We start from the raw sequence: 129,317 nt of genomic DNA, 5'->3' as shown, positions 1-129,317 counted from the left end.
ACGTGATGGAATACGTGGGCGTAAAATACGCGGCGTAGAAAGCGGTGGAATACGCAATGGAACAGGCGGTGCAAAACGTGGTGAAGCATCTGGTGGAACACGTGGTGAAATATCCGGTGGAACACGCGGCGGATGACGCGGTGGAACACGCGGCGGATGACGCGGTGGAACAGGCGGTGAGACAGGCGGTGCAACATGTGGTGAAGCATCTGGAGGAACACGTGGTGAAATATCCGGTGGAACACGCGGTGAAACACGTGGTGATACATCCGGTGGAACACGCGGTGAAACACGGGGTAAAACATGCGGTGGAGCACGCGGTGAAACACGCGGCAGATCACGCGGTGGAACAGGCGGTGAGACAGGCGGTGCAACACGTGGTGAAGCATCTGGAGGAACACGTGGTAAAATATCCGATGAAACACGCGGTGAAATATGCGGTATTTGTCGTTTTCCTTTCGTTGATAATTGTTTCTGTTCTATGCCTTTAATAACACATGATGGAATACGTGAGACTATATGCTTGAATCGTCTTTTCTCGAGCCTTTTTTTTCTTTTATTGCATGGAATATGAACTTTTATCTTTGATTGTTTTTTCATATCGTTTACTTGTTTAATATTATTGCCAGTGAAATGTACACTATATATCGGACTTTGTTTTTTGTTCTCATTTGTAATGTGATTACTTTTAGAAGAATCAGCACAAAATGTCATGTTTGTTATTTGTGATTTATTTAAATATATATCAAGTCTCCAAGGCTTTGAACAACGCATGGTGGACACGTAATCCAATTTGAGTCGATTATTAATTCATCACTTCTTTCTGTTAGATTTTGAAATAAAATATATTATAATATATATATATATATTTTAATATTTAATTTTAAGTTATCTTGATTATTAAATATACATAAGTAAGTTATAAATCTATAGCATTTACCCTTTTTTGGCATCTATGCAATTTAGATAAATGCGACTGATTTTGATCGTCGGAAAGCGTTTTGTCCTTCAATAAATTAAAAAGCCAGTTTACATTTTTTTCTATTGATAAGGCATTAGTCCATATATGTTGTCTTCAATTATATATCTCTTTTTTGGCATCTATGGAATTTAGATAAATGCAACTGCATTTGATCGTCGGAAAGCGTTTTGTCCTTCAATAAATTAAAAAACAAGTTTACATTTTTTTCAATTGAAAAGGCATTAGTCGCAATATATGTTGTTTTCAATTATATGTCTCAAATCTCAAAAGGTGTAAGAGATTTTATTAACATACACACTACAATAAAATCTTCCTTAAAAAATATGAAACCTTCAATATTTGTAAAACATATGTAGAAAACTTTTACAACATACAAAACTTTCATAAAATCTTGCTCCTAGAAAGTCATATATAAAGGTTATTCAGAGCTGTTGTTATATGATTGTCAATTTGTTGATTAACAAATTGATAATCGTATAAGCCGTGTTCCAAAAACTACTGCCCATCTTATTAGGAAATTTATGTCATTTTAGCACACCGAGCCGGGCACGCCAAGTTTTTGTTCGTCAAGACATTTTTTATAAAACAAATTTTTATTTATTTGGCGCAATTTTTTTTTGGCGTTATATATTAGTTTATAATTATTTAAAAAAACACTGTTTTTTGTGTACACACTTCTTCACATGGCATGTAGATTTGGCGTCTTTTTTTACCTTTTGCAATAAGATAAGTTTTTTTAATAATTAAAATATACTATATATAAATATTTATACAAATATATAATAAATAAAAAAATATTGATAGATATTTTTATAAGCTATTGCTGAGATCCAATTTGACCAAAAATGGTAGAATTGAAACATTCTAAGCCTATCTTAAATTTTAACTTCAATAATGCACTGTTTTTTTAATTAAAATTTTTTAATTTTTTTTTATTTGTATTAATTTTAATAATTTTCTAATTTTTATACTATTCTACATGGGTTTGCAACTTAAATTTTTCAATGGTTCATTATACGACTCTATAGGTTTGCAATTTAAATTTTCCACTGGTACAAAAGTTTCTACTTTCACTTGGCGCGCAATTTTTTTTATATCATTACTTTTGTAATACGATCTACATGGGTTTGCAATGGATAATTTTTCATACGATTCTACACATGGGTTTGCAATGGGTAATTTTTCACTACTGGCGTGCCCATACTAGGCGCCTTTTTTTACCTTTTTTTTAAATGTTAATTTTTATAGGTATGTGTATTACTATAATATGAACGTTGTTATTAACAATTATTAAAATATTTAGTCATGTGAAATATCGATGACAGCTTTACGCGAAAATTGTAATAAAATAAGGAGGAAAAAAGAAAAAGAAAGAAAATACTGCATTTTAAAAGAAAATTGATATAATAAAAGAAGAAATAAAATACTCAAAGTGTTATCAATTATTATTATAATATTATATTGCGAGAAAATGGCGATTTATCAGGATGCAAAAGTAATTATATCTTATTCATTAAAAATATATATATACTTACAGGGAGATAAATATTAGTAAATTTTTCGATATGTTTCATATATTGTTTTATATTTGTTTATTCTCAAATATACATAATAATAAATGTTTTTTTTCAGCAAATCCAAGCACAAACATTGTTATTCATTCTGGTTCTATGTATCTTCATTACATGCAGTGGCAAGGAGATATTTGCAAAGTATAAAATACAAATGTTTTCTGCTATTAGTCGTAATATTAATAAATATAAACAAGTGTGATATGGGGACAGGATTTTGTTATCAACATTGTTTTTTTTATAAACGAAGGAATTGATGCAAGCAATGGAAGAGTCTCTGCTGCAGGTATCACAAGCACTTTACAATTCTGTTAATCAACTGTTATATTTTAACAAAAAATTAAAATATAATTTCTATTATTTTTATATTATTGATAAGATCATGTGGATGCACTGTTTGATTGCATGTTTGGATTTATGATAGGTGTTGAAACGCAGAAGATATCATATATGGAAGACGCAATTTCTCCCAAGGATACACAAGTACATATGAATTATGGCAGTGCAGATGTTATGCAGACATTTTTTTGGCTTTTACAAAAATCTGTTTCCATACTAATTGTGCAAATCCCATTAACAAATTGGAAGATGAGTTGCTTTTGGATCTCTCAAATAAAGATATATTTCTGTCATGTGGATTTAAATGTGTGTAGGAGAAAACATTTATTGTTAAAAAGCCAAAACAACAAACAGAAAAGAATACAGGTATCTTTCTGTTCACTTTTCTTATAAAAAGAGTTATATTTTTTCCTCCCTTATATACAAATTTATATATAAAACTGTACCGAAACTTAGCTTTGTATGATAGATATGCGTATGGGTGTGTATGGATGCACGTGTGTGTATGCATGGGTGGGTGCGTGGGTGAGGACGTAAAATTAAAAAAAAACCTCACAGCAGCCAGCCCCGAAAAATTTGGAACATTTTGGTACTAATTTCGAGAAAATCGGTCCACAAATGTGGAAGGAGTTCGCGGTCAGACAGACAGACGGACGGAACTTATATATATAGATATATAGATTTGTATAAATATTTATATATAGTATATTTTAATCTCATTTTATATGCATGGTAATTATATATGCGTATATAATATATATATGCATATATACAACATGTATTTATACATAGAAAAATAATGTTAGAATATTTTATTGGTACAGAAACATCTATTTTTTTTAGAAATTTATATTAAAATACTACAAATATAAATTAATATATATTAAAACATATTTATTTATAAAATTCGTGCCTCGTGCACATGAATTAAAAATTCCAAAAAATTAATTTCATTGGAAGCATACGTACTGACATCCACGTTTGGCTCGCATAGCCAATGTTATTTTCAACATTTATATATATATATTTATTTATATATTATATGTATATTTATATAGACATATGTTTTACAATCATATAATTTATTGTATTTATTTATTTGCATTTATTGACACACACATACACACACACACACACACACATATATATATATATATGTCATCATGTGTAAATTATATATGTATATGTATATGTATAATATAAATTATTGAAGTTAAAATTTAAGATAGGCTTAAAATATTTCAATTCCACCATTTTTGGTCAACTTGGATCTCAGCCAATCGGCAATAGCTTACACGCCTTACACGACCAATATTTACGCACATATACATATCCAAATACACATGTATTATATGTATATAGTTATGAAAATGGCTGCCGTGGCGCTGTACTGGGTACTGGGTGCTGCTTCAATTTCACAATCGTGGAGAGTGGAAGGTGGAAGTAACGAATTGATGGCGGGAATATCAGCTCCTGCGATCGTGAAAGAGGAGCCGAGCGGAGCTGCTCCAAGCAGGACTCGCAACTCGCACCAGTTCTCCCAGGACAGGACTACAGGACGCGAACTGCGTCGAGGAGGAATACGGCGAGCAGCACATCGAGTGCACCACCGAGGGCCAGGAGAGCGAGATTCGCGCGTTCCTGTCAAGGTCCGCGTTTTACAAAGAGATCAGTGGAACTTTATAGTAATGCAAAATTTTATGTGATAAATTCGTAAATTAAAAATAGAATGTGCATATTTATATTTATCAGTATATAATTTTACTTTTATGCATTGACAAAAACATTTCTTTCTTCTAAGTTTGGGATTTTTAATTGCAATTTATTTAAATAATACCATAAAGAAACAAATGTAACGCGTGCTTTGTAATATTCTAGTAATATTCTAATAATAATAGTGCGAGATAATAAATGTAATAAAACCTATATATTTTCTTTCATAGAATAAAATTTATATATTTTTATACATTTTATTTATAGTTGGATTTGAGTTTTGGAAGAGATTATGCACAGAGCATGGAATCAGCCCAGAAGGAATCTTGGAAGATTATGCAATAGAGGGAACGGATAGAAAGGATGCCTTTTTTTATCAAGCAGATGATGAGCATTACGTACCACGAGCTGTGTTATTAGATTTAGAGCCCAGGGTTATTCATACCATTATGAATTTTCCATATTCAAAGGTAGTAGGCATCTGGAATATGTATGTACATTTATAATTATGCATATATATGAATATGTATGTATATTTATGTTTATGCATATATATGAATATGTATGTACATTTATGTTTATGCATATATATGAATATGTATGTACATTTATGTTTATGCATATATATGAATATGTATGTACATTTATGTTTATGCATATATATGAATATGTATGTACATTTATGTTTATGCATATATATGAATATGTATGTACATTTATGTTTATGCATATATATGAATATGTATGTACATTTATGTTTATGCATATATATGAATATGTATGTACATTTATGTTTATGTTCTGTTTTATGTATTTGAGTTAGAAGAATATGTTTTACAAAGAGATCAGTGGAACCTTATAGTAATGCAAAATTTTATGTGATAAATTCGTAAATTAAAAATAGAATGTGCATATTTATCAGTATATAATTTTACTTTTATGCATTGACAAAAACATTTCTTTCTTCTAAGTTTGGGATTTTTAATTGCAATTTATTTAAATAATACCATAAAGAAACAAATGTAACGCGTGCTTTGTAATATTCTAGTAATATTCTAATAATAATAGTGCGAGATAATAAATGTAATAAAACCTATATATTTTCTTTCATAGAATAAAATTTATATATTTTTATACATTTTATTTATAGTTGGATTTGAGTTTTGGAAGAGATTATGCACAGAGCATGGAATCAGCCCAGAAGGAATCTTGGAAGATTATGCAATAGAGGGAACGGATAGAAAGGATGCCTTTTTTTATCAAGCAGATGATGAGCATTACGTACCACGAGCTGTGTTATTAGATTTAGAGCCCAGGGTTATTCATACCATTATGAATTTTCCATATTCAAAGGTAGTACGCATCTGGAATATGTATGTACATTTATAATTATGCATATATATGAATATGTATGTATATTTATGTTTATGCATATATATGAATATGTATGTACATTTATGTTTATGCATATATAGGAATATGTATGTACATTTATGTTTATGCATATATATGAATATGTATGTACATTTATGTTTATGCATATATATGAATATGTATGTACATTTATGTTTATGCATATATATGAATATGTATGTACATTTATGTTTATGCATATATATGAATATGTATGTACATTTATGTTTATGCATATATATGAATATGTATGTACATTTATGTTTATGTTCTGTTTTATGTATTTGAGTTAGAAGAATATGTTTTACAAAGAGATCAGTGGAACCTTATAGTAATGCAAAATTTTATGTGATAAATTCGTAAATTAAAAATAGAATGTGCATATTTATCAGTATATAATTTTACTTTTATGCATTGACAAAAACATTTCTTTCTTCTAAGTTTGGGATTTTTAATTGCAATTTATTTAAATAATACCATAAAGAAACAAATGTAACGCGTGCTTTGTAATATTCTAATAATATTCTAATAATAATAGTGCGAGATAATAAATGTAATAAAACCTATATATTTTCTTTCATAGAATAAAATTTATATATTTTTATACATTTTATTTATAGTTGGATTTGAGTTTTGGAAGAGATTATGCACAGAGCATGGAATCAGCCCAGAAGGAATCTTGGAAGATTATGCAATAGAGGGAACGGATAGAAAGGATGCCTTTATTTATCAAGCAGATGATGAGCATTACGTACCACGAGCTGTGTTATTAGATTTAGAGCCCAGGGTTATTCATACTATTATGAATTTTCCATATTCAAAGGTAGTACGCATCTGGAATATGTATGTACATTTATAATTATGCATATATATGAATATGTATGTACATTTATGTTTATGCATATATATGAATATGTATGTACCTTTATGTTTATGCATATATATGAATATGTATGTACATTTATGTTTATGCATATATATGAATATGTATGTACATTTATGTTTATGCATATATATGAATATGTATGTACATTTATGTTTATGTTCTGTTTTATGTATTTGAGTTAGAAGAATATGTTTTACAAAGAGATCAGTGGAACCTTATAGTAATGCAAAATTTTATGTGATAAATTCGTAAATTAAAAATAGAATGTGCATATTTATATTTATCAGTATATAATTTTACTTTTATGCATTGACAAAAACATTTCTTTTTTCTAAGTTTGGGATTTTTAATTGCAATTTATTTAAATAATACCATAAAGAAACAAATGTAACGCGTGCTTTGTAATATTCTAGTAATATTCTAATAATAATAGTGCGAGATAATAAATGTAATAAAACCTATATATTTTCTTTCATAGAATAAAATTTATATATTTTTATACATTTTATTTATAGTTGGATTTGAGTTTTGGAAGAGATTATGCACAGAGCATGGAATCAGCCCAGAAGGAATCTTGGAAGATTATACAATAGAGGGAACGGATAGAAAGGATGCCTTTTTTTATCAAGCAGATGATGAGCACTACGTACCACGAGCTGTGTTATTAGATTTAGAGCCCAGGGTTATTCATACTATTATGAATTTTCCATATTCAAAGGTAGTACGCATCTGGAATATGTATGTACATTTATAATTATGCATATATATGAATATGTATGTACATTAATGTTTATGCATATATATGAATATGTATGTACATTTATGTTTATGCATATATATGAATATGTATGTACCTTTATGTTTATGCATATATATGAATATGTATGTACATTTATGATTATGCATATATATGAATGTGTATGTACATTTATGTTTATGCATATATATGAATATGTATGTACATTTATGTTTATGCATATATATGAATATGTATGTACATTTATGTTTATGCATATATATGAATATGTATGTACATTTATGTTTATGCATATATATGAATATGTATGTACATTTATGTTTATGCATATATATGAATATGTATGTACATTTATGTTTATGCATATATATGAATATGTATGTACATTTATGTTTATGCATATATATGAATATGTATGTACATTTATGTTTATGCATATATATGAATATGTATGTACATTTATGTTTATGCATATATATGAATATGTATGTACATTTATGTTTATGCATATATATGAATATGTATGTACATTTATGTTTATGCATATATATGAATATGTATGTACATTTATGTTTATGCATATATATGAATATGTATGTACATTTATGTTTATGCATATATATGAATATGTATGTACATTTATGTTTATGTTCTGTTTTATGTATTTGAGTTAGAAGAATATGTTTTACAAAGAGATCAGTGGAACCTTATAGTAATGCAAAATTTTATGTGATAAATTCGTAAATTAAAAATAGAATGTGCATATTTATCAGTATATAATTTTACCTTTATGCATTGACAAAAACATTTCTTTCTTCTAAGTTTGGGATTTTTAATTGCAATTTATTTAAATAATACCATAAAGAAACAAATGTAACGCGTGCTTTGTAATATTCTAGTAATATTCTAATAATAATAGTGCGAGATAATAAATGTAATAAAACCTATATATTTTCTTTCATAGAATAAAATTTATATATTTTTATACATTTTATTTGTAGTTGGATTTGAGTTTTGGAAGAGATTATGCACAGAGCATGGAATCAGCCCAGAAGGAATCTTGGAAGATTATGCAATAGAGGGAACGGATAGAAAGGATGCCTTTTTTTATCAAGCAGATGATGAGCATTACGTACCACGAGCTGTGTTATTAGATTTAGAGCCCAGGGTTATTCATACTATTATGAATTTTCCATATTCAAAGGTAGTACGCATCTGGAATATGTATGTACATTTATAATTATGCATATATATGAATATGTATGTACATTAATGTTTATGCATATATATGAATATGTATGTACATTTATGTTTATGCATATATATGAATGTGTATGTACATTTATGTTTATGCATATATATGAATATGTATGTACATTTATGTTTATGCATATATGTGAATATGTATGTACATTTATAATTATGCATATATATGAATATGTATGTACATTTATGATTATGCATATATGAATATGTATGTACATTTATGTTTATGCATATTATATATATGAATATGTATGTACATTTATATGTTTATGCATATATATGAATATGTATATGTACATTTATATGTTTATGCATATATATGAATATGTATGTACATTTATGATTATGCATATACATTATATGAATATGATCATTATTGTTCAAATATGGTATAATAAATTTACAAGAAGCTATCACTGAAGCAATCATACCTATAATACAAAAATGCAGTCAATGTGGTAATGAAAATATATGTACAACTTTTAGAACAGGCGCGCATCTTTTTATAGATATTGAATTGTTACAATGGTCTAGCTACGCATATATGAATAATTATTCTGTTCGGCCTAAAACAATCATTCTTTCCGAAATTCCATTAAACATCACTTTTTTGAATTCCAATTATAAATTAATTTCAGCCATTGAATATGTCGATAAGCTTAATAATAATGACATCGATGCGTTTAGCAGTAATGAAACAGGACATTACGTTGCTTATTGCCATCGAAAAACAGGAAATTGGGAAATGTATGATGACTTAAAAAAATGTATAAATAATTGCACAACTATATCTGGTAAAGTGTTTGTGCGACAAAGAAAAATATCATTATTGGTTTTTATTAAGCAAGAGTAATATTTGGCTAATTCTTATAAATCAGTCATATTATGACTATAATCAAGATTGGACTATTTATAAGAATTTATACGTAGATTATACACCACATGTTCGATTTTAGATTTTATAAAATTGTTGGGTACATATCGAATGGTACATCACAAAAACTTTATAAGAGCGAGCATTAATATATGTATATTGTATATTTGAATCAATAAAGGGAATAATTGACTGTTCATGTAATATCAGTAAATTGATACTTATTCGCGACTACAGCCGTACATGGGAGACGCATCTTAGTTAGGTAGGATATTTACTAGGAAGAATAAGAACCTAAAATTTAACGACGATCATCGTATCTATCGTACATACGTACGTATTACGTATCTATCGCATGTGCCAAATGTGTGATCGGTAAATTTACTTTTAGTAAAAATTTACTACATACACAAAATCAGCGATGAGCTCGAAAAAGATATCGTCAAATAGAAATAATCATTTTTGACAAAAGAAAGATACATATGATTCAATGTTTTCTATGAGCTGCAAACTAAATGGTTGAGCAGAGGAAGAACTGAGACAGAGATTGTTGCTGATGCTACTTCCGGTGGTTGCAGAGTCTGGAATCCTCTGATGGAGAGCTGCAAGTTTGCATGAGCCACTGGAGGGTATCGTGCTGCCTTCAACATCCTACATAATAAATTAATATCTACAGCTTTTCAACAAATCAGATTTAATTTCATACATTGCAATGTAGCACAGCTAACGCAAAAGGTACGTATAAATCCGCTAAAATCGGTGATAACGGAGAGCCCATCGGACTGCCGAATATTTGTTCATAAAACTGTCCATCAAAGCTAAAGCTAGTTGAATCCAAAATCAATTCAATAGCATGTAAAAACTGAGCTAAATTAAATTTAGTGTTTTTTTCTATCTCATTCCATCGTTTTTTGATGGCATCGAGGACCAATTCTTTCGGGATGTTTGTAAATAATGAACTCACATCTAATGATATCATTATTAATCGGAAAGTCTCTAATGTTTTTGACAAAGGTCTAACCGTCATTAACATGTGAGTTTGGTTTTTTAATCGAATTGTATAATATGTTGTGAATGAAACTGGAAACATTGTATACCGGACTACTAATCGATGATACTATAACTCTTAATGGAAAGCCAGTTTTATGAATCGTCGGCAGACCGTAACATCGTGGCAGATTTCCGTTAGTACAATTTAGATGTTTGTAAGTAGCTTCATCAATCAAATCGTTATTACGCCAAGACTTGACTAATGTGTTTATCTTGTTTGTTAGTTTTTAACGGATCTTTCTTTAACAATTTATAAGTGGATTGGTCATTTAATAATAATTTCATCTTTTCATAATAATCTTTCTTATCCATGATGACAGTAGTCTGACCCTTGTCGGCTCTAGTAACCAATATATCCTTATTTTCATGTAAATATTTTTTAGAAAGTGTAAAAGACTTAATTAGCATATTCGTGACCAACAAACGATTCCGCATCGATTCAGCCTCTGCAAAACTGAAATAGGATCAAAATAAAAAACCGGGGGCTAACTTTACGGTCAATTTTATTTTTTATTTTGCAGCGCGAGGCTAATCTAACAAACGTTTTAATTAATCTAACAATCACCTACAAACGACTTACAAACGATAAAAAAAAAAAAAAACTCAAAAAGTCAAAATTGGGGGGCCAAGTTCACGGAGCTTGTATATTAATTGTTTAGCGATCGTTTGTCATGGCACATCGAGCCCGAATTTCGCAAATAATTGGGTGCTCGTGGTTGTTGTCGTTCCAAAAGGTTCTTCGGCCCTGATCGAGCTTCTCGCGATCTTCTGTCATTCGGGCAATAATGTCCGCTAGGGGCAGCTCCTCGCGCAAGGTCTGCTGTTTTTGCAACCTGACGGAGGACAACGAGCTGGCGTATGGGAAAATCCATGAATATAATGGAATTGTCACGCATTATTATTGCCTGGTAGGTTTTCTGCTTCGAAATAACCTTAAATGTGTTGAGATTTGAATTTGTCTTGTTTTTCTCTAACATTGTTAAATATAGAATTTAAAAGATATATCTAAAATGTGTCTGGATACAAAAAGATTATAGTATATCTACCAGAATTATATTATTAATATTCACACGCATTATGTGCATTCTTTTTAGCTCCTTTCTTCAAACATGGAACAGAGAGGAAACGACGATGAGGGTATTCTTAGATTTTTGACAGAAGACATACAAAAGGAGCTTCGCAGAGGAAAGAGATTGGTATATAATTTAAAAAAGATATTCTCCGTTAATTGTTCTTTAGTATTTTATAAATATTTTAATATCATATGTAACAAATAATTCTTAATGTTCTTAGGTATGTTCATATTGTAAAAAGGTTGGTGCTACTTTAGGTTGTTGTAATCTAAGGTGTAAGAGGATATTTCATTTTCCTTGTGGCTTGAAAGCAGGTTCATTACATCAATATTTTGGTGAATTTAGGTAAGGAAAAAATACCGTATCGCTATCTTTTACAGGATGTTATAATTGTAAAAATTATGGATAACCAAGCAATTTATTGTAATTGGAATGTTTCAGATCATATTGTATAAATCATAGACCAAAGCAAAAAATCGATGAACATATTTTAAAGCAGACTGGCCCATTAGATAATATATTATGTTATATCTGTTATGAGGCGGTAAATTCTAGTGACTTTGTGGAAACCTTATGGGCTCTCTGTTGTAAAAAGAATGCATTCTTTCATCGTAAATGTGTTCAGGTTATAATAGTATCTCGTGCATGAAAAGCTTGTGCTGATTAATTAATTTTAAATCACAATGACATTCCAATTTCTTAAATACAATATTACTATACTTATAAATATAACTATATATCCAAAACAATTTTTCGTTTCAGCAACTTGCTACAAGTGCAGGATATTTTTTCAAGTGTCCTCTTTGTAACAATAAGAAAGATTTTCGAAATGCTATGTTACAATATGGCATTTTCATCCCGAGTCAGTAAGTATAGAAATTTGACGATCTTTTTTAATTCTTCAGAATTCTTGTGTGAACATTAGTTGACTGTATAGAATTAAAAGTTACTTCTAGAATAAAATATTACGAATGCTATTAACATTGATAAGTCAAAGGTATACATACATAACAGAATAGAAACACATATTTTTCATGTAATTAGGGATGCATCATGGGAATTGGTACCAAATGCATTTGAAGAGCTTTTGTATAGATATGATCAGTGTGATGCAGTGAAATGTCTCTGTCCAAAGGGAAGGAAGCACGTAAGCAGTAACGCGTAAGTAATAGTAAAATATGTAAATAAAATAATAGTTGATTGTAGTAGTATTAAAATTTGATAAGCTGTTTATATGTAATATATCATTATGAAATCATTGTGAAATATTACAGTAAATGGGAATTGATATTATGTCAGACTTGTGGATCGCAAGGTATTCATATGGCATGTGGACATTTAAAATGGGCTAATCCTGTATGGGAATGCGCTGAATGTACTTCCATATTAAGTAAGCATTTTCTCAATTTGTAAAAAGAAATATTGTATGCTATAAATGCTATAAATGGTACTTATATAATTGTGTTCTTTTCCTTACAGATAACTCTAAAAATAATGAAGATAAATCAGACAATAGTTCTGATCAGTACGTAATATAAATTTACTTTTTAATTTTATAGATTATAAAAAATTCTTAAAAGATTTATCTTGAATTACTATAATTAAATAATTTACATTTTCATATAACAGTAATGTTTAATCCATACAATTTTTACTTTTCCATTTCTAGTCCAAGTAGAGATTCTGATTCTGATTCAGACTCGGACACTGATACAGATATATCTGTGGGAGGTGACTTTCCTGTGCCCTTTCCTGTGTATTCATCGCCCAGCGTTAGTTCTAGTTCATCTATGATATCCTTGGATTCTATCTCGGATATTAAATTACGTTCTGGACCACGATCTTTTAAATTGCAACAGCAGCTTTGAGCAGAAAATGACTAAATGGTCAGATCATAATTATAATAATAATCATAGTGACAATATTTTTTCAAATTTTATGGGCTATATATCGATATTGTAGTCAAATATTTATTGGAATACTAAATTAACGATGAAAGATTGAAGTCTATAAAAGCATGTAAGCCAGGATTCAAAAAATTCAAGGAAAAGCACATGTTTTTTCTCTTCTAGAAAATATTTCTTCTTTGATTGTTATTACAATTAAAATTTTTTTGTAATGCAACAATTTTTCTAGATTTTTGAAAAAGCTATATAAATAATGGAAAAATCCTATTATCAAACGCGACACTTTTCTCTAAACTTTTTAATTTCACAAGATGATAGATGGCTCGAAACAATTTAGAATAACAATGACAATTTCATCGCATTTCCACGAAAAAGAGAGATAGGAGTAACGCCACATTTACACACATATTCCACATATATCATGTTAATATACAATATACATAAATATATTATTCGAAACATTACTTCCAAGTGTGATGTGACGCAGGCCAAATCGTTAATTATTATGTCATAAGTAGTAGGATATCATAATGAAATGCATCACGCTTTGCGGATCTTTGTTACGTTTTTTCCAATAGCTTCTTTGTATAAATTTATGAATGCGCGGATGCGCATATAATTATTATTAAAAAAATGGAATGTGTAAATAATAAAGATACGTACTTACAATGGGCTTTTCATCTTTTGATTCAGTTCACAGCTTGCGCATGCCTGTCAATTAATTGATCATTATCAACGCTTTGCAAACGTCTGGAGCACAAATTTCTTAGAATTAACGATAAAAAAAAGTTACGTGTTTAATTTTTTAACATATAAGTAGGTATACTATGCCGATTCTAACCCAGGTCCTCCGAGGGGAGTGCGGGGCGCGGGGGGTTCTCCGGGACGAGGGGTATGACGTCACGCGGTGGAGGGGATGTTTCGACAAAGGAGGGGGAGTTTTATTATATGAGTGTAATATTTGTAGATGGATATCTTTACGACTTTTTTTTTTATGAGGGATCCTAGACATTTTCCCAAAAAGGTATAGAACAAGCGCCGATGATCGACAATTTTGTACCCTCATTAGTATAATTTTATTACGGAAGCGCCGATGTCCGGCTGCTCGAACTTGTCAACGGAGCGTTCTAGAATCCATAAAACTATGTTTTTTCATTTTATGGACATTTTATCATTAGGAAAGAAATGAAGATTTTAGGGCCGACGCTGCGACGAACATGTTGAAACGTGATTAGGTGCAAAAGCGTTGACGTTCGGCAGCTTTGTACCCTCGCGGAAAATCTCCCATAAAAACGAGAGCGAAACATTTTTTCTTAATATTTTTTAAGGAAGAATTGCGATAATTTTGAAAGGGATGGGGGTTGAAACTTATGGCAGCTTTGTACCCTCGCGGAAAATCTCCCATAAAAACGAGAGCAAAACATTTTTTCTTAATTTTAATAATATATAAGATAAAAAAATAAATTGGAAACATCTATACAACTCCAATGTAATAATCTATAAATCTTCCAATTATCTAATATATTATTTAAACTGTGAAAAATCTTTTATAATAGAGAGCAGAGCAAAGCCGCACACAATTTTCTTGTTTACTTAAGATTTATATAAATAGAAATCTAGTCGAATTAAAGATTATTGTGATAAATAGAAATATTAAAAATTTCGTTGGAATCGACGCATCGACATCCGCGTACGGCTCGAATAGCCTATCTATTACCGATTTATATAAAAAATTTCTTTTTTTAATTCTTTTTATTAATTTTACATTTTAGGTTTGTGATTATAATGGGATAATATTAGCAGTGATAGCAAATCATGGAGGTCGGACACATGATGCCAGAGTTTGGAATTCATGTCGGTTATCAAGACCTTTATAAATTTGCGAAAATAGTTCGTTAAACCCAAAAATCGCTGTACCTCTACCAATTTTTTAGGTTTAGGAAAACTATTAATCGCATCAGTATGTCGTTTACTAAGAGTTATCCCTGAAGGGGACAAAATATACCCTAAGTATTCTAACTCTTTTTTTAAGAAAAGACAATTATTATAGTTTATTTCGAAATTAAATTATTTGAGTAACAAGAGCACTTCTTTAATAACAGACAAATTATCCTCAATAGTAACTGATGGAATTAGAATATCATCTATATACACTAACACCCTATCCTCTCTAATTAGGGGCTGCAAAATTTGAATTAAACGCTTTTGGAATTCTGCGGGAGCCTCGCAAAACCCAAAAGGCAGACGGTTATATTCAAAATGACCATCAGGAGTAGCAAAAGCAAAAAATTTCGTAAAATCAGGGTGAAGCTTTATCTGATGGAATCCATCTTTCAAATCTAGTAAAGTAAAAATGCTCTTATTACTCAACCGAGCCAAACAATCCTCAATGAGAGGAAAGGGATATTTTTGTTTAATCACTTTGGAATTAAGTGGACGCATATCCACACATAAACGGAGCAAACCGTTTTTCTTCCTAACAGGTACTACTCGCGCACTATATGGTGAGGAACTTTCTTTAATGATACCTCTTTTAAGTAAATCGTCCGTAATTTCTCTCATTTGCAACCGTTCCGATCATGCAAAACGACGAGGAGCATAAGCAAAAACCGACTCGTCCTTTAAAGATACTTTAACTAAATACTCATCTTTAATTGAAGGTACTTCAGTATTCTCAACCTCTAAAATAGTTGAAATTAATTGATTCTTAACATGCAAATCAAAATCTGTATCAATATTAGACAAAATTGACCTCAGGTTATTTGCCTGTTCTTTAATAACATCTATAGAAGCTATTTCTTGAAAAAGTAAAACTCTACTCTCAAGATTCTCACCAGAAGGATTATATAAAACTGAAATTGAATTGTTTTTAATAAAATCACGTCCAATAATCAAATCCAAAGAACACGAGTCATTTTTTAAAACATGCAAATCAATATTAGCAGTAAAGTTAGGCAAATCCTGAAGGACAATCGTAGTTGATAACAAACCAGAAATCTTAATTGGAACATTATTAATTGTTTTGAAACGAAATTTAGAAATAGAATCATTAGAAACACAAAAATTGAAACAATCAGAAGAACCATTTGAAAAAGAAAGTTAGAATTAAAAAAATTTTTAAACACAGACGGACGAATGAGAGAAATCGGCGAACCTGTATCCAGGAGTGCCCACATACAACAATCATTATCATTAATTGATACAACCTTTAATCTGGAGCCATTGATTTCAATTTTACGCTCATGAGACTCCGAAAGCAATAATCGGTGATGAGGTTAAAGATGTGACATCCTCTTGCTGCTCCACAACAGCCACAGGTGATGAAACCTTGGTAGAGGATTGACTGGAGAAGGACTTTTCCTTCTTTTTCAGCTTGTAACACTCATCCCGAGTGTGTTCTTTAGAGCGACAATAAACACAGTAAACGTCCTTTAGTTGATTCGCCTCCTTAGAAGATGACGTAGCAACCGCCTTAGCCGCCTGATTCTTCGGAATAAAAGTCGGAGACTTCCTTTGAATATCACCAGAAGTCATAGTGATACGATGCATCTCTTCAAGAAATTCATCTATTGAAGACACCCGAAGAGCAACAGCTAACTCTCTCAAGGATCTGCTTCCAATTCCGTTGATCAGTAAATGAATGGAATCCCGGTCTGGTAGTCCCAAATTCTTCATAAGAACTAATTTGTCCATGGCATAATCATGAAAAGACTCCTTCATAAAAATCCATTTACGAGCCTCTACCTTCTGCATAGCCACATGGAACATAATATTCCGAACTCAGACTTAGAAATCGATGAGTCGGATGTGAGGGACGAAGATTGAGAGTGTGTTGTAAGTATTTCTTTTTAATTTAAAAATTGTTAAAATAATTAATAAAAATTTTTTTTTCTGTCACAGAAGGGACCCCTCGCAGTAGTCCCACGGCCGTCGTCTTGCCACCCCCACCATCGTCGGCACAGCCGCCCGACCGCCTCACCACCGTTGCCGCCACCACTGCCCAGCCGCTGCTCCTCCGCTTGCCGCCGACGCATTAAAAATTTTTATATATTATAATATTTATATTCTTATCTTTATATTCTTAGTGTTTATATTCTTATCTTTATATTCTTATATTTATATTCTTATCTTTATATTCTTAGTGTTTATATTCTTATCTTTATATTCTTAGTGTTTATATTCTTATCTTTATATTCATATTATATTATTATATTCTTATATTTTAAATTTTAAATTCACATTTATACGCACGCACACACACACACACACACACACACACACACACACACACACACACACACACACACACACACACACACACACACACACACACACACACACACACACACACACACACACACACACACACACACACACACACAAAATTATAAATATTACGCATACTCATTTTAAGAATAAAAATTATTTTAAATATTAAAAAATATATAGTTTATTTTAGAATAATTCCTCTTTCCATCTATATTAAGAATATTATTATAAAAGAATTATTATATTAATATTATTATAAAATAATTATATATTAAAATATTATTAAAAATTCTCTCTCGCGTGCGCCTCACGCTATCTCTCTCCTCGCTGCGTCTCACGCTATCTCTCTCTCTTTCCTCGCTGCGCCTCGCGTCATCTCTCTCTCCTCGCTGCGCCTCACGTCATCTCTCTCTCCTCGCTACGCATTGCGTCATCTCTCTCATGGTCCCTAGCCTCTCGGTCCTTAGCCTCGCGATCCCTAACCTCTCGGTCCCTAGCCTCTCAGTCCCTAGCCTCTCGGTCTCTAGCCTGGCGTTCCCCCTTCCCCGCATGACGTCATCCCCCGCAAGGACCATGCAACGAGCTACGTATGAGAGCTGGGACTGCTTACGGGTGGGAGAAAGATGGAGAATGGAAATGCATGCAAAGAAATTACATCATAATTTAGACTTAAAAACTCTTTATTCTTCTTTTAAATATTTTTTTTTTTTTCTTACATATTATGGACTAAAAACTAAAGCTGTCAGCTCGCAATCGATGAGCTGATGCTTGTTGAAGGCGTCGCTAGCGCGTATTACATTTGATACTTCTTTAGGATTCGTTACATTGGACGCGATATTTGAAAATTGCGTAAACTTGATATCGACTGTATTGGTAATTTTAACCAATCGGTCAAAAGTTACATCAATGCATGGATCGAGATCGAACATACGGTGTAACGTCGATTCGATCATCATCATGCATACATTTGAAGATTCAAGACTTATTAACTTGGCGTCGTTAATCGTACGAACTCGCACTGTTAACGGTCCAACGCTTATAAAACTGTAGGCATCTTTAAAATCGTTTCGAAGCAGATTCTGAATATTGTGACGTTGCTCGTAGAGTCCTTTCCACGCTTCGAGAGATAGTATCAGTTCCTTTCCTCGATGATCTCCTATGGCGATTTCCACGTAACTCGGTGGATCCACTTTGATACCAATTTCGAGGAATTTAAATTCCGTAGCCGTCAATGCGTATCGTCTGCCTAGTATACGAACCGCACGACGCTCCAACGAAATGCTGTAAAAATGAAATTAGTTTGAAAAATAATACAATTTGTAAAAATATAAATTTTTAATGATACTATCTACCAACAAACCTTTGGAACACCTATGGGATCACCGCTCTCACCCATAATTGCAGACATTGTTCTACAGGATTTGGAAGGGATAGCTTTAACTTATTTAAATTTTACACCGTCTTTTTATGTTAGATATGTGGATGATATAGCGTTAACTGCACCTTCATCAGCTTTAAAACATGTTTTGAATATTTTTAATTCTTTCCATCCGCGTCTGCAATTTACAATGGAAATTGGTGAAGATGATAAACTGAATTTCTTAGATGTTACTTTAATACGAATGAATAATAGATTGATTTTTGACTGGTATCACAAGTCTACGTTTTCAGGTAGATACCTTAATTTCTTATCTCAACATCCGCTATCACAAAAGAAAGGTACTATTATGGGTCTAACTGATAGAGCCATTTTACTTTCTCACCCGACTTTTCAACAAAAAAACTTGAGTCTAATTATTGACATCTTATTGAATAATAATTATCCGTTAGATTTAATTTTTGTAACCATCTATAACCGACTTAAATATTTATTTAACAATCGCATTAACAATACACATAATACTCAGAAGGATAATGAGACTAGTAATGACCGGGGAAAAAAGTTTTTCACAATCCCATACGTTCCTTCTATTTCAGAAAGCTTTAATAGGATAATTGATAATCTGGATGTCAAACTTTCTTATTGTAGTCTGAATAAATTGCATCGTTATATAAAAGTTGGTAAAGATTCAATAACCATGTCATCACATAATAATATTGTTTATAAGATTGAGTGTAATAATTGCGATGCATCGTATATTGGCCAGACTGGTAGACAATTACAAACTAGAATGAAGGAACATCGGAATCACATTAAACGCAATACGTCTACGCATTCAGTGATTACGGATCATAGATTAGAATTTAATCATGAATTTAATTGGAATGATATAAAAATATTAGATAGTGAGCCGAATTATAACAAACGATTAATTTCTGAAATGCTTTTTATAAAAAGACAAAACAATGGATTGAATTTACAAACAGATACAGATGGCTTACATGAAGCATATGTAAATACAATAGATAGGTTGTCTAAGATTTAAAATAGATACTAGTCATGTTTATTTACATTTAAATAAATTCACCTCTATTATTATTTGCGGTTAAGTAGAAGAAATAACTGTCCGATATATCGATCTCATTTGGAACGAATCATTGTATAGTTAAACATGTACTGTGTCATACGATTTAATTTATTGAGTCCGTGAGATTGCACATCATAATTACCATGTGAGTTTTTACCTTGTAATTCTTAATTAATTTTTTAATTTTATGTTTATGTATCAGACGTATGATATATATTATTTATAGAGGTATGCTCTTAACCACGACATACATAATGGTAATATATAAAAGATGGTTGACAGCTTAGCAACAAAAAAACTCGATGGATTGATGACTTTGACATTACTTTGCAGAACATCGTTTTTAACTAATTGACTAATGTTTTAATTTCTATGTAATTAAATATTATTGATGATAGTTACGCGCTGAAGAGAGTCCTAATAAGGACAGAAACGTTCGCGATGTTATTAATGTAATTGAGATTTAATAAACTTATTTTTTGCGCTTTACTAACGGCGTTGGTTCCTTTGCTCATTTATACTGTTAATTATTAAAAATATAAAGACATAAAAATAGAAAAATAGAAAAAGTTAAACTTACTCGTCACATTTATTCTCAAACGATGGAGTGTCATCACGACTCGGGACGTAATTATTCACACGTCTGCCGGAGCCACTGCTTCTTTTAGCGTAGTACATATTTCCAGATTTTAAAAGTGAACCACCAGTATGAACGGTTAACGCTACACTGATCGTATAAAATTAAGAATATACGTGACGCTTATTTTAAAAAGTAGTGGGGTAAATATGGTGGGAGATTCTAGAATACTATTGGCGCTATGAAATTTAGGAGAAGGGGAAACGGCGCTCGGATAAAAAGAATTCTTAGAAACGATTCGTGAGGAAAGGATTGGGGAAGGGGAATAAGAGATAAAACACATTAATGTTTAAATATTTTATTTTTCCAAATCTTGCAATTCTTTCTGGCGTTGCGACCACCAGTTAAATATTTTGAATACATTTTGTAATGCGCAATTCTTAACATGTTTTCCACATCGCATAGTGTTTTTAACATCTAGATTATTTAGAGACTCGATATCATCGTAATCAGCATCCAAGGTCTCAATAATGAAACCGTTTCCCGCATCATCCAATATATCGGCTAATCATTCTCGCTTCTCAAATCCTTTTACATATACGAGAATGGATTCTTCTTCTTCTTCATGTGGTCCACCAACGATAGCTGTTGTAATCAAACGCTGAGCCATGCTGTATGGAACGTTTCCATCTTCCCATTGCAATCCATGATGATTTCGAGTCAACCATGAGGCTTGGTGTCTCTCCGATTTTATGAGTACACTCCATGGTACAGGACGAAAAAATAATGTGACAAAATAAATCCTCTTCTCAGGATTGCCGCTTCCTTTACAATGAATTGTTTATTGAGGATAAACCCCTGTAGATCCATAAACGTTGGTACGGACATGACGAGATCTCTCTCTCTCTCTCTCTTCGATGTATCAGTTAAAAAAAGAAGAATGACAACCATCTCATAACACTTTGATTTATATTCTGCTATGCTTCCCCCTCTCTCTAAATTGTTGATGCGTTTAAGTGATTTTGCGCACAACATTGGTCAACGGGTTGTACTGGATCACGCGATCGTGTATGATGAGACAATACGCAGTGGTATTCATCGGCACATTCTCCTTACACTCGAATTCCAATCTCACATCCACGGTTGCGCTCTTGACCGATTCGTTTTGTCGAGAACAATCGATGATCACGAACGGACCGTTACGTAGAAACATTGAGACGATGAGACTCGGCTCGAGATACTCGTATCCATAATAGTTCTTGCAGAAACGCGCATACGTATCGTACAGAATCGACCATCTGTTTTTATCGAAATCCAGATTCATATCGTCGTACGGATAACATTCCGAGTTCAGATAGAGTTTCACATTGGTCATCTTGCAATCGTCGAATCGACTCATATCTTCAGACATGATATTTTTCCGACCTGTCTGCAGAGCGAAGATAACATATCGTGGCTTCTCCAGCTGAGTCGCTGTCTTAATGGCCCATGAATGCTTGGTTGTACGCTGCAATAGCGGATACTCATACAGATCCCACGAGCGAAAGCCCATGCTGAGGTAATGTCCGCTTTCCAGAGCGCGCAACATCGACAGCTTCTTAATCTCGCTCAATAACACATGTGGCATTCGCCATTGTATCTTGAATATGTTGATCACAGGCTCCAGCGTCGAATCTCCAACCAGACAATTGTTGTCGTTGCGCGATCGTATTAAGATTAACTCATGACGAGCATTAATCACCACTCGTCTGTAATCCTCGCAAAATCCCAATAACATGTAGAGCGGTACGCAAAAATTGAAGTTTCCATTTGCAGTAGTCGGATCAGTCCAGCCGGCGTTTCTCATAATCACGCTTCTATCGGATGATATCGTTACATAGTTTTTGAGCAAACTTGTTATTCCCACGTTTCTGTTGCGATCAATCTCCACGCCATCGAGTTCGTATCGAATCTCATCGAACATGAATGCGACACAATTATTTCCCAGTATCACAGCAGATCCTTCGGCTGGTTTATTTATCTTTAGTTCTCCCTCGATGTATAGGAAGCTTTCATACGGCAACGTATACAGATCCTGTTGTTGTATGGGTATTCTTATCTCATCACTGTGTCCGAATGTTGTGTTAGCGAACGGGTTGTACGTGTGAGTCTCGATCTTGACGATGCGATCGTCGAAGATTGGCTCGTCTCCAATGTTGAGGATGTCGGTCATTGTTCAGATGTTTCGCACCGCGAATCCCAAAGATTGTAAAAACGCAACGTTTGATGCGTTCAGTTTCTTTTTCTTAGTGCAACCGGATGATTGGATATTAGTGAATGTCGACGTTGTTGTTCTTGTCGCTGGCTCCGTAAAGATTGTGTTATCTCTCGTGTCTTTCGATCCGTTCAACACGAGCATCTCATACACCACACACGTACGTTATCGCTGTCGTCGTCGTACGTGCAATCTAATGGTGATCTCTTCTCCTCGAAAATCGAGCAATCGTCTGTCCTGGTCGACAACGCGTAACGTTAAATCCGTAATGCTCCGCATGATGATCGGCAGGTAAATGATGTGAGCCGGTGTTTCCGATATCTTATATCCTGGTGGTACCCTCGGTGAAAATTCATGTATCGTATGAACGAGTTTGCCGTTGCTGTACGCGCCCGCGGTCACATTACATTCTATGCGGATAATGTTCACGTTGATAATATTAATCGGCATGTCCGACTTGTACCATTTTCGCGGCTGCAGTATACGGTTCGAGAATCCTAGCAGCGATCCAATGTTGTTAGGCTTGCTAAAATTCATTCTGTAGGCGCATTTGATCTCGCTCCTCATCGTATTATAATTAGCGCGGAGCACTATCGGATATTCTCCATCTTCAAAGTCACCGTCCTCATTCGTCCGAATATGCATGGTGTCAGCGTGTTTTTTATCATCGTCACGAACAGCGTGTCGCGGACGTTTTCGTGAAATTGCATGTTTCAAAAACTCATGTATCGCTTGCAGCTCGTACGATCCCTCGGGAATCGTAATTTCCGCGTCATCTTTGCCAAAGTAAAATTTATTATTCGAGGAATTCACGTTCGATATCGTAAGATAAGTCTCAAAATCCGCTAGATCTAGCTCGTATTCATCGTCGCTCAAATCTACGGCGGGAAAGTAGTTTACCGCGAGAACACTACTCTTCCCAGTCAGTGTGAATGTCATAGACATGTTGACAAAACTGTTAAACGAATACTGAGTTAAATAGCGTAATGTCAGTCTTTAAATTCACGTGCATCGACCGCTCGGAGAAACTGTAAACACAATTGTCCACAGATGCTTTGATTGTAAGTTTGAACAGGTGTGTAATTGTATTGTATCTTTGTCACATTTAAATATCGCACCAATTCATTCGGCGGTCGAAGATTGCCGAAACTGTCAAAATATATAGCGCGATCCCCCCTCTTTGTATACGCTACCCAATGAGTATCCGATCCTTTAGCGTTATCCAAATTTACGATGCCGCTCTCGTTTCGATATATACCACCGATTGGTAATGAATCACGCATGAAAACACCTCTAAAATACGGAATGTGCATACGTTTTGCCAGTTGTAGCAATTGTATGTTGGTAGTTACGCCCTGAGGCATTTTTAGCGTCTCTTTGACGTTTTTTTTTTTCCCCTTTTTTCTCGTTGAAACTCCTCGTCCGTGTTTGTATGGAGCGAGATACAATCCGTGACCTTCCATGGCGCGATTGTGACGTAGCATCTCTTGCAACTGACGTTGTGCAGCTTTTCCGTCGTTCACCATCTTCGCTACACCAGCCGCTCCACCGACCAGAGATCCGAGCGCACCCAACATTGATAGAATCGGTAATACACCCCCACGTTTCGCTACCGGAAGTATTCGTTTCTTCGCCATCTTTTTCTTCGTCTTCGTCTTTGTCGTCTTCAGGCCCATACCGAACTTCGTCTTGGCTTTCATAGCTGCCCAGACAGCTGTGGCGACGGCTCTCTCACCGAGAGTCGAATCTCTCGCAACGATGCGAGTTTGCGCTTCTTTGGCGAGTATCCTACCTGCCGCGTGTCTCTCGATGAGATCGTTGCTTCGAGAGTACGCTATATCGTGTTCACGGCACGCCGCGTCCAATGGGTTGATACCTCGATCGCCTCTGGCTAATCGCTTTTGTAGTCGCGTGCCCGGACCGCAAAACTAGCCGGGGATATGGAATTCGATCGGAAGTGCGTTTATCGCCTGATTTAATAGGCCTCTACCTATTTTCGTTGACATTCGCTGCAATCTTTTATCATCGGTGCTGGACCGTCAATGTGCGTTCGCTGCCACGGTCGATTGTAATGTTCGAAACAGTGGCGATAAGTTTGAACCTCCAAATCCGCCTTTATATGTTCCGGAAGCTTGTCCCACACGCAGTGAACGTAATTGCCGCACATTCGCAATAAAACTGTTTTCGACACAAATTGTAGCTGTTCGGCGCTCAAATTACAAATATCGTAAGGACTTGATAGCAAGACAAACATTTTTTCGTTACTGAGCAATTCGCAGTTCCGCGCAGCTATAAATAGGCAGACGTTCGATCCAGTCAGGAGTGTGAACATGAATTTCGTGCGACAACCTTTCGCGATACGCGTGACGAATTACGACGCCAGATTACGATCGATGGGGGACAACGCGGAGATGCGTAGACACGGTACGATACTGCCGACTACTTCGCGCGATCGTTTGCGGCCCCTCGAATTGCGGTAAAACTAACGTGTTGATTAGTTTGATAGAAAGCCCGCACGGCGTCCGCTTTGAAAACGTGTACGTGTACTCAAAGTCGCAACAGCTAAAATATCGGTATCTGGAGAATTTGTTGACGTCGATCGATGAAATCGGCTATTTTACATTCTCCAATAACAGTGACGTCATTCCACCGAGCGAAGCATGTCCAAACTCGATTTTCGTTTTCGATGACGTGGCGTGTGACAAACAAAATACGATAAGAGAGTACTTTTCAATGAAACGCCACTCGAACGTCGACTGCTTCTATCTCTGTCAGACATACGCAAGAATACCGAAACATCTTATACGCAACGACAACGCAAACCTGCTAATCCTGTTTAAACAGGACGGTACCAACTTGAAACATGTGTACAACGATCACGTGAATACCGACATGTCATATGAGGATTTCAGTGAATTATGTCGTACTTGTTGGCAGCAAAAGTATGGATTTCTAATGATAGATAAGGATAGCTCGCTTACGAACGGCCGATACAGAAACGGATTTAACGTGTTCGCGATACCGCAAAACAATTAGTCGTTGCCGATGTTCTGTCGAGAGAGGTGAAACACGAGCGTTCGACATTCTACCGACATGGCTGAGAACGATAATATTCGCTAACGTGAAAAGATAGCGAAGGAGATTGCGAAAACGAGTGAAGCAATCCGCAAGAAACATCGCGCTTTGAAGACCGGTAAGATCGATGATGATATCGCGGTCAAGACCCATTTTAGACCTATTATTGAGCCGCTACAAAAGATTGTCGACAACTCGATCGCGGTGAAAAACGAGCCGCAAAGATTAAAATCTTACTCATCAAACGGTACAAGGAGGAGGAGGAGGAGGAGGAGGAAGAGGAGAAGGATGATGCGAAAAAGAGGAAACGGTCAAACCCGAATCGCTCATCGACACCGCGTACATCGAATGCTTTATTGGATGAACTGATGATAAGCTCTACACCGTTCGCGACAACGAGAATCGTACAACCTATGATACCCGAAACACTAGTAAACGAAAATGTTTTCGAAACCTCGGGCAGCACGCTCGAAACATCGTTTGTTCGAAACACATTACAAACGCTGGAAGGTCAAGAAATGTTGCGACAGCACTTGGGACCACTGGGACAAGAGTACATGAGCACTCTCCTCGGTGGCGACAAAGAAAGGAAAATCGATCACGTGTACGGTGTCTATTTCGACAAGGATGAAATGCGTCTCGGTAACAAACGATTCGACATTGACAAACATGACTCTATAATTATAGACGAAGTGAAGTACATTGGTACACCAGGATTATACGAATTGATCTTCAAGAGAATTCCCGATGATGGCATTTACACGGAGGATGATATGTATAAGTACAAGAGCATATTATTGGCGACGAACGCACATAAACGCAATTATGACACACAAGGCCAATTACGAAGCAACAGGGGATACAAGTACAAACATATAATCGCACCATTGATATCGATTAAAAAGAAAAAATCTGGAAAGGGAGTATTCATGCCTCACGCGATGGCACTAACCGACAATAAAATCGATTACATACACTGGGATGACCCCAACGAGCTAGTGGATCGGGTACGATTGCTGGACGCTTCGCGCCGAGCTGGCCACAACGCTCACGTCAATGAGATCCTGTCGACCATCGAGGAACTTCGCGAAGCAGGCATTATTATAAATTGAATGGTGTCTCGACAAATCTAATCAGTCGATCAGCGTCATTCGTATCGGGGAAAAAGAAAAAAAAAAAAATGCCTATCAACAAATTTGGATTATTCGAACCAAGAAATGATGCAATCGGCACAAGCGATCATTGGGATAGATTGATGAAAAGTTACGTGCGCGGAAACGCTCTGTGTCGTGTCGCTACAGACTATGATGCAAGATCGCGCAAGATTCGTCGTGTAGCGCAACCTGAAGCTGACACTGATGCCGTCAACAAACTGTATGTGGAATCCTGCGTTAAAAGATTGATGAATCAACAGAAAGAATCAGATGAGAAGCTGACTTCGTTCGAGAAGGATGTGCGGGCAATACAGATTGTGATAAACGAACTTCAACGCGCGGCTAACGCTAACTCAGAAATGGCTATCAACTTGAATGAGCAGCAGTGAACGGGTTAGGAGCGGCTATCGAACGGTTATCGAACGGCTACGAACAATTATCGAAAGGCTACGAACAATTATCGAACGGCTACGAAGGATTATCGAACTGCTATCTAACTACAATGAGTGGTAGTGGTAGTGAACGGCCTAGCAACAGCTGCGAACGAGGGTACGAACAACTCAAGCAGGGTTGCGAACGAGGCTACGAACAAGTCATTAAAGACTACATACAAGGCTACAAACAACTCAAGCAGGGCTGCGAACGGGTCAGTAACGGCTGCGAACGGGTCAGGAGAGGCTACGAACGGGTTAGAAACGACTGTGAACAAGGCTGCGAACGAATCAAGAACGATTTTCGAATGGGTCAAGAACGGAAGTAAACAACGCAAGAACGGCTCAAGAACGGCTCAAGAACGGGTCAAGAACGGCTACGAACGGGTCAGAAACGGCTACGAACGGCTTAAGAACGAGTCAAGAACGGAAATGAGCGTTAAAACAAGCAGTGACAAACGGCGATCGAGAAAAACCGACGAAGCGATGAAACAACATAGTTTGGAGAGACGGCAGTTGGTGAACGAACTGCACGCGCCGGCGAGAAAAAATTTTCCCCGAAGACACGTCATAGTGCGGGGATACGATGATCTGTGGCAAGCCGACATCGTCGAGATGCGTCCGTATTCTCGTTTCAACAAAGGTTATCACTATATACTCACCATCATCGATGTGTTGAGCAAGTACGCGTGGGCCATACCACTCAAGAGTAAAGGTGGAAGCGAGACGGCTGACGCTATCGCCGAGATAATTCGAGATAGCAAGAGATCCCCGAGAAACATGCAAACCGATATGGGGAAAGAATTTTATAACGCCGACGTGCAACGGCTTATACGGAAACATAACATCAATCACTATTCTACATATTCGGTATTGAAAGCATCGGTCGTCGAGCGATTCAATCGCACGCTGAAGAACGACATGTGGAAGATGTTTACGCTGAATGGAACTTACAAGTGGATCGACGCGTTGCCGCGGCTCGTATCGGATTATAACGCGCGCAAGCACCGAACAATCAGCATGCGACCCGCCGACGTCACCCCCGCGATCGTTGATAAACTTTTAAAAACAGTATATAATAACATAAAGATTGCCGCTCCGGCGAAATTCAAAGTAGGTGACCCGGTTAGCAAGTACAAGAAACTTTTCGAGAAGGGTTACATGCCAAATTGGACGACGGAGGTTTTTAAGATTGTTAAAGTGCAGCGTACTAATCCCGTAACCTATCTACTCGAGGACTATCGCAAAACATCTGTCGCTGGAGCGTTTTACGAGCACGAGTTGCATAGCGCGAATTATCCGGACGTATATCTCGTGGAGAAAGTACTGCGCAGGAGGGGTGACGAGGTTTACGTGAAATGGCTGGGATTTGACAATTCGCACAACTCTTGGATACATAAGGATAATACAATTTAATTCATACAAACTGTATTTATTAATTACTCAAAAATTAAAAAATATATAATATGCACAACATATAAAAATATATAAGATCTTTATTAATACACCCTTTCCGTTACTATATGAAATACATACACATATGTTACATAACATTATATCACACATACATTATATTACATTATATTTTATAAGGGTATCTGGTAATGGCCCCATGGTAATGTGTCGGTCGAATCAGGTATGATATACCGCTTATCGTCGTACGGACTTAGAGCAATTTTCGTCTCGCGAATGGTGTATACTTCATGCAATTTCGATCTAATACATGACTGACTACGTGTCATTTCAATCTCTTCATTCAGGCACCGCGTATAATCGTCGAATGTTATCGTTCTCGCGACAACGTTACTTTTGACACCTTTAACCTTTTTTGTATCTTTCTTACCATCTACTCGCAAAGCATACATTTTTGCTCTAAGTCCTACAAATTCAGTCATTATCGTACCGTTATTTTCATCTTTCATTAGACCTGGCACCTTTTTATTCACAAGCGGTATACCGTACGCGTTGTCAATTGGATAATCGCTCGTATCGAATCTAGCGATATCGCGTTTCATATTTTCATACACGTCTTCGCATTTAATATGATATATTAAACTATCTGTATCTGTGTACATTACCCGACATCTGTCACGATAGAGCGGTGACATGTACTCGTAGTGAAATTCATACAGACACACTTTCGATATATCGAGTATACACAACATAGATTGGTTTGTTAAATTTTACTTCTAGTTTACGTAATTCTACAGCAATTAAATTTTCCGAAAAGACGCTCCTGCTATGGAAATTTGGTTTAGCAATCATCGCCTCTGCTCCGTATCGTCCGTCCCACTTTGTCAATAATTTTACATCGACACGATTACGCACATTTTCCATCGTTTTGCCAAATACCGCATTATTCATCAATTTGTATAAATTTTTTTCGAAATCATTTTTTGCTTGCGTTCTAAATTGCGTATTAAGTTCAATGTAACCGCGAAGCCATGTGGATTGAGTGAATTGTAATATGCGATGTATTTTTGTAACTTGAAGGCCGTGATGCGTACATTGCTGCAGGTTACGGTAGTGTATCACGTAACGCTTTTTATCGTATAATGTCGCGAGTAGCTTATCTTCCCGCTTACCGGGTGGTTTATCGCGTGTCGGGCAAAACGGTAGGTCAGTGTGCGCGTCGTGAAGACATTGTGGATATTCTAAATCTACTTCGAGTATATAGCCTATAGGCGAATCGAGCGTGATAGATGATATATCAAAATTGGATATGTCATCGACCCATCGAAAATCGGCGTAAGGCAACGGTTGGCACATTGCCCATCCATACAAATTATTTACATCTAAATACATTAAATATGATGATGGTTTCGACGGATCATACGGATCATACGATTGCATGTACATACTTGTTATTAGCATGGGTGTATCTATTAGAACATTGACTTGTAAACCACCGCGTATTCCCCGTTCGATAAACATAACCATATCGATATCGGTAAGCAATTCGAATGTTATATTTGTGTGTTTTAACATGGCATCCCATGTATACCCGGGAAGAGTATAATAATATGCAGGGTCGAGTCCATAACTCGCGATGCAAGTGTCGCGAAAGTTTTCAAAAATATCTGCTAATAACATGACATCAATTTTTAAATATAGATCACTATATTCGCCTAGCGTTCTAAGGGAGAATCGGTTCCAGACGTTCTCGGCGTGCGCGTAATCGCTCTCGGATATTGTGCTACCGGTCAAAGAACTGTAAAATGATTCGCGCGGCGGTAAACATGTATCTTGCAATTTGTCGATACAATCTATATATTCGTATGGAAAGACACCCTTCCGTGTTAATAGATTGAAATTTTCTGTCGGTAAATTTTGAAATTCCGATTGTAAAATTTTTAGTTTCTCTTTATTCAAAAAAGATGCTAATTTATCAAGACTTGCAGCGAGAAATTTATATGAATCGATAAAACGTAATTTTATATGATTTTTCGAATTGTCTTGTGTCAATTTAACAGTCTTTGTAAATGAAATATATTTTTCCTTCGTTATCGGAAGTAATTCGATTTCCCCTTCGAACGCTGTAGCTATATCCTCGATAATGAAATGCGCGTCGTAACCGGATAGATTATGGAAAACTATTGGAATACAAAAAGTTTCTTTATAATTCAGATTGCAATTTGAGTGCGCGGGACCTCTGTATCGTCCAGTCAGATGGCAATGATCGCGTACGCGTGTATCGTCTTGTACGAATGGTTTTTCGCATATATGACAATGCGTTGCGCTGTGAAATTTTTTCCACTCGTCTAATGTTAAATTTACCATGGGAACATTTGTCGTTAAAACAGTCTTTATACGTAACGCTAAATTTTTAAGTTCTTCAGCGAACCATGAAACGCAATCAACGCTACGGCGAGAATTATACGCGGATAACGAGTTGTCGTACGAACAATGCATATAATAAGCGATGCTGAATACCTTGTGATGTTGATGTTGATAATTTGTCGCTTCTTCGGTCTTTGCCAAAACGCATTCCAAGTCGGCGTACACTACAAACGGAAGTCGCTCCTTTCTGTTGTAGTTGTCAAACGATAACCACTTGTCTTTATCGCTTGGTAACCGGATAGCGCAGTCGTTTATCTTTCCGCAGTCTACTGTATGTGACTGCAACTTGTTCTCCGATCCGAAATAGTGCAAGCATCTATGAATGAAAAAAAAAAATTACAATTTTATTTACAATTATATTTTAATATATAATTTGCAATAAATATACACACCGATCGCAGATATATTTCTTGTGACCATTTTTGCTCAATTGTGTATTCACAAGGCGGGATAGATTCTTGATCCACGCGAAATGTCCAACGCTGTTACTGTCTTGCACATACAGCAAGTTGACATGCTTGTCTTTCTTTTGCTCCGAAAGACATATCGGGACGATGTTATTATTCTCAATACTATATACATTGATGGAGATATTATTTGCTAGTTCAAACTTTTTAATTTGATTTATGGTCACTGGAAATTCAATGTCTTGGAGATTCAGCACTGTCGTGTAATGAGGATATGACGATGTTCTCTCATTATATTTTGCAACTGGATGCAGAGCGGCCACCACTGACCACGCGAAACATGCATTGTCCGTTGATCGCACGTTCACCACCGCTCTCTTTGTCACAATTTGTCGCGGCAAGTTTAGATAACACCCTGCGCGCATTGAATTATACTTGTTTATATTTATAGTCAAGTTAATTATTTGTGACAACGCCCAACCACTATCGCGTTCTTGAAACTCTTCTAGCGATGCTAGCGTGGGCTCGATAATGCGGCGCTTGTACCACTCGTGTAAATCGGACGTGCGAAAGAGTTCATAGTTTTTTGTATTGACACTTTTGTTGGCGCGTTTATCACCGGACACAAACTCGCCATTAAACACGGTGTTCACTTTTACATTAATGTGTTTTTGCATCACTTTCTGCACGTGTTCGATCACAATGTCTTTGGCATCTTCGAGAAATTGACGAGGTTCGATGTAATTATTGTTTATTACCGCACCGGTTAAGATGCGGCTCTCGAACGCCGCATCAATCTCTCGCCAAACTAGTCTTTTCGCGTTATTGTCGCCACTGTATTCACCACCACTGGATATAAATTGTTTCTGCAATCGAATTTTTGCACCCTCGAGTCGCGCGATTCTAGCCACCAAAGATTGTCTATATCCAATGGAGAGTCGCGGACGCTTGTTACGGCTGTTTTCTTCGAGCAGTTTGATAAAGTCCTCGCAGCGCAGCGCCCATGCAAAATATTCACCCAAGGTGGTGACTTGGCGGGACCGCTCCAACAGATCGCGTTCGTTCTGCTCGATGTTTTCCATTATTTCTTTTATTCACTATTATACCACTAACACTTCTAATACAAGAAAGTAGCCACTAAACTTTTTTCACCGCTGCATCTATGCGCTTTCAAATCGTACTATGATTTGACGCGCTCTCATCCTCCTTATATATTTCACCTAATTCTATCTTCTTTTCTAACATTTGGCGTATCTCAAAAGATAGTTTCCCGAGATATTGGTTTTATGGATAGAGGAGTAAGGACACAAGCAGCCGAACGTTTGCGCCGATACATTGCATTCTTCCTTAAAAAATATTAAGAAAAAATGTTTCGCTATCTGTTTACGACCGATTTTCTGCGAGGATACAAAGCAGCCGAACGTTGGCGCCGATACGTTGCATTCTTCCTTAAAAATATTAAGAAAAAATGTTTCGCTCTCGTTTATGGAGGATTTTCCGCGAGGGTACAAAGCTGCCGAACGTCAACGCTTTTGCACCTAATCACGTTTCAACATGTTCGTCGCAGCGTTGGCCCTAAAATCTTCATTTCTTTCCTAATGATAAAATGTCCATAAAATGAAAAACATAGTTTTATGGATTCTAGAACGCTCCGTTGACAAGTTCGAGCAGCCGGACATCGGCGCTTCCGTAATAAAATTATTCTAATGAGGATACAAAATTGTCGATCGTCGGCGCTTGTTCTATACCTTTTTGGGAAAATGTCTAGGATCCCTCATAAAAAAAAAAAAAAATCGTAAAGATATCCATCTACAAATATTGCACTCAGAAAACTCTCCTCCCTCCTTTGTCGAAACATCCCCTCCACCCGCGTGACGTCAGCCCCCGCGCCTACGAGTTCCCCCGCCCCGCGTGACGTCATACCCCGTGCCGAGAGATACCCCCACGCCCCGCACTCCCCTCGGAGCCCCATGGGTTAGAATTGGCATAGTATACCTACTCCCCTTCCCCGCGTGACGTCAGACCCCGCAAGGACCTCGCAACAAGCTTCGTATGAGAGCTGGGGAACTGTTTATGGATGGGAGAGAGTGCGGATGGGAAATGCATGCAAAAATTACATCATAATTTAGATTTAAAAAACTCTGTATTTATATATTTTTTCTTACATATTATGAACTAAAAACTAAAGCTGCCAGCTCGCAATCGATGAGTTGATGCTTGTTGAAGGCGTCGCTAGCGCGTATTACATTTGATACTTCTTTAGGATTCGTTACATTGGACGCGATATTTGAAAATTGTGTAAACTTGATATCGACTGTATCGGTAATTTTAACCAATCGGTCAAAAGTTACATCAATGCATGGATCGAGATCGAACATACGGTGTAACGTCGATTCGATCATCATCATGCATACATTTGAAGATTCGAGACTTATGAGTTTGGCGTTGTTAATCATATGTACTCGCATTGTTAGCGGTCCAATGCTTATAAAGTGGACATCATTAGAGTCGTTCGAAAGAAAATTTTAAAGTATCATCGAATATGAAATTTTTATGCTTTTATTCCATATATTCCTACAATTTTTTGAAGATCTTACATTGAAAATTATTGTACGGAATTCAAAAATTTGGACGTCATGGGGTTACACGTGTCACTGTTACCACCACTGGCACCGGTACCCCCCGTGTTAAAGGCGATTGAGTTCGATGACGTGGCGATGTGGGACACCGCCATACCACGAGCACTGATACTACTCACTTGACCGTTCAGATGCGAGGGCATCAACGGACCACCCACGTTATTGTTATTATTACCGTTATTATTATTACTATTATTCGCACAACGGTTACTAGGGTGTCCTGAACACATCTTGTTGTTGGAAAGCTGACCACTCTCGATAGGTATCAACTCATTGTCCCTATTGTGAACAAGAATAAAACATAATAAAAAAACAACATAAAACGGCACATTTTTGTCAGTTAGCTGCACATTTTCACTTTACTCTAATTGTAAGACTAATTTATATAAATCATAATTGAGATGTTTTGCAACAGCTTAATTATCTCTTTTGGTTCTTGGAAGTTCAAAGCAGAGTATAAAAAGTAATATTTAATCATAAATGTGGTTTAAATTATTAAAATATATTTAAGACATATACATATAATTAGCTTATTATACAAAAACAGTGTCTTATAAATTCTTTATGTCCAAGAAAAGGAATAATTAAGCTGCTGCCTTCTTTAAGATATCAAGATATTATTTTCATATAATATAATATAATCAAATGACATTCAACAATGTATTTTTCAATGAACAATCATCTATCGAGTAATTAGAGAATAAAATATGAGTGTGATATCATGTTTATAATATTGCGTACTCATAAATATCGAAGGTAATGTGCAAACTTACGTGATGATGGAATTAATAGCCATCATGAAATCGCTATCGTTATTCATCGCATTTGCTTTGAAAAATTTTGACTTTGTTTGAATCTTGAGGTACTTATCAGGACTAAGGACGCACAATCGGTACACATCGCTCGTATTTTCTCCGAATAGAAGGGTATCGTTCAAATGCTTCGTGAACATACTGAGATCATGAGAGTGACACAAATCTTTGATCGATTTGCCTATCAGGTTGTCCTGCAACAGAAAATGTCTGTAAATATCTCTCGAGTAATCATGTGCGATGCATAACAGGAAAGAGAAAGAGAGGGAGAGAAAAAAATAATCTTCGAAAGAATAGTAATTATATAAGTATTATTCTTGTTAAAATATAACTTTAAGGTGTCTGTGAAGATGGCACATTTTACGAATTAAAAAAAAATAGTAAGAGTTCTTATAGCATTTTTCATAGTTCTACAGTTCCTGATAAAAATTAAAAAAAGTTTCGCATTTTTTATATTAAAAAATCAAAATTGAAAAAATGTCGTGCTAATTTCGCGAATCTAGCACGACACCTCCCCTCTAAAGTACTATACATATATAAAACGCGTTGAATAATATTATTTTTGAAAAGAATTCCCGATAGTTCTACTCAAGTTCAGCATATATATGCAATTTCAGATCGATATTCATCAATTAATAATTTTTAATCGATTTTTAATATCTACGTCCAGCACGACATTTAGTGAACATGTGACGATTTTCTGCAGTTTTCTACAGTTCTATAAGAGTTCTATACTTTAGAAACATTTTTTCAAAGAGTTCCGACTGTTTACTATTTTTTAAACAATTTTTGACAATTACGTTCAGCACGATACTTACAAGTAACACTATTCAAGTGCCATTCGCCGATATTCTTGAAACTTTGCACACACGTAGTACATCGAAAAACATTAAACACGTGTTTTTTTATTTTGGCTAACAAGGCGTATTAACGTCGGGTATAGTACCACTATCTGCCTTCACTGATCGGGTATAGTATCACTATCTTGCCTTCACTGGCTGGGTAGACCTTCCCATTGCCTTCAGTTTCAGTTTTATATATACGTATATATATATATATATATATATATATATATGTATATATATATATATATATATGTATATATATATATATACATATATATACAAGGTGTAACTAAACAAACGTATACGAAGCACACCATCAGGTGCAGGACAACAAACTAAATCGAAAAGTCCTGAGCCATTTTTTTATCTGAGCTTTATTTTTTACGCTATAAATTGTTAAAGTTTGCCAATCAGCGCGTGGCTACAACGGAAGGTAGCGTAGGCGCCGCCTACTGGATGGGGAGCGCGGGATCGGAGAGTAGCGAGACAAAGTGGGGCGAAGCGAATGTAGCATGTTTCTGCTCTTTTTTGTATGTTTGCGTAGCTCTTAAAATTTGATTATTCTCGATACTCTCAGCAGTGTGGAATATTTAATTTTTCCATCTCGTTAGCTGTCTCCATATTTGTGTTTAGAAATACTTTTTCTTTGAAGAGAAAGGTCACATGAGTTGTAGTCCGGAGATCGAGCAGGTCACGGACTAGTACTGAATCCTTCCCATCCTTGAGGAAAATTTTTATCGAAGTAATGGCAGATGATATTTTTGAATAAGGTTCATTAAAATTAATATTAAAAGTGGTCCCGATAATTGGACTCAAATATTAAATTTATTTTAAGCGCAAAGTATGTTTTTATTTTTAACATATTTAACAAAAAAAAAACTTTCTTGATGTATGAAAACATTATAATACATATGTATGTAGTAATGACTACTTTTATTAAGATTTTTAGTCTTGATGTGTGAACATGATATAAAAATTAAGCCCTGAGAGTAGAATACAGTATTGAAATTGAGATAGCGAGCTTCACAATTTCGATAGATTCTATTAAACTATGCAATAAAATAATAATTATAAACATTTGTATAATAATAAAATAAAAATAAATAATAATATAAATATAATAATAATAAAATAAGAGTAAAGATATGAATAAAAATAAGAGTAAAGATATATTATACATTGCGACGTCTTTTTCTCCCGACTCGATTAAAAGCCGGAAGAACGGAGCTTGGCCGTCGTCAAAACACAGGGGTTTTAATGTTTCACGCGGCGGAACTAAGCTCGGGGTCGTCCCGCGCGTGCCGCAGCAGAACGCCAGCCGTGCTATTCGCGAGAGACTAGTTTTGGGCGCCAGACGCGGTCTTTCACGCGTCAAACCACAAATCGCGAACCCAACACAAAGTTTTGGCCGGGAATCCCGCTACGGGCTAACTAGCTCGCCTAACGGCAGAGGGGCAGGGTGGGGTTACCGAAATGGCTCTAACGGAAGGAAATTACACTCTTTTCGCGATGTGATGAACACAGAAATGACGACACAGACATTTAAGTTGACAGTACTAAAGAAAAGCAGTACGCGATTTAGTTAAGCAAAGCAAAATAATGAAGTTTATTATAAACCAATGTAATAGAAATAAATATAAAAGAAAAACATAATAGCGGATGATAATCAGAGAATAAATTTAATATAACAAAAGATAATAAATAAAAGTTGAAGATAACAAAATATAATTGGAACCGATATTAATAATGAAGTATAATGGAACACTATGAAAGTAATAAAGAAATGACTATAAAGACGGAAGATAATATACAAGACACAGTGTTACGTCCAGACTCAAGGAAGGAAGAGTCGAAAGGAAGGACGTAACTAAATTTATCTTTTCGAACGACGGCAGACTATCCGTCTGTTCGACCCGAACGAACGTCTGGGCCCAAATAGGTCAACGATCGCAAGGCTCTTACTCTATTTAAAGGGCCGTTCGCTCGGTGGTCCCTTTTTGGCAAGAGAATTTAATCTCTTTTACGCAGGATGGGACCTTGTGCGATCCTGGTTTACGGGAATGAGTGGGAACGGGTTATTAATAAATGAAAATCATTTATTTTGAAATTTATAAATTTATTCCTAATATAAAGACGAAAGAATTTATATACATAATAATATAATTGACGGACTTAGTTGCTAATGAAGAGTGAATGTATGTGTATGTGTCGCGGGTGATACATTAGTACGGAGGTCTTCAATCGGGGCAGAAAGGGGTAAGAGTTATTGTTTAAATTTTAGGGTCCCGATTGGTGGTTACAATAATCTAAATGATAATAGGTATATAAAAATAGTGTCCATGTAGTGTGCGTGTAAGAGAGAATTCTAGGTTAAGAAAGTTCGGTAATTTCGACAGTGGAAGGGAAAAGGAAAGCGCGGAGGATATCGACGGGGAATCCGATGGAGTTGGGATGGATAGGGGTAAACATAGGGATGAGGGCGCCGGGGAGACTTCCCGCTACAATTCTCATGAACTGCTCTTCATCGGGAACGTCTGGCCCGCAGGTGTAAACACCTTCTGGGAGTGGGAGCTCTAGTATAGGGAAATTAGAAAGGAGCCATCTATTCGTCTTCGCGTTGGAATGGAATTTGCCCGATGTGTCTCCTTAAAAAGGAGTAGGCCTCGTTATAAAGGAAGGGGATTTCTGCTGCCTCTTGGCAAGTGCAACCTTCGTCACACTCTATATTAAGTGGTGAGGGGGAGGGAGAATGATTGAGACGAGGAGAGGGAGGGTGGTTCTGAGGTGCAGAAGATGGAATGTGCGATGGCTCTGGAGAGGAAATCAGAGGGTCAAGGGGAGTGTCAGGGGTCCTATTTCCGCGGTGTTTATTTATTATATTAATGTGTTCTATAATTAGGCGCTCTAATAATTCTTGAGTTGGACTATCGTCCGGGAATGAATAGGCCGTAGCCCGAGCCACTTCTTGTCTCAGGCGTCGATTCCGACGATTTCGCGCATGCTTTGCCCCAGCTCTCGAAGTCCGCTTTCTTAAGTCGTCCACTAAGAATGACGAACGATAAGAAAAATAGATCGAGGCGATCGAGTGCAATTTCGAAATAATTCTTGGAATACTATTCTCGTTTCATTCTGTCGTTATTAATTTTATTTCTTATTCCTTGCGCTTGTAGTATTCTAGAGAGAGAGGAAGGGTGAGAGAGAGAGAGAGAGAGAGAGAGAGAGAGAGAGAGAGAGAGAGAGAGAGAGAGAGAGAGAGAGAGAGAGAGACTGGATAATGTTGGATAGGGGAAAGATATGGTAAACGGTATCACGAATCTCGCCGTTATCACGGGAAATCCTGAGTGATTTTCGGGGTGAAGGAAATCACGGATCTCGCCGTTATCACGGGAAATCCTGAGTGATTTTTCGGGATGAAAGAGAGAGGGAGAAGAAGGTTTAGAGTTGGATTGATAGCACTTGCGCAAAAGGAGATAAAGAAGATGGCTTTATCTTAAATCCAAGAATTATTTTGATACGGGGTGAAAATTGTACTTTATCTTTTTCCTTTGTTATATACATATATGTGTGTCTTGACTTACTGTTAGTAGAGTGCGTTGTTAATTGCTGCAGGGTTCTAGTCTGGTGTGGTCTTCCGGACTTCCACTATGTTTTTTCTTCACTTGCACTCTAACGAACGTCGAAATTCGAATTGAAAGCGGATTTCGAAATTGAAAGTATAAAGGTCCGAAGAGTCTAGATACGATCTCGGATAGCTTATACACGGCAAACTGCGCTCGAAAGTTCGGACTAAAAATCTAAATCTCTCGAGGGATATCGCGGGTATATAAACCTTCTTGCTCCTCCTTCCCGTTAGTTTGTTAATATTTCCTGACGAATAGGAAATTTTTCAATGACGCCCTTTCAGTCCCGGAGGCGTCTCTTGACTTTAAAAGTTTATCGGAATTGGTCAGGGCTTTTGTTTAGGGCCCTAGGTTTTGACCAATGGAGAATTTGTTGAGGTTTATATTTTTATTATCCTCTCGAGATTATCTCGGTGATCTGTCAGGCGGCATTTGTTTGGATTCGGTTATCGTTGTTAGTCTGATAAAATTTTATTCGTTTTCAAGTGGAAGTTTTCTTCTAAATTTTTATTGATTTTCAAGTGGAGATTTCCTTCTAAAAAGTTTTTATTGCTTTTTAAGTAAAATTTTCCTTTAAAAGAAAGATTTTTATTGCTTTTCAAGCGCGAGTTGTCAACTAGTCAAAGCGAGAATTTCAGACACCGCGAGTTACATCTGGTATGTATCTCTCCTTTTTTTATTTTTATTTTTACGATTAACCGTCTCCGGTCAGCTGCTTCGCCTGCCAGATCATAGTCTTATTCCCACGCCTGTGATTTTTCAATCATCGCCTTGCATTCTTTGAAAGAAAAGAATCGTGGAGTCCACAGGACGTAACATCCCCCGCCTTAGACAAATGTTGGGGTGTAAAACACGACATTTGCAAAGAGAATTATATGGAATAATCCGATTCTTTTCTTTCGGAGGAATCACGACTTGTTGATTGGAAGGGCTCACATTTAATTTTTATTTTATTAAATGTGTTACCTTGAATTGGTCAACTTTATGTGGCATTTTCTAGAGCAACCAAAAGGGAAAGTGTAAAAATTAAGATTGATGAATTTAGCAATCAAGGACATCTAATTGAAGGAAGTGAAAAATGTTTTACAAAAAATGTAATATACAGAGAAATTTTGTAAATTGAAGAATTATGAAATTGTATGGGAGCTAATAATAGCGGGTTAGCGGTGGGTACATTAGACGTAATCAAAAAATATTTGAGTAAGGAAAAAAAATGGGTATAATAATTAAATAATAAAAAAAATTAAAATTTGTATGTATATATATTTACTAAACTAATGTTTCAGATTTAAAACATATTAAATTGTGTGGAAATTAAAATAACAAAAAAAATTAATATAAGCAAATAAAATTTTAATTATAAATATTTAAGTTTATGCAAAACAAGACGCAAAATACAATATCAGGGAGTGAAAAAAAATAATAGTAGTCATCTTCGAAAAATTTGCAACATTTGATATAAATTTCGTGAAAATCGGTCCAAAAATATGGAAGTAGTTCGCGGTAATACAGACAGAACAATTAATCTTTTGTGTTAAATCAGGTTTTATAAAGGCTTTATGAGAACCGCGCGAAGCGCGGTCCGAATTATAAAAGCTTTGAGGACCGCGCGAAGCGCGGTCCGAAACGCTAGTATGTAAATAAAAACATACTTTGCGCTTAAAATAAATTTAATATTTAAGTCCAATTATCGGAACCACTTTTAATATTAATTTTAATGAACCTTATTCAAAAGTATCATCTGCCATTATTTCGATAAAAATTTTCCTCAAGGATGGGAAGGATTCAGTACTAGTCCGTGACCTGCTCGATCTCCGGACTACAACTCATGTGACCTTTCTCTTCAAAGAAAAAGTATTTCTAAACACAAATATGGAGACAGCTAACGAGATGGAAAAATTAAATATTCCACACTGCCGAGAGTATCGAGAATAATCAAATTTTAAGAGCTACGCAAAACGTACAAAAAAGAGCAGAAACATGCTATATTCGCTTCGCCCCACTTTGTCTCGCTACTCTCCGATCCCGCGCTCCCCACCCAGTAGGCGGCGCCTACGCTACCTTACGTTGTAGCCACGCGCTGATTGGCAAACTTTAACAATTTATAGCGTAAAAAATAAAGCTCAGATAAAAAATGACTCAGGACTTTTCGATTTAGTTTGTTGTCCTGCACCTGATGGTGTGCTTCGTATACGTTTGTTTAGTTACACTCTGATATATATGTATATAAGTATATATATATATATATATATATATATATATATATATATATACAGAGTGTCCGGTAATAGTCGCATCAACCGTCGTGTACAGGTAGAACTAGTTAAACCGAATAGAAAAGTCCTCTACCATTTTGCGATATTCTCAATAATAAGAGAGAAATAAATTAAAGAAAATCAGCCAATTCGCGCGATGGTAAGCGTGCGGCGAGAAGAGACAGCCCACTCGGGGGTCCAGAGTTAACGCTACTCGTATGGAGTTACTGTCTTTTGTAAAGCGCTCCTCCCCACTTCATCGCGCGCTTAGCAACCGTGTAACATTATACTGTTTCTTCTCGCCGCATGCTTAGTAACGACATAAAATTGGGCTGTCTCTTCTCGCCGTCGTCACGCGAATTGGCCGATCCTTATTAATTAATATCTCTCTTATTATTGAGAATATCGCAAAATGGTAGAGGACTTTTCTACTCGGTTTAACTAGCTCTACCTGCACACGACGGTTGATGCGACTATTACCGGACACCCTGTATATATATATACGTATATATAAAACTGAAACTGAAGGCAATGGGAAGGTCTACCCAGCCAGTGAAGGCAAGATAGTGATACTATACCCGACCTTAAAACGTCTTGTTAGCCAAAATAAAAAAACACGTGTTTAATGTTTTTCGATGTACTACGTGTGTGCAAAGTTTCAAGAATATCGGCGAATGGCACTTGAGTAGTGTTACTTGTAAGTATCGTGCTGAACGTAATTGTCAAAAATTGTTTAAAAAATAGTAAACAGTCGGAACTCTTTGAAAAAATGTTTCTAAAGTATAGAACTCTTATAGAACTGTAGAAAACTGCAGAAAATCGACACATGTTCATTAAATGTCGTGCTGGACGTAGATATTAAAAATCGATTAAATTATTAATTGATGAATATTGATCTGAAATTGCATATATATGCTGAACTTGAGTAGAACTATCGGGAATTCTTTTCAAAAATAATATTATTCAACGCTTTTTATATATGTATAGTACTTTAGAGGGGAGGTGTCGTGCTAGATTCGCGAAATTAGCACGACATTTTTTCAATTTTGATTTTTTAATATAAAAGTGCGGAATTCTTTTTAATTTTTATCAGGAACTGTACACTCAAAAAAATGGTTTTGCAATTGTAGCAAAAATTTTTTAGGTGCAAAAAATTAACTGAGCTAGACAAATGATTAGCACATATTGCAATATCGTATATATTTTGCACGTAATCAATCTGAATGACAGAGACAGAACTAAAAAATTCTATGTGTGACAAACGATAATTCTATCTGTGACAAACGATATTCTGTCAGATACAAAAAATAGCGATAATTTTTGTTGCGACATCTAGAAATTTTTTTGCGTGTAGAACTATGAAAAGCGCTATAAGAACTCTTACTATTTTTTTTTATGTTTTTTATTTTTTATATATCGCTAGTAAATTAATCAACAGGGTAGTTAAATTAATCGACCACACTAGCCAATGAATTTGTCTAAGTTATAACTTTATCGACCATATGGTTGTGGTCTTTATAAAGTACAACTTGAAATTATTAATTACAAATTTTTCTTAAGTGAGAAAAATATTGGTCCGAAAGTCGCCGAATCGGGAATCGAACCCGGCAAACGAAAGACTCGGGTTCGATTCCCGATTCGGCGACTTTCGGATCAATATTTTTCTCACTTAAGAAAAATTTGTAATTAATAATTTCAAGTTGTACTTTATAAAGACCACAACCATATGGTCGATAAAGTTATAACTTAGACAAATTTATTGGCTAGTGTGGTCGATTAATTTAACTACCCTATTTTTTTTTAATTCGTAAAATGTCGTGCCAGCTTCACAGATACAACTTTAAGTATATCTTATTTCAATTTTAAATACATTTTGCTTGGACACTCTACACGAAATGAGGCAGCTCTAAAGCGGAGAACATTGTGAAACCCTAAAACTCTCCCCCCCCTTCCCCGGATTCGACTCTCTCCATTATAAGCAGAAAAATGCAACGCCTTCAAATAATACAAAGAAACTCAGATCGTCGTCGGACCCAGCAATAATGAGGCTTAAGGGTAAAATACATTTAAAAAATTTCAAAGCAAACTCTTATATGTTTTTCTAAAAGCGCAATTTGTATTACAGATTAAAGTAAGAAAATTATCATCTCATTCTCGGAGTACAATTCTCGTAAAAAAAACTCTTTATTAATTTTATATAATAACGTCCAATTATTACTGAATTTTTTGATATTGGAATGGACGTTACAGATAATCAAGATATACGACATAGTTGTACGAACCCTTACCTTGGTTAGGTTCTTGTAATTACGAGATAACCAACTGAGATCAACCCCGATAATTTTCCAAGCGGTGTCCAATCTGACGGTGAATTGCTCGACGTTGGTATTAATGGGTTTCTCGTTTGATGGTATTCTACGCCCTATGCACAACAGGCAAGGAGTGTCTGACTCGGAGGACACATCACCGCTCTCCAGACGATCGGTATTAGTGGGCAGAATAACAGAATTGATTTGCATAGACTCGTACTTCGATACTCGCTGTTGCTTCTCTTCCATAGTCTCGTCCTTATCATCGGGAGGCTTCACTAAGAAGCGGCAATTGAAGATGCGGCTCCTGGTCTGAGGTTGCGGCTCGGTCCAGCCTGTAATGTAGGAACTCGAGTGTGTCGTGTGTCGTCTCTTTTTTTTTTTTTTTTTTTAAACACAAAAACTACTCCGCGTCACATATATTAAAAAATTTAATATGGAAATACTCTTTAAGCTTTAAGTGATACTAGGAGAGTTCTAACCCATGGGGCTCCAGTAGGAATACTATGAGAGTTCTAACCCAGGTCCTCTGAGGGGGGTGTGGGGCGCGGGGGGTTCTCCATGGCGAGGGGTATAACGTCACGCGGGGCGGGGGTATCTCGTTGGCGCGGGGGTTGACGTCATGCGGGTGGAGGGGGATGTTTCGACAAAAGAGGGGGAGTTTTCTGAGTGCAATATTTGTAGATGGTATCTTTACGACTTTTTTATGAGGGTTCTTAGACATTTTCCCCAAAAAGGTATAGAACAAGCGCCGATGATTAACAATTTTGTACCCTCGTTAATATAATTTTATTACAGAAGCGCCGATGTCCGGCTGCTCGTCAACGGAGCGTTCTAGAATCCATTAAAACTATGTTTTTCATTTTATAGACATTTTATCATTAGGAAAGGAATGAAGATTTTAAGCCGACGCTGCGACGAACATGTCAAACTTGATTTAATAGGCCTCTACCTATTTGCGTTCGGCAGCTTGTACCCTCGCGGAAAATCTCCCATAAAAACGAGAGCGAAACATTTTTCTTAATATTTTTTAAGGAAGAATGCAACGTATCGGTGCCAACGTTCGGCTGCTTTGTACCCTCGCAGAAAATCGGTCGTAAACGAGAGCGAAACATCTTCCTAAATATCTTTTTAAGGAAGAATTGCGATAATTTTGAGAGGGATGGGGGTTGAAACTTATGGAGAGAGTCTGTCTCCGCGTCAAAAAGTCTTTAGCATTCGACGAGTTAAAGTGTCCTATGCGAAGTGTCAGTGGCACAGTGTAGTGAGTTAAAAAGAAATGGAAAATGATAATAATTTCGAAGCGATATTAGACGAGTCGTCTGACAGTAGGAATACTATGCCGGTTCTAACTCAGGTCCTCTGAGGGGGGTGAGGGGCGCGGGGGGTTCTCCGTGGCGAGGGGTATGACGTCACGCGGGGCGGGTGTATCTCGGGGGCGCGGGGGCTGACGTCACGCGGGTGGAGGGGGATGTTTCGACAAAGGAGAGGGAGTTTTCTGAGTGCAATATTTGTAGATGGTATCTTTACGACTTTTTTTTATGAGGGGTCTTAGACATTTTCCCCAAAAAGGTATAGAACAAGCGCCGATGATTGACAATTTTGTACCCTCGTTAATATAATTTTATTATGGAAGCGCCGATGTCCGGCTGCTCGTCAACGGAGCGTTCTAGAATCCATTAAAACTATGTTTTTTTTCATTTTATGGACATTTTATCATTACGAAAGGAATGAAGATTTTAGGGCCGACGCTGCGACGAACATGTCTAAACGTGATTTAATAGGCCTCTACCTATTTGCGTTGACGTTCGGCAGCTTTGTATCCTCGCGGAAAATCTCCCATAAAACGAGAGCGAAACATTTTTCTTAATATTTTTTAAGGAAGAATGCAACGTATCGGCGCCAACGTTCGGCAGCTTGTGTCCTTACTCCTCTATCCATAAAACCGATATCTCGGGAAACTATCTTTTGAGATACGCCAAATGTTAGAAAAGAAGATAGAATTAGGTGAAATATATATAAGGAGGATGAGAGCGCGTCAAACCATAGTACGATTTGAAAGCGCATAGATGCAGCGGTGAAAAAAGTTTAGTGGTTACTTTCTTGTATTAGAAGTGTTAGTGGTATAATAGTGAATAAAAGAAATAATGGAAAACATCGAGCAGAACGAACGCGACCTGTTGGAGCGGTCCCGCCAAGTCAACACCTTGGGTGAATATTTTGAATGGGCGCTGCGCTGCGAGGACTTTATCAAACTGCTCGAAGAACGCAGTCGTGTCAAGCGTCCGCGACTCTCCATTGGATATAGACAATCTTTGGTTGCTAGAATCGCGCGACTCGAGGGTGCAAAGACTCGATTGCAGAGACAGTTTATACCCAGTGGTGGTAATTACAGTGGCGGTAATTACAGTGGCGATAATAACACGGGAAGACTCGTTTGGCGAGAGATCGATACCGCGTTCGAAAATCGGATACTGACAGGTGCGATGATTAACGCAGACTATATCGAACCGCGACAATTTTTGGAAGACGCTAGTAGTGTAGTTCTCGAGCAAGTGCAAGATGTTATAAAAATACACAACTGTGCAAAAGTAAATACCGTGTTCAACGGTGAGTTTGTGACAGGTGATATGCGCTCCAACAAATGCATTAACACGCGAAATTATGAACTCTTTCGCACGTCCGATTTACACGAGTGGTATGAGCGGCATGTCATCGAATCCACATTGGCGTCTCTCGAAGAGTTTCAGGAACGTGATAGCGGATGGGCATTGTCACGAATCCTTGATCTTACGGTCAACGTCAACAAGTGCAATCCTATGCGCGCGGGGTGTTATCTAAACTTACCGCGAGAAATTATGACGAAGAGAGCAGTGGTGAACGTGCAGTCTAAAGACAATGCATGTTTCGCGTGGTCAGTGGTGGCCGCTCTGTACCCCGCCGAAAGAAATGTGACACGGGAATTTTCATATCCTCATTACACGACAGTGTTAAATCTACAAAACATTGAGTTTCCGATGACGTTAAACCAAATTAAAAAGTTTGAACTGGCAAATAACATCTCAATCAACGTCTACGGCATCGAGAGGAAGAAGGAATTATCTATTCTTCCGATACAGCTCACCGATCGGACGAGAGAAAAACATGTAAATATGCTGTATGTGGAGGAGGACGACAGCGTTGGGCATTTCGCGTATATAAAAAATCTATCCCGGCTTGTCAGCACGCAACTGAGCAAACATGACCACAAGAAATATATCTGCGATCGGTATGTATATTTATTGCAAATTATATAATAATTGTAAATAAAATTGTAAATAAAATTATAATTTTTTTTTTCTTTCACAGATGCTTGCACTTCTTTAATTTGAGCGAAAAATTGGAGGCTCACATTGCGGACTGTCGAAAAATGAACGACTGCGCTATCCGATTACCAAGCGATAAAGACAAGTGGCTCGACTTCGACAACTACAACAGAAAGGACCGATTTCCCTTCGTGGTGTACGCCGACTTGGAGTGTGTGCTGAAGAAGACGCCGGAACATGCGTCATACTCCCAACATCACGAGGTATTTAGCGTTGGGTATTACGTGCAATGTTCGTACGACAACTCGTTATCCGCGTATAATTCTCGCCGTAGTATCGATTGCGTTTCATGGTTCGCCGAAGAACTTAAAAATTTAGCGCATCGCGTAAAGGGTATTTTGTCTGATAATGTCCACATGACAAAATTAACGCAAGATGAATGGGAAAAATTTCATAGCGTCACGCAATGTCACATTTGCGAAAAACCGTTTGCGCCGGATGATACACGCGTACGCGATCATTGTCATCTGACCGGGCGATACAGGGGTCCCGCGCACTCAAACTGTAATCTAAACTACAAAGACTCTTATGTCATTCCTGTAGTTTTCCATAATCTATCCGGCTATGACGCACATTTTATCATAAAAGAAATAGCTACCGCGTATGAAGGACGCGTAGATGTGCTTCCAATAACAAAAGAAAAATACATTTCATTTACGAAGACTGTCAATAGTACCGACGACGATAAAGATCGGAAAGCTTGCATGAAATTACGATTCATCGATTCATACAAATTTCTCAATGCTAGTCTTGACAAATTGGCATCTTTTTTGAATAAGGATAAGTTAAAAATTTTGCGTTCCAATTTTTCCGCATTATCCGCTAACAATTTTGAATTATTAACGCGAAAAGGTGTCTTTCCGTACGAGTACATTGACTGCGTGGACAGGCTGCAGGACACGCGTTTACCACCACGCGAATCGTTTTACAGTTCTTTAACCAGTGACACTGTATCCGAGAGCGACTACGCACACGCCGTCAACGTGTGGCAGCAGTTCTCCATTCAAACCTTGGGTGAATACAGCGATCTGTACTTAAAAACTGATGTCTTGTTGTTGGCAGATATATTTGAAAACTTTCGCGACACTTGCATCGCGAGTTACGGACTCGACCCTACGTATTATTATACTCTTCCTGGGTATACATGGGACGCCATGTTAAAACATACACGCGTAAATTTCGAACTGCTTACCGATATCGATATGGTTATGTTTATTGAACGGGGTATACGCGGCGGTCTAAGTCAATGTTCAGGAAGATACGCGCATGCTAATAACAAGTACATGCAGTCGTATGATCCATCGAAACCATCATCATATTTAATGTATTTAGATGTAAATAATTTGTATGGATGGGCAATGTGTCAACCACTGCCTTATGCCGATTTTCGATGGGTCGACGATGTATCTAACTTTGACATCTCGTCAATAGCGCTCGATTCACCTACAGGCTATATCCTCGAAGTAGATTTAGAGTATCCACAACATCTTCACGACACGCACACTGACCTACCGTTTTGCCCGACACGTGACAAACCGCCCGGCAAGCGGGAAGATAAGCTTCTCGCAACGCTATATGATAAGAAGCGTTACGTCATACACTACCGCAACCTGCAGCAGTGCACACGTCACGGCCTTCGCGTTACAAAAATACATCGCGTATTACAATTCGCTCAATCCGCATGGCTCCGCGATTACATTGAACTAAATACAAAATTTAGAACACAAGCGAAAAATGATTTTGAGAAAAATTTGTACAAATTGATGAACAACGCGGTATTTGGCAAAACGATGGAAAATGTGCATAATCATGTAGATGTAAAATTATTGACAAAGTGGGACGGACGATACGGAGCAGAGGCGATGATAGCGAAACCAAATTTCCATAGCAGGAGCGTCTTTTCAGAAAATTTAATTGCCGTAGAATTACGTAAACTAGAAGTAAAATTTAACAAACCAATCTATGTTGGTATGTGTATACTCGACATATCGAAAGTGTGTCTGTACGAATTTCATCACGAGTACATGTCACCGCTCTATCGTGACAGATGTCGGGTAATGTACACCGATACAGATAGTTTAATATATCATATTAAATGCGAAGACGTGTATGAAAATATGAAACGCGATATCGCTAGATTCGATACGAGCGATTATCCAATTGACAACGCGTACAGTATACCGCTTGTGAATAAAAAGGTGCCAGGTCTAATGAAGGATGAAAATAATGGCGCGATAATGACTGAATTTGTAGGACTTAGAGCAAAAATGTACGCTTTGCGAGTAGATGGTAAGAAAGATACAAAAAAGGTTAAAGGTGTCAAAAGTAACGTTGTCGCGAGAACGATAACATTCGACGATTATACGCGGTGCCTGAACGACGAGATTGAAATGACACGTAGTCAGTCATGTATTAGGTCGAAATTGCATGAAGTATACACCATCTGCGAGACAAAAATTGCTCTAAGTCCGTACGACGATAAGCGGTATATCATACCTGATTCGACCGACACATTACCATGGGGACATTATCAGATACCCTTATAAAATATAATGTAATATAATGTATGTGCGATATGTTATGTAACATATGTGTATGTATTTCATATATTGGAACGGGAAGGATGTATTAATAAAGATTTTGTATTTCACATATTTCATGTATATTGTAATATTTCAAATACTTTTATTTGTTGTACACATTATATATTTTTTAATTTTTGAGTAATTAATAAATACAATTTGTATGAATTAAATTGCATTGTCCTTATGTATCCAAGAGTTGTGCGAATTGTCAAATCCCAGCCATTTTACGTAAACCTCGTCACCCCTCCTGCGCAGTACTTTCTCTACGAGATATACGTCCGGATAATTCGCGCTATGCAACTCGTGCTCGTAAAACGCTCCAGCGACAGATGTTTTGCGATAGTCCTCGAGTAGATAGGTTACGGGATTAGTACGCTGCACTTTAACAATTTTAAACACTTCGGTTGTCCAATTTGGTGTGTAACCCTTCTCAAAAAGTTTCTTGTACTTGCTAACGCGTACCGGGTCACCTACTTTGAACTTTGCCGGAGCGGCAATCTTTATGTTACTATATACCGTTTTTAAAAGTTTATCAGCGATCGCGGGGGTGACGTCGACGGGTCGCATGCCGATCGTTCGATGCTTGCGCGCGTTGTAATCCGATACGAGTTCCGCCAACGCGTCGATCCACTTGTAAGTTCCGTTCAGCGTAAACATCTTCCACATGTCGTTCTTCAGCGTGCGATTGAATCGCTCCACAACCGATGCCTTCAATACCGAATATGTAGAATAGTGATTGATGTTATGTTTCCGTATAAGCCGTTGCACGTCGGCGTTATAAAATTCTTTCCCCATGTCGGTTTGCATGTTTCTCGGGCATCTCTTGCTATCTCGAATTATCTCGGCGATAGCGTCAGCCGTCTCGCTTCCAGCTTTACTCTTGAGTGGTATGGCCCACGCGTACTTGCTCAACACATCGATGACGGTGAGTATGTAGTGGTAACCTCTGTTGAAACGAGAGTACGGACGCATCTCGACGATGTCAGACGATTGCCACAGGTCATCGTATCCCCGCACTATGACGTGTCTTCGGGGAAAATTTTTCCTTGCCGGCGCGTGCAGTTCGTTCACCAACTGCCGTTTCTCCAAACTATGTTGTTTCATCGCTTCGTCGGTTTTTCTCGATCGCCGTTTGTCGCTCGTTTTATGATTCATTTTCGTTTGTCGTTCTTCAATAGCCGTTCCTGACCCGTTCTTGAGCCGTTCGTAGCCGTTCCTGACCCGTTCGTAGCCGTTCCTGACCCGTTCGTAGCCGTTCCTGACCCGTTCTTGAGCCGTTCCTGACCCGTTCTTGAGCCGTTCTTGTGTTGTTTACTTCCGTTCTTGACCCATTCGAAAATCGTTCTTGATTCGTTCGCTGCCTTGTTCACAGTCGTTTCTAACCCGTTCGTAGCCTTTCCTGACCCGTTCGCAGCCGTTACTGACCCGTTCGCAGCCCTGCTTGAGTTGTTTGTAGCCTTGCATGTAGCCTTTAAAGACTTGTTCGTAGCCTCGTTCGCAGCCCTGCTTGAGTTGTTGGTAGCCTCGTTCGCTGTTGCTAGGCCGTTCATAGCCTCGTTCGCAGCTGTTGCTAGGCCGTTCACTACCACTCATTGTAGTTAGATAGTAGTTCGATAATCCTTCGTAGCTGTTCGATAATTGTTCGTAGCCGTTCGATAACCCTTCGTAGATGTTCGATAACCGTTCGATAGCCGCTCCTAACCCGTTCACTGCTGCTCATTCAGGTTGATAGCCGTTTCTGAGTTAGCGTTAGCCGCGCGTTGAAGTTCGTTTATCACAATCTGTATTGCCCGCACATCCTTCTCGAACGAAGTCAGCTTCTCATCTGATTCTTTCTGTTGATTCATCAATCTTTTAACGCAGGATTCCACATACAGTTTGTTGACGGCATCGGTGTCAGCCTCAGGTTGCGCTACACGACGAATCTTCCTCGACCTTGCGTCATAGTCCGTAACGACGCGACACAGAGCGTTTTCATGCACATAACTTTTCACCAATCTATCCCAAGAACCGCTTGTGCCGGTTGCATCATTTCTTGGTTCGAATAATCCAAATTTGTTGATAGGCATTTTTTTTCCACCGATGAGTGACGCTGATCGACTGATTAGATTTGTCGAGACACCATTCAATTTATAATAATGCCTGCTTCGCGAAGTTCCTCGATGATCAACAGGATCTCATTGTCGTGAGCGTTGTGGCCAGCTCGGCGCGAAGCGTCCAGCAATCGTACCCGATCCACTAGCTCGTTGGGGTCATCCCAGTGTATGTAATCGATCTTATTGTCGGTTAGCGCCATCGCGTGAGGCATGAATACTCCCTTTCCAGATTTTTTCTTTTCAATCGATATCAATGGTGCGATTATATGTTTGTACTTGTATCCCCTGTTGCTTCGTAATTGGCCTTGTGTGTCATAATTGCGTTTATGCGCGTTCGTCGCCAATAATATACTCTTGTATTTACGCATATCATCCTCCGTGTAAATGTCATCATCGGGAATTCTCTTGAAGATCAATTCGTATAATCCTGGTGTACCAATGTACCTCACTTCATCTATAATTATAGAGTCATATTTGTCAATGTCGAATCGTTTGTTACCGAGACGCATTTCATCCTTGTCGAAATAGACACCGTACACGTGATTGATTTTCCTTTCTTTGTCGCCACCGAGGAGAGTGCTCATGTACTCTTGTCCCAGTGGTCCCAAGTGCTTTCGCAACATTTCTTGACCTTCCAGCGTTTGTAATGTGTTTCGAACAAACGATGTTTCGAGCGTGCTGCCCGAGGTTTCGAAAACATTTTCGTTTGCGAGTGTTTCGGGTATCATAGGTTGTACGATTCTCGTTGTCGCGAACGGTGTAGAGCTTATCATCGGTTCATCCAATAAAGCATTCGATGTACGCGGTGTCGATGAGCGATTCGGGTTTGACCGTTTCCTCTTTTTCGGTGTCGCATCATCCTTCTCCTCTTCCTTCTCTTCCTCCTCCTCCTCCTTGTACCGCTTGATGGGTAAGATTTTAATCTTTGCGGTACTTTCCGGCTCGTTTTTCACCGCGATCGAGTTGTCGACAATCTTTTGTAGCGGCTCAATAATAGGTCTAAAATGGGTCTTGACCGCGATATCGTCATCGATCTTACCGGTCTTCAAAGCGCGATGTTTCTTGCGGATTGCTTCACTCGTTTTCGCAATCTCCTTCGCTATCTTTTCACGTTCGCGAATATTATCGTTCTCAGCCATGTCGGTAGAGTGTCGAACGCTCGTGTTTCACCTCTCTCGACAGAACATCGGCAACGACTAATTGTTTTGCGGTATCGCGAACACGTTAAATCCGTTTCTGTATCGGCCGTTCGTAAGCGAGCTATCCTTATCTATCACTAGAAATCCATACTTTTGCTGCCAACAAGTACGACATAATTCACTGAAATCCTCGTATGACATGTCAGTATTCACGTGATCATTGTACACATGTTTCAAGTTGGTACCGTCCTGTTTAAACAAGATTAGCAGGTTTGCGTTGTCGCGTATAAGATGTTTCGGTATTCTTGCGTATGTCTGACAGAGATAGAAGCAGTCGACGTTCGAGTGGCGTCCCATTGAAAAGTATTCTCTTATCGTATTTTGTTTGTCACACGCCACGTCATCGAAAACGAAAATCGAGTTTGGACATGCTTCGCTCGGTGGAATGACGTCACTGTTATTGGAGAATGTAAAATAGCCGATTTCATCGATCGACGTCAACAAATTCTCCAGATACTGATATTTTGGCTGTTGCAGTGACTTTGAGTACACGTACACGTTTTCAAAGCGGACGCCGTGCGGGCTTTCTATCAAACTAATCAACACGTTAGTTTTACCGTGATTCGAGGGGCCGCAAACGATCGCGCGTATAGTAGTCGGCAGTATCGTACCGTGCCTACGCATCTCCGCGTTGTCCCCCATCGATCGTAATCTGGCGTCGTAATTCGTCACGCGTATCGCGAAAGGTTGTCGCACGAATCTCATTTTCCCACTCCCCGATTGAATCGAACGCTTGCCTATTTATAGCTGCGCGGAACCACGAATCGCTCAGTAACGAAAAAATGTTTGTCTTGCTATCAAGTCCTTACGATATTTGTAATTTGAGCGCCGAACAGCTACAATTTGTGTCGAAAACAGTTTTATTGCGAATGTGTGGCAATTACGTCCACTGCGTGTGGGACAAGCTTCCGGAACATATAAAGGCGGATTTGGAGGTTCAAACTTATCGCCGCTGTTTCGAACATTACAATCGACCGTGGCAGCAGACGCACATCGACGGTCCAGTGCCGATGATAAAGGATTGCAGCGAATGTCAACGAAAATAGGTAGAGGCCTATTAAATCTCGCGATAAACGCACTTCCGATCGAATTCCATATCCCCGGCTATCAGTTTTGCGGTCCGGGCACGCGACTACAAAAGCGATTAGCCAGAGGCGATCGAGGTATCAACCCATTGGACGCAGCGTGCCGTGAACACGATATAGCGTACTCTCGAAGCAACGATCTCATCGAGAGACACGCGGCAGATAGGATACTCGCCAAGGAAGCGCAAACTCGCATCATTGCGAGAGATTCGACTCTCGGTGAGAGAGCCGCCGCCACAGCTGTCTGGGCAGCGATGAAAGCCAAGACGAAGTTCGGTATGGGCCTGAAGACGACAAAGACGAAGACGAAGAAAAAGATGGCGAAGAAGCGAATACTTCCGGTAGCGAAACGTGGGGGTGTATTGCCGATTCTACCAATGTTGGGCGCGCTCGGATCTCTGGTCGGTGGAGCGGCTGGTGTAGCAAAGATGGTGAACGACAGAAAAGCCGCACAACGTCAGTTGCAAGAGATGCTACGTCACAATCGCGCCATGGAAGGTCACGGATTGTATCTCGCTCCATACAAACGCGGACGAGGAGTTTCAACGAGAAAAAAGGGGAAAAAAAAACGTCAAAGAGACGCTAAAAATGCCACAGGGCGTAACTACCAACATACAATTGCTACAACTGGCAAAACGTATGCACATTCCGTATTTTAGAGGTGTTTTCATGCGTGATTCATTACCGATCGGTGGTATATATCGAAACGAGAGCGGCATCGTAAATTTGGATAACGCTAAAGGATCAGGTACTCATTGGGTAGCGTATGCAAAGAGGGGGGATCGCGCTATATATTTTGACAGTTTCGGCAATCTTCGACCGCCGAATGAATTGGTGCGATATTTAAATGTGACAAAGATACAATACAATTACACACCTGTTCAAACTTACAATCAAAGCATCTGTGGACAATTGTGCTTACAGTTTCTCCGAGCGGTCGATGCATGTGAATTTAAAGACTGACATTGCGCTATTTAACTCAGTATTCGTTAAACAGTTTTGCCGATATGTCTATGACATTCACACTGACCGGGAAGAGTAGTGTTCTCGCGGCAAACTACTTTCCCGCCGTAGATTTGAGCGACGATGAATACGAGCTAGGTCTAGCGGATTTTGAGACTTATCACACGATATCGAACGTGAATTCCTCGAATAATAAATTTTACTTTGGCAAAGATGACGCGGAAATTACAATTCCCGAGGGATCGTACGAGCTGCAAGCGATACATGAGTTTTTGAAACATGCAATTTTACGAAAACGTCCGCGACACGCTGTTCATGACGATGATAAAAAACACGCTGACACCACGCATATTCGGACGAATGACGACGGTGACTTTGAAGATGGAGAATATCCGATAGTGCTCCGCGCTAATTATAATACGATGAGGAGCGAGATCAAATGCGCCTACAGAATGAATTTTAGCAAGCCTAACAACATTGGATCGCTGCTGGGATTCTCGAACCGTATACTGCAGCCGCGAAAATGGTATAAGTCGGACATGCCGATTAATATTATCAACGTGAACATTATCCGCGTAGAATGTAATGTGACCGCGGGCGCGTACAGCAACGGCAAACTCGTTCATACGATACATGAATTTTCACCGAGGGTACCACCAGGATATAAGATATCGGAAACACCGGCGCACATCATTTACTTGCCGATCATCGTGCGGAGCATTACGGATTTAACGTTACGCGTTGTCGACCAGGACAGACGATTGCTCGATTTTCGAGGAGAAGAGATCACCATTAGATTGCACGTACGACGACGACAGCGATAACGTACGTGTGTGGCGTATGAGATGCTCGTGTTGAACGGATCGAAAGATACGAGAGATAACACAATTTACGGAGCCAGCGACAACAACAACAACGTCGACATTCACTAATATCCAATCATCCGGTTGCAGTAAGAAAAAGAAACTGAACGCATCAAACGTTGCGTTTTTACAATCTTTGGGATTCGCGGTGCGAAACATCTGAACAATGACCGACATCCTCAACATTGGAGACGAGCCAATCTTCGACGATCGCATCGTCAAGATCGAGACTCACACGTACAACCCGTTCGCTAACACAACATTCGGACACAGTGATGAGATAAGAATACCCATACAACAACAGGATCTGTATACGTTGCCGTATGAAAGTTTCCTATACATCGAGGGAGAACTAAAGATAAATAAACCAGCCGAAGGATCTGCTGTGATACTGGGAAATAATTGTGTCGCATTCATGTTCGATGAGATTCGATACGAACTCGATGGCGTGGAGATTGATCGCAATAGAAACGTGGAAATAACAAGTTTGCTCAAAAACTATGTAACGATATCATCCGATAGAAGCGTGATTATGAGAAACGCCGGCTGGACTGATCCGACTACTGCGAATGGAAACTTCAATTTTTGCGTACCGCTCTACATGTTATTGGGATTTTGCGAGGATTACAGACGAGTGGTGATGAACGCTCGTCATGAGTTAATCTTAATACGATCGCGCAACGACAACAATTGTCTGATTGGAGATTCGACGCTGGAGCCTGTGATCAACATATTCAAGATACAATGGCGAATGCCGCATGTGTTGTTGAGCGAGATTAAGAAGCTGTCGATGCTGCGCGCTCTGGAAAGCGGACATTACCTCAGCATGGGTTTTCGCTCGTGGGATCTGTATGAGTATCCGCTATTGCAGCGTACAACCAAGCATTCATGGGCCATTAAGACAGCGACTCAGCTGGAGAAGCCACGATATGTTATCTTCGCTCTGCAGACAGGTCGGAAAAACATCATATCTGAGGATATGAGTCGATTCGACGATTGCAAGATGACCAATGTGAAACTCTATCTGAACTCGGAATGTTATCCGTACGACGATATGAATCTGGATTTCGATAAAAACAGATGGTCGATTCTGTACGATACGTATGCGCGTTTCTGCAAGAACTATTATGGATACGAGTATCTCGAGCCGAGTCTCACCGTCTCAATGTTTCTACGTAACGGTCCGTTCGTGATCATCGATTGTTCTCGACAAAACGAATCGGTCAAGAGCGCAACCGTGGATGTGAGATTGGAATTCGAGTGTAAGGAGAATGTGCCGATGAATACCACTGCGTACTGTCTCATCATACATGATCGCGTGATCCAGTACAACCCGTTGACCAACGTTGTGCGCAAAATCACCTAAACACACCAACAATTTAGAGAGAGAGGGGGAAGCATAGCAAAATATAAATCAAAGTGTTATGAGATAGTTGCCATTCTTCTTTTTAACTGATACATCGAAGAGAGAGATCTCGTCATGTCCGTACCAACGTTTGTGGATCTACAGGGGTTTATCCTCAATAAACAATTCATTGTAAAGGAAGCGGCAATCCTGAGAAGAGGATTTATTTTGTCACATTATTTTTTCGCATGTCCTGTACCATGGAGTGTACTCATAAAATCGGAGAGACACCAAGCCTCATGGTTGACTCGAAATCATCATGGATTGCAATGGGAAGATGGAAACGTTCCATACAGCATGGCTCAGCGTTTGATTACAACAGCTATCATTGGTGGACCACATGAAGAAGAAGAAGAATCCATTCTCGTATATGTAAAAGGACTTGAGAAGCGAGAATGGTTAGCCGATATATTGGATGATGCGGGAAACGGTTTCATTATTGAGACCTTGGATGCTGATTACGACGATATCGAGTCTCTAAATAATCTAGATGTTAAAAACACTATGCGATGTGGAAAACATGTTAAGAATTGCGCATTACAAAATGTATTCAAAATATTTAACTGGTGGTCGCAACGCCAGAAAGAATTGCAAGATTTGGAAAAATAAAATATTTAAACATTAATGTGTTTTATCTCTTATTCCCCTTCCCCAATCCTTTCCTCACAAATCGTTTCTAAGAATTCTTTTTATCCGAGTGCCGTTTCCCCTTCTCCTAAATTTCCAAATCACTTGTAATTAAATCTATCCTTGGAATGATGACAATCTGTCCTCGAGCAAGACCAGTTAGAACCTCCGCATAAATTAGATTATTTTTCAAATTAGTTACTATAAATCTTGTTCCATTACAAAGTCCTTTCTTAGTATTTAAATTTCTTAATAGGATTATTATAGCACTGACTTTTATTTTAAGTCGATGAACTGGCATTCCAGAAGGTGTCAGAGAGTTCAAAAACTCAGTTGGAAAATTTAATTGCTCCTGTGGATCATCACTTACAATAAAGTCAATTGAGAGATATTCCTTTTCCTCTCCTTCCATTTTACAAAGGATTGTGTCATTAATTTTAAAAGTATCCTCATTTTTAGGACAAAGTATCGCTCTATCTGGATTTTCTCTAATCCGTTCCATGGTGATTCTATCACCAAAAATTTCATTAATAAGAGATTCTTTTGTTATAAAATCTTTGGGGATTTCAATTATATCGAGATGTAGTCCATCTGTATTTGATAATTTACCATCTCCGAGTTGCATTAGCCAATTTGAAAATTCTTTTTCTTCCGCAGTTCTCATATTTTGTTTTAATTTAACTTGAGTTACGTTCCTCCATATAGGATTGTATTTTACAATCGATTCAATTATAGCTGCTTTTTGTGCATGAGGCACTACTGGGAGATTTTGTCTGAAATCTCCTGCAAATAAAATTACTTTTCCTCCAAATGGTCGAGGATTCTTCATCAAATCCTTTAAAAGTTTATCAACTGCTGTTAAAGCATGTCCAACAGTCATGCTCACTTCATCCCATATGATTAATTTGGCATTAATCATTTCTCGTGCACCTTGAGAATTTCCTCTAATATTTGATTTAGCTCCATCATCAATTGGGATTGAAAGCTTAAACAGAGAGTGATAAGTTCTTCCTCCTTTCAGAAGTGTGGCTGCAATTCCAGTTGAAGCACATGGAAGAATTATTTCGTTTCTTCCTCGAGTAACACTTAAAAATGTGTTAAATAGGTATGTTTTACCACTTCCTGCAAACCCGTCAATAAAAAATAACCTCTGAGGTTCATTTTCATTTTCAATTGCTCGCATGACTATATCGTACACGTGCTTTTGCTCAGCACTCAGTGTCGATAATAAATAATCACCACGTATTCTTTCTTCATCCACATTATACTCTATTACGTAAATATTTACTGGAGTTGGATTTGGCAATTGGAAGTTCTCACAGCTACTTCCATTATTTATCAGAATTCCTTGTATATGGTTTAAAGCCATATTTTCAGGATTTACAACATTGTTATGTACAAAGTCCTCAATCATGAAATCTTTATATTTATTCCAAATAGTTGGTACATCTGTTGGAGTTCCAAAGATGCAAATGTAAGCAAATAATTCTCGAATTTGTGCAGGCATATTCGATTCTGTTGCTTCTTCCAGCGTTTTTCCCCAAAGATTATCAGTTTCTACCAAGTTTTTTGCAATTGCTGCATCTTTAAATGTATTATAAAGAACTCCATTTACAGTTCTCAAATCTTCAAAACATTTAACTCCAGTCACATGTAGTAGAAGAAGACGGAGATAAAATCTCTCAATATCTTTTATGCTTACTGTATAGAGTCTTGAAATTATTTTTTCACCACCTTTTTTGCGTGGCTTCCACTTAGTTTCTTTTTTATCATATACATAATGATAAGGAATATCTGTGTAAATAAAATTCACTGCATTTTCATCAGATTGATTTAATTTGAACCATGCAGTCAGCGTAGTTTCTCGAGTGAGCTCTCTCTGAGCAGCTTGCTCTTCATTTCCTTCTCGAAAATAAACCATTTGACGATTAGGCAAATGAACTGCCAATCTGATTACTGTATGAGACCTCATAAACAGATCGTATCCGTTCAGTCTCCACATTGCTTCTGGAGCACTAATATATCTTGCATCAAGGAATGATTTAATTTCATCTATTTTAATTAGCCTTGTGCCATCTCGTGCTTGCACTTCAATCGCAGCACAGTCAAATCCTTTGTGAATATATTTATATAAGTATTTTACGCTTTTCACCGATGAACATATTTCCAAATTGATATGTCGATCATATTTCATGATTAAATATGGTGAATATGGCACTACCCATCGATTATCAACTTCTTTGCCTCTAACGATGTATTTTTTACCAAAATTCCTTCGTTGATACATAAGATATCCATTCACATTAGCATTAGTTTCTTCACGAAACTCTTTTGGAAAACCTTTTGAACATTTTCCATCGTCTCCAGTGCAAGGATATCTGTGGGAGGAATCTCCACAAGGACCATGAATCATGTGCTTCAAAATTTTTACATTAAGTTCTGAATATCTTTCTTCATCAGGGATTTCAGCCCATACCATCATGTCAATAACTTCTTGAAGTCTAGGCTTATCTTCATCACTCAACATTGCAAGTAAATGCAAATGTGGAAGTCCTCTTTTTTGAAATTCAATCACACCTGCATAAGCAATTATATTTCCAAAAATTTTATTATGAATTAGATCATTTAAAATCTCTTTGACATCCAAGTTGAATGTTTTAGCGACCAAATCTGGTCGAAATTCTATTAAACATCCATCAAGATTATCCTTAATTTCTGGACATTGAGGATTGCAAGTCATTGTAAGAAAAATATCTGGTTTACCAAACTTTCTTACCAAAGACATAGCATCTTGGTACCTTTCTTGCATGTTTCTTGGACTGCCCATAAATGAAGATGGCAATATCACAGGTATACCAGCTGTAATTCCTTCATTTTGTGCTCGATTATCTAGGTAATCCATTAATCCCGAATAAAGTTCTGCTCTTAATTGAGGTTGATTTAATTTAATATAATTAAGCTTCTTATTTTTAATATTTGCTTCAGTTTTCATATAGGCATCAAGTATAAATTGACATCTCAATTTGCCTGCCTTTTTAAATTGACTAAATTCTAATCTTGATGCTAACAGGTGAGCATAATAATCCATTTGAGTTACTTTGAATCCTGGATATTTTGGATTATATGATTTAAGTTCTGAATGCCATCCATTGTTACCATATGGATATAACAAAGGATAACACATTGGGTCACACCTTTTGTCTAGAATTGATATTTGTTGAACATCGTTCGAATTTTTATTATAAATCCGAACGTCTCTTTCAAATGGAGGCTCACCATCTACATTCTTAAAGACCACAGCTATTTCATTTGCTTGTGGAGCATTGTATCTTCTTTGATCTTGTTTAGGATTTTTTCTAAAGGACAACATTAAATTTATGGTTTTATTTCCTATCGGATTAAGATCTTTTTCAACTTGACGCATCATCTTGAATGTTTTTGCAAATTCATTGCATTGAACCATAAAACTTGACAACTCTTTCATTATTTCTGAATCACACTCCTTATTAGCTTTGTTATTCATTCTATGATTTACAGCTTCTTCTGTATCTAAAAAGTAAAGCTGTGCAAATCGCGGAGCTTGCCCATCCGCTGGGCGCATTGCTGTTGAAGTTAAATGATGATATTGCCCATGAATCTTTAAGCAATAAGGAGCATTGTTCACAACATCTAATGGATTTCTATTTCCCGGCGCACCCATTGAAGCCATAGCTAAAGCTGTTATATGAACGAATATTATTCATAAAATTTTTTGATTTATAATCATTTCCATTATATAATTTTTTAAGAAAATCAGGACAATTTATTGGCTTTAATTGAAGCTTGCCTTTTTGACAACAATATGTAAATTTTCCATCTTTAGATTTTTCACATGCAAAGTTTAACGATTTGCAAAATTGGCATTCTACATTCATTTGGCCAAGTGTATAAACTGGCACATTTATTTCATGGTCCTTGGCAATTAGCGCAATGTAATGATTTAATTGTTTAGCTTTTTGTCTTCCTTGAGCATGTCTCTGGGCATCAGCTTCAAGTCGTTGTGACCTTACATCATCATTTTCGTCGGCCCTCTGCTGAGCATGTCTCTGGGCATCAGCTTCGAGTCGTTGAGACTTTGCGTCATCATTTTCGTGGGTCCTTTGCTGAGCATGTCTCTGAGCATCAGCTTCGAGTCGTTTAGACCTTGCGTTATCATTTTCATTGATCCTCTCCTGAGAATTTCTTTGAACATTAGCTTCAAGTCTTTGAGACCTTTCCTCAAAACTCTCAATTATTCGTATTTTTCGTAAGCGCTTACTTTCGCGACTCACTTTATACAAATTTCCGCCTTTTCTCTTTTGAGGCATACTTCCGATTTTCAATAAATTCGTAAAAAAATTCAGCAAATTTTTCGGTGATGGCTACTATATGTGATTTTTTTAACCCACCCTCGCAACCACCCACGCACCCACCTACGCACTCATACATTTGTTTACCGATTTTCAATAAATTGGTTCCAAAATTTCGCTAATTATTCGGGGATGGCTACTATATGTGATTTTTTTTGTTTTACACCTTCACCCACGCACCCACCCAAGCAATCACATATTTGTTAACCGATATTTTCGAAATTGGTAATAAAATTTTCGATATTTTTAAGGGATGACCATTATGGTTATTTTAAAGTTTTGCCCACCCACGCAACCACCCACATACAATGTTTTGGAGCACTCTAAACACATTGGCGTAAATGGCGTAAAAATCTGTGAAAAAATTATTTTCAGGAAAACATATCCTCCTCTATGAGAAAAAAAAAATTTTTTTTAAAAATTAAAATAAACCCCACAGCAGCCACCCCCGAAAAATTTGCAACATTTTGGTACCTGTTTCACAAAAATCGGTCCACAAATGTGGAAGGAGTTCGCGTACATACAGACAGACAGACAGACGGACGGCACTTATATATATAGATTTATAAAGCTAAAAAATTTATTCTTAATTTATAAAGCTAAAATATTTATTCTTAATTTATAAAGCTAAAAAATTTATTTAAAAAAATTTTTTAAAATTAAATCCATTTTTTAAGAAGACATATATTAAAATTAATTTATAATATAATTATAATATAAAATATATAATTAACTCTAATTTATATATATATACATATATATATAAACAATTTAATTCTTTATTTAAATTACAATCCTGAAAATTGAGAATTAATAAAAAATCTGTTAAGGTTCCTGATCTTCAATTATAATAATAAATTATATAATATCAAAAACGAGTTACTATATACATTTAAATTTATATATATATGTGTGTGTGTGTGTATGTGCATGCATGCGTACATCTGTATATATTAATACTGATTTCTGGTTATTCTATAATAATCAATTATTAATATCTTATTATATTATTTTATTATTATAGTAAAAGTAACAATTATATTTAATGTATAAAGTACTTATTACTTTTTCAAAATGTTCATGTGTAAACTTTTATAAATAAATTTTATATTTTAAATATTAGAAAACGTTTATTTACATATAAAATTTTATTTAATTATATAATTTATATAATTATATTATATATAAAATACATTATTATATTATTTTATTATTACATTTTTTCATATAAAATGAGCAATGGCGCGCGCGAAGCGCGCGCTTGTGTGTTCTAGTAATTAAAAAAAGAGAAATTGAAATTTCAGAAATGAGAAATTAATTGACTGTGATTGCACTATTATATTTGTACGTCATGCAGAGATAACGAAAACCACGATGAAAAGGAGAATTTCAATTCGTGAGAAATATATGTGTCACTCGATGTTATGAAAACCATCTTTAAATCCACAAATAATGAAATAAAAAAAAATGAGAAAATAAAACGTGAAAAAATCCTGAGGAACAGGATCTCCGCATTGAATTATTCAATTATTGATCTGCTAATTGTGCCTATCTACAATCTACCCCATTCGAATATTTACTACCCCTAAAAAATAAAAATGGTACCACCGTCCGTACGATACGGTTAAAAGAACGTACCTAACGAAGACATAGGTAGCAAATTAGACATAAAGGTGTTGTGATCCCCATGATGAATAATATTGTAAATATCCTTTTTGAGTACATCGTCCTTCATGTAATTTATGTACTGCGTTATGTTCGCCGAAACGTACTCTACGCGGCCCTCTGTATTTACAACAAGTATAAAGCCATCTAGCGCCTGTATGAAGAAGAAAATATGATTGGATTTAGTGACAATAATTTTTACAAATAAAAAAAATACAGAGTAACACCGTTAAAAATCTCTCGTTTTTTAACTCTTCACTAACGACTTTCTAACAATATTTAACGATAAAAGATGACTTATAGCTTGAATTATTTAATTTTATTTGTTGATTCAAACCGAAAATACAAACCTCAAGTAAGAAAGGGCCAAGTTGATCGTTGGACAGTATGCTAGGATTCGACGAGGACACTTCCCCCTGTTGTATAGCATGACTATTTGAGCTCTCTTGGTTCCTAAAGTGCCGAATCTGCAAAAAATAAATAAATAAATAAATAAAACACGAATGATTTAACGCTTTTTGTAATTCGTCACATTATTATATTATTATACTATACTAGAACACAAGCGCGCGCAATTCCTCGGTTTTATATGAAAAAGAATTATATTTTTATATAAAGGTTGTTTAAACTTGATTAATATTTTTTAGCAAAAATCAGCTGATTAAAGCGTTAATTTCCTAATTAAATTTTAAAATAAAAATGTTATAAAAATTAAAATAATAATGTTATAAATAACATGTTATAATATTTTAAACTCGAATAATATTTTGACAGATATCAGCTGATTAAAGCGTTAATTTGCTAATTAAATTTTAAAATATTAATATGTTATAAAAATTAAAATAATAATATATGTTTTAAATAATGTTATATTTCTTTAAAGTCGATTAAAATTTTTGACAATTATCAGCTGATTTCTGTCAAAAAATATTAATCGCGGACAAAGTATATATATTATAAGTATATATTATAACATATTATATTGTACATACATATATTACTGTAAACTGTAAATATACGGGCTATCGAGCATGTTTTTTTCGTACGAGTTCCTTGAAAACTCAAAGTCAATTTGCAATTTATTTCGCTTTTGAAATGTTTTACATATAAATATAAATTGTGCAATACAATAAATATGTTATCAATTAATAATAACATTATTCGGGAAAATGTGTAATTACGAGATAATATCTGTATTAAATTTGGATTCTATGAATTTTGCAAATATTGTAAAAATTCTAATGATTAATATAAATATATGGCATTGATATCAGTAGGAATACTATGCCGGTTCTAACCCAGGTCCTCTGAGGGGGGTGCGGGGCGCGGGGGGTTCTCCGTGGCGAGGGGTATGACGTCACGCGGGGCGGGGGTATCTCGGCGGCGCGGGGGCTGACGTCACGCGGGTGGAGGGGGATGTTTCGACAAAGGAGGGGGAGTTTTCTGAGTGCAATATTTATAGATGGTATCTTTACGACTTTTTTATGAGGGTTCTTAGACATTTTCCAAAATGGTATAGACCAAAAAGGTATAGAACAAGCCGATGATTAACAATTTTGTACCCTCGTTAATATAATTTTATTATGGAAGCGCCGATGTCCGGCTGCTCGTCAACGGAGCGTTCTAGAGTTCATTAAAACTATGTTTTTCATTTTATGGACATTTTATCATTACGAAAGGAATGAAGATTTTAGGGCTGACGCTGCGGCGAACATGTCTAAACGTGATTTAATAGGCCTCTACCTATTTGCGTTGACGTTCGGCAGCTTTGTATCCTCGCGGAAAATCTCCCATAAAAACGAGAGCGAAACATTTTTCTTAATATTTTTTAAGGAAGAATGCAACGTATCGGCGCCAACGTTCGGCAGTTTTGTACCCTAGCAGAAAATCGGTCGTAAACGAGAGCGAAACATTTTCCTAAATATCTTTTAAGGAAGAATTGCGATAATTTTGAGAGGGATGGGGGTTGAAGCTTATGGAGAGAGAGTCTGTCTCCACATCAAAAAGTCTCGAACAGTCGCCGAGCGAAGTGAGTGTAAAAAAATAGTGAAAAAATGACTGGAGGTTTTCTGCGCCGTACGCTCCCCGAAATAGTAAGTTGTACAATTTATTTAAAACTATTGTACAGAATATTGCAATATGTTTAGATATATATTAAATATTCATATTTTTCAGATGATCTATAACATTGTGCAAAATTTACGGCCGCAACACGTGGTGGAGCAAGGTTTAACTGAACGAGAGTGGGTGAGAATGCTGAGGTGGGAACATCGACAAATGTTTGCAGAAATGTGGTGCGAAACTGCAGAGGCGCGGGAAATGGATGCCAATAACAGTTGGCTATGGGAGAACATGTATGCTCTTCGGGAACTGTTTGGTCTAGAGCCATATCCACCAGAACCTGTGGTGGAAAATTGGAACTAGTAAGTATTTCTTTTAATTATAAATTATTAAAATAATTAATAAAAATTTTCTGTTATGCAGGAGTCCCCGCCCAGCCGTCGCCTCCGCTTCTCACAGCACCTAGCATTCGGCTGCCTCACCGCCTCGCATCCACAATCTTCAGCTTTACCATAGCCACCTCCATCACCGACAATTTTTATATATTATGATATTCATTTATATTTTCATCTTTATATTTTCATCTTTATATTCTTATCTTTATATTCATTTATATATATTTTTTAAAATTTTATATCCATTTTATATTCACATTTATATATTCACATTTATATATTCACATTTATATACATTTATATCCATTTATATTCTTTTAAACACACACACACACACACACACACACACACACACACACACACACACACACACACACACACACACACACACACACACACACACACACACACACACACACACACACACACACACACACACACACACACACACACACACACACACACACACACACACACACACACACACGCACACGCACGCACGCACACACACACACACAAATGTATAATACACATTTATTCATAATTAAAAATAATTAATATTAAATTAATATATTCATTTTAAAAATTCCTCTTCTTTTCCTTCACTGCGTCATCTCTCGCATGCGCCTCTCGCTATCTCTGTCTCTCGCGTTCACCTCGCGCTCTCTCTTTCTCTCCTAAGCGCTATCTCTAGCAGTCCCTAACCTCGCGTCATCTCTCTCTCTCTCTCTCTCCTCGCCGCAACATCTCTCTCCTTCACGTTCGCCTCACACCCTCTCTTTCTCTCGCGCTCTCTCTTTCTCTCCTAAGCGCTACCTCTCTCGCAGTCCCTAGCCTCTCAGTCCCTAGCCTCGCGATCCCTAGCCTCTCAGTCCCTAGTCTCGCGATTCCTAGCCTCTCAGTCTCTAGCGTCACGTTCCCCCTTCCCCGCATGACGTCATCCTCCACAAGGACCGTGCAACGAGCTACGTATGAGTGCAATATTTGTAGATGGTATCTTTACGACTTTTTTATGAGGGTTCTTAGACATTTTCCCCAAAAAGGTATAGAACAAGCGCCGATGATTAACAATTTTGTACCCTCGTTAATATAATTTTATTACGGAAGCGCCGATGTCCGGCTGCTCGTCAACGGAGCGTTCTAGAGTTCATTAAAACTATGTTTTTCATTTTATGGACATTTTATCATTAGGAAAGTAATGAAGATTTTAAGCCGACGCTGCGACGAACATGTCAAACATTATTTATAGGGGGTGCAAATGTAAAAGCGTTGACGTTTCGGCAGCTTTGTACCCTCGCGGAAAATCTCCCATAAAAACGAGAGCGAAACATTTTTCTTAATATTTTTTAAGGAAGAATGCAACGTATCGGCGCCAACGTTCGGCAGCTTGTGTCCTTACTCCTCTATCCATAAAACCGATATCTCGGGAAACTATCTTTTGAGATACGCCAAATGTTAGAAAAGAAGATAGAATTAGGTGAAATATATATATAAGGAGGATGAGAGCGCGTCAAACCATAGTACGATTTGAAAGCGCATAGATGCAGCGGTGAAAAAAGTTTAGTGGTTACTTTCTTGTATTAGAAGTGTTAGTGGTATAATAGTGAATAAAAGAAATAATGGAAAACATCGAGCAGAACGAACGCGACCTGTTGGAGCTGTTCCATCAAATCACCACCTTGGGCGAATATTTTGAATGGGCGCTGCGCTGCGAGGACTTTATCAAACTGCTCGAAGAACGCAGTCGTGTCAAGCGTCCGCGACTCTCCATTGGATATAGACAACTAGCGTTTCGGACCGCGCTTCGCGCGGTCCTCAAAGCTTTTATAATTCGGACCGCGCTTCGCATAAAGCCTTTATAAAACCTGATTTAACACAAAAGATTAATTGTTCTGTCTGTATTACCGCGAACTACTTCCATATTTTTGGACCGATTTTCACGAAATTTATATCAAATGTTGCAAATTTTTCGAAGATGACTACTTTTTTTTTCACTCCCTGATATTGTATTTTGCGTCTTGTTTTGCATAAACTTAAATATTTATAATTAAAATTTTGTTTGCTTATATTAATTTTTTTTGTTATTTTAATTTCCACAAAATTTAATATGTTTTAAATCTGAAACATTAGTTTAGTAAATATATATACATACAAATTTTTTTTTTATTATTTAATTATTATACCAATTTTTTTCCTTACTCAAATATTTTTTGATTACGTCTAATGTACCCACCGCTAACCCGCTATTATTAGCTCTCATACAATTTCATAATTCTTCAATTTACAAAATTTCTCTGTATATTACATTTTTTGTAAAACATTTTTCACTTCCTTCAATTAGATGTCCTTGATTGCTAAATTCATCTATCTTAATTTTTACACTTTCCCTTTTGGTTGCTCTAGAAAATGCCACATAAAGTTGACCATGAGCAAATACAGGATGTGGCAAATAAATCCCAATTTTTTCTAAACTCTGTCCTTGTGATTTATTTATTGTCATAGCAAATGATACTCGAATAGGAAACTGTCTTCGTTTAAATTTAAATGGCAATTCCAAATCACTTGTAATTAAATCTATCCTTGGAATGATGACAATCTGTCCTCGAGCAAGACCAGTTAGAACCTCCGCATAAATTAGATTATTTTTCAAATTAGTTACTATAAATCTTGTTCCATTACAAAGTCCTTTCTTAGTATTTAAATTTCTTAATAGGATTATTATAGCACTGACTTTTATTTTAAGTCGATGAACTGGCATTCCAGAAGGTGTCAGAGAGTTCAAAAACTCAGTTGGAAAATTTAATTGCTCCTGTGGATCATCACTTACAATAAAGTCAATTGAGAGATATTCCTTTTCCTCTCCTTCCATTTTACAAAGGATTGTGTCATTAATTTTAAAAGTATCCTCATTTTTAGGACAAAGTATCGCTCTATCTGGATTTTCTCTAATCCGTTCCATGGTGATTCTATCACCAAAAATTTCATTAATAAAAGATTCTTTTGTTATAAAATCTTTGGGGATTTCAATTATATCGAGATGTAGTCCATCTGTATTTGATAATTTACCATCTCCGAGTTGCATTAGCCAATTTGAAAATTCTTTTTCTTCCGCAGTTCTCATATTTTGTTTTAATTTAACTTGAGTTACGTTCCTCCATATAGGATTGTATTTTACAATCGATTCAATTATAGCTGCTTTTTGTGCATGAGGCACTACTAGGAGATTTTGTCTGAAATCTCCTGCAAATAAAATTACTTTTCCTCCAAATGGTCGAGGATTCTTCATCAAATCCTTTAAAAGTTTATCAACTGCTGTTAAAGCATGTCCAACAGTCATGCTCACTTCATCCCATATGATTAATTTGGCATTAATCATTTCTCGTGCACCTTGAGAATTTCCTCTAATATTTGATTTAGCTCCATCATCAATTGGGATTGAAAGCTTAAACAGAGAGTGATAAGTTCTTCCTCCTTTCAGAAGTGTGGCTGCAATTCCAGTTGAAGCACATGGAAGAATTATTTCGTTTCTTCCTCGAATAACACTTAAAAATGTGTTAAATAGGTATGTTTTACCACTTCCTGCAAACCCGTCAATAAAAAATAACCTCTGAGGTTCATTTTCATTTTCAATTGTTCGCATGACTATATCGTACACGTGCTTTTGCTCAGCACTCAGTGTCGATAATAAATAATCACCACGTATTCTTTCTTCATCCACATTATACTCTATTACGTAAATATTTACTGGAGTTGGATTTGGCAATTGGAAGTTCTCACAGCTACTTCCATTATTTATCAGAATTCCTTGTATATGGTTTAAAGCCATATTTTCAGGATTTACAACATTGTTATGTACAAAGTCCTCAATCATGAAATCTTTATATTTATTCCAAATAGTTGGTACATCTGTTGGAGTTCCAAAGATGCAAATGTAAGCAAATAATTCTCGAATTTGTGCAGGCATATTCGATTCTGTTGCTTCTTCCAGCGTTTTTCCCCAAAGATTATCAGTTTCTACCAAGTTTTTTGCAATTGCTGCATCTTTAAATGTATTATAAAGAACTCCATTTACAGTTCTCAAATCTTCAAAACATTTAACTCCAGTCACATGTAGTAGAAGAAGACGGAGATAAAATCTCTCAATATCTTTTATGCTTACTGTATAGAGTCTTGAAATTATTTTTTCACCACCTTTTTTGCGTGGCTTCCACTTAGTTTCTTTTTTATCATATACATAATGATAAGGAATATCTGTGTAAATAAAATTCACTGCATTTTCATCAGATTGATTTAATTTGAACCATGCAGTCAGCGTAGTTTCTCGAGTGAGCTCTCTCTGAGCAGCTTGCTCTTCATTTCCTTCTCGAAAATAAACCATTTGACGATTAGGCAAATGAACTGCCAATCTGATTACTGTATGAGACCTCATAAACAGATCGTATCCGTTCAGTCTCCACATTGCTTCTGGAGCACTAATATATCTTGCATCAAGGAATGATTTAATTTCATCTATTTTAATTAGCTTTGTGCCATCTCGTGCTTGCACTTCAATCGCAGCACAGTCAAATCCTTTGTGAATATATTTATATAAGTATTTTACGCTTTTCACCGATGAACATATTTCCAAATTGATATGTCGATCATATTTCATGATTAAATATGGTGAATATGGCACTACCCATCGATTATCAACTTCTTTGCCTCTAACGATGTATTTTTTACCAAAATTCCTTCGTTGATACATAAGATATCCATTCACATTAGCATTAGTTTCTTCACGAAACTCTTTTGGAAAACCTTTTGAACATTTTCCATCGTCTCCAGTGCAAGGATATCTGTGGGAGGAATCTCCACAAGGACCATGAATCATGTGCTTCAAAATTTTTACATTAAGTTCTGAATATCTTTCTTCATCAGGGATTTCAGCCCATACCATCATGTCAATAACTTCTTGAAGTCTAGGCTTATCTTCATCACTCAACATTGCAAGTAAATGCAAATGTGGAAGTCCTCTTTTTTGAAATTCAATCACACCTGCATAAGCAATTATATTTCCAAAAATTTTATTATGAATTAGATCATTTAAAATCTCTTTGACATCCAAGTTGAATGTTTTAGCGACCAAATCTGGTCGAAATTCTATTAAACATCCATCAAGATTATCCTTAATTTCTGGACATTGAGGATTGCAAGTCATTGTAAGAAAAATATCTGGTTTACCAAACTTTCTTACCAAAGACATAGCATCTTGGTACCTTTCTTGCATGTTTCTTGGACTGCCCATAAATGAAGATGGTAATATCACAGATATACCAGCTGTAATTCCTTCATTTTGTGCTCGATTATCTAGGTAATCCATTAATCCCGAATAAAGTTCTGCTCTTAATTGAGGTTGATTTAATTTAATATAATTAAGCTTCTTATTTTTAATATTTGCTTCAGTTTTCATATAGGCATCAAGTATAAATTGACATCTCAATTTGCCTGCCTTTTTAAATTGCTATCTCGAATACTCTTGCTATCTCGATCTTGACGATGCGATCGTCGAAGATTGGCTCGTCTCCAATGTTGAGGATGTCGGTCATTGTTCAGATGTTTCGCACCGCGAATCCCAAAGATTGTAAAAACGCAACGTTTGATGCGTTCAGTTTCTTTTTCTTAGTGCAACCGAATGATTGGATATTAGTGAATGTCGACGTTGTTGTTCTTGTCGCTGGCTCCGTAAAGATTGTGTTATTTCTCGTGTCTTTCGATCCGTTCAACACGAGCATCTCATACACCACACACGTACGTTATCGCTGTCGTCGTCGTACGTGCAATCTAATGGTGATCTCTTCTCCTCGAAAATCGAGCAATCGTCTGTCCTGGTCGACAACGCGTAACGTTAAATCCGTAATGCTCCGCACGATGATCGGCAGGTAAATGATGTGAGCCGGTGTTTCCGATATCTTATATCCAGGTGGTACCCTCGGTGAAAATTCATGTATCGTATGAACGAGTTTGCCGTTGCTGTACGCGCCCGCGGTCACATTACATTCTACGCGGATAATGTTCACGTTAATAATATTAATCGGCATGTCCGACTTATACCATTTTCGCGGCTGCAGTATACGGTTCGAGAATCCTAGCAGCGATCCAATGTTGTTAGGCTTGCTAAAATTCATTCTGTAGGCGCATTTGATCTCGCTCCTCATCGTATTATAATTAGCGCGGAGCACTATCGGATATTCTCCATCTTCAAAGTCACCGTCCTCATTCGTCCGAATATGCATGGTGTCAGCGTGTTTTATCATCGTCACGAACAGCGTGTCGCGGACGTTTTCGTGAAATTGCATGTTTCAAAAACTCATGTATCGCTAGCAGCTCGTACGATCCCTCGGGAATCGTAATTTCCGCGTCATCTTTGCCAAAGTAAAATTTATTATTCGAGGAATTCACGTTCGATATCGTATGATAAGTCTCAAAATCCGCTAGACCTAGCTCGTATTCATCGTCGCTCAAATCTACGGTGGGAAAGTAGTTTACCGCGAGAACACTACTCTTCCCAGTCAGTGTGAATGTCATAGACATGTTGACAAAACTGTTAAACGAATACTGAGTTAAATAGCGTAATGTCAGTCTTTAAATTCATGTGCATCGACCGCTCGGAGAAACTGTAAACACAATTGTCCACAGATGCTTTGATTGTAAGTTTGAACAGGTGTGTAATTGTATTGTATCTTTGTCACATTTAAATATCGCACCAATTCATTCGGCGGTCGAAGATTGCCGAAACTGTCAAAATATATAGCGCGATCCCCCCTCTTTGTATACGCTACCCAATGAGTACTCGATCCTTTAGCGTTATCCAAATTTACGATGCCGCTCTCGTTTCGATATATACCACCGATTGGTAATGAATCACGCATGAAAACACCTCTAAAATACGGAATGTGCATACGTTTTGCCAGTTGTAGCAATTGTATGTTGGTAGTTACGCCCTGAGGCATTTTTAGCGTCTCTTTGACGTTTTTTTTTTTTTTTCCCCCTTTTTTCTCGTTGAAACTCCTCGTCCGTGTTTGTATGGAGCGAGATACAATCCGTGACCTTCCATGGCGCGATTGTGACGTAGCATCTCTTGCAACTGACGTTGTGCAGCTTTTCCGTCGTTCACCATCTTCGTTACACCAGCCGCTCCACCGACCAGAGATCCGAGCGCACCCAACATTGGTAGAATCGGTAATACACCCCCACGTTTCGCTACCGGAAGTATTCGTTTCTTCGCCATCTTTTTCTTCGTCTTCATCTTTGTCGTCTTCAGGCCCATACCGAACTTCGTCTTGGCTTTCATCGCTGCCCAGACAGCTGTGGCGGCGGCTCTCTCACCGAGAGTCGAATCTCTCGCAACGATGCGAGTTTGCGCTTCTTTGGCGAGTATCCTATCTGCCGCGTGTCTCTCGATGAGATCGTTGCTTCGAGAGTACGCTATATCGTGTTCACGGCACGCCGCGTCCAATGGGTTGATACCTCGATCGCCTCTGGCTAATCGCTTTTGTAGTCGCGTGCCCGGACCGCAAAACTGATAGCCGGGGATATGGAATTCGATCGGAAGTGCGTTTATCGCCTGATTTAATAGGCCTCTACCTATTTTCGTTGACATTCGCTGCAATCTTTTATCATCGGTGCTGGACCGTCAATGTGCGTTCGCTGCCACGGTCGATTGTAATGTTCGAAACAGCGGCGATAAGTTTGAACCTCCAAATCCGCCTTTATATGTTCCGGAAGCTTGTCCCACACGCAGTGAACGTAATTGCCGCACATTCGCAATAAAACTGTTTTCGACACAAATTGCTGTTCGGCGCTCAAATTACAAATATCGTAAGGGCTTGATAGCAAGACAAACATTTTTTCGTTACTGAGCAATTCGCAGTTCCGCGCAGCTATAAATAGGCAGACGTTCGATCCAGTCAGGAGTGTGAACATGAATTTCGTGCGACAACCTTTCGCGATACGCGTGACGAATTACGACGCCAGATTACGATCGATGGGGGACAACGCGGAGATGCGTAGACACGGTACGATACTGCCGACTACTATACGCGCGATCGTTTGCGGCCCCTCGAATTGCGGTAAAACTAACGTGTTGATTAGTTTGATAGAAAGCCCGCACGGCGTCCGCTTTGAAAACGTGTACGTGTACTCAAAGTCGCTGCAACAGCTAAAATATCGGTATCTGGAGAATTTGTTGACGTCGATCGATGAAATCGGCTATTTTGTACATTCTCCAATAACAGTGACGTCATTCCACCGAGCGAAGCATGTCCAAACTCGATTTTCGTTTTCGATGACGTGGCGTGTGACAAACAAAATACGATAAGAGAGTACTTTTCAATGGGACGCCACTCGAACGTCGACTGCTTCTATCTCTGTCAGACATACGCAAGAATACCGAAACATCTTATACGCGACAACGCAAACCTGCTAATCATGTTTAAACAGGACGGTACCAACTTGAAACATGTGTACAACGATAGTAGGGATACTATGAGAGTTCTAACTCAGGTCCTCTGAGGGGGGTGCGGGGCGCGGGGGGTTCTCCGTGGCGAGGGGTATGACGTCACGCGGGGCGGGGGTATCTCGTAGGTGCGGGGGCTGACGTCACGCGGGTGGAGGGGGATGTTTCGACAAAGGGGGGGAGTCTAAGCATGTTCGGCAACTGATTATCTTTGTGATTTATGGCTACCCGAAGCCATAAAACTGTTTTTCATTTTATGGACATTTTATCATTAGGAAAGGAATGAAGATTTTAGGGCCGACGCTGCGACGAACATGTCAAACGTTATTTATAGGGTGCAAATGTAAAAGCGTTGACGTTCGGCAGCTTTGTACCCTCGCGAAAAATCGGTCGTAAACGAGAGCGAAACATTTTCCTAAATATCTTTTAAGGAAGAATTGCGATAATTTTGAGAGGGATGGGGGTTGAAGCTTATGGAGAGAGAGTCTGTCTCCACATCAAAAAGTCTCGAACAATCGCCGAGCGAAGTGAGTGTAAAAAAATAGTGAAAAAAATGACTGGAGGTTTTCTGCGCCGTACGCTCCCCGAAATAGTAAGTTGTACAATTTATTTAAAACTATTGTACAGAATATTGCAATATGTTTAGATATATATTAAATATTCATATTTTTCAGATGATCTATAACATTGTGCAAAATTTACGGCCGCAACACGTGGTGGAGCAAGGTTTAACTGAACGAGAGTGGGTGAGAATGCTGAGGTGGGAACATCGACAAATGTTTGCAAAAATGTGGTGCGAAACTGCAGAGGCGCGGGAAATGGATGCCAATAACAGTTGGCTATGGGAGAACATGTATGCTCTTCGGGAACTGTTTGGCCTAGAGCCATATCCACCAGAACCTGTGGTGGAAAATTGGAACTAGTAAGTATTTCTTTTTAATTATAAATTATTAAAATAATTAATAAAAATTTTCTGTTATGCAGGAGTCCCCGCCCAGCCGTCGCCTCCGCTTCTCACAGCACCTAGCATTCGGCTGCCTCACCGCCTCGCATCCACAATCGTCGGCTTTACCATAGCCACCTCCATCACCGACAATTTTTATATATTATGATATTCATTTATATTTTCATCTTTATATTTTCATCTTTATATTCTTATCTTTATATTCATTTATATATATTTTTTAAAATTTTATATCCATTTTATATTCACATTTATATATTTACATTTATATACATTTATATCCATTTATATTCTTTTAAACACACACACACACACAAATGTATAATACACATTTATTCATAATTAAAAATAATTAATATTAAATTAATATATTCATTTTAAAAATTCCTCTTCTTTTCCTTCACTGCGTCATCTCTCGCATGCGCCTCTCGCTATCTCTGTCTCTCGCGTTCACCTCGCGCTCTCTCTTTCTCTCCTAAGCGCTATCTCTAGCAGTCCCTAACCTCGCGTCATCTCTCTCTCTCTCTCTCTCTCTCTCTCTCTCTCTCTCTCCTCGCCGCAACATCTCTCTCCTTCACGTTCGCCTCACACCCTCTCTTTCTCTCGCGTTCACCTCGCGCTCTCTCTTTCTCTCCTAAGCGCTACCTCTCTCGCAGTCCCTAGCCTCTCAGTCCCTAGTCTCGCGATCCCTAGCCTCTCAGTCTCTAGCGTCACGTTCCTCCTTCCCCGCATGACGTCATCCCTAACAAGGACCGTGCAACGAGCTACATATGAGAGCTGGGACTGGTTACGGGTGGGAGAAAGATGGAGAATGGAAATGCATGCAAAGAAATTACATCATAATTTAGACTTAAAAACTCTTTATTCTTCTTTTAAATATTTTTTTTCTTACATATTATGGACTAAAAACTAAAGCTGCCAGCTCGCAATCGATGAGCTGATGCTTGTTGAAGGCGTCGCTAGCGCGTATTACATTTGATACTTCTTTAGGATTCGTTACATTGGACGCGATATTTGAAAATTGCGTAAACTTGATATCGACTGTATTGGTAATTTTAACCAATCGGTCAAAAGTTACATCAATGCAAGGATCGAGATCGAACATACGGTGTAACGTCGATTCGATCATCATCATGCATACATTTGAAGATTCAAGACTTATTAACTTGGCGTCGTTAATCGTACGAACTCGCACTGTTAACGGTCCAACGCTTATAAAACTGTAGGCATCTTTAAAATCGTTTCGAAGCAGATTCTGAATATTGTGACGTTGCTCGTAGAGTCCTTTCCACGCTTCGAGAGATAGTATCAGTTCCTTTCCTCAATGATCTCCTATGGCGATTTCCACGTAACTCGGTGGATCCACTTTGATACCAATTTCGAGGAATTTAAATTCCGTAGCTGTCAATGCGTATCGTCTACCTAGTATACGAACCGCACGACGCTCCAACGAAATGCTATAAAAATAAAATTAGTTTGAAAAATAATACAATTTGTAAAAATATAAAGACAAAAATATAAAGATAGAAAGAAGTTAAACTTACTCGTCACATTTATTCTCAAACGATGGAGTGTCATCACGACTCGGGACGTAATTATTCACACGTCTGCCGGAGCCACTGCTTCTTTTAGCGTAGTACATATTTCCAGATTTTAAAAGTGAACCACCAGTATGAACAATTAACGCTACACTGATCGTATAAAATTAAGAATATACGTGACGCTTATTTTTAAAAGTAGTGGGGTAAATATGGTGAGAGATTCTAGAATACTATTGGCGCTATGAAATTTAGGAGAAGGGGAAACGGCGCTCGGATAAAAAGAATTCTTAGAAACGATTCGTGAGGAAAGGATTGGGGAAGGGGAATAAGAGATAAAACACATTAATGTTTAAATATTTTATTTTTCCAAATCTTGCAATTCTTTCTGGCGTTGCGACCACCAGTTAAATATTTTGAATACATTTTGTAATGCGCAATTCTTAACATGTTTTCCACATCGCATAGTGTTTTTAACATCTAGATTATTTAGAGACTCGATATCGTCGTAATCAGCATCCAAGGTCTCAATAATGAAACCGTTTCCCGCTTCATCCAATATATCGGCTAACCATTCTCGCTTCTCAAGTCCTTTTACATATACGAGAATGGATTCTTCTTCTTCTTCATGTGGTCCACCAACGATAGCTGTTGTAATCAAACGCTGAGCCATGCTGTATGGAACGTTTCCATCTTCCCATTGCAATCCATGATGATTTCGAGTCAACCATGAGGCTTGGTGTCTCTCCGATTTTATGAGCACACCCCATGGTACAGGACATGCGAAAAAATAATGTGACAAAATAAATCCTCTTCTCAGGATTGCCGCTTCCTTTACAATGAATTGTTTATTGAGGATAAACCCCTGTAGATCCACAAACGTTGGTACGGACATGACGAGATCTCTCTCTTCGATGTATCAGTTAAAAAGAAGAATGGCAACTATCTCATAACACTTTGATTTATATTCTGCTATGCTTCCCCCTCTCTCTAAATTGTTGGTGTGTTTAGGTGATTTTGCGCACAACGTTGGTCAACGGGTTGTACTGGATCACGCGATCATGTATGATGAGACAGTACGCAGTGGTATTCATCGGCACATTCTCCTTACACTCGAATTCCAATCTCACATCCACGGTTGCGCTCTTGATCGATTCGTTTTGTCGAGAACAATCGATGATCACGAACGGACCGTTACGTAGAAACATTGAGACGGTGAGACTCGGCTCGAGATACTCGTATCCATAATAGTTCTTGCAGAAACGCGCATACGTATCGTACAGAATCGACCATCTGTTTTTATCGAAATCCAGATTCATATCGTCGTACGGATAACATTCCGAGTTCAGATAGAGTTTCACATTGGTCATCTTGCAATCGTCGAATCGACTCATATCCTCAGACATGATGTTTTTCCGACCTGTCTGCAGAGCGAAGATAACATATCGTGGCTTCTCCAGCTGAGTCGCTGTCTTAATGGCCCATGAATGCTTGGTTGTACGCTGCAATAGCGGATACTCATACAGATCCCACGAGCGAAAACCCATGCTGAGGTAATGTCCGTTTTCCAGAGCGCGCAGCATCGACAGCTTCTTAATCTCGCTCAACAACACATGCGGCATTCGCCATTGTATCTTGAATATGTTGATCACAGGCTCCAGCGTCGAATCTCCAATCAGACAATTGTTGTCGTTGCGCGATCGCATTAAGATTAACTCATGACGAGCGTTCATCACCACTCGTCTGTAATCCTCGCAAAATCCCAATAACATGTAGAGCGGTACGCAAAAATTGAAGTTTCCATTCGCAGTAGTCGGATCAGTCCAGCCGGCGTTTCTCATAATCACGCTTCTATCGGATGATATCGTTACATAGTTTTTGAGCAAACTTGTTATTCCCACGTTTCTATTGCGATCAATCTCCACGCCATCGAGTTCGTATCGAATCTCATCGAACATGAATGCGACACAATTATTTCCCAGTATCACAGCAGATCCTTCGGCTGGTTTATTTATCTTTAGTTCTCCCTCGATGTATAGGAAACTTTCATACGGCAACGTATACAGATCCTGTTGTTGTATGGGTATTCTTATCTCATCACTGTGTCCGAATGTTGTGTTAGCGAACGGGTTGTACGTGTGAGTCTCGATCTTGACGATGCGATCGTCGAAGATTGGCTCGTCTCCAATGTTGAGGATGTCGGTCATTGTTCAGATGTTTCGCACCGCGAATCCCAAAGATTGTAAAAACGCAACGTTTGATGCGTTCAGTTTCGTTTTCTTACTGCAACCGGATGATTGGATATTAGTGAATGTCGACGTTGTTGTTGTCGCTGGCTCCGTAAAGATTGTGTTATCTCTCGTATCTTTCGATCCGTTCAACACGAGCATCTCATACGCCGCACACGTACGTTATCGCTGTCGTCGTCGTACGTGCAATCTAATGGTGATCTCTTCTCCTCGAAAATCGAGCAATCGTCTGTCCTGGTCGACAACGCGTAACGTTAAATCCGTAATGCTCCGCACGATGATCGGCAGGTAAATGATGTGCGCCGGTGTTTCCGATATCTTATATCCTGGTGGTACCCTCGGTGAAAATTCATGTATCGTATGAACGAGTTTGCCGTTGCTGTACGCGCCCGCGGTCACATTACATTCTGAGCGGATAATGTTCACGTTGATAATATTAATCGGCATGTCCGACTTATACCATTTTCGCGGCTGCAGTATACGGTTCGAGAATCCCAGCAGCGATCCAATGTTGTTAGGCTTGCTAAAATTCATTCTGTAGGCGCATTTGATCTCGCTCCTCATCGTATTATAATTAGCGCGGAGCACTATCGGATATTCTCCATCTTCAAAGTCACCGTCGTCATTCGTCCGAATATGCGTGGTGTCAGCGTGTTTTTTATCATCGTCATGAACAGCGTGTCGCGGACGTTTTCGTAAAATTGCATGTTTCAAAAACTCATGTATCGCTTGCAGCTCGTACGATCCCTCGGGAATCGTAATTTCCGCGTCATCTTTGCCAAAGTAAAATTTATTATTCGAGGAATTCACGTTCGATATCGTGTGATAAGTCTCAAAATCCGCTAGACCTAGCTCGTATTCATCGTCGCTCAAATCTACGGCGGGAAAGTAGTTTGCCGCGAGAACACTACTCTTCCCGGTCAGTGTGAATGTCATAGACATATCGGCAAAACTGTTTAACGAATACTGAGTTAAATAGCGCAATGTCAGTCTTTAAATTCACATGCATCGACCGCTCGGAGAAACTGTAAGCACAATTGTCCACAGATGCTTTGATTGTAAGTTTGAACAGGTGTGTAATTGTATTATATCTTTGTCACATTTAAATATCGCACCAATTCATTCGGCGGTCGAAGATTGCCGAAACTGTCAAAATATATAGCGCGATCCCCCCTCTTTGCATACGCTACCCAATGAGTACCCGATCCTTTAGCGTTATCCAAATTTACGATGCCGCTCTCGTTTCGATATCCAAATTTACGATGTCGCTCTCGATCGCCCTGTGGCATTTTTAGCGTCTCTTTGACGTTTTTTTTCCCCCCTTTTTTCTCGTTGAAACTCCTCGTCCGCGTTTGTATGGAGCGAGATACAATCCGTGACCTTCCACGGCGCGATTGTGACGTAGCATCTCTTGCAACTGACGTTGTGCGGCTTTTCCGTCGTTCACCATCTTTGCTACACCAGCCGCTCCACCGACCAGAGATCCGAGCGCGCCCAACATTGGTAGAATCGGCAATACACCCCCACGTTTCGCTACCGGAAGTATTCGCTTCTTCGCCATCTTTTTCTTCGTCTTCGTCTTTGTCGTCTTCAGGCCCATACCGAACTTCGTCTTGGCTTTCATCGCTGCCCAGACAGCTGTGGCGGCGGCTCTCTCACCGAGAGTCGAATCTCTCGCAATGATGCGAGTTTGCGCTTCCTTGGCGAGTATCCTATCTGCCGCGTGTCTCTCGATGAGATCGTTGCTTCGAGAGTACGCTATATCGTGTTCACGGCACGCTGCGTCCAATGGGTTGATACCTCGATCGCCTCTGGCTAATCGCTTTTGTAGTCGCGTGCCCGGACCGCAAAACTGATAGCCGGGGATATGGAATTCGATCGGAAGTGCGTTTATCGCGAGATTTAATAGGCCTCTACCTATTTTCGTTGACATTCGCTGCAATCCTTTATCATCGGCACTGGACCGTCGATGTGCGTCTGCTGCCACGGTCGATTGTAATGTTCGAAACAGCGGCGATAAGTTTGAACCTCCAAATCCGCCTTTATATGTTCCGGAAGCTTGTCCCACACGCAGTGGACGTAATTGCCACACATTCGCAATAAAACTGTTTTCGACACAAATTGTAGCTGTTCGGCGCTCAAATTACAAATATCGTAAGGACTTGATAGCAAGACAAACATTTTTTCGTTACTGAGCGATTCGTGGTTCCGCGCAGCTATAAATAGGCAAGCGTTCGATTCAATCGGGGAGTGGGAAAATGAGATTCGTGCGACAACCTTTCGCGATACGCGTGACGAATTACGACGCCAGATTACGATCGATGGGGGACAACGCGGAGATGCGTAGGCACGGTACGATACTGCCGACTACTATACGCGCGATCGTTTGCGGCCCCTCGAATCACGGTAAAACTAACGTGTTGATTAGTTTGATAGAAAGCCCGCACGGCGTCCGCTTTGAAAACGTGTACGTGTACTCAAAGTCACTGCAACAGCCAAAATATCAGTATCTGGAGAATTTGTTGACGTCGATCGATGAAATCGGCTATTTTACATTCTCCAATAACAGTGACGTCATTCCACCGAGCGAAGCATGTCCAAACTCGATTTTCGTTTTCGATGACGTGGCGTGTGACAAACAAAATACGATAAGAGAATACTTTTCAATGGGACGCCACTCGAACGTCGACTGCTTCTATCTCTGTCAGACATACGCAAGAATACCGAAACATCTTATACGCGACAACGCAAACCTGCTAATCTTGTTTAAACAGGACGGTACCAACTTGAAACATGTGTACAATGATCACGTGAATACTGACATGTCATACGAGGATTTCAGTGAATTATGTCGTACTTGTTGGCAGCAAAAGTATGGATTTCTAGTGATAGATAAGGATAGCTCGCTTACGAACGGCCGATACAGAAACGGATTTAACGTGTTCGCGATACCGCAAAACAATTAGTCGTTGCCGATGTTCTGTCGAGAGAGGTGAAACACGAGCGTTCGACACTCTACCGACATGGCTGAGAACGATAATATTCGCGAACGTGAAAAGATAGCGAAGGAGATTGCGAAAACGAGTGAAGCAATCCGCAAGAAACATCGCGCTTTGAAGACCGGTAAGATCGATGACGATATCGCGGTCAAGACCCATTTTAGACCTATTATTGAGCCGCTACAAAAGATTGTCGACAACTCGATCGCGGTGAAAAACGAGCCGGAAAGTACCGCAAAGATTAAAATCTTACCCATCAAGCGGTACAAGGAGGAGGAGGAGGAAGAGAAGGAAGAGGAGAAGGATGATGCGACACCGAAAAAGAGGAAACGGTCAAACCCGAATCGCTCATCGACACCGCGTACATCGAATGCTTTATTGGATGAACCGATGATAAGCTCTACACCGTTCGCGACAACGAGAATCGTACAACCTATGATACCCGAAACACTCGCAAACGAAAATGTTTTCGAAACCTCGGGCAGCACGCTCGAAACATCGTTTGTTCGAAACACATTACAAACGCTGGAAGGTCAAGAAATGTTGCGAAAGCACTTGGGACCACTGGGACAAGAGTACATGAGCACTCTCCTCGGTGGCGACAAAGAAAGGAAAATCAATCACGTGTACGGTGTCTATTTCGACAAGGATGAAATGCGTCTCGGTAACAAACGATTCGACATTGACAAATATGACTCTATAATTATAGATGAAGTGAGGTACATTGGTACACCAGGATTATACGAATTGATCTTCAAGAGAATTCCCGATGATGACATTTACACGGAGGATGATATGCGTAAATACAAGAGTATATTATTGGCGACGAACGCGCATAAACGCAATTATGACACACAAGGCCAATTACGAAGCAACAGGGGATACAAGTACAAACATATAATCGCACCATTGATATCGATTGAAAAGAAAAAATCTGGAAAGGGAGTATTCATGCCTCACGCGATGGCGCTAACCGACAATAAGATCGATTACATACACTGGGATGACCCCAACGAGCTAGTGGATCGGGTACGATTGCTGGACGCTTCGCGCCGAGCTGGCCACAACGCTCACGACAATGAGATCCTGTTGATCATCGAGGAACTTCGCGAAGCAGGCATTATTATAAATTGAATGGTGTCTCGACAAATCTAATCAGTCGATCAGCGTCACTCATCGGTGGAAAAAAAATGCCTATCAACAAATTTGGATTATTCGAACCAAGAAATGATGCAACCGGCACAAGCGGTTCTTGGGATAGATTGGTGAAAAGTTATGTGCATGAAAACGCTCTGTGTCGCGTCGTTACGGACTATGACGCAAGGTCGAGGAAGATTCGTCGTGTAGCGCAACCTGAGGCTGACACCGATGCCGTCAACAAACTGTATGTGGAATCCTGCGTTAAAAGATTGATGAATCAACAGAAAGAATCAGATGAGAAGCTGACTTCGTTCGAGAAGGATGTGCGGGCAATACAGATTGTGATAAACGAACTTCAACGCGCGGCTAACGCTAACTCAGAAACGGCTATCAACCTGAATGAGCAGCAGTGAACGGGTTAGGAGCGGCTATCGAACGGTTATCGAACATCTACGAAGGGTTATCGAACGGCTACGAACAATTATCGAACAGCTACGAAGGATTATCGAACTACTATCTAACTACAATGAGTGGTAGTGAACGGCCTAGCAACAGCTGCGAACGAGGCTATGAACGGCCTAGCAACAGCGAACGAGGCTACCAACAACTCAAGCAGGGCTGCGAACGAGGCTACGAACAAGTCTTTAAAGGCTACATGCAAGGCTACAAACAACTCAAGCAGGGCTGCGAACGGGTCAGTAACGGCTGCGAACGGGTCAGGAAAGGCTACGAACGGGTTAGAAACGACTGTGAACAAGGCAGCGAACGAATCAAGAACGATTTTCGAATGGGTCAAGAACGGAAGTAAACAACACAAGAACGGCTCAAGAACGGGTCAGGAACGGCTCAAGAACGGGTCAGGAACGGCTACGAACGGGTCAGGAACGGCTACGAACGGGTCAGGAACGGCTACGAACGGCTCAAGAACGGGTCAGGAACGGCTATTGAAGAACGACAAACGAAAATGAATCATAAAACGAGCGACAAACGGCGATCGAGAAAAACCGACGAAGCGATGAAACAACATAGTTTGGAGAAACGGCAGTTGGTGAACGAACTGCACGCGCCGGCAAGGAAAAATTTTCCCCGAAGACACGTCATAGTGCGGGGATACGATGACCTGTGGCAAGCTGACATCGTCGAGATGCGTCCGTACTCTCGTTTCAACAGAGGTTACCACTACATACTCACCGTCATCGATGTGTTGAGCAAGTACGCGTGGGCCATACCACTCAAGAGTAAAGCTGGAAGCGAGACGGCTGACGCTATCGCCGAGATAATTCGAGATAGCAAGAGATGCCCGAGAAACATGCAAACCGACATGGGGAAAGAATTTTATAACGCCGACGTGCAACGGCTTATACGGAAACATAACATCAATCACTATTCTACATATTCGGTATTGAAGGCATCGGTTGTGGAGCGATTCAATCGCACGCTGAAGAACGACATGTGGAAGATGTTTACGCTGAACGGAACTTACAAGTGGATCGACGCGTTGGCGGAACTCGTATCGGATTACAACGCGCGCAAGCATCGAACGATCGGCATGCGACCCGTCGACGTCACCCCCGCGATCGCTGATAAACTTTTAAAAACGGTATATAGTAACATAAAGATTGCCGCTCCGGCAAAGTTCAAAGTAGGTGACCCGGTACGCGTTAGCAAGTACAAGAAACTTTTTGAGAAGGGTTACACACCAAATTGGACAACCGAAGTGTTTAAAATTGTTAAAGTGCAGCGTACTAATCCCGTAACCTATCTACTCGAGGACTATCGCAAAACATCTGTCGCTGGAGCGTTTTACGAGCACGAGTTGCATAGCGCGAATTATCCGGACGTATATCTCGTAGAGAAAGTACTGCGCAGGAGGGGTGACGAGGTTTACGTAAAATGGCTGGGATTTGACAATTCGCACAACTCTTGGATACATAAGGACAATGCAATTTAATTCATACAAATTGTATTTATTAATTACTCAAAAATTAAAAAATATATAATGTGTACAACAAATAAAAGTATTTGAAATATTACAATATACATGAAATATGTGAAATACAAAATCTTTATTAATACATCCTTCCCGTTCCAATATATGAAATACATACACATATGTTACATAACATATCGCACATACATTATATTACATTATATTTTATAAGGGTATCTGATAATGTCCCCATGGTAATGTGTCGGTCGAATCAGGTATGATATACCGCTTATCGTCGTACGGACTTAGAGCAATTTTTGTCTCGCAGATGGTGTATACTTCATGCAATTTCGACCTAATACATGACTGACTACGTGTCATTTCAATCTCTTCATTCAGGCACCGCGTATAATCGTCGAATGTTATCGTTCTCGCGACAACGTTACTTTTGACACCTTTAACCTTTTTTGTATCTTTCTTACCATCTACTCGCAAAGCGTACATTTTTGCTCTAAGTCCTACAAATTCAGTCATTATCGTACCGTTATTTTCATCTTTCATTAGACCTGGCACCTTTTTATTCACAAGCGGTATACCGTACGCGTCAATTGGATAATCGCTCGTATCGAATCTAGCGGTATCGCGTTTCATATTTTCATACACGTCTTCGCATTTAATATGATATATTAAACTATCTGTATCGGTGTACATTACCCGACATCTGTCACGATAGAGCGGTGACATGTACTCGTAGTGAAATTCATACAGACACACTTTCGATATATCGAGTATACACATACCAACATAGATTGGTTTGTTAAATTTTACTTCTAGTTTACGTAATTCTACAGCAATTAAATTTTCCGAAAAGACGCTCCTGCTATGGAAATTTGGTTTAGCAATCATCGCCTCTGCTCCGTATCGTCCGTCCCACTTTGTCAATAATTTTACATCGACACGATTACGCACATTTTCCATCGTTTTGCCAAATACCGCATTATTCATCAATTTGTATAAATTTTTTTCGAAATCATTTTTTGCTTGCGTTCTAAATTGCGTATTAAGTTCAATGTAACCGCGAAGCCATGTGGATTGAGTGAATTGTAATATGCGATGTATTTTTGTAACTTGAAGGCCGTGATGCGTACATTGCTGCAGGTTACGGTAGTGTATCACGTAACGCTTTTTATCGTATAATGTCGCGAGCAGCTTATCTTCCCGCTTACCGGGTGGTTTATCGCGTGTCGGGCAAAACGGTAGGTCAGTGTGCGCGTCGTGAAGACATTGTGGATATTCTAAATCTACTTCGAGGATATAGCCTATAGGCGAATCGAGCGTGATAGATGATATATCAAAATTAGATATGTCATCGACCCATCGAAAATCGGCGTAAGGCAACGGTTGGCACATTGCCCATCCATACAAATTATTTACATCTAAATACATTAAATATGATGATGGTTTCGACGGATCATACGATTGCATGTACTTGTTATTAGCATGGGTGTATCTATTAGAACATTGATTTAAACCACCGCGTATTCCCCGTTCGATAAACATAACCATATCGATATCGGTAAGCAATTCGAATGTTATATTTGTGTGTTTTAACATGGCATCCCATGTATACCCGGGAAGAGTATAATAATACGCAGGGTCGAGTCCATAACTCGCGATGCAAGTGTCGCGAAAGTTTTCAAAAATATCTGCTAATAACATGACATCAATTTTTAAATATAGATCACTATATTCGCCTAGCGTTCTAAGGGAGAATCGGTTCCAGACGTTCTCGGCGTGCGCGTAATCGCTCTCGGATATTGTGCTACCGGTCAAAGAACTGTAAAATGATTCGCGCGGCGGTAAACATGTATCTTGCAATTTGTCGATACAATCTATATATTCGTATGGAAAGACACCCTTCCGTGTTAATAGATTGAAATTTTCTGTCGGTAAATTTTGAAATTCCGATTGTAAAATTTTTAGTTTCTCTTTATTTAAAAAAGATGCTAATTTATCAAGACTTGCAGCGAGAAATTTATATGAATCGATAAAACGTAATTTTATATGATTTTTCGAATTGCCTTGTGTCAATTTAACAGTCTTTGTAAATGAAATATATTTTTCCTTCGTTATCGGAAGTAATTCGATTTCCCCTTCGAACGCTGTAGCTATATCCTCGATAATGAAATGCGCGTCGTAACCGGATAGATTATGGAAAACTATTGGAATACAAAAAGTTTCTTTATAATTTAGATTGCAATTTGAGTGCGCGGGACCTCTGTATCGTCCAGTCAGATGGCAATGATCGCGTACGCGTGTATTGTCTTGTACGAATGGTTTTTCGCATATATGACAATGCGTTGCGCTGTGAAATTTTTTCCACTCGTCTAATGTTAAATTTACCATGGGAACATTTGTCGTTAAAACAGTCTTTATACGTAACGCTAAATTTTTAAGTTCTTCAGCGAACCATGAAACGCAATCAACGCTACGGCGAGAATTATACGCGGATAACGAGTTGTCGTACGAACAATGCATATAATAAGCGATGCTGAATACCTTGTGATGTTGATGTTGATAATTTGTCGCTTCTTCGGTCTTTGCCAAAACGCATTCCAAGTCGGCGTACACTACAAACGGAAGTCGCTCCTTTCTGTTGTAGTTGTCAAACGATAACCACTTGTCTTTATCGCTTGGTAACCGGATAGCGCAGTCGTTTATCTTTCCGCAGTCTACTGTATGTGACTGCAACTTGTTCTCCGATCCGAAATAGTGCAAGCATCTATGAATGAAAAAAAAAAAAAATTACAATTTTATTTACAATTATATTTTAATATATAATTCGCAATAAATATACACACCGATCGCAGATATATTTCTTGTGACCATTTTTGCTCAATTGTGTATTCACAAGGCGGGATAGATTCTTGATCCACGCGAAATGTCCAACGCTGTTACTGTCTTGCACATACAGCAAGTTGACATGCTTGTCTTTCTTTTGCTCCGAAAGACGTATCGGGACGATGTTATTATTCTCAATACTATATACATTGATGGAGATATTATTTGCTAGTTCAAACTTTTTAATTTGATTTATGGTCATTGGAAATTCAATGTCTTGGAGATTCAGCACTGTCGTGTAATGAGGATATGACGATGTTCTCTCATTATATTTTGCAACTGGATGCAGAGCGGCCACCACTGACCACGCGAAACATGCATTGTCCGTTGATCGCACGTTCACCACCGCTCTCTTTGTCACAATTTGTCGCGGCAAGTTTAGATAACACCCTGCGCGCATTGAATTATACTTGTTTATATTTATAGTCAAGTTAATTATTTGTGACAACGCCCAACCACTATCGCGAAACACGCGTTCTTGAAACTCTTCTAGCGATGCTAGCGTGGGCTCGATAACGCGGCGCTCGTACCACTCGTGTAAATCGGACGTGCGAAAGAGTTCATAGTTTTTTGTATTGACACTTTTGTTGGCGCGTTTATCACCGGACACAAACTCGCCATTAAACACGGTGTTCACTTTTACATTAATGTGTTTTTGCATCACTTTCTGCACGTGTTCGATCACAATGTCTTTGGCATCTTCGAGAAATTGACGAGGTTCGATGTAATTATTGTTTATTACCGCACCGGTTAAGATGCGGCTCTCGAACGCCGTATCAATCTCTCGCCAAACTAGTCTTTCCGCGTTATTGTCGCCACTGTATTCACCACCACTGGATATAAATTGTTTCTGCAATCGAATTTTTGCACCCTCGAGTCGCGCGATTCTAGCCACCAAAGACTGTCTATTTCCAATCGAGAGTCGCGGAGGCTTGTTACGGCTGTATCCTTCGAGCAAATTGATAAATTCCTCGCAGCGCAGCGCCCATGCAAAATATTCACCCAAGGTGGTGACTTGGCGGGACCGCTCCAACAGATCGCGTTCGTTCTGCTCGATGTTTTCCATTATTTCTTTTATTCACTATTATACCACTAACACTTTTAATACAAGAAAGTAGCCACTAAACTTTTTTCACCGCTACATCTATGCGCTTTCAAATCGTATTATGGTTTGACGCGCTCTCATCCTCCTTATATATTTCACCTAATTCTATCTTCTTTTCTAACATTTGGCGTATCTCAAAAGATAGTTTCCCGAGATATTGGTTTTATGGATATAGGAGTAAGGACACAAGCAGCCGAACGTTTGCGCCGATACGTTGCATTCTTCCTTTAAAAATATTAAGAAAAAATGTTTCGCTATCTGTTTACGACCGATTTTCTGCGAGGGTACAAAGCAGCCGAACGTTGGCGCCGATACGTTGCATTCTTCCTTAAAAATATTAAGAAAAAATGTTTCGCTCTCGTTTATGGAGGATTTTTCGCGAGGGTACAAAGCTGCCGAACGTCAACGCTTTTGCACCTAATCACGTTTCAACATGTTCGTCGCAGCGTTGGCTCTAAAATCTTCATTTCTTTCCTAATGATAAAATGTCCATAAAATGAAAAAACATAGTTTTATGGATTCTAGAACGCTCCGTTGACAAGTTCGAGCAGCCGGACATCGGCGCTTCCATAATAAAATTATACTAACGAGGGTACAAAATTGTCGATCGTCGGCGCTTGTTCTATACCTTTTTGGGAAAATGTCTAGGATCCCTCATAAAAAAAAAAAAAGTCGTAAAGATATCCATCTACAAATATTGCACTCAGAAAACTCTCCTCCCTCCTTTGTCGAAACATCCCCTCCACCCGCGTGACGTCAGCCCCCGCGCCTACGAGTTCCCCCGCCCCGCGTGACGTCATACCCCTCGCCACGGAGAACCCCCCGCGCCCCGCATTCCCCTCGGAGCCCCATGGGTTAGAATTGGCTTAGTATACCTACTTAACATAATAGAACAAGAATTGTGCAGCGTTTGTCGTGCCCCGCTATGTATGATATTTAGCCGGAACATGTGCTCGGTGTGTACGCATTGTAAGTATCAGTTTCTTATTTTTTTTAAATATATTCTAAAATAAATTATAAATTATTAAAATAATTAATAAAAATTTTCTGTTATGCAGGAGTCCCCGCCCAGCCGTCGCCTCCGCTTCTCACAGCACCTAGCATTCGGCCGCCTCACCGCCTCGCATCCACAATCGTCGGCTTTACCATAGCCACCTCCACCACCGACAATTTTTATATATTATGATATTCATTTATATTTTCATATTTATATTTTCATCTTTATATTCTTATCTTTATATTCATTTATATATATTTTTAAAAATTTTATATCCATTTTATATTCACATTTATATATTCACATTTATATCCATTTATATTCTTTTAAACACACACACACACACACACACAAATGTATAATACACATTTATTCATAATTAAAAATAATTAATATTAAATTAATATATTCATTTTAAAAATTCCTCTTCTTTTCCTTCACTGCGTCATCTCTCCTAATGTCCTTAGGACTTCATGAAATAATAGACATAAGATTATAAATAATCGCACTAAATCGCAATTGTAATTAATTGCGATAATATAGTATGATTTTAAATTTATATAAATTTCTGATTGAAGGGAAATGTAGATAAATGGTGAGATTTATTCAATAATCAAGATTAGTAAGGGGATTTACGATTTTATATTATTCTTTGCATAAAAAAAAAAATCCGATTTAAGAACGAAATAAATACGCTTTTGTAAGTTATTATGTCAAATTTGTGAATTCCGTACAATAATTTTCAATGTAAGATCTTCAAAATTGTAGGAATATATGGAATATATGGAATAAAAGCATAAGAATTTCATATTCGATGATACTTTAAAATTTTCTTCGAAACGACTTTAAAGATGCCTACAGTTTTATAAGCGTTGGACTGCTAACAGTGCGAGTTCGTACGATTAACGACGCCAAGTTAATAAGTCTTGAATCTTCAAATGTATGCATGATGATGATCGAATCGACGTTACACCGTATGTTCAATCTCGATCCATGCATTGATGTAACTTTTGACCGATTGGTTAAAATTACCGATACAGTCGATATCAAGTTTACGCAAATTTCAAATATCGCGTTCAATGTAACGAATCCTAAAGAAGTATCAAATGTAATACGCGCTAGCGACGCCTTCAACAAGCATCAGCTCATCGATTGCGAGCTGGCAGCTTTAGTTTTTAGTCCATAATATGTAAGAAAAAAATATTTAAAAGAAGAATAAAGAGTTTTTAAGTCTAAATTATGATGTAATTTCTTGCATGCATTTCCATTCTCCATCTTTCTCCCACCCGTAAGCAGTCCCAGCTCTCATACGTAGCTCGTTGCATGGGCCTTGCGGTGGATGACGTCATGCGGGGAAGGGGGAACGCGACGCTAGGGACCATGAGAGAGGTAGCGCGAGAGAAGTTAGAGATAGCGCGAGGCGAACGTGAAGGAGAGAGATGTTGCGGCGAGGTACATGAAAAAGAGATAACGCGAGATTAGGGACTGCGGGAGAGGTAGCGCTTAGGAGAGAAAGAGAGAGCGCGAGGTGAACGCGAGAGAAAGAGAGGGTGTGAGGCGAACGTGAAGGAGAGAGATGTTGCGGCGAGGTATATGAAAGAAAGATAGCGCGAAGTTAGGGCCTGCGAGAGAGGTAGCGCTTAGGAGAGCGTGAGGCGCAGCGAGGAGAGAGAGAGAGAGATGACGCGAAGGAGAGCGCGAGGAGAGAGAGAGAGGCGCACGCGAGAGATGATGCAGCGAAGGAGAGCGCGAGGAGAAAGAGAGAGAGGCGACGCGAGAGACAGAGATAGCGAAGGAGAGCGTAAGGTGTTCGCAAGAGAGAATTTTTTTTCTATTAATAATAATTTTTATTCATAAAATGTGTGTGTGTATGTGTATGTGTGTGTGTGTGCGTGAGTGATTAAAAATATAAAAGCATGTAAAATTTAAAAATAGATATAATATAAAAGATTATAAAAGAATACAATAAAATGTAAATATAAATTAATATAAAAGAAAATTAAGAATATTTTTATCGGCTCTCAATATCAAAGATTTAAGTATGAAATTGAATGGATAAAAGAAAATATAAAATAAAAATGAAAATATATGAATAAAAATTAATATAAAATATAAAATTAAAAAAAAATGCTAGCGGCAACGGCAGCTGTGAGGTGATCGGGCGATGGAGGTGGTTACAGTGACTGCAGCGATGACTGGTGAAGTAGTAGAGTGGAGGCTGCGTCTTATACTGAAAATAGAAACAGTGAATTTTACTTTTGTTTTTTTCAAATTTTTTAATTTATTATAAATATAAAACGGATACTTACAATGATTACAAAGTGGACACATGTTCCGCGTGAATATCAGATGCAGCGGAGCGTGACAATCGCTGCACCACTCTTCTATAATCACTTCATAAGAAGTGGTACAATGCACACGTACGGCACAAATGTTTACAAATAGTTCCACATTTCGTACTACACAAGCAGTGCATAATTTAATATAATCTTCAGATATATAATATGAATATATAGCGCACACCCTCATTATAACATTTATGTTGCTGATTACAGGCACCCCCAATAATTGTTCAATTATATCCAAGTCCCCGCCGTGCTCGCTACTATAATCGGAGTCTGTTGATTCACTCACTATGTCATTTTCTTCTCTATCACTATCTTCTGCAATATCTATAATATCTACATCAACATCACTATCTTCCGCATCTATAATTTCTATGTCATTATCACTATCTTCAATCATAATAATATCTTCATCCATTTCTTTTACTCTGATTTGTGCTATACGAATGCTAAAGACTTTTTGACGCGGAGACAGACTCTCTCCATAAGTTTCAACCCCCATTCCTCTCAAAATTATCGCAATTCTTCCTTAAAAATATTAAGGAAGATGTTTCGCTCTCGTTTACGACCGATTTTCTGCGAGGGTACAAAACTGCTGAACGTTGGCGCCGATACGTTGCATTCTTCCTTAAAAAATATTAAGAAAAAAGTTTCGCTCTCGTTTTTATGGGAGATTTTCCGCGAGGATACAAAGCTGCCGAACGCCAACGCTTTTACATTTGCACCCCTATAAATAACGTTTGACATGTTCGTCGCAGCGTCGGCCCTAAAATCTTCATTCCTTTCCTAATGATAAAATGTCCATAAAATGAAAAACATAGTTTTAATGAACTCTAGAACGCTCCGTTGACAAGTTCGAGCAGCCGGACATCGGCGCTTCCATAATAAAATTATATTAACGAGGGTACAAAATTGTCAATCATCGGCGCTTGTTCTATACCTTTTTGGGGAAAATGTCTAAGAACCCTCATAAAAAACAGGGTAGTTAAATTAATCGACCACACTAGCCAATGAATTTTTCTAAGTTTTTACTTTATCGACCATATGGTTGTGGTCTTTATAAAGTACAACTTGAAATTATTAATTACAAATTTTTCATAAGTGAGAAAAATATTGGTCCGAAAGTCGCTGAATCGGGAATCGAACCCGAGTCTTTCGCTTTCCGGGCGACTGCTCTTACCTCTAAGCTATTCAGACCCTTCGAAACAATACTTCTCTCTTTTTGCCTCATAAAAAAGTCGTAAAGATACCATCTACAAATATTGCACTCAGAAAACTCCCCCTCCTTTGTCGAAACATCCCCCTCCACCCGCGTGACGTCAGCCCCCGCGCCACCGAGATACCCCCGCCCCACGTGACGTCATACCCCTCGCCCCGGAGAACCCCCCGCGCCCCGCACCCCCCTCGGAACCCCATGGGTTAGAACCGGCATAGTATTACTACTTTTATCAATGGACTTAGAGGTGTAGATAGTGAATAATAAATATATTTTTAATGACATATTAATCTATAAAAATAATGATATGAAAAAATTGCAACAACTGATAAATAAAAACCTATAAAAACATTTTAATTAAAAATGGTTGTACAAAATAGTTGTTTTTATCTATAGTAAGCAAAGAGGACCGTCGTATTTTGAAATATGACGGGGGTGGTGGCGGGTTCTTTGCTTATTTATTTAAAGATATTTATCATATACAAAAATGAATGATATCCCTATAAAAACTTACCTTTAAAAAAACGTAAAAAAAGGCGCCTAGTATGGGCACGCCAGTAGTGAAAAATACCCATTGCAAACCCATGTAGAATCGTATGAAAAATTACTCATTGCAAACCCATGTAGAATTGTACCATTGCAAACCCATGTAGAATCGTATAAAAAATTACTCATTGCAAACCCATGTAGTATTGTACTATTGCAAACCCATGTAGAATCGTATGAAAAATTACTCATTGCAAATCCATGTAGAATTGTACCATTGTAAACCCATGTAGAATTGTATAAAAAATTACCTATTGCAAACCCATGTAGAATCGTACTATAAAAGTAATGATATCAAAAAAAATTGCGCGCCAAGTGAAAGTAGAAACTTGTACCAGTGGAAAATTTAAGTTGCAAACCCATGTAGAATAGTACCTATGTAGACTCTCTTCACGCTGAAAGTTGCAAACACATGTAGAATCGTAATAAGAAAAAAATAAGACAAAACACATAAAAAACAGAATTAAAAATTAATACAAACATTAAAAATAAAAAATTTATGCAAAAATTATTTAAATTAATACAAGTAAAAAAAATTAAAAATTTTAATTAAAAACTAGGCACTGATAAATTAAACAATATGCTAAAGTCAATTTTGAAATTTATCAGTGCCTAGTTTTTAATTAAAATTTTTAATTTTTTTTTATTTGTATTAATTTAAATAATTTTTGCATAAATTTTTAATTTTTAATGTTTGTATTAATTTTTAATTCTGTTTTTTTATGTGTTTTGTCTTATTTTTTTCTTATTACGATTCTACATGTGTTTGCAACTTTCAGCGTGAAGAGAGGTCTATAATTATTATACGATTCTACATGGATTTGCAATTTTTTCAGCGTGAAGAGAGGTCTATAATTATACGATTCTACATGGGTTTGCAACTTCCAGCGTGAAGAGAGGTCTTTATAATTATACTATTCTACATAGGTACTATTCTACATGGGTTTGCAATTTAAATTTTCCAATGGTACAAGTTTCTACTTTCACTTGGCGCGCAATTTTTTTTGATATCATTACTTTTATAGTACGATTCTACATGGGTTTGCAATAGGTAATTTTTTATACAATTCTACATGGGTTTACAATGGTACAATTCTACATGGATTTGCAACATGGAATGAGTAATTTTTCATACGATTCTACATGGGTTTGCAATGAGTAATTTTTCATACGATTCTACATGGGTTTGCAATGGTACAATACTACATGGGTTTGCAATGAGTAATTTTTCATACGATTCTACATGGGTTTGCAATGGGTAATTTTTCATACGATTCTACATGGGTTTGCAATGGGTATTTTTCACTACTGGCATGCCCATATTAGGCGCCTTTTTTTACGTAGAAAAAACCCGAGTTTCTAACTTCGCGGAAATTTTATTTTCATAGAATTTTAATTTAGAGTTTAATTATAAAAATATCAAGTCAAAAATTAAAAAGTTATGAAAAAGATGTTCAATTAATTTAATGTCTGTAAAAGCAGATGTTTTTAGTGTAAAGAATAACAGATAAATGGGGAATTGTTATATTAATTGTCAGCATTTTCTTAGAAATTAATTAAATTTTAATGTTTAATTGTCACAATTATTTAGCAACGAAATTAAAGGTTTGCAGAAGAGATTCAGAGTTCATCCATTCTTTGAAATATTTGAGATGCAAATAACAATCGCCGCGCATTTTTTTCAAAATAAGAGGCTAATCAATTTAAACATTTCTTTCAACTTAAAATTTAATTAAATATGTTATAAAAAAGTGATTTAATAATAAATTACAATGCAGCAAATATAACCTAACTAATTTTAATAATAAATTTGCCTATAAACACACACACGGAGATTTAATACTATAATACGGATATATTTCGCAAGGCGAAGAAGATCGAATGCCATCAGATAGTGTCGAAGTAGGAGTACTTGTTAAGAACAAGTTTTTTAATGTTACGCGAAATTCTCATTAAATTGGTGATACTGATGTGTAATGTCGCTTTCGAAAATACTGTCGCTCTTTCTTTCGTTTAGATCGATACGGGAATATGTGTCATTTATAAAACAGGGGACGAGACCTTTATATGAGAGAGATTCGCTCGCTCCAGAAATCTCTCAATAATCCTGAGTGCTTTCCCAAATATTTCATCGTCCTTCGCGCGAATTCTTCCACGTCGATCCGAAAACAACTCCGATCAATATTTGACATACGTCGATCAATTTTTCGACGAAAAATGCTGACAGCAAACGACATTCTCTCCGATCGTCTTCTATCCACCGTTATCTCTATTTCGATTATTAAAATAACTTCTCACCTTTTCGTTCTAACGAAGAAAAAAAAAATAAATAAATAAAACGCACGGGACACCCGAGTTACAAAGGCAGAAAAAAACCGTGAAAATAATATCGTTAATCTTAAATATTTTATTGTCTGCCTCAAGTAAGAAAGACTTTATAAAATGTCCCTTGCCGATCGTAAAATTGTCATTTTGTCTGAATACCGAGCAGTTATCTTCAATTTTATAACCCGAGAGAACGATAAAAATTTGTATAATTTCGCAAGTGAAACGTGAGTGTTTTTAGATAGCATTTTATATTATTTCGTCAGTGATTTAATCTTGAAATTTAAATCCCTCTCGATGCGTTCGAGATCGAGATAAAAATTTAGAATTTTCATCGCTTTTATCGAAAGCTCTTATATTTGCGATCGCTGTGAAAAAGTTTCAATTTCCACTTAAAGTAAATTGTCTAAAGAGAAAAATATATGATTTATAAAATTATAAATGATTGAGATTAATGATGGTTTAACGATTAATCGTATCACAAAGGTAAAAATTATACCTTCTTTTTTCTAAAGAAAGAACATTATAACGTTTATCTTGTTTTGGATTTGAGATATTTAAGTATAATAAAGAATGTGATTATATATCTACCTTCTCCTAATCGTCACTCAGATGGATATGACGTTTTATTACCAAGGAAGGAAAAACGATACTAAAACGATAAATATCGATGGCACGCTCCTACGATGCCTGTTATCAATCATCGAGATTCGCAAGGGAAGAGAGAGAATAAATCTGTTTTCTTACCTGCTCGACGGTTCTCTGAAGGATCTGACCTTTGTCAGTCTTGCCAGAGCTCATGTCCGTGACGGAAATCAGCTCGGCAAGCTCATCAATATATGAGTTCTCTTGGTTCCGTCGTCTTTTTTCATTAAGGCACTTGTTACTGCAAAAGAATCAAAATGCAAAATTAATACACAATTTATTCGCGATCTCAAAAAGATATAATGCAATAAATCCAGTCGTTAAAATACCGACGTTGGCAATTCTGATAATAAAATATCAATTTTCAAGCTTCTCTCTTACATTTAAATGCAATTCTCGTTCATTTAAATGTCTTCCTGCTTGTCAAATTTATTACCTATGACATAATTTTTATTGAATTTGTCATTTTACATTAAAAAGTTTACCAAACAATATTATGGTAATACATATATTTTGTGACAGTTTTAATGCAAAATGACAAATTCACTAATACGATCAAAATTATGCATCATAGGTAATAAATTTGAAAAGCATTTAAATGAAAGAGAATTACATTTATATAAAGATGTTTGAAAAAAGGAAGAAAAATTTGAGTGGAACAGCGAACAGCAAAACGCATTTGACACGTTAAAAAATAAATTAACTACCGCACCCATACTAAAATATCCGGAATTCGACCAGGAATTCCTCGTAACAACGGATGCCTCAGATTACGCCATCGGAGCCATACTGTCGCAAGGCCCGGTAGGACAAGACCGCCCGATTGCTTACGCAAGCAGAATTTTGTCGCGGGCGGAACATAACTATAATACTACTGAAAAGGAACTACTAGCCATAGTATGGGCAGTAAAACATTTCAGGCCTTATCTGTATGGTACGAAATTCAAAATTATCACCGATCACAAACCATTAGTATGGTTATTTAATGTAACGGTTCCTGGATCGCGATTAATGCGATTAAAACTTGAAGAATACGATTACGAGATTGTACACAAGGCAGGCAAAGCTAATAAAAACGCCGACGCACTCAGCCGACACGTAGGTGAAATTAATAAAATCGATGAAGAAGAAATTAATAAAATCGATAAAGAAGAAATTAATGACACAAAAACAGAGCGGAAATACACGGAAGAGGAGAAACGCCGCATACTATATGAGTATCACGACGCACCCCTAGGAGGACATCAAGGGACAGAACGCACTAACAGAATCCGGTTACTACACAACTGGAAAGGACTGACTAAGGACGTAGAAAACTATGTAGCAAAATGTGAACTCTGCCAAAAAAATAAACTTTCGCGAAAAAACAAAGCATCGCTGGTAATAACAGATAGCGCAAGCAAATCATTCGAAAAATGCGCTTTAGACATCGTAGGACCCCTAACGATCTCTGGTAATGGGAATAAATATGTACTTACCTTCCAAGATAATCTAACTAAATTTAGTAAAGCGATTCCGATAACTAACTAAGAAGCCGCAACAATTGCAAGGGAATTCGTAACAAAAAATCTTCGAACATGGTATCCCAGAAAAGGTCTTAACTGACCAGGGTACAAACTTCCTTAGCGAAATTCAATTCCTTAGCGAAGTTCAAGGACGTCTGTAAATTACTAAAAATTGAGAAAATTCAGACAACTGCATACCATCCAGAAAGCAACGGAGCCTTGAAACGATCACATCGTACCTTAGCAGAATACCTTCGCCACTACATTAATGCTGAACAAACAGACTGGGATGAATGGACATCGTACGCAATGTTTGCATATAACACCACACCGCATACAGCCACGGGGTTCACGCCGTTCGAACTGCTTTACGGGCATCAAGCAACCCTACCTACGGCATTATCGCAACCCCCGAAGCCGACATATACATACGATGACTACGCGCAAGAATTGAAAGAAAAATTACGCGCCGCCCAGCAAATCGCAAAGGAACACTTAAAAAACGAAAAGGTGAAAGGATAACTACGACAAAAAATCGAAGAATACCACGTTTAAGGTAGGAGAAAAAGTACTATTACACAACGAAACCGTCCGCAGGGGCCGATCCAAAAAACTCGATGCATTATGGACCGGACCGTACACAATCATCGACAAAATCTCCGATGTCAATTATAATATTAAAGTAGGATGAAAGATAATAAATACACATGCGAACCGTTTAAAAGCGTTCATAGAACATTAAGAAAGAAAAATTTCGGGATATCTATTTCCATTCCAGAGCGCTAATGACATGGAAGGTGCAGCCTACTACCGCAAGAAAAGACCTAGAGGAGGAATACGAGGTAGAACAATTTAATCGAGAGCCAGGGATATACTTCGAAAAAATCAGTTATCTACATCAAGTAGAATCTACCTGGAAGTTAATAATTAATATAGACCTAGGAACCTTAAATAAAAGATTCCACGATTTACAAAATTATGTTGATCACGGACACCTCCTACACAAGATACAAAATAAAGAAAGCTGCCAAATCCAAAAAACGATTATCGAAACGGAGAATGATAAATTAACACACCTCTTAAAACGAGTAAACACCATATACAGGACACCGACAAACAAACGAAGAGGACTACTCGACGGGATCGGGACACTAGCAAAAACACTCTTCGGAACCATGGATGCCAATGACGACAAAGTCATCAAGGAACAACTACTCCTCTTACAAAATCAAGAGCAACACTGCATCACACGATGAAAAATCAAGTAAAAATTTTAAACATAACAATTGCCCATATCGATAATCTGGAAAAAACAACACAATACAACGAACAACTACTATTTTACCACCAAAATCCAAAAACAGATGGCAAATCAAGTACAACGAGAAGAAATACACGAATACTTCTCCATAGTTAATGCCATAATAACGGATTTGATGAGAGACGCGGAAGACGTCATCGAACACTTAATGGCAGTAAAAACAGGAAGGATACATCCGAGGTTAATTCCGTTAGATCAAATCATAGAAAGTCTCAAGGAAGCCACGTCACAAGTGCCCCAAGGACTATTCTTCCCCTTCGGAATCTCCGAAGACAATTGGCTCACGATTGAAAAATTCGTAACAGTTAGCGCATATTTTAATAACCCTTACGTACACATTATTTTGCGCTTCCCACTAATTTCGCATCCTAGATATAACATAGTGAAGGCTATCCCCCTACCGAGTTATAGCCATGGGAATTTATTTACCTTCGCAGAAATAAACCAACCGATAGTAGCCATTGATAACGAAAATCAAAACTATCTAACAATAACGCAAAGTAATTTAGAAAAATGTATTAACGTAGACAATCACTATACAGGGTGATTCGAAACAACCGTTTGTCCTTAAAATGTCGTATTCCTGAATGAATTCTGAGACGATTTTTCCTTTGCCAAAATTTTATCCGAAGCTTAGTTTTTAAGTTATAAAAGGAAATAGTTAGCGAATTACGGCACGGGTACGGTCGGTAGGTAGGAGCGGCGCAACTCATCCGACGCGGGCGATTACGCGAGGCGCTCGTTGCGATCAGCTATTATCTACACGCGATGTGCGTGTGTGTGTGTGTGTGTGTGTGTGTGTGTGTGTGTGTGTGTGTGTGTGCGTGTGTACATACACCCTCTTTCTCTCTATCTCTCTCTCTCTCTCTCTCTTACTTATTCTTACCTTATAGAGATGTCTTCTGATGAATAATTGTACGACTGGAATGGATCACAATGTTGACGTTGACACAGACGTTGACACACCGTGACACACCGAATAATAAACGATTCTTTTTTTATAAATTGTATTATCGACACTTTGATGAATACACTCACGCAATCAGAGAGAATTTTCTTCTAGAATTTACCCTGAGAATCATGATAATCATGGGACAATATGATATGGAAAGAATTTTTTGAAAATTTCTCTGATTAATATTTATCGCATTAAAAATAATAATATCTATCATAATAAAATATAAAATATGTTTGATTCATTTTACTAAACTGCATAGTAAAATTAAGGGTAAATTCTAGAAGAAAATTCTCTCTGATTGCGTGAGTGTATTCATCAAAGTGTATTCATCAAAGTGTCGATAATACAATTTATAAAAAAAGAATCGTTTATTATTCGGTGTGTCACGGTGTGTCAACGTCTGTGTCAACGTCAACGTTGTGATCCATTCCAGTCGTACAATTATTCATCAGAAGACATCTCTATAAGGTAAGAATAAGTAAGAGAGAGAGAGATAAAGAGAAAGAGGGTGTATGTACACACACACACATACACACACACATCGCGTGTAGATAACAGCTGATCGCAACGAGCGCTTCGCGTAATCGCCCGCGTCGGATGAGTTGCGCCGCTCCTGCCTACCGGCCGTACCCGTGCCGTAAATCGCTAAATTTTTCCTTTTATAATTTGAAAACTAAGCTTCGGATAAAATTTTGGCAAAGGAAAAATCGTCTCAGAATTCATTCAGGAATACGACATTTTAAGGACAAACGGTTGTTTCGAATCACCCTGTATATGCAAAAAAAATAGGCCCATCTATCACATAAACGACAATGCGATCTGCGAAATTCAAGCATACACACACACATCCCCAGGGCAAAAGTTATGCGACACACGATATATACATTCCAATCATACCATATGGATTGAGCTGACTAACCAGCACTCATGATTGTACTCCACACTTACCGAGCAGCCGATAACCATAAACTGCCACCATGAAGAATATAGGACATCCATCGCGGGGACAGAACGAATCACACTAGGCAACACTTGTAAATTAGTAACAGCCGACATGATTGTAAAAACTTCGGGAACCATAGACGGCACATATCTCCAAGCGTTTACCAGAATATAATATCTCAAGGTTAAAAATCGAAATACCAGCGAACCTGAATACAATACAGTTAAAGAAAATAATTCAGAACCCTACCGAACTAAAGGATTTAAGCTCGAGACTACAAGATCTAACAGAAGATCTAGACAACGTCCGCGTCAACCCGTTTTTAAAAAAACAAGTTATATATCCAATATCAGGTGGCACATTCTTATTATAGCCATTCTTATTATAAGCACAATAGCCATAATATTGTACCGAAGAAATAGAAGACAAAATCACGTGAAGAATAGGGAAAAGGAAAACTCGATCCGTTTTCTTTTTTCCGCGGGGGAAGGGTGTTGTAACCGTAAACACTATGACCCAACCACGACCTAAAAACCCACAAAAGAGAACGCAGAATCAGCATTTCAAAAGTTCAAAAGATATAGCGCGCGTCTCGAAATCAAAAACGCAACCGATTGCATACACGCGTTAAGACATCGCGACACATTCGAGATCGTAAAACGCAGACGATGCAAAACCGATTGCATACATGCGACACATTAACCGAAAAACAAAACCTACTTTCGGGTAATATAAGCGCGCCTGATTAACTCCTCGGGGCCGTATTCCGAACCGAGGGCGACAAGTAATTACAGCTAATCTATTGTGAGGACGCGCTGCGATTCGACATACCAAAGAATTGTACACGTGAGTTGGAATAAACTCTTCTCTTGTGACCAAAGTGTTCTTTTCACCACCCTCGACACTCGGAGTCCTAACTCCTAAGACGAACGGATCCCTCAAAGTATCCTACAAATCCCGTTGTACCCTGAGAGGCACAACAAATAAATACCCGTGAGGTCGCGAGGTAGCGTCGTAGTATGCTTCTTCCAGAAATTTCGGATCGGTCGGGATATACTTGACGCGCGAGATGACGAATTTGAGCACGATCGCGCGGATTTTTGAAAACTACTATATAATTAGCGTTGAGAAATATATCGCGTTGTCCGCGATCTTGATGAAAAAGATTTTGCGAGATGAGTATAACCCTAAGATTCTTATGATGGCTTCCTTTGGGAAATAGATCTACGATAGCGTCGCACGATGACGATTCCCTCATAAGATCGTCAATTATCACTAATTTTGGAGATAGCAGATCGTTTGAATAATCTTCCGGACGCGGTAATCCCTCGCGAAATTCGATTATATTTTTCTTTATTTTTAGCAAAGTATCACCGTATCCGTTATTATGCACATACATCGTTTGTTTCTTCTTCTTTATTTTTACTCGTGTCGCACTGCAGGCGCTGATACGCATCTTGCCATTCGGCGTAATAAAATAAAATTCTCTCGAATCGAACATCGGACATGCCGGATAAATGACGAAGAAAAGTTTTCACGAAAATTGTTTTTCCGCATCCCGTAGGTCCGCAGACGATCGACGTCCACGGATGTTTCCATCGTATGTCCATTTCGCGAAATGATTAATTTAGGTTCTATTCACGAGTTTATAAATGAAAAAGTTAACGTATGCGCCTTAGTAACTATTGTGTATGTGCGTGTGTGTGTGTGTGTGTGTGTGTGTGTGCGAGTGTGTGTGCGTGTTAAAAACGTAAGCGCGTGTCGCATACATTTTTAAAATATTGAAGAGGTGGTTTTGTCCGTGTCATAAGCTTATCCTCGCGTTTCGGGGGCCACATCCGCGGCGGCCGCAAGCTCGCGCTAGCGTTTTCTTACACGCGTACGAGCGAAGAGCACCGCGGCCCATTTAGCCTATACGTTGCCGCAGGAGCGACGCGAGTAAGCGTTTCCGCGGAGATGTGCTCGCGCCAGCGTTTTTCTCCGAGCACCGCTACTTATGAGCTTATGTACGCGGTGCTCTCCATGCCGCTCACTCGTGACGGAAATGATAAGCTCGTTTAACGTTCGAGGATCAAACTATAATTTACGTCGCAATGTTCTACGCTCGCAGTAGGCACAAGGAGGCAATATTATAAGGAGGATAAAAGAAAATGTTCTGATTGAAGATAGAAACAATTTCATTTATTAATAATAATTTTTGTTTTTTATAAAATTAAGATTCGCGTTTTAGCAAAATAATACGAACAATTTCATTAAATCGAAGCGAAACTAATTCTACAAATACAATGTCAAAGTAAACGTCTAAAAATGTTAAGTTATTTATTTGCGTTTGTACATTACGTGCAATTTCCTGATAATTGCCTTTGACAGTAAGTTTTATAATTTCGCGATCAATGTAAGACAAGGGAAGTTTTAATTCTATTTCGTTAATTAAATATCTTGCAGTTACATTTAACAGTTACATTAACAGTATCGACTATAGAAACTAACTGCGTCAAATGCGCATCCACGCATTTTCTAATATTTTCCAAGCCGAGGAAAGTAGTTTTCTGCATCACTATCGCAACGGCGTAAGTTTTTCGTTTCTTCAACGGCGGCTGCGATTCTTCTTCCACCTTATCATTCGCAACATGATCCTTGTTTTCCTTGTATGTCACCAGTACAGCCCTCGCTCCGTAAGCACTAGTGAAGTTGATCGAAATATTCTCGATAATAATGGGATCAGGTTTAATCTTTTGAGTCTCATTCAAGTATAGATTCATATGCTCCATATTGGCTTGAAACTTCTGCCACGTGTCGACGTCGAAGCAAATTCCATCGGTATAATTGCCTGATAATTTAACAATCGGTACGAAGTCACTGCCTCGTTCCTCGATTGCAAACTAATGTGTATCTTCTTAGTGTGCGAAGAATTAAGTCCATACATTGTAGATAACAATAAATAACGTTGCTCGTTTCTTCCGGCATTATCGATGTCGATGTTGTCGTTGTTATCCGTCTTGCGAATATTGCGATCGCGTTCAGATTTCGCAAAATTAGTTACTTCCTTACGTGTGGCCATTGTTTTCACTTGTAAAATCACACGAATAGTCACGACACGCAGCAAAATGGCGAAATCACGTGGAATTCTTTCTTCGTAGCACAAACTTATGTTTTCGTACGCTCGAATTCGAATGCATACGGAAGAGCGATTTGTCGACGTGCTTATATTGCCAATCTCCCTCTCTCGCAAAAATTTAAAAAAGCAAAGTGGGGAAGACAATTTATATGTGAAAAATCAGGATTTTTCATGTTCAGTCCTGTGTAAATAAAAAACTTCTAGAAACATTTAGAAATTTCTAGAGATGAGATTTGAGATCGTGTAACACGAGAGAAGAGGACAACAAAATTTGTGTATGTAAGTGAATAAACGGAAAATTAATTTTTTATGTAAAATCGAATTATGTTTAAACAAAAAGAAAACTCGTGAGAGATTATATTTGATTTGAAAATATTTTTTGCTCTAAAATATAATAATAAGGATTTGTAAGTTCGAAAACGCCGGATTAGGTCGAAGATGTTTGCGGACAAGAAAAAGCAAGATCGGCGATTTAGACCTCGTAACATTATATGATGGGATAAAAAAAGCAGGCTTATACTCTATACAACTATTTTTTGTATCTGAAGAAATAAGAGAAAATGATTTTATGATTTTCCCCGACCCGGCTAGAAAAATAGTTGTAAAACTCAAACACCATCTAGAATATTAGTCGGAAAGAAAATCGACGTTTGCCAATTAAATAACTAAAAATCTTTTCAGCCACGCCTAGTTGTTAAGAAAAGCACCATTCGATAGGTAAATAAAGTAGACTAAGAAATGTGCGTATGCTCTATGACCGCCTCCTTTTCGAAAAATAAAATAAGTGCTAGCGGGAGAATTAAAAATTTTTCCGAACCTCCCACTCTTTTAAAATATAAACGAAGAAAATGTTGAATTTTTCGACGCCTTCTTTCTTTGGCATGGATATAAAATATAAATTCTCCGAAACGTAATAGAAAATCCGCATTTTGAGTTTGACATCGTCCTAGCTACTCAGTCTCGTGGACTTACACGTTTCGACGTATCGCGTTAGTGTTGTGAGTGCAAACGTTAAGCAAATAAAAAATGGCAGCTCAGAAAAAGTTAATTTCTGAATGCATAACTTTGGCGAATTTGTCGCCGACGATAAATGCCGCGTCGTATTTATCACGGCTGACGGAAGAGCCGTGTAATAATTATAATATTTTTAGAAAATTCGCGGGCTTGATCTCCAATTCGTTACTTGGAGTATTATATAGATTGGGGCATTTCGGCGGCGATAGAGAATTATTAAACGCCACCACTGAAATAATATTAATGCGTGAGGCTTTTCAACACGAAGAAGAGGATGTGGGTGGATATGCAGCCTATCTACTGGCGGATTATCAAAGAAAACAATTAACAGGTAATTATTTTATTCCTTTCGATGAGAAAAAATATGAAACAGTAATTATATTATAAGCCTAAATTTTTAATCGTTATTAATTATTCGTAGCGAGGAACACTCCTGTAAAATTAGCGACAGTACACCCCACCCGAAGACGCAGAGCGGAAGAAGAGCCCGAGGCAGGACCTTCGCGTAAGTTTACAAACGTTAAACATATATAATAATTATTCGTAAAATTACAGTTACTGATAAAAAATTAAATATTTTCAGGAAGAGCACGAATACACCCGCCGGAAAACTTGCCGATTGCTGTTATCGATATATCTGGTAAGTTAACATTTTTTAAAAATAATAAAATATTTTTTTAAATATAAAAAATTAGTAATCTTAATATATAAATATATTATTTTAGATGACGAAGATGATATTATTAATAATAATAATAATGTCGACGACGACGACGACGACGTCGCTTCTATAACTGCTGTAAGCTCAGCGGATAGCGAGGTGTTCACACAAGGTAAGACGATATTTAGAAAATATAAGTTTACATAGCTCTGCAAAAATTTAAATACAAAGCAATATAAAACTTTTAAATTATATATTATATATTATTTTTATAACAAAATTTCAAATGTTAAAATAGTAGAAATGGAGCGGGAAGAGGAACCGGAGGAAGACGAGCAAGAAGACGAGGAGGAGGAGGAAGAGGAAAATTATGAAGAACAAATAGAGGAAGAAAATTACGAGGAGGACGAAGAAGATGAATATTTTTGGGACGTATACTTTTACGAGGATAGGTGTTATTCCAGCCGGCGGATACAGAAAAGCGAACATGTATTCGCGTAAAGCTCTGCAGTGGCTGGTATGGAAGAAGCGCGAGCTCGTCATCCTATAAACCATGCAGGGCGTGCGAATATCGTACGATTAACGGCACACTCGTCGATGGTTATTATGAAAAAACATCGGAAACGGGAGTAACGTCGCGTCACGTGCTGCAATTCCACGGCTGTTTTTGGCACGGATGTACATCGTGCTTTCCGATAAATCGCGATAAAACGCTTTCGTCGGCTATGGACCGTAAAGACACGATTGACTCGCGATACGAACGAACTCTCGCGATCTCGTGGCGACTGCGACAGCGGGGGTATTTGATGACAGAAAAGTGGGAGTGTACCTTCGATCGGGAAATGCGGGACAATCGCGAGATGCGCGAATTTCTCGAGAACCATTCGATGGTGGAAACAGCACCGCTCGATCCTCGCGATGCATTTTTCGGTGGACGGACGGGAAATATCGCGACTCTTTACAAAATCACGGATGCAGAGAAAATACGTTACGTGGATGTATGTTCTTTGTACCCGTATGTATTGAAGACGGGTGCTTTCCTTATCGGTCATCCCGATATTTATGTCGGCAATGAATGTTCCACTTTAATCGGAACAGTTCCGAATTATGATTTTGATACTGTCGAAGGCCTCCTACGTTGCACGGTACTTCCACCGCGCGATTTATTTAATCCAGTACTCCCGTATCGCGTGCACGGAAAATTGTTATTCGCCTTATGTCGCAGTTGCTGCGAAACATTTTCGCTGACGTCGTGTACGCACGAGCGTCCTAGCGAACGCGAATTTGATGGTACGTGGGTGACCTGCGAATTACGCAAGGCCATCGAAAAAGGTTATCTCGTGACAAAAGTAAATGAAATTTGGCAATATAAAATTAGCCAATATAATCGCGAAACACAGCAAGGTGGATTGTTCGCCGAATATATAAACTCATTTCTACAACTTAAACAGGAAGCAAGCGGGTGGCCGGGCGAATGCGAGGACGATGACGCTAAAGAGCGATACCTGCGGGAGTACGAGGAAACCGAGGGTATTGTTCTCGATAAACGTAACATCGCGCGAAATCCCGGTTTACGCTCGGTCGCGAAGCTTTGTTTGAATTCATTCTGGGGTAAAGTCGGCCAGCGATCCAATTTACCAAACACCGAAGTCGTTAAGACACATCAGCGTTTTATGTTGTTATTAACAAGTCCCGAGCACGAGATAACCGATATATTATCTGTAAACGATGAGGTAATATATGTTTCGTGGCGGTTGCGACAAGAGGCTATCGTACCCTCGCCGATAACTAACGTAGTGATAGCCGCATATACGACAGCGCAAGCACGTTTAAAATTATACGAATATTTAGAGCGTTTAGATCGTCGCGTGTTATATTACGATACCGATTCCTGTATTTATGCGAGCACCGGCGATCCGACTGAATATGAACCGCACACGGGTAATTTTCTAGGCGATATGACCGACGAACTCGAGAGCTACGGACGAGGTAGCTACATCGAAGAGTTCGTGTCCGGTGGCCCAAAATTTTACGCCTACATCGTGCGAAGGTCGACCCGAGGGTCGAGTATATGAAACCTGTAAAGTTAAGGGAATAACCCTCAATTACGAGAACTCACGGCGCGTTAATTTTAATAGCATTAAAAAATTATTATTAGCGCGAGAAAAGAATCTAGAAAAAGAACAAGAAGATAACGAAGAAGAAGATAAAACTACAATAAATTTACGTTTTAGCGCAATTCGACGCACTGCGTTTCATGAAATTGTAACGCGGGACGAGTCGAAAATATGCGCACCAGTATTGGTGAAACGTAGATTTATTAATAACCGTTACTCGATTCCGTACGGATATTTATCATCGAAATAATTCTTTTCTCGCGTATTTTCTTCAATATTTTATATAAGTATTTTATACATTTATTAGGAAAGCAATGTAAATTTTTGTAAAAAGTATGTGTATATAGTATTAGTAATAATTCTCTGCAATTGTAACAATAAATTTAAAAATAAAATGTCATATTCCTGTTATTTTAAATGTAATATGCTATAAAGGAAATATATTTTTATGTATCATGTTTATGTAATAATATCGATTTTATTTAAAAATTACCATAAAGTAAAATTTTGTACCTTAAATTGTTTTACATTTTTATTCTCTATTCCTTTACTTCGAAATAATTTTATTCTTTTTAGCAATAAAATCTTTACGTAGCGTCACTAGAATGCGAACTCGAATGCACGTGTTTTCTATTAATTAGGCCTCTTTTTATTACCCTAGGTGACGATAATTAGCCTAAATTGAAAGCGGAGGCTAGCCGCATGTACTTTTTGTATATCTTTTTGTTTTCTTTATTAGCGACGATGCCGACGCTACCCGTCAATGCGACGCCGAGTAACGGTCAGCCGAAATTAGTGCGTTTTTTATTTATCTTTTTTCAGCGCTATACACGATCACCGAGGACCAACCGCTCTATGACGGCTTTATTATACCGTGTTTTTTTATCGACATTTTCTCGGCTTTTTTCAGAAACGCTGTCTGCTCACCCCCTACCCTTCCAAAAAAAAAAATCAACCAATCAGAGTGCTGGGCCACTATAGTTAGAGCCTATCATAGACTGGGTGGGGTGCCATAATCCCCACGCCTGCTACGCTACACCACGATATTTTATCGCCATCTTGTCGGCTTTTTTCAAAAACCCTGCCTACTCTCCCACTCTCGTTCCAAAAACCAACCAATCACAGTGCTGGGCCACTATAGTTAGGCCTATCAGAGCCCTGGGCCTAATGACCCCTATTAGCGGATCGACCAATCACGGATCGACAAGCCCTGTCTAGCCACGCCCCTCTGGCGCCAGTGGCCGAGTGGTGGGGGTTTGTTTTGACTCACTATAGTGGCCCACATACTACTCACGGATTTCCAAACTTTAAAGCCACGCACACCCCATTTAATATTTTAGGCATCCTATCTTCTAAATAAAAACTTAAAAAAAAGAATTAATCCAGTTATAAGAACTTTGTAAGAAAGAAATAATGTAAAAAATATAAAGAATAAAGAAACTTAACGTTTTGTTCATTTTTATTATCTTTATACGAAAGCTTAATACTTTTATATCGTAATATTTTTTCGATGAATTGAATTAAATGATAAAAGTGTAAGACACTTTTAAAAACCACGCACCTCATTTGACATTTTAGACATCTCGATCTTCTAAATGAAAACTTAAAAAAAATTAGTCGAAAGTTAAAATTTAAAGTAAAATAATAAAAACATTTTTTGTAATAAAGAATAAATAATATAAAAATATGAAGAATAAAAAACTATAAATAATATAAAAATATAAAGAATAAAGAAATGTTTAATGTTGTTCATTCTTATTATCTTTATACAAGATAGCTTAATATTTTTTACATTTTTTTTTTCAATGAATTGAATTAAATGATAATAACTCGGGATCATCATTTTTTTTCACCGACACACTTGGATTTTGTGCCAAATATGCAATGTGAAAGACAGGTATTTATCATTTACTATACCAGCCAAATTGCGGATCTGAGCTCAGCGTACTTCAAGAAAGATAAAAGACAGGAGATTGTGGTACTTACATTTGCGACTGAGGCTTTGCATCTGATTTCTTTCTTTTCTTGGTAATGCCGCTGGTAATCGTACTCATTTTGACCCACACCGGGTCTTGCAATTCATATGGGCCAGGCCTGGAACAAAACAATCACGATTATATAAAAATATAGTAACATTTATTAAAGAAAGAATTTCTTAAAAATAGAGTATCGATATTATCGATTTGGAAATAAATTAAATTTTAAGAACGTTTCAATCACAATTATGTTACATGAAATTATTAAGACAATTATAAAAAACGGTTTGTATTTTTTAAAATATATAATATACAATTATGTGTATTATTTTTTCAGTTCTATTTGTTCAATTTAAATTTTAAATATATATAAAATTTTAAATGAAAAAATATTTTTTGAAAGCAACTTTGTCAGCTGGCAAAAATTTGTTAAGATGTATCGCTTTAGGTACACAAATAAGATAATGTCAAAAATACTCGATATGTCTTAAAACTATCGAGCGAGAAAAAAGCAAAATATGTTTCGAGGGTCACTCATGTTAAGCATTGTTATATATGTATACTATTATTATGCCTTTTGCCGAGGATACCTTTCGCGAAATTTTGTCCCGTTGTGAAGGCGACCTGCGTGATGTGTTCAAATAATCTGCTCTTGATCGACTAATTTGTTACACGTGGACGAAAACCGCACGTGCAATTCCTATTCTCCTCTCTCCCCTTCGTTATCTACGCTTTCTGATATACAGACATATACACATACCTACTGTATTTTTATACACTTATACATCGCCACTGATATTTCTTCTGCTTTTCACATTCTCCTTTACCTCGAAATCGACAGAAGTTTCTTCGAGACGAGAGTACATTGTGCTCGACAAAAGCAAAGTCGATGAAAAAAGCTTTGCGAAAAGCGAGCATTATTGAAAAGGAATCGACTCTAACACGTACACATTTCGTTATCGATAAGACATAAATTGACAGTGATGTTAAATTGTTGCGGCAATATCGAAAAAAATTCGATTCAGGTCCAGCATTCTGTGTTTCTCTCTCTCCATATATAAATTTAAATATTTCTTAAGCTCAAAGACGCTACGTAAAAAGCATACTTTAAATTCAATTTTCTGCTGCTACTTTCGCAATTAAACATATACTTTTGTACAGAATATATAAACGAGCAGAGAAAATACGATGTTATATAGGGCGATATATATTTAATTTTATAATAAATATAAGACAATAAATAATAACAAAAATAATTTAATAAGTTATCGAAAATAAAACAATTTTGAGAAAAAAAAATATTTTCCCTAAAATAAGCATGGCTTGTAATTTACTAAGGGAGGTCCTAGAGCTTAATATTTTTTTTCCTCTACTCGAGGAAGGCTTATTTGAGATAATAATAGATGCAAGACAATAAAAAAAATAATAATATAGTTTAATAAATTATCAAAGACTACAAGCAATTTTGAGAAATGTTTCTTTCTCTAAAACAAGCACGGCTTGTAATTTATTGAACGTTAAGCTCAAAAAGCTTTGTACGAAAATACGCAATTTTTAGACGCCCTTTAAGGGGGAATGGTTATAGGATGGCTATCCTGGTTTATAGGAGGCTGAAAAATACATAATTTTTATAATTTTTTTTCTCAGCTAAAATAAAACCAATTAATTCCAAATTTTAGGCACAGTTTATTATACATTTAAATTATGTAAAATAATTTTTTTATTAAAAAATATTGAAATTTTATTTAAAAAATAAAGCTATATTGATAGCGCCGCCCATTTTTCACTGTGTACAACCTAGCGATCGTAATTTTTGTCTGAAACAAAAAAACCAATTCATTTCTTTAATGTTATATTATTACCTTCTATTTAAACTAAAATTTAAATTAAAATTAAATCAATGTAGGATTGACAATGGCAATCTTATTTGCTCCACTAAATTAAAAAAATTAAAAGAAAAGCAAAAATTGAAAAACTTTTACAACTTTAAAGAAAGAAGTTACAATTTTCACGAAAAAATTGCGACTTTTCTTTACAAAAAAAATAATCTAATTTAACTTTTCTCAAAAATTGTTATATAACAGATATTCGAAAGAAAGAGAGAAAAGTTTAACGAATATTTAAATATTGAAATATAAAAAAAAATAGTATTATAAATTTATAACAAGTACTAAAACTAAAGATAAAACGAGCAAATTCTTTTTATAATAATATCGTATGTCTATGTAAACTCAAAAATATTGTGACAAGGAATGATAAATAATCTCTGAGTTTTGCGCGAATCAATCAGAATATATAGAAGACGCATAATTTTATATCCAAGCAGCATGCATTATAAATATTGTCGAATTGCATTATCGGCAAAAAAACATACGCGAAAAAAACATATCTTTGCAGTACGTTCAAGTATGAGTATTACATCCGAAAAATTGACGATAACTTAGGCGATTCTTACGTCACACTTCATAATCGGTTTCGGATTTCAGAAAGGAGAGGGAATCGCACATAAAATATTTGCGCGTGAAATACAATTTAAACCTCATTAGTCGGCAAACAACGACCGATTTGATTAAAAGTCACTTTGACGAGTTTGACAGTCGAGAAACGCTTATCCTTCAATTTACAGTTCGTCACATTAAACTTTGATGACAAGTACCTCGGTCGTTTTTGCCGCCGAAAAATATTCGGAAATTATCAATGCTTTGATATATTTATTATTTATTGACGAAGTATTTCCTGCAATTGTTAAATTGATCATTAGATCGAAGAACCCTTTGCAAAATTAGTTAGCAAATCAATTAAGATATATATAAATTAGAAATTAACGTATTAATGCTAATCAAAATATGGGATATTATTTAATGAATCATTCAAATATAAATAATTAGCACTTCCCATCATTAAACCATAAAAAAACTTATTAAATTTTTCAAATTTAATAAAAAGTTATCTAAAGTAAATTGCACGCTAAGATGAAAGATAAATTTCTTAAAATTCTTACAAGTATTATTAATTTGATAAAAATTTATTATTATATTGATATTAAATGCATTAAAATACTAATAACTTATATAATTATTTGTAATTTAATATTGTTTAAATACTGCGGTAGCGGGTGGGTACTCCTCTACGATCCCAGTAGCACTTACTCTCGTGCACTTTTGCCGACGTCACTACTTATCGCATAGGAAAGCACATTGCATCACCAACCTTTTTTTTATTCACGCAACCGTCACCTAGTTGTCGCGAGGCTTTCCTCTCTTTCTCTCGTTCTCGCATCTCTCTTCCCCTCCTGTCATGTCTAGAGCTGCTCCCTCTCTTCCTCTCACAATCCTTGTTTCCCTCTTTCTCTCTCTTGCTCTACCGATAGACCACTTCTTCTCTCTTTCCCCTTCTTCCTTTATGTTGGCCGCTAAACGAGCAGCGTGCACATGTATGTGAAGGTGATGTAGGCAGTGTGTATGTGTGTGTCATATATATACATTATACATCATACATATATACAGCGACTCGCAATCGGTACCGCGGTAGATGCGAAATTTTTTCCTCAACCTAGTTGGCGACGATTTTTCAAGTTTACGTCATTTCTCGATTTTTTTTTAACGCGCTCCTTTCCATTTTTTAAAATTCTCGAAATTATATTATTTATTACTTTCACTTATATATATGTATATCACACGCTCCGCATTTATTATCTTCACTTATACACACGCATTTTATCGAGACACGCGATTATATTTTCTACACATATAAGAGAGATAGATTAATATTTATTACTTTGCTTATATCTCGTATTTTTTGGAATCGCGAATTTTTTGGAACCTCATTTTTAACTTCATTAAATTCGTCTAATGTTAGTCGCCGTCGCGGCTCCGAAGGAATTCGCGCGGTGTTTATCACCAAAACCGAGAACGCGGACTGACGCGGATTCCGCTCGCGCGTGCCGGAGATGCCGGATAGACGCCTCGAAGAGTCCCGAATGCGTAGTCGCGCGCCGCGTCGCGTTGCATTTGAGTAGGTATACTATGCCGATTCTAACCCAGGTCTTCCGAGGGGAGTGCGGGGCGCGGGGGGTTCTCCGTGGCGAGGGGTATGACGTCACGCGGGTGGAGGGGATGTTTCGACAAAGGAGGGGGAGTTTTATTATATGAGTGTAATATTTGTAGATGGATATCTTTACGACTTTTTTTTTTATGAGGGATCCTAGATATTTTTCCAAAAAGGTACAGGACAAGCGCCGATGATTTTGTACCCTCATTAGTATAATTTTATTACGGAAGCGCCGATGTCCGGCTGCTCGAACTTGTCAACGGAGCGTTCTAGAATCCATAAAACTATGTTTTTTCATTTTATGGACATTTTATCATTAGGAAAGAAATGAAGATTTTAGGGCCGACGCTGCGACGAACATGTTGAAACGTGATTAGGTGCAAAAGCGTTGACGTTCGGCAGCTTTGTACCCTCGCGGAAAATCTCCCATAAAACGAGAGCGAAACATTTTTTCTTAATATTTTTTAAGGAAGAATGCAATGTATCGCGCCAACGTTCGGCTGCATGTGTCCTTACTCCTCTATCCATAAAACCAATATCTCGGGAAACTATCTTTTGAGATACGCCAAATGTTAGAAAAGGAGACAGAATTAGGTGAAATATATATAAGGAGGATGAGAGCGCGTCAAACCATAGTACGATTTGAAAGCGCATAGATGCAGCGGTGAAAAAAGTTTAGTGGCTACTTTCTTGTATTAGAAGTGTTAGTGGTATAATAGTGAATAAAACAAATAATGGTCCATCGCAATCAGCACCTTGGCGATCGAGCATAGTCCGCTGGCGGCTTCTGAGTGGCCCATATTTGATTTAACCGAGCCGATCTGTAGCGGTGTCTTCCTGTTCTTGCAAAACTGTTTATCAATGGGGCTGACTTCCTCCGGATCACCCGCTTGGGTACCGCTACCATGCGCCTCCACGTAACCTACGTCTTCGGGATTGATATCCACCTCGCTATACACCTTCTGCATCGAGTACTGAATGTCACCGCTTGGATACGTGAAACCCTCGGGTTTGTAGCCGTCTGTGTTTATCGCCGTATTCATCACCGTGGCGTACACTCTGCGCGCATCCTTTGATTTCTGCAGAAATATTGCGACCACTGCTTCGGCTCTTGCGAAACCATTAGCCGTAACGTCGAATGATTTACACTTGCCCTCATTGGACAGCATATTCAATCGATGAAACTGAAGACTATAAGCCTGATCGAGCACGAGATTCAATCCGCCGATGATCGCTGCGTCGCATTCGCCGGCGTGCATCGCCACGACGGCTTGATGCATAGCAGTCAAAGCCGAGGAACAGGCCGTATCCAACGAGAAACTGGGTCCGATTAAATCGAAAACGTAAGAGATTCTGTTGGCGAACACTGCTCTGCTACATCCGAGCAATCCATATCCTGCAAACAGATGATAAGTATTTCTTTTTGTTCACTTAAAAAAGGCTTGGCTAAAGCTTGGCTGAAGTTTGAAGCGTTCTTATAACCAAAATTAAAATATTATAATATGAGAATATAATATATTATGCAAAAATTCCTTATTCATAGGCAAATTATTATTAAAGATAACAATTTAACTGTCAGTTTTGTCATCGTGTTTACTTTAAATTAAATTAATGAAATTAAATTCATTAAATAATAATATTAATGCCATGTACATAATATATTGTATATTATTTTTAAATTTGTATGTGTATTTGTGATACAAAAGTAATATATTTTAATTAATCTTTATTTCAAAATCTTATATATATTTTTATTTAAATTTTAATCTTTGTATATTTTTTGTTTCATTGTAAAGAATTATCTCATTTCTTACATTAATAGGATTAAACGTTTAAAAACTGATTTAACTATTTAAAAATATTTTTTGCAATGTGATTTTACGACGGAAATTTTAACGATTTTGCGAAATGCACCTACCTATGTTCGGTTTTTTCTTCCAATAATTGTTCGCATCCGAAGTGGAAACACCGATGAACACGCCAGTACGCGATCCTTTCAGGGTTGAGGGATTTCTATTCTAGCCAGATAGAGCAAGATCGAATTATTCGAAGATCAAGATGCCTACTAAAATTGACAAGTTCGAGCAGCCGGACATCGGCGCTTCCGTAATAAAATTATACTAACGAGGGTAAAATTGTCAATCATCGGCGCTTGTTCTATACCTTTTTGGGGAAAATGTCTAAGAACCCTCATAAAAAAGTCGTAAGATACCATCTACAAATATTGCACTCAGAAAACTCCCCCTCTTTTGTCGAAACATCCCCCTCCACCCGCGTGACGTCATACCCCTCGCCCCGGAGAACCCCCCGCGCCCCGCACCCTCCTCAGAGGACCTGAGTTAGAACTCTCATAGTATTACTACTCCTTTCAAAATAAAGTAAAAGTGACCCTTCCGGTCATTGACTTATTTGGGCCTTAGCACGTTCGCCCGGCTCGAACCGATGCACCGTTTAGCGCCGTTCGAAAATAACAGTAGTTACGTCCTTCCTTCGACTCTTCCTTTTTATTGAGTCTGGACGTAACAACACTATTAGCTGTAACATCAATTTTGAAAACTCGCTGTATTTACACCTGTAGGGTACAAACGAAACGGAAAGCGGTACAAACGTCTGCAGGCAATTACAAAACAGCACCCGTATACAAGATTGAAAAAATTGAAGTAATTAACATATCATCCGCCTCGAATCAACGTAATGTTTCTCTCTTTCTTCTTTAGTTGATTCGTTTCTTCGTTCTGATTCGCCTTTCGAAACTATAGTTTCGAGGCGGGCGGTATGTTAAAGATAACAGAAAAAAGGCTTTGTATTAAATTTAATATTGTTAACTCTCTGTATCAATTTATATCGTCTTTCGTCCGGTTGTTATTATTTCCGTAATTCTTTCTGTTTCTATGCTTTCTCATATGACCTTTCGGTCGTCGCGTCATGTATTGTTTAATTCTTCCGAGCGAGCCTTCGACAACGAAAAGATCACAAATCTATCGAACCATCGTTTGTCATTTCCAGTATTCTGACTTATACCTATCGCGGATTATTATTGTTTTGGTCTCACAACGGTAGTCTAAATTTAAACCATACGATGTAGTGTATTGCGCAGACCACGGAATCCCCGGCTCGATTCTGAGAAGCTTCCAGAAACTCGACAATATATATAAACACGCGAAATGCCCGGCGATTTTGAGACTTGCTTATTTTGTCTGGCTGTTCACGAGAATCAGTTCAAGCATTTAATCGAGCGATATGATCCGTTACTTCAATCATTTTAAGAAATTTCCGATAACGAGTTGCGAGTCTAGCGATTCATCGCTCAGTGTATATCTTTTAACTGCGATCATTAAAGATCTCATCAAAGCTTCCAAATTATTTAGTAACAATTTTCACTTCGTCTTTCATTGACATTGATCCTTGTTCATTTCCGATCTCCTTCGTTCGATTCCCATCTCGCTTTCTCGCGCTCTTTCAGTTTACTGCTTCTTTCGCTCTTTCACTCTAGTTTTTCCTCTCTCTCACTCTCTCGCTGTCACACGCTCTCCATTCTTTCCCTCTTCCTTTCGCTCTCTCGGAGCAAGCCGGCATTCTCGATTTACACGCGACAAAATTTCGTTCGTGCGTAAACAAAACGGAAAACTTGTGTTGTTGTCTACGATATACGTTTGCAACGTTTTCATGAATTTACTTTACAGCATTTACCTCACATGAAGATAGGATTAGGATGAACGGCGGATCACGGAAACTTGATCCGCTGGCATCTACGACCTAGGTTTGCCTAGTTTTCATGATTTCAACGTACCGCATGCACGAACTATGAATCGTTTAGGAAGTTATTTTTATCCCTTCGACAGTTTGTTTGGATGGACGACGATAGCCTGCGGTATTCGTCTATCGCTTCGGTGTTATTTAAGCCGGTTGCTAGCAATTTTCTTCTTTCCTCTATTATCTTGAAGGTATTGGCCGAAATCCAGTCACGGTTTTTTGCTCGATCTTTTGGTTGTTGTTCAGTTAAAGATGTCTCGATGACGCCCTTGAGTCGGTTCCACAAATCATCTGGGTCGGTCAATTCCTCCAGGTCGGTCGATGCTATTTCGTGATTAAGTCTGCTAAGGAAAGCTCTTTGGTCAGTAACTGGCGGTAGTTTGGCCTTTACTGCGGCTCCTTTACACCTTTTCATTCTTACTCTAAGTTTGAAAGCCAGTAGCTTGTGGTCCGAGCCACAATCAGCCCCGCGAAGTGTCTTTGCTGAGAGTATGGCCGATCTCCATCGATTGTTGATCAAAATATAATCAATTTGGTTTTTGGTATGGTTATCTGGTGACGTCCAGGTGTATTGTTTTCTTATATGTTGTTTGAAGACTGTATTGGCAATTGTAAAGTTATTATCAATGCAGAACTGGATAAGCCTGTCACCTCTTTCGTTTCGAGTTCCTATACCGTATCTCCCAACTGCGTTGCGAATGTGGTTATCGTTATCGGTGCGTCCCACTTTGGCATTCCAGTCTCCCATGATTACTGTGATTTCTCGGTTAGAGGTTTTCTCGATGGTTGCTTGCAGAGAGCTGTAAAAGTTGTCTATGTCTTCTGCATCCGCGTCGGCTGTCGGTGCGTAGACCTGGATGAAGTTCAGTACGCAAGGTGCTGCCTTGATGCGAACAGATATTATGCGATCGCTGACAGTGTCATAGCCAAGGACGGAACCAACCAGCCCGCTGGGTATCACAAAAACCACACCGTTGCGGCTTGTGTCGTCAGATCCGGAGAAGTAGACCGCATGACTGTTGCTTAGGAAGTGACCTCTCCCTCGCCAGTGAGTCTCAGAGATTCCTGCCATTCTCACATTACACCTCATGAGTTCCCTCTTCACTATATCCAGCTTTCCTACTTGTCGAAGTCCTCGAACATTCCAAGTTGCCAGCCGGCATTCAGCACGATCACTGAATTTTTTGTCATCTCTGGTCGCATATTTCGCATGTGATGCCCAGTGGTCCACACCCCCATGCCCGGTAGCCAATTTTCCACTGTCTACCTCGGACACAAGACAGCGCCGATCGTCAGTCGGATCGCCAGACAAACTAGATTCATTTGTCGACATTTGTCGGGGGAAGCATAGCAGAATATAAATCAAAGTGTTATGAGATAGTTGTCATTCTTCTTTTTAACTGATACATCGAAGAGAGAGATCTCGTCCGTACCAACGTTTGTGGATCTACAGGGATTTATCCTCAATAAACAATTCATTGTAAAGGAAGCGGCAATCCTGAGAAGAGGATTTATTTTGTCACATTATTTTTTCGCATGTCCTGTACCATGGGGTGTGCTCATAAAATCTGAGAGACACCAAGCCTCATGGTTGACTCGAAATCATCATGGATTACAATGGATAGATGGAAACGTTCCATACAGCATGGCGTTTGATTACAACAGCTATCGTTGGTGGACCACATGAAGAAGAAGAAGAATCCATTCTCGTATATGTAAAAGGACTTGAAAAGCGAGAATGGTTAGCTGATATATTGGATGAAGCGGGAAACGGTTTCATTATTGAGACCTTGGATGCTGAATATGACGATATCGAGTCTCTAAATTCTAAATAATCTAAATGTTAAAAACACTATGCGATGTGGAAAACATGTTAAGAATTGCGCATTACAAAATATATTCAAAATATTTAACTGGTGGTCGCAACGCCAGAAAGAATTGCAAGATTTGGAAAAATAAAATATTTAAACATTAATGTGTTTTATCTCTTATTCCCCTTCCCCAATCCTCTCCTCACGAACCGTTTCTAAGAATTCTTTTTATTCGAGCGCCGTTTCCCCTTCTCCTAAATTTCATAGCGCCAATAGTATTCTAGAATCTCCCACCACATTTACCCCACTACTTTTAAAAATAAGCGTCACGTATATTCTTAATTTTATACGATCAGTGTAGCGTTAACCGTTCATACTGGTGGTTCACTTTTAAAATCTGGAAATATGTACTACGCTAAAAGAAGCAGTGGCTCCGGCTGATGTGTAAATAATTACGTCCCGAGTCGTGATGACACTCCATCGTTTGAGAATAAATGTGACGAGTAAGTTTAACTTCTTTCTATCTTTATATTTTTTTTTTTTACAAATTGTATTATTTTCAAACTAATTTCATTTTCACAGCATTTCGTTGGAGCGTCATGCGGTTCGTAAATAGATTTATTTTGCGTAAACACTTTAAAGCGATAAGCATTTGCAGATATAGCAATAAGATTTTAAAGCAAATATTTCAAAAATTAGAAAGAAAATAGTAGTAATACTATGCCGATTCTAACTCAGGGGCAATGAGGGGGGGCGAGGGGCGAGGGGAACCCATGGCGCGGGGGAATGACGTCACGCGGGGAGGGGCGATGACGTCACGCGGGGAGGGGGAAGCGTCCGCGATTTTGGTACCGGGTCCGCGAGGGGTCCGCGGGGAGGGGGAGGCGTCCGCGGGGAGGGGGAAGCGTCTGCGATTTTGGTACCGGGTCCGCGAGGGGTCCGCGGGGAGGGGGAGGCGTCCGCGGGGAGGGGGAAGCGTCCGCGATTTTGGTACCGGGTCCGCGAGGGGTCCGCGGGGAGGGGGAGGCGTCCGCGAGGTTAGGGTCCGCGAGGGGTCCGCGGGGAGGGGGAGGCGTCCGCGATTTAGGTGACGGGTCTGCGAGGGGTCCGCGGGGAGGGGGAGGCGTCCGCGAAAGAACGCATGAAGCTTTGTTGGTGAGGGGTCTGCGGGGAGAGGGGAATCCGCAAAAGACCGCATGAAACTTTTTGGGTAAGGGGTCCGCGGGGAGAGAGGAACGCGAAGGAGAGCGCGAGGCGAACGTGAGAGAGAGATGTCGCGAGAGAGACGTTCGCGAAAGAGAGATAGCGGTAGCGAGATGATGCGGCGATGGAGAGCGCGAGGTGTTGCAGCGAGGCGTATATGCAAGAGCGAGAGAGATAGCGCGAGATGACGAGAGGTAGCGAGATGACGCGAAGGAGAGCGCGAGAGCTGATGCAGCGAAGGAGAGCGCGAGGTGCACGCGAGAGAGATATTACAAGAGCGAGAGAGAGATGTTGCGAGACGATGCGGCGATGGAGAGCGCGAGAGCTGATGCAGCGAAGGAGAGCGCGAGAGGCGGACGCGAGAGAGATATCACAAGAGCGAGAGAGAGATGTTGCGAGATGATGCGGCGATTGAGAGCGCGAGAGCTGATGCAGCGAAGGAGAGCGCGAGAGGCGGACGCGAGAGAGAATTTTTTAAATATTTTTTTTTATATTTTTTAAATTAATATTTTTAGGATGAGGAAGGAGAGAGGACCTATTCTAAAATAAATACATTTTTTTTAAATATTTAAAATAATTTTTATTATATAACTATGTGTGTGTGTGTGTATATTTTACAAAATGTTTGTGTGTGTGTGTGTGTGTGTGTGTGGGTGTGTGTGAATTTAAAATTTAAAATTTAAAATATAATAATATATAAAATATAAAATATAATATAAAATATAATATAAAATATAATATAAAATATAAAATATAATATAAAATATAATATAATCATAAAATTTATTGCAGCGCGATGGTGGCTGCGAGAAGCGGCGGGGACTGCTGGGCGGGGACTCCTGCATAACAGAAAATGTTATTAAGAATTTATAATTAATAGATAATTTGATTTATATTTAATTTAATTTAATTTAATTTAATTTATAACTTACATGATAATCTCAGCCTTTTGACGTCAGATTTATTGAACGCGTAAATATTAGTCCACCCAATGGAACCTCTTCCAAAAAACGCCAAGATGAAGATTGTGCTTTTTTGGAGAACAATATAGGGGATATGTCATAAAACACGAATGCTTGCAAGAACAGGCACCCAATGTTTTCTTTTCATGATCTCGTAAAAACTGATGCAACGATTTTGCATTAGGACTTCGTTGACCAATTTCACGATTTTTTAACAACTTCACTACCGAAGTTACTGGCTCAACTTTATATCTTAATGCCTTTTCACGCTCCATTTCAACGTTTGATATATCATCAACGTTTGATATATCATCAATCACTATCATCTCACCATCATTCACCACATCATCATCATCCACCACATCTTCTCTATCCATTACAACTTCTCTAACCATTTTACATTCAAGACTATCAGAAACTTTATGATGGGACACATATTATAATGTTGCTCCCCTCTTGATTTTAATTCTACATCTCTCTTCATCTCTCTGTTCTAACTGGAGTATCATCTAACTCATCATTTTTTGAAGAGTTTTGCTGATAATGCATGTGCACATCATACTATTCATATACATACTATTCATATACATACTATTCATATACATATAGAACAGGGGCGGGAAAGAAATAATTAAACACACAGTTTAACAGTAAAATAATTTATTTGTTGCAAGCATTATAAACAATTTCATTTATAGCACAAGTTATCAATTCACAATCTATAAGTGATTCGCTATTAAACATATTACTATCACGTATCACCTTTGCGGCATTGCTCACATCGCGGATATTATCACATTGTAAAATATTTACAAATTGTTTAAATTTTTCATTAACACTATGAGTATTCTCACACAGCCAGGAATACATATGATCAATACATTTGTCGAAATCGAATAAATGTAGTAACGTTGATGGTTTCATGTACAAAGAATTATCAGATGAAGTAATTTTTATAATTTTTGAAGTATACATGTTAACCGCTTTGAGTGTTAGATCACTAATCCATAGTGGAGTTTCAGTTAGCTGCTCAATGTCTGCTCGTTTCCGCATTAGAGATTTCCATGTTTCAATGGGTAATATTATTTGATTGCCTCGATTATCACCGAGAGCCAATTCCACATAGGATATTATTCCGACACTGATTCCTATTTCCAAATATTTATAGGATGTTGCGGTTAGAGCATATCTTCGCCCAAGTATACGAGTCGCACGCTGAATGCTATAAAAATAATTAGAACAATATTTCAAAAATTATTTAAAAATCATTATTTAAAAATCTTTATTTTGACAAAAAAAAAGAATCGAAACTTACTTGTCACTTGTATTCTTAGACATTTCTTGTTTTGGAACGTAATAATTCATGCTGGCGGAGTACATTTGTAAAAGAACCTTTCACATAAGTGATTGATACAATACTAAATCATTATTACAAGTTTTTATTGATACAAAGCAATGGGGTGGGGATTATTGCTGACACAAAATTATTTTTAACCAATCATCAAAGCATCGATGCACGACTGCTATGACATCATCCTCAATGAAATATTAAATGTAAAATAATGCAACATATCCAAAATTTCAAGCGTCAATGTACGACTGCTATGACATCATCCTCAATGAAATATTAAATGTAAAATAATGCAACATATTCAAAATTTCAAGCGCCGATGCATGGCTGCTATGACATCATCCTCAATGAAATATTAAATGTAAAATAATGCAACATATTCAAAATTTCAAGCGTCAATGTACGACTGCTATGACATCATCCTCAATGAAATATTAAATGTAAAATAATGCAACATATTCAAAATTTCAAGCGTCAATGTACGGCTGCTATGACATCATCCTCAATGAAATATTAAATGTAAAATAATGCAACATATCCAAAATTTCAAGCGTCAATGTACGACTGCTATGACATCATTCTCGATGAAATATTAAATGTAAAATAATGCAACATATCCAAAATTTCAAGCGTCAATGTACGATTGCTATGACATCATTCTCAATGAAATATTAAATGTAAAATAATGCAACATATTCAAAATTTCAAGCGTCAATGTACGGCTGCTATGATATCATCCCCAGGTGTTCAAAACATATGTAACAAAATCACAAGAAAATGCGACATAATTAAAATTTTCAAGCGCCAATGTATGGCCGCTCTCATCTTGAGATGAATCTCGCGAAATGTGCAAAAATGTATCAATTTCAAGGTCGATACATCATTCGTATGCAACAAAATCACAAAGTGCAACATACTCAAGTGCCAATGATCTCTACGATTAAATAAAAATGATGATAAAGAGGCATACTATGTCAATATCTTTGTCAGAGGTTCAAAAAGTACATCTCAAGTAAAGAAATATGGCACAATTGGAAGCAAGTTTGTTAGAGCAATCCGCAAGGGTGAATTCGGTGGAAGAATATATTGTGTGGGAGCAGCAATGTGACGAATACATCGAATCACTGAAAGAACAAAGTCGAATAAAACGTCCACGATTACCGATCGGAGTTCGACAATCGCTTGTCTCCCAAATCGCGCGTCTCGAAGGGTTGAAGAATTCGGTACGCAGACGTTTTATACACGCAGGTGCTGGAAGGTGCAGTTCGCGAGACGTCGGACTCATATGGCGAGAGATTGATACGGCGTTCGAGAGCCGCATCTTGACTGGTGCGGTAATAAACTATAATCACATTGAACCTCGTCAATTTCTAGAGGAGGCCAAAGACATTGTGATCGGACACGTGCAAAAAGTGTTGCAAAAACACACTAGTGTGAAAGTGAACATTATGTTTAATGGCGAGTTTGTGTCGGGTGATAAACGCGCTAATAAAACTATCAATACGAAAAACTGTGAAATCTTTCGCACGTCTGATTTGCGCGAATGGTACGATCAACGCGCTATGGAGACCACGCTAGCATCTCTCGAAGAGTTTCAAGAACATGATAGTGGTTGGGCAGTGTCGCGAATAATCAATTAATTGTAAATATAAACAAGTATAATCCAATGCGTGCGGGATGTCACATTAAATTACCGCGAGAAATAATGATGAAGAGAGCAGTGATTAACGTGAAATCAAAAGACACTGCATGTTTTGCGTGGGCTGTGGTCGCTGCACTGTATCCCGCTGAAAGAAACGCGGATCGCAAATCTATGTATCCACATTACACAACAGTGTTGAAACTCCAGGACATTGAGTTTCCGATGACGTTGAACCAAATTAAAAAATTTGAACATCATAATGACATTTTGATAAATGTGTACAGTATCGAAGAAAAGAACATTGTCCCGATACGTCTCTCGGGGAGGAAAAGAAAGACACATCAACTTGTTGTACATGCAAGACAGCAATAGTGTTGAACATTTCGCCTGGATAAAGAATCTACCCCAGCTTGTCAGCTCGCAATTGAGCAAACATGGTCACAAGACATATATCTGTGATCGGTATGTATATTTATTGCAAATTATATATTAAATAATCACAAAATAATTATAAAGTGTTTATAATTGCTATTATCTTTTACAGATGCTTGCATTATTTCGGGTCTGAGGACAAGTTGCAGACACATATGGTAGACTGCAGAGAGATGAATGACTGCGCTATCCGGTTACCGAGCGATAAGGACAAGTGGCTCGCGTTCAACAACTTTAATCGCAAAGAACGACTTCCTTTTGTCATATACGCAGACCTCGAATGTGTGCTGACAAAGACGAATAAGAAGGAAGAAGAAAAGAATTTATACCAACATCACCAAGTATTTAGTATAGCATATTATGTACATTGCTCATATGACGATTCGTTATCCGAGTATTATTCTCGCCGTAGTGTAGATTGCATTTCGTGGTTTTCCGAACAACTTAAAAATTTAGCGATACGCGTAAAGAATATTTTAGCAACTAACGTCCCCATGGTAAATTTAACATCTGACGTGTGGGAAAAATTTCATAGCGCGACGCATTGTCATATATGTGAGAAACCATTCATGCAAGATGACGATACACGCGTACGTGATCATTACCATCTGACCGGGCGGTACAGAGGTCCCGCGCACTCAAATTGTAATCTAAATTATAAAGAATCTTTTTGTATTCCGATAGTTTTTCACAATTTATCAAGTTATGACACACATTTCATTATCAAGGATATAGCTACAGCGTTTGAAGGGAGCATTGAATTACTTCCGAAAATTAAAGAAAAATATATATCATTCACAAAAACTGTCAATAGTACCAACGATGACAAAGATTGGAAAGCTTGCATAAAATTACGATTCATCGATTCATATAAATCTCTCACGACAAGTCTCGATAAATTGATATCTTTTTTTTTTTTTTTGGATAAAGACAAACTCAAAATTGTACATTCGGAATTTCAAAATTGTACATTCGGAATTTCAAAATTTACCGATTGAAAATTTCAATCTATTAACACGGAAGGGCGTCTTTCCGTACGAATATATAGACTGTGTCGACAAGTTGCAAGATACGTGTTTACCGCCGCGCGAATCATTCTACAGTTCCTTGACCGGTGACACAGTATCCGAGAACGATTACGCGCCCGCTGAAAACGTATGGGAGCGGTTCTCCATTCGAACGCTAGGTGAATATAGCGACTTATATTTAAAAATTGATGTCTTGTTATTAGTAGATATTTTTGAAAATTTTCGCGATAGTTGTATCAAAAGCTATGGACTCGATCCCGCGTATTATCATACTCTTCCCGGGTATACATGGGACGCCATGTTAAAACATACAAATATTACGTTCGAATTGCTAACCGATATCGACATGGTTATGTTTATCGAACGTGGTATACGCGACGGTCTAAGTCAATGTTCCAACAGATACGCTCATGCTAATAACAAGTACATGCAGTCGTACGATCCATCGAAACCATCATCATATCTCATGTATTTTGATGTAAATAATTTATACAGATGGGCAATGTGCCAACCATTGCCATATGCAGATTTTCGATGGGTCGACGACGTATCTAATTTCAACATCTCATCAATAGCACTCGATTCGCATACAGGC

At 37.9% G+C, this 129,317-nt stretch overlaps 4 protein-coding genes and 1 pseudogene across 7 annotated transcripts in view; 2 read left to right on the top strand and 3 right to left on the bottom strand.

Moving 5' to 3' along the window:
• The window catches only part of LOC145946774 (tubulin gamma-2 chain-like), an 11,345-nt gene extending 3,772 nt beyond the window's left edge, over positions 1 to 7,573 (top strand). The window contains exons 1-5 of one of the 3 annotated variants that reach the window (XR_014427077.1): positions 4,163 to 4,541; positions 4,873 to 5,075; positions 5,756 to 5,958; positions 6,639 to 6,841; positions 7,420 to 7,573. Coding sequence is in view for 1 of the 3 variants with exons in the window: in XM_083056528.1 (XP_082912654.1) it covers positions 4,873 to 5,075; positions 5,756 to 5,833 (281 nt within the window). In the remaining 2 variants the exon portion in view is untranslated. Of the gene's footprint in view, positions 1 to 4,162; positions 4,578 to 4,872; positions 5,076 to 5,755; positions 5,959 to 6,638; positions 6,842 to 7,419 lie in introns of those variants that run through there. The other 2 variants (XR_014427076.1, XM_083056528.1) reach the window with 2 other exon arrangements.
• A 3,622-nt stretch (positions 7,574 to 11,195) lies between these two features.
• LOC145946771 (E3 ubiquitin-protein ligase PHF7-like) lies at positions 11,196 to 13,946 on the top strand. Of its 2 annotated transcripts, XM_083056523.1 has the most exons (9): positions 11,196 to 11,759; positions 11,946 to 12,047; positions 12,145 to 12,269; positions 12,366 to 12,549; positions 12,687 to 12,790; positions 12,969 to 13,085; positions 13,199 to 13,314; positions 13,404 to 13,449; positions 13,594 to 13,946. In XM_083056523.1, exons 1-9 carry the CDS (start codon positions 11,637 to 11,639, stop codon positions 13,790 to 13,792), a joined length of 1,116 nt encoding a protein of 371 aa, XP_082912649.1. In that variant the 5' UTR covers positions 11,196 to 11,636; the 3' UTR covers positions 13,793 to 13,946. The 2 variants fall into 2 exon arrangements, with proteins under 2 accessions (XP_082912649.1, XP_082912650.1); XM_083056524.1 differs by lacking the exon at positions 12,366 to 12,549 and having other exon boundaries at positions 12,145 to 12,165.
• Positions 13,947 to 34,911: 20,965 nt separating this feature from the next.
• On the bottom strand, positions 34,912 to 113,183 carry LOC145946794 (nuclear receptor coactivator 2-like). The gene is made up of 8 exons (XM_083056551.1): positions 113,081 to 113,183; positions 112,501 to 112,608; positions 98,980 to 99,118; positions 65,378 to 65,494; positions 65,001 to 65,181; positions 44,766 to 45,121; positions 35,719 to 35,951; positions 34,912 to 35,224 (listed from the first exon to the last, which is right to left on the bottom strand). Exons 2-8 carry the CDS (start codon positions 112,566 to 112,568, stop codon positions 34,912 to 34,914), a joined length of 1,407 nt encoding a protein of 468 aa, XP_082912677.1. The 5' UTR covers positions 112,569 to 112,608; positions 113,081 to 113,183.
• LOC145946793 (fatty acid synthase pseudogene) lies at positions 112,594 to 117,820 on the bottom strand (annotated as a pseudogene).
• Positions 117,821 to 120,342: 2,522 nt separating this feature from the next.
• On the bottom strand, positions 120,343 to 121,626 carry LOC145946792 (protein CFDP2-like). The gene has a single exon (XM_083056550.1). It carries the CDS (start codon positions 121,624 to 121,626, stop codon positions 120,343 to 120,345), a length of 1,284 nt encoding a protein of 427 aa, XP_082912676.1.
• Between the last annotated feature and the right edge of the window lie 7,691 nt (positions 121,627 to 129,317).

The sequence above is a fragment of the Prenolepis imparis genome, unplaced genomic scaffold, assembly GCF_030444845.1.
Source record: "Prenolepis imparis isolate NDT839.2.m4 unplaced genomic scaffold, iyPreImpa1.0 SCAF_21, whole genome shotgun sequence".
Taxonomy (NCBI): Eukaryota; Metazoa; Arthropoda; class Insecta; order Hymenoptera; family Formicidae; genus Prenolepis; species Prenolepis imparis.
The sequence above is the reverse complement of the archived record's forward strand: the minus strand, read 5'-3'. Positions and strand labels throughout refer to the sequence as shown.

Coding starts and splice junctions, on each gene's coding strand:
- LOC145946771 (XM_083056523.1), top strand. CDS start 11,637: ATGTCCGCTAGGGGCAGCTCCTCGCGCAAGGTCTGCTGTTTTTGCAAC. Junction 12,270..12,365: donor CAATATTTTGGTGAATTTAG/GTAAGGAAAAAA, acceptor GGAATGTTTCAG/ATCATATTGTATAAATCATA. Junction 12,791..12,968: donor GGCATTTTCATCCCGAGTCA/GTAAGTATAGAA, acceptor TCATGTAATTAG/GGATGCATCATGGGAATTGG.
- LOC145946794 (XM_083056551.1), bottom strand. CDS start 112,568: ATGAGTACGATTACCAGCGGCATTACCAAGAAAAGAAAGAAATCAGAT. Junction 99,119..112,500: donor GCAAAGCCTCAGTCGCAAAT/GTAAGTACCACA, acceptor ATTCTTTTGCAG/TAACAAGTGCCTTAATGAAA. Junction 35,225..35,718: donor GCTATTAATTCCATCATCAC/GTAAGTTTGCAC, acceptor TGTTCACAATAG/GGACAATGAGTTGATACCTA.
- LOC145946792 (XM_083056550.1), bottom strand. CDS start 121,626: ATGTCGACAAATGAATCTAGTTTGTCTGGCGATCCGACTGACGATCGG.